General features: G+C 43.4%; 5 protein-coding genes across 7 annotated transcripts in view; 3 read left to right on the forward strand and 2 right to left on the reverse strand.

Annotated features, from left to right (window-relative positions):
* Positions 1-1,902, forward strand: part of LOC118757715 (zinc finger protein 585A-like) — a 7,809-nt gene extending 5,907 nt beyond the window's left edge. The window contains exon 4 of the mRNA XM_036492778.2: positions 1-1,902. This exon is cut by the window's left edge and continues 955 nt beyond it. Within this exon, the coding sequence (XP_036348671.2) occupies positions 1-1,072 (1,072 nt within the window). The 3' untranslated portion in view covers positions 1,073-1,902.
* Positions 1,903-18,431: 16,529 nt separating this feature from the next.
* Positions 18,432-30,862, forward strand: LOC101519391 (zinc finger protein 585A). Its single transcript, XM_058674387.1, has 5 exons — positions 18,432-18,719; positions 21,128-21,336; positions 26,170-26,296; positions 26,524-26,616; positions 28,445-30,862. Exons 2-5 carry the CDS (start codon positions 21,265-21,267, stop codon positions 30,460-30,462), a joined length of 2,310 nt encoding a protein of 769 aa, XP_058530370.1. The 5' UTR covers positions 18,432-18,719; positions 21,128-21,264; the 3' UTR covers positions 30,463-30,862.
* Positions 22,629-22,994, reverse strand: LOC131482232 (large ribosomal subunit protein eL34-like). Its single transcript, XM_058674797.1, is given in 1 exon segment — positions 22,629-22,994. A coding segment is annotated over 1 exon segment (366 nt).
* Positions 30,863-42,775: 11,913 nt separating the features above from the next.
* On the reverse strand, positions 42,776-93,765 carry LOC131482208 (zinc finger protein 345). 3 transcript variants are annotated; one of them, XM_058674409.1, is made up of 3 exons: positions 93,685-93,765; positions 75,619-77,096; positions 42,776-45,428 (listed from the first exon to the last, which is right to left on the reverse strand). In XM_058674409.1, the coding sequence occupies exons 2-3, from the start codon at positions 77,041-77,043 to the stop codon at positions 43,737-43,739; spliced, it is 3,117 nt and encodes a 1,038-aa protein (XP_058530392.1). In that variant the 5' UTR covers positions 77,044-77,096; positions 93,685-93,765; the 3' UTR covers positions 42,776-43,736. The 3 variants fall into 3 exon arrangements, with proteins under 3 accessions (XP_058530392.1, XP_058530390.1, XP_058530391.1); XM_058674407.1 differs by lacking the exons at positions 42,776-45,428; positions 93,685-93,765 and adding an exon at positions 93,523-93,642 and having other exon boundaries at positions 75,092-77,096; XM_058674408.1 differs by lacking the exons at positions 42,776-45,428; positions 93,685-93,765 and adding an exon at positions 92,942-93,039 and having other exon boundaries at positions 75,092-77,096.
* Positions 93,766-125,985: 32,220 nt separating this feature from the next.
* LOC118757716 (zinc finger protein 540-like) lies at positions 125,986-132,025 on the forward strand. The gene is made up of 3 exons (XM_036492780.2): positions 125,986-126,202; positions 127,681-127,776; positions 130,239-132,025. The coding sequence occupies exons 1-3, from the start codon at positions 126,085-126,087 to the stop codon at positions 132,017-132,019; spliced, it is 1,995 nt and encodes a 664-aa protein (XP_036348673.2). The 5' UTR covers positions 125,986-126,084; the 3' UTR covers positions 132,020-132,025.
* Positions 132,026-144,179: the final 12,154 nt, after the last annotated feature.

Raw genomic sequence — 144,179 nt, forward strand, 5'->3', positions numbered from 1 at the left:
GAGGACACACCTGATGGCACATCAAATAATTCATACAGGTGAAAAACCTTATAAATGTGCTTACTGTGGGAAATTCTTTACTTCCAAGTCACAACTTCATGTGCATAAACGAATCCATACAGGAGAAAAGCCGTATGTGTGCGGTAAGTGTGGGAAGGCCTTCACAAACAGATCAAATCTTGTGACGCATCAGAAAACTCATACGGGAGAGAAATCCTATGTATGTCCTAAGTGCGGAAAGGCCTTCACCCAGAGGTCAGATTTGATTACTCATCACAGAATCCACACTGGAGAGAAGCCTTATGAATGTGTCACCTGTGGAAAAGCCTTCACCCAGAAATCACACCTTAACATTCACCAGAAAATTCATACTGGAGAGAGACAGTATGAATGCCATGAGTGTGGGAAAGCTTTCAACCAGAAGTCAATCCTCATGGTGCATCAGAAGATTCACACAGGAGAGAAACCCTACGTGTGCACCGAGTGTGGAAGGGCCTTCATTCGCAAGTCCAACTTTGTCACTCATCAAAGAATCCATACTGGAGAGAAACCTTATGAGTGTAGTGATTGTGGGAAATCCTTCACGTCCAAGTCTCAGCTCCTGGTACATCAGCCAATTCACACAGGAGAGAAACCCTATGTGTGTGCTGAGTGTGGGAAAGCCTTTAGTGGAAGGTCAAATCTCAGTAAACATCAGAAAACTCACACTGGAGAAAAGCCTTATTTCTGTTCTGAATGTGGGAAGACTTTCAGACAAAAATCACAGTTAATTACACATCATAGAATTCATACCGGAGAGAAACCTTATGAGTGCACTGATTGTGCAAAATCTTTCATTAAGAAATCACAGCTGCAAGTACATCAGCGAATACACACTGGAGAGAAACCTTATGTGTGTGTTGAGTGTGGAAAGGCCTTCAGTGGCAGACCAAATTTGAATAAACACCAGACAACACACACTGGTGACAAGCCTTACAAGTGTGAAGTGTGTGGAAAAGGATTCATTCAGAAGTCGGTGCTCAGTGTGCATCAGAATATTCACACTGAACAGAAACTTGAGAAATCTCATTGAGGTCCTCTGTGATTTGGACCTTATTGAATTCTTGTAACAGGATACTTTACGTATTGTGAGTAGGATTGCCCACATCAGAATGTCTCAGTTGAGAAAAAGACTTCTACGATAGCACTTGAGGGGACACCCACTCCTACATTTTCACCAGCCTCATTGAACCTTGGAGCATTCATACTAACAATTTGGTTGTCTTGTTGCCTTAGAAGGAGCCTGCTCATTAAATACAACTGAATGCTGTTTTTGATTTCTTCATAGGGAAGCGAATGTTATGTTAATGATAATCCTGCTCTCTCTGGAATAAATACAATGGCAGTAAATTGAATAATGGAAGAACACAATACTCACATATACCATAGTGATTAATTTTAATATCTGTGAGTTGTTTAACATTTTTTTTAACATTTCCATTTAACAGTGTTTAATAGTTATCTGTATTTTTTCCTCCTTTCTTGTACGTAACACATTTGTGCATATCAAATCCACTGAATGTTTCTGTCAATGATATCACACAAAAAATCCTTTAATATAGAGATGACACACTCAAGTGTGTATTTTCATTTGACACTGTGACTTTAACCTCTCTTGTTAGCTACCAGCAGCGTCATTAAGTGTCATAAACCATCAGCATATTGTCTTCTGACCCACAGACGTCATGTCTTTGAACTTCTGTCATCCTCAGGAAAGCTTCTGAGTTAACTGTCCACGTTACCTGTGTTAGTTAATTGTCCCTCTGCCCTCACAGTCCCTTCAACTGATTACTCTTAGTGACATAGTTTTCACCATGGCACATCAGTATTCATGATATAACAAACCCCAGTTTATGTTTACATTCTATGCTCATCTTCATGCCATGCCTCCATATAGAGACATTTCCCCCATGTGCCTTAAAGGCAGTAGTTCAGTTCCTTACTCGGGGCCTTGGCATTTGCAGTTCCTCTGCAAAGAGCAGTTGCTTGTTGAATCTGTGTGATTTACTCCCTTATTTCTTTCCTTCAGTCATGCCTGCTCATGGTCCTTTCCTGATTTTCCCTATGTGGTATACATTGTCAGCTCTAAACACCACCCCTCCTTGCTTTTTTTCTTTCTCCATGGTATTTATCACTGTGTTGTTTTGTATATTTCATGTATTTGTGTGACTTATACAATATTTTCTCTTTTTAAAAAATATTTATTTCTATGTTTATTTTATTTTTTTTTAAAGATTTATTCATTTTATTACAGCCAGATATACACAGAGGAGGAGAGACAGAGAGGAAAATCTTCCGTCCGATGATTCACTCCCAAAGTGAGCTGCAACGGGCCGGTGAGCGCCGATCCAAAGCTGGGATCCTGGAACCTCTTCCGGGTCTCCCATGAGGGTGCAGTGTCCCAATGCATTGGGCCGTCCTCGACTGCTTTCCCAGGCCACAGCAGGGAGCTGGATGGGAAGTGGAGCCGCCGGGATTAGAACCGGCGCCCATATGGGATCCCGGGGCTTTCAAGGCGAGGACTTTAGCCGTTAGGCCACGCCACCGGGCCCTATTTCTATGTTTAAAAAAATATTTATTTGAAAAGCCAAGTGACAGAGAGAGGAAAGAAGGGAGTAGGAAATAAGAAATCTTCTATTCACTGCTGGTTCACTTCCAAAGGGCCACAGCTGTGTGGAGTGGGCCAGGCCCAAGTTAGGATCCCAAAACTTCATCTAGGTTTCCCACATGGGTGGCAGGGGCATGAGCACTTGGGCCATCTTCTGTTGCTTTCCTGACACATTAGCCAGAAGATGGATTGAAAGCAAAACCATTGGGACTTGAACTAGTACTCCAGTATGGGATGTCAGTATTGCAAATGGTAGCTTAACTCACTGTACTGTAACACTGGACCCAATTTCCCTGTTTTGTTCACCACTGTATATCTAAATCTATACAGTCATAGAGAAGGCTTCCATAAATGCACATTATGTCATGTTGGCCCCTGGTCATTACATGAGTACATATTGTGGCATAACAAGCTCCATTATGGACAACCAACCTTCTTTTGTCTTTAAACCCCCAGGTTTGTTCTTTGTTCTTTCTATTCCTAGAACTAAACAGTCGTTGTAAAGCTTTTGACCTGAAGCCAATCCACTTTAAAAAATGGAAAATGAGGTACAAGAAGTACCATGTGCATATTTCTTTCTAAAATTCTCTACCAGAGGCCAGCATTATGACAAAGCAGGTAAAGCTGCCACCTGTAATACCAGCATCCTATGTGGTTGCAAGTTTGATTCCTGGCCATTCCATTTCCAATCCAGCTCCCTGCTAATAGTCAAGGAAAAGCAGCAGAAGATGAACCAACTACTTGGACCCTGGTATCTACAAGAGGAACTCAGAAGCTCTTGGCTTCCACACCAGAATGTCAAGAGCTAGCCTTTGTGATTTTCTGGGGTGTAAGCCAGAGGAGGAATGATTTTCTCTCTCCATTCTTCTTTGCTCCTTACTGCCTTCCCTCCTTTTCTAACTTTGAGTTTCAAATAAAAAAAATAAAATTAATCATTTTTCCTAAATCCCAAAGTGAATTCCAAAGTGATTTTAAAAAGCCTGCTCACTGCCACTGCATTCTAACCTCTGCCCGAGTTGCACCTCAGTAGGCTGCTACCCATCAAAGAAGGTAACCTGCAGATCTGTTCATCTTGCCATTACAGATGAGCCTAAAGCCAGTAGTTTGGAGAGGCTGGGAGCAGATAAGGGTGGATCCTCCTGAAAAGTGTCCAACCCAAAATAGGCAGCAGTGAGGCACAGATACTGGCAGACGTTACGCTGCATGCAGAGGTGCTGGGTGGCTTGTTGGAGCCAGTGGAAAGATTTGTTTAAAATGTGGCCTTTGACAGTGTGAGTAGAGGAGACTACCTGAATTGTGCCATGAGGCAGTCTTGCCTTTGTGAAAGACAGCATGGGGAAATTAAAATGAGGGCTAAGGGATAACCTGTTCAAGGGAGCAGCACTAGGGATTCCTTTTTCATCCCCTACTCCTTAACTGGGCAGTGTTGGATGGTCCATCCTCTCATGCCACTTTGGGTTAATGTCTGCTGATCTTAGGTCTTCAAGTCACCTCTTCCCAGTATTTGGTGTTTCAGCATACATTCTTGTCCATCTTAGAACAATGTTTGGTGACCCATTGTTATTATTTACTTCATTCAGCACTGTATCTGATGTCTTCACCATTATTCCCCCAGTTTAGGGTGTCCTTTCAGCTACTAATATTCCCAAGTTAGGACAATACCGGTGACCTGTCAGTAGGGTATATAGGCGGAACTCTAGTCTCCCTGTTGTAGCATAGAACACCGAAAGATACTCCATCCCGCTTGTAGCAATGCCTCTAACTTCCATACCCCAGTGTCTAATGACCAATCCAACTCTTATCTTTTAATACTTACACTCTAGCAAGGTGTGACTCCCTCCATTTATTTTTCTACCACAGTGATAACCAGTTACTTCTATTATCTTTCTAGCCATATCTGTGTGTGGTAATGGCCTCCTCCCTTCTCATATAGTATGTTCTGTTAACTTGTTCCCCTCTGAGCTCTACATCTGCCATCTATATTTTAGAGCCCTAGTCCCTCCCATCTCCATTAGCAACAAGCACAATCCTGTTGGTGCCCATTAACCCGTAAAAGCGTCTGTGACCCTTCCTTTACACCCTGGTGGTATCTGTCAGTTCCTCATTGGTCTCTAATACAATGCCTGCTGATGCCCTATTGTCCAAATTACTTTACAAGGCTCCTCAGTGTGTTTGGCTACTGCAGGTTCCTCACTATTTCTTCTTGCCGTTTACATGGATTAAAAACCCCAGGAGTGGTATGGGTGAGATCCCAGGCTCATTGACCCCCCGCCCCCTGCATGTCTCACAAGGCACAAGGATGCCAGGAAACCATCAAGCAAACTTCCTGTGTACTATGTGAGGTGAGGAGTGATGCAAACAGAGCCGTGAAAGCTGTGGCTATGATTCAGATCGTATTGTCAATACTGATGGACTGTGAGAACCTGGGCCTGCCTGGTAACTTCTGAGCTCCAGTTATAAAAATGGGTAAGAAGATGAAGTTATTACGCATCATGTGACAGGTGCAGGACTGTTGGAGTCCAACGAGTGTATGATTAAGTTGTCATAAGCATTTATCTTTGCACAAGCCTCATGCAGGGAAAGACACTTATTGTAAATTAATTTCTTTTAACATAATGTCCTCCAGGCTCTTCCCTGTTGCCTTTTAGTAGCTGAATAGTATTCCGCTGTATATATGCAATCAGATTTTCTTTATTCATTTATCTGTCATTGGAATACATACGTAGGTTGATTCCATGAGTAGTCATTGTCATGAATAGTACTGTAGAAAAAACATGGAAGTGAAGGTATCTTTCTTTTTTAAAGATTTAATTTTCACTGGAAAGGTAGATGTACAGAGAAAAGGAGAGACAGAAAGAAAGATCTTCTGTCTTTAGTTCACTCCCCAAATGTCTGCAATGGCCAGAGCAGAGCTGATCTGTAGCCAGGAGCCAATTCAGAGCCAGAAGCTTCTGAGTCTCCCACATGGGTGCAGAGTCCCAAGGCTTTGGGCCATCTTCTGCTTTCCCAGGCCATAAGCAAGAAGCTGGATTGGAAGTAGAGCAGCCAAAACATGAACTGGTGTCCATGTGGGATGTCAGTGCCACAGGGTAGAGGATTAGCCAATTGAACGATCATGCTGGCTCAAGGGTACAGGTATCTTTGACATATTAATTTCCTTTCTTTTGCATATATACCCATAACAGTACCAATGAATCTTATTTCTATAGTTCTGAGGAAAGTCTATCTCCTTGATTTTTATTATTTAAATATTATAACATATAGATACAAATAGCTGAAGCTGGAGGATGGTGAACAGATTTTCTATGTATCTGCTGCTACATATGGATGGTCTCCTTCATCATCAGCATTCCCACCAGCGTGTTTCTTTTTTTTTTTTTTGCAATTAGTAAATTTATACTAGCTTTCATTATTATTGAAAGTCTGTAGTTTATATTAGGGTTCCCTAATGATATACATTTTATACATTGAGACAGATGAATATTCACAGGTAGCCATCATTGTAATAGCCTACAATCTTGTTTCACTGCCCTGGAAATCTGTTTTGCTTTTTCATCATTCGCATTTCTTAACTTCTGGCATGTTTCTACTTTGTCTAAGCTACAGATTTTGCCTTTTAAAAAGAATGTCATATACTTAGGGGCCTGGTGTGATGACTCACTGGCTAAATCCTTGCCTTACATGCACTGTGATCCCATATGGGTGCCGACTCTAATCCTGGCGGCCCCACTTCCCATCCAGCTTGTGGCCTGGGACAGCAGTCGAGGACGGGCCAAAGTTTTGGGACCCTGCACCTGTATGGGAGAACTTGATGAAGTTCCAGGCTCCTTGCTTCAGAATGGCTCAGCATCAGGTGTTGTGGCCACTTGGGGAGTGAATCAATGGATGAAAGATCTTCCTCTCTGTGTCTTCTCCTCTCTGTATATCTGCCTTTCAATAAAAATAAATAAATAAATAAATAAAAAGGGTGAAGCTCTTATATATAGCTCTGCAGATTTTTAGCCAGGAGCTTCCTCCAGGTCTCCCACACAGGTGCAGGGTGGCATTCAGTGGCCATCCTCAACTGCTTTCCAAGGCCTATGCACTTCCCTAAGTGGAGCAGCCTGGACACAAACCGGACCCATTTGGGATCCTGGCGGATACAAGGTAAGGACTTCAGCCACTAGACTGCCACGCCAGGCCCAGGCAGCTTCTTAAGTAGTTAAAGATCAGTTAACTTAGAACTCAATAGTTTCTGCTTATAGAGATTTACCCTTGAGAATTTAGGTTTTTCATACCAATACATGCATTCAGACTTAAAAACAACTACGTAATTGCCAAAAATGTGGAAATAATCCAAATGTACATCAATAAGTAAACTAATAAGCAAAATCTGTATCTATACAATGAAATATGGGACTTAGACATAAATGATTTACTAACAATGCATGTAACATGAATTCATAACAAAAAATTTATTGTGGCATTTTATATGAAAACAAGTTACATTTGATAAAAGTTTACAGTTTAATAGGCACTGGGGTTTAAATATCTGTAAGTAGGTTATAATTTTTTTTGTTCTTTTATGATACAGTTTAATAGGCACTGGGGTCTCTACTCCCCCTCACCAAGCCCTTTAACCTCCCTTCTGTTTTCCCCTCCTGTCTTACAGTAGGTGTGTTTCGTGAATTTTCACAATTCATCATGTTGCCACTGAGTATATTACAATTTTTATGTGCATATTATAGTCATATTACATAATTATGGTATTATAGCACATTGTAATAATTGTATATTCCTTACTATTATTCTGATTGTCATGTTATATAATCATGTCTATTGTATGAGTGTACATTGGATTATATAATTTTTATTTCAAATGTTCACATAGTATTGTTATTTCTGTTTTCAGTTATTTGTTAATGTTTCAACATTGTAAAGTTGTAATAAAAATTATAATGTGTAAAGGTTGTAAAGTTGTAATGAAAGGGATCATAGTATTTGGAGTGCTGCTAGTTTTAGATGGTCAGTCTTTTTCTGATGTGTCAGAAGTTTCTGTTGCCCTGGCTCTGAGCCTTTTAATCAGCTGTGCTGAGAACATTCTGCCTCCCTTGTACCCAAGCAGCTTTCTGTCCTCTCCTCTTTTTAGAGCCCCCACCCTACCAAGAATAATGTATTCTTGGGGTCACTTTTTCCTACCTGCTTTTGTACCTTATTTCTTTTGCAAGTAGAGTATTATCTGACCAGATATTAATTTGTTATTGCTGCTGTTATTGTTTTTCCTTCCCTTTCTTCACTAGGCTGTCAGCCTGATAGGACACAAACTTCATCTTTTTTTGTGCTTTGTCTAAGGCACTGAAGAGAGCAACAGCACAAAATAGACAAGCTTGTTAAGTAAATCAAACTTAGTTTTCCAAATGCTCCACACAGAAGGAGCTAAATGCATGGAGTCGGGGGTGCAGGGTGGTTATAATTACTTTAACTCAGTATAGTGAGTTCCCCTCACTGTGCTGCAGCACGCAGAGCCCTCCCTAATTTTTCCCTCTCCAACCAGTCCTTACCCTAGAGGATGCAACCCACATTCTTCCCTGGTATCATCCAAATCTCCGTACCAAGTCTCTTCCTGGATACAGCGCTGTAGAAGTCGGGAGGCATGTGAGCGGGGGACTCACGGACAGGACTATGTCAGTGGCATTCACTTTAGCACCTTGTCATTCTTTGTTTGTTTAAATGTTTCTTTTTAAAGATTTGTTTTATTTTTATTGGAAAGTCAGATTTACAGAGAGAAGGAGAGACAGAGAGAGAAATGTCTTCCATCTGCTGGTTCATTCCCCAAGTGGCTGCGACGGCTGGAGCTGAGCCAAAGCCAGGAGCTTCTTCTCAATCTCCCATGCAGGTGCAGGGTCCCAAGGTTTTGGTCCAGCCTTGACTGCTTTCTCAGGCCATATGCTGGGAGCTAGAAAGGAAGCGGTGCAACCATGGTTAGAACCGGCACCCAGAGCCAAGCATGATAGCCTACTTGCTAGTCTTCGCCTTGCATGCACTGGGATCCCATATGGGCGCTGGTTCTAATCCTGGCGGCCCCACTTCCCATCCAGCTCCCTGCTTGTGGCCTGGGACCGCAGTCGAGGATGGCTCAAAGTCTTCGGTTCCTGTACCTGAGTAGAAGACTGGGATGAAACTCCAGGCTCCTGGCTTCAGATCAGCTAAGCTTTAGCTGTTGCAGCCACTTGAGGAGTGATTCAATGGACAGATCTTCCTCTCTGTCTAACCTCCTCTCTGTGTATCTGACTTTCCAATAATAAATAAATATATAAATCTTAAAAAAAAAAAAAAAGAATCGGCCCCCATATGGGTTCCTGGTGTGTGCAAGGCGAGGAGTTTCGCCACTAGGCTAGCTGCTCCAGGTCTGATTTCCTTTTTTACTTTTTAATTAATTTTTATTTGAAAGAGAGAGAAGGAAGAAGAAATCTTCCATCTGATGGTCACTGCTGCTTTTCCCTACTCATTACGCAGGAAGCTGGATTTCAACTGGAGTAGCTGGATCTTAAACTAGCACCCAAATGGGGTTTGGTGTCACAGATGGTGACTTTACTGGCTATGCCATACCACTGGCTCCAACACTCAGTCCTTTTTTTCTTTTAAAGATTTATTTATTATTGGAAAATCAGATATATAGAGAGGAAGAGAGACAGAGAAAAGAACTTCCTTCCCATGATTCACTCCCCAAGTGGTCACAACAGCCAGAGCTGAGCTGATCTGAAGCCAGGAACCAGGAGATTACTTCTCGTCTCCCACACAGATGCAGGTTCCCAAGGCCTTGGGCCGTCCTCAATTGCTTTCACAGGCCACAAGCAGAGAGCTGGATGGAAAGCAGGACTGCCTGGACATGAACCGGCACCCAAATGGGATCCTGGGCCATTCAAGGTGAGGACATTAACTGCTAGGCTACCACACTGGGCCCCCACTTTCAGTGTTGTACCCCATCATTAGTGCCATCTGCCTTATCCACTCCAGTATACCAGGCACTATCACATACAGAACACAAATGACAAATGTGGCTGAAGCATCTCATTAGAGAATGAGATGTAGTAGACTAGTGTTCCTCCTGTGGTCAGTGCTAGGTTACAGTTGGTTAATGGCCAGATGAGCTCAGCCCTTCACCTTCAGCATTCCATCAGTTACTGATTCCAGTGTGACATCTATATATATCCGAACCTACTTATTCCTTGCCATACCACTTATTAACTCATACACTGAATTCCACAATTATATTGCTTCCTTTGCTTTTCAGTATAATCAACAGATTTATAATTTATGTCTAATGTAAGACCCTTATCATATGCCTCTAATTATTAAGTCTCATGAGTAACATCAATACGGATGCTAAGAAATCCAGTATTCCTTCGCGTTCCTATCACCTTCAGGTGGTTGTTTAACACAACATTCCCACTTTTACAGGTCATATATTGCCCCCTCTGTGAAATTAGCACAATCATATTACTTAGTAATATTTTCTATGGTGATATTATGAAAAATGGGCACATTTTTTTAGATTTATTTATTTATTATTAATTACATTGCATTATTTGACAGTTTTATAGGTACTGGGATTCCCCCATCCCTCCCCAAACCCTCCCCCCAATGGTGGATTCCTCCACCTTGTTGCATTACCACAGTTCAAGTTCAGTTGAGATTCTTTCATTGCAAGCATATACCAAGCATAGAGTCCAGCATCTTATTGTCCAGATAAGTTCAACGGCTTGTTGGGGAGACCATCTCTGGTCTGAAGGTAGAGCCGGCGGAGTATCATCCCAATCAATTAAAAGCCCCAACATAACCTCAGCAACAATTTATAACGTTATGGAATTAATTGACATAGTATTGAGTAACCAATATGTTAAAAAAAATGCAAGTTCTTAACCACATCCTATGACTTCTTCATTGACATTTCAATTTTAGTTTATATATAACTGGGTTCTATACAGCTTAAAATGGCTATAGATTACTATTCAGCTGTCTCATGTCTATTTTCTTTTTTTTCCCTTTCTTTTTTTTTGTTTTTTTGTTTTTGTTTTTTATTGATTACATTGCATTATGTGACACAGTTTTATAGGCACTGGGATTCCCCCATCCTTCCCCAACCCCCCCCCATGGTGGGTTCCTCCACATTGCTGCATTGCCACAGTTCAAATTCAGTTGAGATTCTTTCATTGCAAGCATCTACCAAGCATAAAGTCCAGCATCTTATTGTCCAGATAAGTTCAACGGTTTCTTGGGGAGACCATCTCTGGTCTGAAGGTAGAGCCGGCAGAGTATCCCGATCAATTAAAAGCCCCAACATAACATCAGTAACCATTTATAACGTTATGGAATTAGTTGACATGGTATTGAGTAACCAGTATGTTAAAAGAGAAAAAAAAAAGAATGCAAGTTCTGAACCACATCCTGTGACTTCTACATTGACATTTCAATTATTAGTTTATATTCAGCCGGGTTCTATACACCTTAAGATGGCTATAGATTACTATTCAGCTGTCTCATGGATATAGATTACTGTTCAGCTGTCTCATGTCTATTTTAATTTTAGTATTTAGCAGTTTATAGCGTTGAAGCATGATTTTGCTGAACCTGGCTGTTTTTTGGGTAGTCTAACTCTATAACTCTAACAAGACATACATCAACAGTTTAGGTGAACAGTTTTAGGAGGGGTGTGCAATACCCCAGTGAGGAGTAACTAATCTTTGTGTCCCACCCAGTGAGGCATAAGTGCATCCCTGCTGACCGTTTCTTGTCTGGTTCTAAGCTTTCCTTGTTGTTCTCTATCTATTCTAGTTTTTGTTTGTTTGTTTTGAGGGGTTTCTGGAGTGATCCTGATAGTCATTATGAGAGAGAGTGGGGACCCAAAGTCGGAAATGGGCAAATTTGTAGTTTAGTGTTGACTATTGCTGCAATATAAGTGTTTGTGTCCTCCCCAAACCATATGTTATATTCTAATCCCTAATGGGATAACATTAGAAAGGGGGGCTGCTCTGTAGCAGCTATTTAGGTTAAAGGGCCTCTGTGTTCGTGAATAAATCAGAAGGAAATAGACCACAGACTATAAGGTGTCTATGTGGGCCCGGCTTGGTAGCTTAGTGGCTAAAATCCTTACCTTGTGTGTGTGTCAGGATCCCTTATGCGTGCCAGTTCGTGTCTGGCTGTTCCACTTCCCTTCCAGCTCCCTGCTTGTGGCCTAGGAAAGGAGTACAGAATGGCCCAAAGTCTTGGGACCTATGTGGGAGACCTGGAAGAAGCCCCTGGCTGCTGGCTTATCTCGGGCCGTTGTGGCCAGTTGGGGAGTGAAGCAGATGGAAAATCTTCCTCTATCTCCTTTTCTCTGTAAATCTGCCTTTCCAATAAAAATAAATCTTAAAAAAAATTTAAAAACTAAAACATATGTGCAATTTCAATGATATAGACTCAGTACATGGTACAAATAATGATAATGGTAAAGATAATGACATTAAGTTTAGTTGTAAGTTTTCGAGAGAGACAAAGAGTGAACAGCACTTCAATCTGCCAGCTCATGCCCTAAAAGTCCCCTAAAAGGCTGAGCCAGGTTGAAGCCAGAAAATAGGACTACATTCCAGATGTCCTACGTGGGTAACAGGGACCCAAATAGTTGCTGTTGTTTTTTTTTTTTACAGATAAAGTTGTTTTTAATAAAGGAGTTAATTTTCTTTTTTCTTTTTTTTTTTTTTTAAAGATTTATTCATTTTATTACAGCCAGATATACAGAGAGGAGGAGAGACAGAGAGGAAGATCTTCCGTCCGATGATTCACTCCCCAAGTGAGCCACAACGGGCCGATGTGCGCCGATCCGATGCCGGGAACCTGGAACCTCTTCCGGGTCTCCCACGCGGGTGCAGTGTCCCAAAGCATTGGGCCGTCCTCAACTGCTTTCCCAGGCCACAAGCAGGGAGCTGGATGGGAAGTGGAGCTGCCGGGATTAGAACCGGCGCCCATATGGGATCCCGGGGCTTTCAAGGCGAGGACTTTAGCCGCTAGACCACGCCGCCGGGCCCAAGGAGTTAATTTTCTTTCAATCCTATATAAAACAATAGCAACTGAAAACTTCATTTTTCAAAGTAAAATATTTGCATATGAATAGATAACTGTGCAAAATTTACATGAAAAATGAAGACAGGGATTTCCTAAAAGGCTAACTAAACGGCTGTAACAGTTCTCAGGTGTCAGTGGAAAATACTGACTGGGTACCGGGGCTCGTGCATACTGGTCAGGTGTGGGCCGCACAAGCCAGGCTCTGTACAGTCATAAAAGCGCTATCCATAGACAATTTAATACAATAACCTCTGAAAATAGAAAGAACCAATTAATATATCGGTCATTAAAAAATAGGTATGCGGGCCCGGCGGCATGGCCTAGCGGCTAAAGTCCTCGCCTTGAACGCCCCAGGATCTCATAGGGGCCCCGGTTCTAGTCCCTGCAGCTCCACTTCCCATTCAGCTCTCTGCTTGTGGCCTGGGAAAGCAGTCGAGGATGGCCCAATGCATTGGGACCCTGCACCCGCGTGGGAGACCTGGAGGAAGTTCCTGGTTCCCGGCATCGGATTGGCACGCACCGGCCCATTGCGGCTCACTTGGGGAGTGAATTATCGGATGGAAGATCTTCCTCTCTGTCTCTCCTCCTCTCTGTATATCCGGCTTTCCAATAATAATAAATCTTAAAAAAAAAAAATAGGTACGAAGAAGGGGCTTGGCTCTGGACGCCTGCAAAGTCGGCCTCCAGCTTGCATACAGTCTTTTTTTTTTTTTTTTAAGATTTATTTATTTTATTACAAAGTCAGATATACAGAGAGGAGGAGAGACAGAGAGGAAGATCTTCCGTCCGATGATTCACTCCCCAAGTGAGCCGCAATGGCTGGTGTGCGCCGATCCAAAGCCGGGAACCAGGAACCTCTTCCGGGTCTCCCACGCAGGTGCAGTGTCCCAAGGCTTTGGGTCGTCCTCGACTGCTTTCCCAGGCCACAAGCAGGGAGCTACATGGGAAGTGGAGCTGCTGGGATTAGAACCGGCGCCCAAATGGGATCCCGGGGTGTTCAAGGCGAGGACTTTAGCCGCTAGGCCATGCCGCCGGGCCCTGAATACAGACTTAATTTGAAGTCAAGGAGCCAGGGACTTCTTCCCATATTATTTCCTTTGCTAGGAAGATTTTTTTTTCTTTTTATCAGAGATAGGGAAAATTTTAAAACTCTCAAGACAAATGAAAATGGAACACAACAATATTAAAATTTGAAATGTAGCAAAATCACTTTTCTGAACAATGATTCGAGAGGCAGAGAGGATAAATGTGAAGGGAGTGCTCCCATGTGCTGGTTCTTTCCCAAAGTGGCACGGCCTGGCTGATATGCCAGGGACCAGGAGTTCAATCCCATGTAGCTGAGCCAGCTCTGCTGCCTCCCAGGGCTTGTAGTACCAGAATCCATTATTGGAGTCAGGTGTCTGATATGAAATGAGGGCCTCTCAACTGCTAGTTTAAACATCCTCCCCAGAATTAGCAGTTTAAAAATTTTTAATGCAAATATAAACTTATAATGTTAGCAGCCTGCTTTACATTTTTTCTGGTTCATTAACAATGTTGAAAATTTTCTTCAAATGTTAACTGAGTACTTGTGCTAACTCTTATGAAATGCCTTTTGGTGTCCTTAATATATTTATATGGGATTTGTTAAGCATTACTGACTTGGAGTTCTTTTTTGTTCTGTTTTTTTTTTTTTTTTTTAAGATTTATTCATTTTATTACAGCCAGATATACACGGAGGAGGAGAGACAGAGAGGAAGATCTTCCGTCCTATGATTCACTCCCCAAGTGAGCCGCAACGGGCCGGTGCGGGCCAATCCGAAGCCGGGAACCTGGAACCTCTTCCGGGTCTCCCACTAGGGTGCAGGGTCCCAATGCATTGGGCCGTCCTCAACTGCCACAAGCAGGGAGCTGGATGGGAAGTGGAGCTGCTGGGATTAGAACCGGCGCCCATATGGGATCCCGGGGCGTTCAAGGCGAGGACTTTAGCCGCTAGGCCACGCCGCCGGGCCCTTTGTTCTGTTTTTAAAGGCTATTCCTGCTACTAATTTCTGGTAGGCTTGTGCCCTATGTATATATGCCCAGTTTATACCGTATGTTTTTATTGTCATTACTGTCATTTGATGAACAAAATATCTGTAGTTTAATATGATCACATTTATCAAACTTTGGAGTCAATGTTGCAGCTTCCCAAAAGGACACAGGTTTGAATCCCGGCTGTTGCACTTCCTGTCCAGCTCCCTGCTACTGTGTCTTGGAAACAGCTGAAGGTGACCCAAGGGCTTGGCCTCCTGCACCCATGTGGGAGGCCCAAAAGCAGTTCCTGGCTCCTGACTGAGTCTGGCCCAGCCCTGGCTGTTGCAGCCATTTGAGGAGTGAAGCGCTAGATTAAAGATCTTGTTTTTCCCCTCCTCCTTCTCTAATTCTGCTTTAAAATAATCTTTGACCTGATTTCCATCCTTCAAGTGACAATTTTCATTTGTGTTTTCCTAGAAAAGTTCATGTTGCATTCAATTTTGAAACTGCTTATTCAAAATAGCCACAGAATTACCTTGTATCTTAAATTTTTCTCTTCGAAGTACTATTCTGTTCTAGAATTAATAGTGTTATTCCTTGTGTCTTCCTTAGGTTTTTTTTTTCATATTGAAATTTTCATTCCTTAAAGAGAACCAGCCCTTTGTTTTATTACTATGTTTCTCTACATATTTAATACCTGTTTAATTCTAGTTTTTTGATGCTCTCAAACTGCATTTGTAAAAATGTGATTGTGTTAAAACTTGATTGATCTTGCCTTTCCTAGTTTCCTAATAAATACATTTTAGGTTTACATTTCCTTTTGGATATTACTTTCCCATCCCTTAGCTTTTTGATTTGTGATATCATTATTTTCCTCTTCACGCTTGTAATGTCTTTTGTTAGGCTCTCCTTAGCCCACAGGTTATTCTGTTTGTGTAGTTTAATTTCTAGGTATTTGGAATATTTTATTGTTTTCCTATTGTTGATTGCATTTTAAGTTAGCCTGGTAATAGTGTTTCTGTGATGTTGATTTGTGGGATTTATAAACTACTTTGTTGAGAATTTATCAATAAAAATTTCATTTTCTGGTTTAAAAATATAGATATGTGATACATAAATTATTTGTGCTATTCCAATATAGCCTTATACCTACCTTTATTCTGCTTGATCTGAGAGATGTGTTAGTTTGATTATCAATTTCCAAAATATCCCCTGTATTCTCAAGTTTTGGTATATTTATTTCAGGACTATATTGGTAGATTTATACATTAGAAATAGTGTATGCTTCAGCAACTGCAGGATTTAAAAAAATTCACTATCTCTGCTAATATTTTTTGCCTTAAAAATCTGTCCTTGCACCACACCTGCTATCTTCATATTTCTTTATGGATGTTTTAAGAATTCTTTATTTTTTGCTTTTGTATGAAATTTTCACACAATAATAAAGAAACATTATAAGGAACTCCATGTACCCATAACTCTACTTCAACATTCATTAAGAGTCTATTATTCTTGTTTTACTGACATATTGCCCTTCACATGATTTTTTTCAAAAGATTTTGGTTTTTTGGAAAGGCAGATAGATATGCTGACAGAAGGAGAGACAGAAAGATCTTCCATCTGCTGGTTCACTGCCCAAATGGCCGCAACAGCCGGAGCTGAGCCAGTCCGGGGCCAGGAGTCAGGAACTTTTTCGGATCTCCCATGGGGATTCAGGATTCCACGGCCCTGGATCATCCTGTACTGCTTTCCCAGACCACAAGTGGGGAGCAGGAGAGTAAGCAGAGTAGCTAGGATACAAACCAGCACCCATGGGATCCTGGTACATGCATGGTGAGGACTTTAGTCACTAGGCTACTGTGTTGGGCCCTCTTCAAGTGACTTTTAAAAGGCTAATGACAGTCTGTTCATAAATATCTGCACATACATTTCTGAAAATAATTTTTTTAACAGAACCATAGCACCAATAATATGAACTAATTCTTGGTCCTCTGGACTTGGCAGTCGGATCATTAGGCAGCAAGAAGAAAACATAACTGTGTTATTGAAACTATCTGTAATTTAAATGTTATTTATTTGAAGGCATTTAGCAAAAGAGAGGGCGAGGCACAGATTTGATTCACTTCCCAGATATCCACAACACCGGGAGCCGGGCCAAGTAGAAGCCAGTGACCAGGAACTCTGTCTCGCCACAGGGGTGGCATGGATCCAAGCCCTTGGGCCATCATCTGTTGCAGTCCCAGGCACATTAGCAGGAAACTGGACCTGAAGCAAAGTAGCAGGGACTCAATAATGCCTTGGGTTTGGGAATGTAGGTGTCCCAAACTGAGGCTTTGGCCTGCTCACTGCATGCCAACCTCCTGAATCTCTTTTTAAGCTGCATCCTAGAGAGGGACTTAACGGGCCTCACAGTGCCCAGGATGCACGCATGAGAACATAGGACCAATCCTCCTCCAAGTCTTCCCCACCTGTAGTGATTGAACATTTGAAGGGAACTGCACAGAACCCTCCTGCCGCTGTCACATGGGACTTCCTGCTAGAAACAGTATGTAAGATAGGGTTTGAAGAATATTACGCATTCTCAGTATGAAAAGAATTGTGTCTACAACTCCACACGCCCACCCTCATAAACAGGTGTACGATGACTGTTAGTTGCTTTCAGAATTTCCATTTAGGAAAAGCTAAACAAACAGTGGATTTACGGCTTACATTTTCATAGTAAGGGCAATGATATTCATGATATTGAAATTCGCAATTAAATAAAAAGAGCAAAGTTTTCGTTAGGTGCTTCTAGTCACACACTGACTGCTGTTATTTTATTATTGGTACTATTACTATTACCTTCCTTAGGGAAGAGGCTCCTCGAGATGAACGGCCACGCCAGCATCCATTCGCTCAACCCGCCTTTTCAGGAAGGGACACCTTGACTCTTCCCCCTAACTCCGATTTAAATTTCCCAGAAGGCTGGACAGAACGTAGCACCCTGACTTCCAGCCTGCTTCCTAGGCAAGTTTCTCCCAGAAACGGTTGTACCGCACTTCCTGCCGCGTCCTGCCGTGCGGAGAGGCACACTTCCTTCTGGCCTTTCCCTCCGCCCCGCTGCCCTTTCCGGCTCTCTAGATCCCTACCGGCAGCTGGCTTTTCTAAGTCTACTCAGCGCTTTTGTCTCCAGCACCCTGCCCCTTCCCGCAGCCCAGTAAACAGGAACTCCGTATCACGCTCCCATTCTCAGTGACAGGATCTCCTCGGAAACTCTTCCTGGAGAGCGGCGTCTCCCCGCGGGCGCGGCCATCTTGTCTGCCTCTCACAATCCCCGCCAAGGTCTCCAACGACGACGCAGTTGCGCCCTGTTGATTGTTGGCGACTTGTGGCTTCCTGGGCAACTCCGAGCATGCGCAGCGCCCACTAGACGGAGGGGCGGGCTTAGAAATCGAGCGCAAGCGGAAGTGGCCTTCGAGGGATTGTTGATTGCCGCTGCTGACAGAAGTACATGTTTCCTTGTGTTAACGCCGAGAGGTCGCTGGGGTGACGGATTTTGTGGTTGGTAACGGGGTGGTGGGAGCGAGGCGGAGTTGGCGTGGGTGGTTTCCGAGTTGAGGCCTGGGAGGCGCGGCGTGCGGCGGGGGTTGGCGGCGGCTGGCGGCGTGCGGAGGCGGTTGGAGGCCGGCCGGGGAGTTGCGGAGCCGAGTGCTTGGGCTTCGGGGTCAGTGGCCAGGAACCCGGGTCCTGTGGGGTCGGCTTTCAGGAGTCTGGGCTTCAGTGACCACTTTTCTAATCCGAACTGAAAGATGAGCTTGTTAATACTCACCAATCTTTAATGTGAAGATTGACCAGATTTGCTACGTAGCGTTTTGTTTTATTGTTCGAATGTGATTACTAACAGTTTTCCTCACTGTTTTTAGTTGACTCACGATTTCGTTAGAAGTACATTTTCTGTTTGAGATAAGGTTGAGTTATGCTAGAGCTGAAACATTGCCTTATGGCCTATGTCGTGGTTAGTTTCCATAAATGTCGTGTCCGTTACATAAAATTGTGCGTTTTCTGATTGTGTTTTTATACGTATTGAGCATATGTTTAATACACATCTCCTTAAAAATTGTTTTGTCGGCTTAATTACAGAAAGGAAACAGTGATGGGGGATTTGGCTAGTTCTCATCCTTTTGTTAGTTTTCTTTTTGTACATTTGAAACTGTATTGTTATAAACAGTGTTGTGTGTTTGAAAATGATAGTCCTGATGTGATAGGTTAATAGATACTATAGCGTTTTAAGCTTTCACCAATAGTTTTTAAAACATTTTCCCAGATGCTAGAGAACAGTGGGTATTGTTGCCTTTTTAAAATGATTCTATCATTCTGAGGAAAGTTATACGCTTTTAAAGCAATGCTTTAATTCAGTTTCCTGTGGCAAAGTTGAAATTTTGTCATTTGTCTTGTAAGTTTCCTTTTCTTTTGAATATTCATATCCTTTGTTTCTTTGTCTTTGCTTTTTTCCTGGACTTTTTCTTTGCATCAGTGATTGGATTAAATATAGCGCTAGAAGCAGGCTGTTACAGCATCCTGAAACAACTTTTAAGTTGTGACAGTCCAGATAATAGAACATGGTAGCAGTAGGCAAGGTCTTCTGAAACATTTCTGGGACATGTCCATACCCTGACCTTTGCCATAACCTTGGGTTCTTGGAAAGTCCTGAAAGAAAAGTGAGAGTTCTTGTCACAAGAGGGTGTCTCATTCTAGGATGTAATCTAGCTTTGCTTTTACAGCTCAGGCAGTAAGCTGATTGCCCCAAATTGTTGTCTGTAAACGCAATGGGAAGGTCCTGTTTGCGTGGTTCTGCTACTGGGTGGGATGCAGCTCTTACTGACTGCATAGTTGGGAAGTGCGTGATGCTTAGACTGGGTGTCTGTTCCATGCCACTACAGTTGATGGGGGATTGTTTGCATTTTGCACTGACTGCTTGGTTGATTAAATGAGTTACGTCATTTGCCAGTGCTCGTAGCTGACTGGATGTTCGGTGCTGAAGAACCGCTGAACACGGCTGATCAGGGCTGCTCGCCTCTTCCACGTGTGGTGGGACGGGACAGTTCATCAGTCGGCACTGGCTGGTCAGTAAAGACCCTGAGCATCTTAGAGTCTGCCTCTGACTCATTTCTGGGATAGATTTGGTCAACTTGCAACAATATATTAATTTGATGATGTATTTTTAACATAATTAGGAATTATTTATTTAGAACTGTGTTTTCCTTTACCTGTTTCAGCGTACCACAATGTCAAACAAATATGTACCCCTAAAATTGATTTTAATGTTCTGGGGGAATACAAAAGGTACATAAATTTAAATGTTTGGTGCTGCTGGAATTTGTCTTCTGACTGAAGTTTGTGATACTGGTGCAATTTGCTTTGCTGCAGATGGATGCCAGTTACCTATTGCCATTTATACATTGAGTGTATTGCGCATACTCAGTTGAATGCCACTTTGGTCATATATATAGATATTGCGTATTTATTGATTTACTTCATTTTCAAAATGATTGAGAGAGACAGAGTTCCCATTCACTGAGGGTGAGGACTTCAGTCACTAAGCTACTGCGCTGGACCAGTCTCATTTAATTTTACATAAGTCTTTTCATTCTCGTTTTTGGAACTAAAACTAAGTGAAATAGCTTCTATTTTATTAGCTTAAAAGTAGCAAAACTTAGGCCCGGCGGCGTGGCCTAGCGGCTAAAGTCCTCGCCTTGAAAGCCCCAGGATCCCATATGGGCGCCGGTTCTAATCCTGGCAGCTCCACTTCCCATCCAGCTCCCTGCTTGTGGCCTGGGAAAGCAGTTGAGGACGGCCCAATGCATTGGGACACTGCACCCGCGTGGGAAACCTGGAAGAGGTTCCTGGTTCCCGGCTTCGGATCGGCGTGCACCGGCCCGCTGCGGCTCACTTGGGGAGTGAATCATCGGATGGAGGATCTTCCTCTCTGTCTCTCTTCTCTGTATATCTGACTTTGTAATAAAATGAATAAATCTTTAAAAAAAAAAAAGTAGCAAAACTGTATTTATATATAGTGTTACTTGAAATTTCATTATTATATTTTCTCATGAGTAATAACTATCACAGATTTTCCTATAATCTGTATTCTCCCAGTTTTCTTTTACAAAACATGATCAATAAGCCAACAGCTTCAGCATCGCCTCGGCCTTAGAAAGGCGAATTGTTGGGTCTTTTCCTAGACCTAGTGAATGGGCAACTGAAGGGGTGAGGCTCAGAAATTTTAGTTGTTTTAACAAGCCTGTCGGGATTTAATGCATAGTCGGGCATGAGAACCACTGCTCTGGTTTCCAGCTCAGGGGCTTGTATATACTTGTTTTTGTAGTTCCTGTTGAATGACTGACTATGTGACTGTTGTCCTTTCAGATTTCTTGTTATCTCTAGTGAGCCCCGGATCTTCTTACAACTCCAGCCGACCTCTTCCCAGTGGTTCTGGCTGAGTTTGCAGATGAACACTGAGCTGGCAGCTCCTCAGAGTACAAGGATTAAGGCCTGGTGTGGCCATGCCAGCTAATTGGATCTCAACTCGGCAGTCCTCAGTTGTGGCTCCGGAGGATCATGGAGGCTCACGTGAGGTGAGCAGGGTGTCCCGGGGGTGGGGGTTCATCACAAAAACCTGATGGTCACTAGCCTCAAGGCAGAGGCAACCGGGGCTTAGGAAGCGGGCTGACCACTCCGGCTAGATTTCTTTTGTTTAGGATTTTGAAGCTCTTTCTACTTTCTTTTCTAAGTTGTCTCTCCAAAAGCAAATATATTCTTTAATCTTTTTGCAATTTCTTTCTTTTTTTTTTTTTAAGATTTATTTATTTTTCTTTGAAAGTCAGATTTATGGAGAGGAGAGACAGAAAAATCCTTTATCTGCTGGTTCACTCCCCAAGTGGCTGCAACTGCCAGAGCTAAGGCAATCTAAAGTCAAGAGCCTGGAGCTTCTTCCGGGTCTCCCACGAGGAGGCGGGGTCCCAAGGCTTTGGGCCGTCCTGGACTGATTTCTCAGGCCACATACAGGGAGCTGGAAGGGAAGTGAAGCAGCTGGGACAGGAACAGTGCCCATATAGACTCATTTGGCTCATTGTAGTTTTTATTTCATTTCTCTGATAATTGGTAAAACATCTTTTCATGTTTGTACCGTTGGCTATTATGTTTTCTTTGAAGAAGTGCCTATTCAAGTCTTTGATGTGTGTAGGTTTATGTGTTTCCTCACTGTTCATTTGTATGAGTTCTCTATAATCCTTGAATGTTAGTTATCTGGTACATGGTTTGCAGATATGTTGAAGAGAATGGACACATGAGCACTTCGTATGAGATCTTAGAGGAAGAGCTTTCAGTTTCTTTGCAGGATTATGATTTAGCTGTCAGTGTTGCTAGAGGTAAAAGGTTTTGTTATGTCAAGGAACTTACTGTCTGTATTTAAACTTTTTTTTTTTAAATTTATTCATTTTTTTATTACAGCCAGATATGCACAGAGGAGGAGAGACAGAGAGGAAGATCTTCTGTCCGATGTTTCACTCCCCAAGTGAGCCGCAACAGCTGGTGCTGCACCGATCCGAAGCTGGGAACCTGGAACCTCCTCCAGGTCTCCCACACGGGTGCAGGGTCCCAATGCATTGGGCCGTCCTCGACTGCCTTCCCAGGCCACAAGCAGGGAGCTGGATGGGAAGTGGAGCTGCCAGGATTAGAACCGGCGCCCATATGGGATCCCGGGGCTTTCAAGGCGAGGACTTTAGTCGCTAGGCCACGCCGCCGGGCCCGTATTTAAACTTTTTATCAAAAGAGGTTGTTGGTGTGGGTGTTTGACTTAGAAGTTGATGACAATTAAGAAGCATCTCATTTTGAAATACCTGAGGTTTTTTTTTTCATTTTGAATTACTCAAACAGTGTCATGCTTTTGCTTTCTGACTCTGTGGTGTGCGTTCAGCACTTTCATGACGATTTTCTGCTCCTCAGTAAGGCAAGCCTGCTTGATCCTGTCACGAACACTTTTAGCACACATGGAGCCACTGTAGGTCCCGCTGACATGTTTTTTCATCTTAGACAACCTAGTCAGGACTTTAGGCCTCACAGCACGAACCCCTTACAGTTAGCCTGGGTGCACACCACATGCAGATTTCAGTGCCTTCCCAGCCTTCTTGATGTCAAGGTAGACAATACTGCTCCTGGGAGTGCAGGACACTCTGCTGTTGTTGGAGGCTGTACTGCAGAAAACCCTACAGCAGTAGGTCAAATGCTGGACCATCTGAGTGTCTCCAAGCACCATCCTAGAATTTTTTTTTTCTTTTAAGATTTATTTATTTTTATTGGAAAGGCAGATTTACAGAGAGAAGGCGAGACAGAGAAAAATCTTCCATACGCTGGTTTACTTCAACACAACAGCGGGAGCTGAGCTTATCTGAAGCCAGGAGCCAGGAGCTTCTTCCTAGTCCACAATTATGGCGCTAAATAGGAAGTGGAGCCACTAGGATACCTTCTGGTACCCAGATGGCCCAGAATAGTTGTTTTTTTTTTTTTTTAAAGATTTATTCATTTTATTACAGCCAGATATACACAGAGGAGGAGAGACAGAGAGGAAGATCCTCCATCCGATGATCCGCTCCCCAAGTGAGCCACAACGGGCCGATGTGCGGGCCGATCCGAAGCTGGGAACCAGGAACCTCTTCCGGGTCTCCCACTAGGGTGCAGGGTCCCAATGCATTGGGCCGTCCTCCACTGCTTTCCCAGGCCACAAGCAGGGAGCTGGATGGGAAGTGGAGCTGCCAGGATTAGAACCAGCGCCCATATGGGATCCTGGGGCTTTCAAGGCGAGAACTTTAGCCGCTAGGCCACGCCGCCGGGCCCCAGAATAGCTGTTTTTAATACTCACCTCTGGCTGCTGATTGTAGCTTCTGGCCAGTGCACATTCTGAGAGGTGGCAGGTGATGGCTCAGGTACCCGCATGGCAGACTGGCTTGAGATGCGAGGTCTCGATCCTGGCCATTGCAGGTTTTTGCGGAAACTGAATTAGAACTCTGTCTCAAACTGTGTATCTGCTGCTCTGTCTCTCTCTTTCTCTCTGTGGAACTTTACCACATTTTTTTCCTGCGTTTGATATCATGTTGTTTGTATCTTTTAGACTGTTAGTGTGATGCATCACACGGATTTGCCTATTTTAAGTCAGATGTGCATAGCTGAGCTGCAGTCCAATTGATCATGCGTGTAGTTTTTTTATGTCATTGGATTTGGCATGCTGATATTTTATTTAAGGTTATTGCACCAATTTTCACTTCCTTTCTTTATATGTCAGGAACGCCTGTGAGCACTTCTTGTAATGCAGGATTAGTGACGATGGGTTCTTGCATGGAAAAGATTATTTCTTCTTCATTTCTGAAGGGTGGCTTTGCTGAGTATAGCAGTCTTGGTTGGCAGTTACTACCTTCACTATCTTGGCTTCATCATCCCAGGTGATAAAGATGATAGCAAGGTTTTGGGGAAGAAATTTACTGATAGTCTAGTACAGATTCCTTGTCATGTGGTTTGTACTTCTCTTTGCTGCTTTTGAAGTTCTGCTTGGCTTTTGTTGATTCGGCTGAAGTATGCCTTGGATCTGGAAGGTCATGAACATGTTCATGAACATTCTGTGACTTAGGAACTCTTTGGCAGTTAGCTCAATAAACAGGCTGTCTGCACCTGTGTTTTGTTTTTTTTTCTTCTGGAAGTCCCATGATGTAAAAGTTAGTTTGCTTCCTGGTATCCCCCATAAGTTCCGTAGGCTCTCTTTATTTTATTTTTTTCATTCTTTATATTTTAATTTATTTTATTTTTATTGCACCCTAAGCCCTAAAGCAGGACCTGAGATGCATTGCCCCACAAGGTTAGAAATCACAAACACAACCCAGTCCTGAGACAGCTTCAGGTTTGGGGATCAGGTTATGTGGGCGATCTGCACCCAGTTCTGCCCGAGAAAGTGAGCCTGCATGCCACAATATTTAGTAGACCTGAGCCTAGGACATCAGCTTCACAGCCACTGTGAGCACACATGCCCTGGAACCCAGTGCTGCGCTAGCTGTTTGTGAGTTATGACCCAAAAAAATGATAGATTTCCTTAACAACAACTCCCCATTATGAGAAAAATGAGAGAAGAACCTCAACAATTTTTTTCCACACCAATAACTTTTTTTTTTCCTGTATCTGGGGTAAGGGGTGAAACAGAGAGAAAAGCCCCACCCAGCCTCCCACCTATTACAGATCCCTGATGTGAGACACGCTCTGAGGGTCCTGCTCATGCAGTTTTGATGTTTAACAGTTCTGAATTGCTGCCAATCTCGCCGTTCCAAGTATGATGAACTCTTCAGAATCCACTGGCTGACATAGTCTCTTCATGGATGGGGTTTTGAGATCAGTAGTTCAGTTGGAGAGATCACCAAAGAAACTTTGTCTGAGGTGATCCCAGACCCGATTCTTTTGTGAGTTTGCCAGTATAGAGTCCGGCACAGTCCGTCGTCCTAATCAGCTTATGCACATCCTCGTGGTTGCAATTGCTGGGTCAGTTCTGTTTCCAGCCCTGTCTTCCTCGCGAACCAATGGTTGTTTTAGTCCAGCCTGATCCTGCCCACTTTATACTCAGCCCTCCCACAAACCAGTGGGAGCTGCAACCTAGTTGGAATAGGTAGAAAACGCCCAGCAGGCCTGCCCCCTACCCTGGTTCCCATGCATGCCACTATGTACCACAGACTTGCTCAGTCTGTCCCACATCCCATTTAGCTCTTGTACATGTCAATGGGCACTGAAGCCTAGTTCAACTCAACTAACTGTACTATCCAGTCCACACACATACTGGCAGGTGCCTTTCTGTCTAGCCACCCCTGCCTCTGTCCTGGTTTTCATGCTCTCCAGTGGGAGTGGTAGAACCTCAACAGTTTGCACTGCTAACACTACTTCTACAAACTCCTATAGCCTATGCTACTGAGGCAGCCGCAATTACCATTTAACATTGGAACAAACTAGGACTGGTGAGATAGCCTAGTGGCTAAAGCCCTTGCCTTGCATACGCTGGAATCCCATGTGAGCACTGGTTCTACTCCTGGATGCTCCACTTCTCATCCAGCTCCCTGCTTGTGGCCTGGGAAAGCAGTCGAGGATGGGCTAAAGCCTTGGAACGCTGCACCCACATGGGAGACCAGAAAGAAGTTCCTGGCTCCTGGGTTTGGATCGGCTCAGCTCTGGCCATTGTGCAGCCACTTGGATAACAAACTGGTGGATGGAAGATCTTTCTGTCTCTCCTTCTCTTTATTAATCTGCCTTTCCAATGAAAATAAATAAATCACTTTTTAAAAAGTTACAAGAATAGAGCAAAATTCATGTTCTGTATTCCTAAATATAGCTTCTGTATTCTCCAAAGCTGGCTGTTCACATTGACCAGGAATTTGCCCTTGCAGGGTTCAGTGACCTTCAGGGATGTGGCCATAGATTTCAGCAGAGAGGAATGGCAGCACCTGGAACCTGCTCAGAGGAATCTCTACTGGGATGTGATGCAAGAAACCTTCAGCCACCTGCTCTCAGTAGGTAAGCAAGATAGCTGGGGATCTATCTAAAAGGAGGCTTCACTGACTGCTGGTGTATTTATCTGATGAATGCTCTAAGGATAACTGTCCTTGATTTGGCAGGATTCTTGTCCTTTGAGGATTTTGTTAGTAATATTCTATTCAGACAGAAATAATTGCTTTTCTGAAGAACAATTAGACTTCAGCTGATTAGCTAGACTCAGTATTTTTATTATTTCCCATGAACAGGGTTTCCCGTTCCTGAGCCGGGGGTTTTCATGTTGGAGCAAGGAAAGGAGCCACAGGAATTGCAGAGTAAGAGCACACGTCAGTTCTGTACCGGTGAGCAAGAGAGGCAGGGCTGTAAATCTCAGCTGTTATTGCAACGACTGGCACCTTACTGCTTGGAGACCTTGATGATTTATTGGGCAACTAAATGTCTTTAAAAAAATTTTTGTTTGAAAGGCAGAGTTTTCAACCAGAGACAGAGAAAGGAGTGAGTCTTCTGGCTGCTGTGCCCTCCCTTAATAGCTGCATCTGCCGGAGCTGGGCTGCTCTGAGTGCAGCAGGCAGGATCGTTGTCTGGGTGTCCCACATGGATGAGTGCAGGGGTCCAAACCAAGCACCTGGCCCATCATCTGCTGCTTTGCCCAGGCATGCTAGCAGGGAGCTGGATCTGAAGTAAAGCAGCTGGGACTTGAACCTGTGTCCACATGGGCTCCCATCATCACAGGTAGTGGTTTTATTGGCTACATTGCTAGGCTGCCCTCTCTTTTTGTTACAGATTTATTTAAAAAGCAGAGTTAAAAAGAGAGAAATATATTGTTGACTTCTATAAGTTCTGTCCTCTTTTTAGATGTTGGGTCATGTGCTAATTCGTTTCATTAAGTATCTTTCTTCGATATATACATGTTTTTTCAAAATATTATTTTTCCCCATCTTCCCCATAATTCTAGTCATTTGTGTTTATATTCAGGTGTGCATGAATCTGCTTTCTTAGAAAATTATTACATGGCACACACTCCAATTCCTGTGACTCGCTTTTTATGTCTCTTCTGTGAGATGCTCCATAACTGTCTAACCAGGCTGCCTTCTGGTTTCCACCACAGCAATAAGATTTCTAAAAGCTCAGTTTCCCCTGTGCCTTTCATCCAACTGATGACTTGATCCTTGGCATTTAACCTTTGTGGGTATCTTTCTGCTGTGTTTGACAATATCAGCCATGTTTCCAGAAATTTTTTGCTAATGTTGTTTGAGTGAGTTTATGACTAGGCCTGGTTAGTAGATTTTGTTTTGCTTTATCTTCTTCATCTGATGAGGTATAAGTTTAATCATAATTCTTAGTTTAGGACTCATCACCATGAGTGTACATAGATGCTTTTTTATCATTTGATTTATTATCTTTAGTTTCTTGCCCCCATATCTGCCTTTCCCACTATAGGTCACTGTTTTGTATGATGGAAACTTTTCTTAAATTCATATATATTTTAAAGTTTAAAGTGAATTAGGCTTATGTATCATTAGGTTATAAAAATGGTCTAGTGCTGTATATCTTGTTCTTTGCCATACTTTCCTTATATTTGACTATAGAGCAGTCTGTTCATCTAGTTTATTTCTTCAAACTGTTGAATTGTATCCCAGGATGTCTCAACACTGTTGCAATCTCATAAATTACTCCTCTTCTCCCTTTTCTCTGCGAAAAGGAGATTAGGTGAGTTGCATGTACCCCTCTCTCCAGCCTCTATTAGCTGTTACTTGAAGTCAGATCACGTGTTTTTCCTCCAGAAGGAGAGTTTCGGTATCAAACCTTAAGCAGGAAATTTCAATAAAAATTTTCCACATTGACAGGAAAGGTGATGATACAAGTGGTATTTCATATATTTCATTCTAGAAGTATTGTGGTAGATTGGTCACCACATAAGAGGACTATTAGCAAAGAGCAAATAAATAGTTACATGATGAGATTTCATAAAAAAAATACTATGAAAATTCCTTATGACTATAATAGAAAAATAATCCATGTAGTCCCAGCCATTATTCTTTTCTCCAAAGACCCCATCAGTGCAACAGTTACACAGTTAATATAGAAATAATGCATCAAAGAATATTAGAAAGATAACCAGATATAACAAGATTTCTTCCTATACTGACCATGAGTGTACTCCAACAGGAGAGAAATTATGGAACCATAAGAAACATGCAACACGTCTCAGTTGTAAACCAGCATCCTCCCAGTGTCAGAAAAGTCATACAGGGGAGAAGCCCTATGTTTGTGCCGAATTTGGAAAGGTCTTCGCTGAGAAATCACTGTTCAAAGTGCATCTGAAAGCTCATACAGGGAAAAAACTCTATGTATGTATTGAATGTGGGAAGGCTTTTGTACAGAAGCCAGAGTTTATTATACATCAAAAAAACCACACTAGAGAAAAACCTTACAAGTGTAATGAGTGTGAAAAATCTTTTTTCCAAGTGTCTTCTCTGTTCAGGCATCAGAGAATTCATACTGGGGAAAAGCTCTATGAATGCAGTGAATGTGGGAAAGGCTTTTCTTACAATTCAGATCTCATTATACATCAGAAAATTCACACTGGAGAGAGACACCATGAATGCACTGACTGTGGCAAAGCATTCACACAGAAGTCCACACTCAAGATGCATCAGAAAATTCACACAGGTGAGAGATCCTATATATGTATTGAATGTGGTCAGGCCTTCATCCAGAAAACACACTTGGTTGCACACAGGAGAATTCATACGGGAGAAAAGCCATATGAGTGCAGTAACTGTGGAAAAGCTTTCATTTCCAAGTCGCAACTCCAGGCGCATCAACGAATTCACGCAAGAGGGAGGTCTTACATAGGCACTGAATATGGGAAAGTCTTGAACAATAGTTCAAACCTCATTATACCAAAGAAAGTACAAATTAAAGAGAAATCTTCAGTATGTACTGAATGTGGGAAAGCATTTAACTACAAGTCAGAGCTAATTATACATCAGAGAATTCACACTGGAGAGAAACCTTATGAATGCAGTGACTGTGGGAAAGCCTTTACCCAGAAGTCAGCACTCACAGTGCATCACAGAATTCACACAGGAGAAAAGTCTTACATATGCCTGCAGTGTGGCCTGGCCTTCATCCGGAGGACACACCTGATGGCACATCAAATAATTCATACAGGTGAAAAACCTTATAAATGTGCTTACTGTGGGAAATTCTTTACTTCCAAGTCACAACTTCATGTGCATAAACGAATCCATACAGGAGAAAAGCCGTATGTGTGCGGTAAGTGTGGGAAGGCCTTCACAAACAGATCAAATCTTGTGACGCATCAGAAAACTCATACGGGAGAGAAATCCTATGTATGTCCTAAGTGCGGAAAGGCCTTCACCCAGAGGTCAGATTTGATTACTCATCACAGAATCCACACTGGAGAGAAGCCTTATGAATGTGTCACCTGTGGAAAAGCCTTCACCCAGAAATCACACCTTAACATTCACCAGAAAATTCATACTGGAGAGAGACAGTATGAATGCCATGAGTGTGGGAAAGCTTTCAACCAGAAGTCAATCCTCATGGTGCATCAGAAGATTCACACAGGAGAGAAACCCTACGTGTGCACCGAGTGTGGAAGGGCCTTCATTCGCAAGTCCAACTTTGTCACTCATCAAAGAATCCATACTGGAGAGAAACCTTATGAGTGTAGTGATTGTGGGAAATCCTTCACGTCCAAGTCTCAGCTCCTGGTACATCAGCCAATTCACACAGGAGAGAAACCCTATGTGTGTGCTGAGTGTGGGAAAGCCTTTAGTGGAAGGTCAAATCTCAGTAAACATCAGAAAACTCACACTGGAGAAAAGCCTTATTTCTGTTCTGAATGTGGGAAGACTTTCAGACAAAAATCAGAGTTAATTACACATCATAGAATTCATACCGGAGAGAAACCTTATGAGTGCACTGATTGTGCAAAATCTTTCACTAAGAAATCACAGCTGCAAGTACATCAACGAATACACACTGGAGAGAAACCTTATGTGTGTGTTGAGTGTGGGAAAGCATTCACTGACAGATCAAATTTGAATAAACACCAGACAACACACACTGGTGACAAGCCTTACAAGTGTGAAGTGTGTGGAAAAGGCTTTGTTCAGAAGTCAGTGCTCAGTGTGCATCAGAGTATTCATATTTGAGACAAAGTAGGAAAAATCTTAATGAGCACATGTGTATAATGTGAATCTAGTCACTAGACCTCTGTATGTTATCAAGAGGATACATCTATATCAGTGTCAGAGTGAAGAGGAGGACGACTGGGAAGACACGATGAACTCCTAACCCATTGCCACCAGGCTCACTAAACCTTGGGACTTTGATACTGAGTAGCAGCTGAATCAGTTTGATGCCTTAATGAGAAATGCTGTTTGAAATGTGACGGAAAATTGCTTCTCAGCATTTTGGCTAAAATCAAATGAAGTATCTTCTTATCTGTTTAAAATATAATGCAATGCTATTAGAAAAATTTTTAGGGAAGATTACGTTAAAACTGGTCAATCCTGTTTTCTGTGGAATAGGGATAGTGCCAATGAAGTAGTTAAAAAATAACAACCTGTTTATATAGATGTGGAGCTGAGAATGTGTTAAACTTACAACTTCCTGTATTACCCACTGGGAGTATCTTTGAGTCTCATAAGAACTAGTATTAAAACAGACTCAAACGTACTGTGATTATCTGCTCGAGGTCCATTTTCATGCCAAACGTTCTACAGGACCTGTTTTGCCAAGTTCCTGAAGCACATAAGTTTAGTCTCTGTGAGCGTCTTTTCATCCATAATGCCCACAGAATGAGCATAGGTCATAATTATATCTGTGTGCTTTCTGCCTCGTGTCTAATGATAAACTCCCAGAGTCCTTTGCTACCTGTTCCTAACAGGCTGCTTCTAAATTATACCCATTCAGCCTTCCTCTTCTGTAATGTTCCGTACCTGTAAGCATAAGGATAATGTGTATATTTATTTATGTATTCTTCTAACAGTAGATCATTTTCATAGTATTCTTCACCACTAGGAGCCTAGGGAGCTGCATTGTGAGTAGGCATGGGACTCTCAGGGAACTGTCCCCTGTGAGCTTGTGGATGGGAATGTTCATGTGCTTATTCCTGGGCTGCTGCGTTCTCACATGGATTGAGGCATCAGAGCTGAGCCTCATGGCCTGGGCATATGCCTCTGTGTGTGTGTGTGTGTAAGGGGGAGGGAGAATGGAGCTTGTTCTGTGTTTCTGTTTTGCATAATTAACTAAGGGTAGTTTCTTGTGGTTCCTGTATGAGTTTCTTAGGGCTAGTGACCTTATATGCTATGGTACAGCTCACCGAAGGAACATAGCACCCATGTCCTGTCCCAGCATTAACTGCATAAACCCCCTGGGACCTCTGTTTAGACTGACAAAGGGATGCAGATCCAAGAAGGTACTGGTGATCCATGGGCCTCCCGTAGACAGGGAGCAAACCTGGCCTTAGCTACATGATCAAAGAGGACAGGGACTTGGGGACAGGATGATATGCTCAGATGGTGGCCCCTTATGGCCAGTTCAACAATTTCTCATTAGCTTTAGTAGATGACCTGGCAGCTGGGAGTTTGGTCCAGCCTAGATAGAAATTGCTTTTTTCCTCGGTCACTGTTAAGAACAAGACAGATTTATCACTGGCTCCCAGACAAATGCCTGGGGAATCCTACCTGGGAGTATTTTGTTTCTCATGCATATTTTTAAAAGATTTATTTTGTTTTTTCTTTTTATAAATTTTATGTTTTTATAATGATTACATGGTGTATCAGGGTGGGAAGGATCGAGGTTTAGGGAAAATTGGGTGAACTTATTTCTTCCAAATTTGCTATTTCTTCTTGTTTCTGGGGAAAGGGGAGAGACAAAGGAGGAAACCACTCACAACTTTCTAAATATCCCAGTACCTGGGCATGAGAAACTGCCACCTCATCAACCCAGAGTCTCCATGTGTACATATTCCGGGGGTTCTATCCAGGTGGCTTGGATAGTTCTGAAATGCTGCCAATTTCACTGTCCAGGGATGATGTCACCCTTCCAACATCCATTGGCTCCATTCACTGAGATTTTTTGCTGTCATCAATTTTCCAGTGAGTTCTGTTCTGCTGCAGCACAAGATGAGCTGCCATATTCTCCTGTTACAGTGGGGGCCTGTGTCCACTGCTCCGCTTTTTTCACTAAGTAGGACATATTCTTGCAGGTGAGTCCAATGACCCAGGCCGGGCCATCCAAGCCCTGCCGGTTCCCCCATTCCCAGGGTTCAGGAACCTGGTCTCCTCTATGTAGGTGGACCCCAGGACCTGAGCCACACTACCCGAACCCTGTCAGATCCATTCCTGGGACTCACAAACCCGGCCCCCACTGGGCCCAGGCTGGCATGGCTTGCCCCACCTCAGTGTCCACAATCTTATTGCGCAGCCTGGCCTAGTCCAGTCTGCCCCTGTTCTAGCTCCTGCTGGTGGGTGCTGCAGCCTATCCCAGCCCAGTCCTAATGTGAACTGGCTGGTGTTTAATGATGTGGTAGGGAGGATCGACATGCTGTCCTGGGTGTCCATTCATGCCTTCTATGCACTCAGTGTCTCTTGGTCTCCATGGCGAGTCTGAGGATGGCCGGGTTGACATATTTCCGGGCAGCTTCATGTGATCCGACTGTTCTTCCCTCTGTTGAGGGATAGCCAGCTTGCTCTTCACTGTATGTGGCTGCCTACTGTTTCGAGTAAGAAAGTAGGACCAGGAGCTTGACGAGTGCAGGTCGTGCCCACACAAGGTGTGGGGTCAGGCTGCTTTGAGAGGCCTCTCTTGCCTTCTGCACAACACTGTAAATAAAAGCTTGGCCTCTGTAGTAGCTCCTTGAGTGATCTTTGGTGCGGTTTCTGCTTTCTTTAGCCTATTTGGGGTCCTCAGGTCTCGGGGGATCCCTCTTGTGGGGACCGGGACTCAAGGTGTGACATCCACACCAAATAGAACTTTGGGACATAGGATGCAAAGGTGAGATGAACACTTCATTGATTTTTTCTGGGACAACTTATACCAGGTTTTTGCAGGGCAAGCAGTTAGATAAAAGTTACTAGTAGCGTACAAGCTGCTCCAACGACAGATCATAAGGGCTTAAGGGAACAGTCACCAGGTCTCAGGCAACAGGATAAGTAACGATGAGTTACTGGTAAACAGGTCTAACTAGGGAAAGAATCTAACAGAGTTTTCTCTGTACTGAGATACATTCAGGCTATAATTGCTAAAAAAAAGAAATGATAGTGAAGACGCCTCGCACCTTCCCAGGCACGCTGTGTCGACAAGGTGGTCCGCAGTCTCAGCGGAAAGTTTGCTTCCTGCATGATTCTCAGGTTGCTGGGAGTGTCTGAAACTCGGGGTCCTTGGATATTTGGTGGTCTGGGTCAGGGAGTGGAGCTCCCCAATTAATCAACCTGAACACTTAGGACCCCTGGAAGCACCCTCTGGCATCACAGTCTTGAAGTTGACAGATGCTAGATTTTTTTTTTTAAAGTAAGATTTGTTTATTTTTATTGGAAAGTTAGATTCAGAGATGAGAAAAGACAGAGAGGAAGATCTTCTGTCCGCTGATTCACTTTCCAAGTCGCCACAGCTACCAGAGCTGAACACGTCTGAAGCCAGAAGTCTCTTCCAGGTCTCCCACATGGGTGCAGGGTCTCAAGGCTTTGGGCCATCCTCAACTGCTTTCCTAGGGCACAAGCAGGGAGCTGGATAGGAAGCAGAGCAGCTGGAAAAGGAACATGCCTACATGGGATCCCAGTGGATGCAAGGCTAGGACTTCAGCCACTAGGCTACTGCACTGGGCCCAGAATTATTTTTGTTAAAGATGTATTTATTTGAAGGAGTTAATAGAGGAGAAAGAGGTCTTCCATCTGCTGGCTTACTTAGGCAGGGTCATGCTCAAGCCAGGAACTTCTCCAGTCTCCCACTGTGGTGGCAGGGTCCTGAGTATTTGGGCCATCTTTCACTGCTTTCCCCAGGGTATTAGCATGGAGCTGGATTGGAAGTGGAGCAGCTGGGATTTGGATGGGCACCCATATGGGATGCCAGTGTTGTGGTGGTGGCTTTACTTGCCCTCCCAAGGTGTTCACCCCCATGTTCTAGACCTTAATTGCCCTCCCAAGGTGTTCACCCCCATGTTCTAGACCTTAATTGCCCTCCCAAGGTGTTCACCCCCATGTTCTAGACCTTAATTGCCCTCCCAAGGTGTTCACCCCCATGTTCTAGACCTTAATTGCCCTCCCAAGGTGTTCACCCCCATGTTCTAGACCTTAATTGCCCTCCCAAGGTGTTCACCCCCATGTTCTAGACCTTAATTGCCCTCCCAAGGTGTTCACCCCCATGTTCTAGACCTTAATTGCCCTCCCAAGGTGTTCACCCCCATGTTCTAGACCTTAATTGCTTTTTTGCCATCTCACCTCCTGGAATCTCCCTGTAGGTGGGATCCTTGTGAGCACTAATGTCTGTACACTTTAATAGCACTCTGTCAGGTTCCACTGAACGTGCCTGTATAACCAGGGGATTAGGTCCTGGCCTGGTGCCTGCTGGCCCTGAGTCTGAGGGTCACTGAGGTACACTGAGGGCACCCTGGCCACATCCTGGTCTTATCTGGCTTCATCTCGGTGATCCTCTGATTGCACCACCTGGAGACCACTGTGTCCAGACGTGGAGCGTGTATTTGTGTCCTCACTGGGATGGTGACAGCCTTCTGAGAACACGGGAAGTTATTGGAGGCGGGGAGGCAGCAGCATTAGTGGAAACGGGGTGGTGGCCATGTCAGATGAAGGTCCAGCCGTCCTTTGCGTGGCCTCCCTGCCAAGCAGAATCCCAATGACTTGCTTCCTGCATCATTCTCAGGTTGCTGGGAGTGTCTGAAACTCCCGGCACATCTCCAGGGGTGGCTCCAGGGTAGTGTTGGGCTTTCAGTGGGAAGGGTCATCCTCACTGGTCCTGGGAAACCCCACTGAGTGTCACTGGGTCCTATCCCTGCTGCGTTTGCTCTCCCCATCTTAGTTCTGTGCGTGGTCTGACAACGGCAATACTTCATATTCTGACGGCACTGCCCTCAGCATTCTCCCATAGCGCTTCACTGAGCGACTGGCTTCTGGAATTACACCTGACCCCGGCTAGGCCCACGTCAAAGGGGGTCCCAGACCCACAGTGAGTGAACCTTCACTGCGTATTGGACCTGGAGGGTTAAGCAGGCCCATTCCCGCCTTAGACGATTTCATAGCAGCCATCGTTGTACCCACTTGCACTTGTCTGGATCAAAACCCAGAGCAGTACTGTGGCCACCTTACCCCCCGGCCCCCCCAGGCGGAGCAACGCAGGTGCTTGGTGGATTGGGCCGTGAGGGATTGTCAAGGGCCAGCAGTTCCTCTGACCTTTGAGTGTGGCAGCCCTCACTCAGGTTAACAGCCCCGCATCCAAAGGAACTCGCCGGCCTGTAATTGCGCATGCGTGCTCAAGCCCGCTGCTGACGTCACAGTGAGCCCTGCGCTGGCCACTGGCTGTTGCCTGGTGACGGGGCGGAGTCTGCGCCCTTGCTGCCTGTTCTCCGCTCCGGAGCGTTCCAGCTGGTCTCCTCACCGGTTCCGGAGAGTGCTGTGGGAATCCCAGGAGTTTAGGAGAGCAGCTCAGGTGGAAGGAGCGGTGCAGGCCGTGCGTGGTCTGCTGCCGGGGTGTGTATTTCTGGCGTGACTGGGTGCGGGTTGTTGTGTGGGTAGTTTAGGGATCTCGAGTTGGGTGGTTGTTCCCGACAATAGAGAACAGATGGTAGAGGGAACTCTGTACTGATGCCCACACTAGTCTTTCAGGAAGCCGCGTTTAGACCCAAAAAACAAGGTGCTGGTGACACCATTCCTAGCCTTTCTTCAAAAGGCAACGGGAAGGCAGACTGCAGCTCCGCGATGAACGAGGCCAGAGAACCGGGCGGCTAAGCTGGTGAGCTGGAGTCGGGGTGCTGCTGTGGCCACTGCCTGTAGTTTTCCACTGTTGGTACAGATCCTCCTGGCAGCTGCTACAGAAATTGTGGGTTCGGTTTCTTGACGCTGTGGTTAAAAATTCTAGGATGCACTGAGGTTCAGTAGTTAACTGAGCAAGCAGGGAGAGTTTATGGCAATGGAAAGTACACTCCCACCAAGCAGGGGGATGGGCAGGCTGGGAAGAGCATCATGCCCGGAGGTTGGAGGAGGCTTCCCCTCTTAGTCGCATGACAGAGGACGAGTGTTCTTGGGAGAAGAGGGCGAGTTCTGAGAAGTGGAAATTTCCCTTGATAGGAGTGCCTGTCTGCTCTCATCATGGGCTGCCTTTGGATCCGTTGTGGCAATTTTGGAGGCAGGTAGCTGCTGGAAATACAACGCTTGTGTAATGAACCCAAGGCCAATTAGGGTAATGCGATGACTGATGGTATGATGCCTTTTCTGGGACATTTGTCAGTGCGTAGTGTCTGAGAGTTGCTGGGGCATCCGGGCTCTGCGCCTCGCTAGCTTTCTGCCTCTTCAGAGCTGGTAGTGATTGCCCGTGTGACCCCGAGCCTGCACTGCTCATTGGCCACTATTCACGGGCTCCATAGATTTTTGTTTTGCTTGCCATCGCTGGCGTGGGGAGGGTCCATGAGCAGTTCCTCCCTAACGACTTGGCTGGGGTGATGCCCGGGACTTCCCGGGTTCCGTTTTTGCCTGTTGCGCATGTTGTGGCTCTGGGGCTGAGCCCCCCACGCCCCCGACCAACCTTCACCGTGTGTGCAGTGCTTTCAGTTTCCTTCCTTTATGTGGGACTGACATCCGGGTCCTGCTTCACCATTCATGACTTCTACCCACACTGAGTGTTCTCACCTGTCGAGAGGAACAGGCCTGTGAGGCTGGGTGAATGGTCGGGGCGGGTAGCCATGCAAGCTGAGGGGGGTTGGGCTCCTGTGAGAGGCCTCTCTGTATTGTTCCCAGGAACTGGACCTGGCCTCCAGCAGGGCTCTGGTGGTCCCAGGAATGGTTCTCCCTTCCCACAGCATGCTTGCCTGGCTTTGCTACCCAGCGTCACTGGCTGGCTGGGAGTTACTGTATCTTGGCCCTGAGTTCCAGTCTGGCTCTGGCTGCTCTCCTGGGATCCCAGTTCAGTCTTGCCCACCTGACAGGGCCCCTGGGGTTTGAATGTGTCTCTCAGGCCTCCTGGGTCCAAGGTCAGTGACTTGACCCCTTCATTGTAGACTCAGTAGTTTCTGCTTCCTGGGTGGGCTACATGCTGTCTTTTTGGGATTTCATTAAAGCAACCACTCAACCTGCTCCCCCAACTCCCCATCCAGTTTCCACAGAGGAGTCACTGTGGTCAGTTCACACCCCCGAGACACTAGGTGACCCAGGCTGCAAGGACAAGGCTGGGGCCGGCTCATCTCACCATGGTGAATGGAGCACGCGTTGCTGCCTGGCAACAACAGCAGGCCCTCCAGGTGCACGTGTTGCTTCAGGTTTATGCTGACGTCACAAGGACAAGCTTTACCTGTGGCTGGTTGCCTGTGTCATGCGGGGTGGGTTCCTCACTTGCCTGTGTGTTCCAACAGCACTTTAGGCTGATGTCCTGGTGTGATGCAAGGCAGTGTGTTACCCGCCACCATGGGAAATCCGCCGTTCAGCCCGGGAAAAGTCCTGCCAGGCGCTCGTGGGCGGCTGTGTCCTGCTTGGGGTGGAGGTGGTGTGCTGGAGCAGAAGAGCCCTGTAGCTTGGGAAGTGGCTTTGATGAAGCTCCTGTAAATGGAGCTTGTGAAATGGGTGAGGAACCAGCCCAGTTATCCTAGTTACTCCTGGAGACGCTGCCCATGGGTGTTTTTCTTTTGTGATCAGATGTGGATTTTGTCTCTTAGGTTTGTTAGTGGTATTTAATTGAATGGTTTTCTCTGACTTTAGAGTTCACCTGGAGGGAGAATCACATCAATCACCAGGGAATTTGGTTTAGACCTAGAGAAAAGGCATGTGCAGATCAAATCCACCATTCCTTTCCTTCTCAATTTAACAAGAATCCTCACTGTAGCTTGGTAATCAAGGCGAGAAACATGGTTGAAAGGATGATTAGCTGAGTGGAGCTTGGTAGCCAATTCAGCGGTTGGCCGCTAATGTCATTCACCTGGCTGCCGTGGTGTCTCCTGGACTGCCTCTCACATGCTCAGGTGCTCCATGGATTGGTGTTTCCCCCTCCAGAGTAAACAAGGTGGGTTTCTCAGTTTTCAAGGACAAACACTTGGGAAATACAGCCCACAAGGCTTTCTTATTTCATACCCATTTTCCAGAGACTGTGCAGGTAGGATCTTACCAGAGTGCTGGATGTCTGTCCTTGCTTCCTGCTCACCAGCCAGCTCTTGTTCTGAATACCCATGGCCTGAGCAGCCTGCACCTGTCCCCAACACTTTTATTTCCCTTGAATCGGTGGCATCTAGCTTTGCTCTAAGATATTCTCTGTGCTTCCAGTGAATGTCTCAGCTTCCAGATTGTTCATGGAAGAAATGAGACTCGGAATCTGGATGAGCAAAATAACTGCTGAGTGGACTTTGAGACTCCTAGCCACCACTCAGATTCAGAGCTCCAGGAAGTGCACTAATGGCGGGGGAGGAGACAGGACACACAGATGCTGTGTGATGTAGTAGTTGGATATTTGAGCAAGACTTAGTCTTCCTAACACCAGCACAGACTGTTTTGGGCCATTCTGTGTTGCTTACTGGGTTGGGTGCAGCTGCCTCAAGCGGCAGCATCAAGTGAGCAGCAGCAACCAAACGCTGGCAGCTTCGGTGGGAGGGGCTGGTCAGAAGTCCTGAGGCCCACACAGGACCCGAGCAGAGCACAGATACTCCAAGCTCCGAGTATCCCAGGAAGCTCTAGTGTTATACTGTGTAACAGGTGGTACAGAGCCAGGTCAGGTGTGATGCATGAAGCTGTAGACTCAGGTCATGCATTGGGTAGGGCCAGGGAGTTCGAGCCACTGTTCTTGGGAGTGGCAAGAGTCCAGAATGATACTCAGGTGGGCCTGGGCAGAACCTCTGGCTGTCAGTGGAGAGAAGGGTACAGGGGCTGACCGGTGTGTTTCCTGGTGCCTTACTGCGCCAGTGTAAACCAGCTGACTGCTCGGAATACATAATTCCCATGCACCTCACTGCCTGCCTGAGGGAACACCAACACTCTCTAATGCCCCCTCCAGCCCCAGTGCAAGGTCCATCCCCAGTGTACTGGGAACATGGAGTCTTCATAGGCAGGCTGGGCAGGGGTATACAAACCAGCAACAATATGCAGTTTTTCAAGAGGTTAAGGGAAAGGGGAAAAGTGGGAACCTGAGGATATCAAATTTGGATGGCAGATTCCTTTAATCCCATCATCCTATGGGCCTTGTGTGCCTGCTGCCATGTTTCCACTGTGCTGCTGTTCACAGGGTGGTCCTGGGCTCAAGAGTTGGTTGTTGGGTCCAGTTGGACCCCTGGGACACAGTCGGTGTTACCATACAGGGATGTCTTTGGGGCCCCTGGGAAGAAAATGGTCGTGGGCTTCTGTCTTCTAGCATGTGTTAACTGCAGCCGACTCTCAAGGGTGGGGCTCCTTGAATAGTTCCTGCTCTGCGGGGGTGGGGAAAGGAACCATGTGAGTTCCTTCTCTGAAGTCAGGAGCCAGAGTTTGCCAGGGGACTGTCCTTACTGAGCTGCTGGATTGCTCTGGGTGGCTCGTCAGGGGAGAGGCTCTGCTTCCTGTGCTGTCCTGCTCACCTTTCCCCTGCAACAGGGAACCCCCCGCCACGGGGGGCTGATTTGCCTTTCCTGTTTGTTCTTTCTCTCTGCTGCCACAGTACTGGTATCCCAGTGTCAACAACCACTGTTCTGCGGCTGGAACTCTTATTCAGGTGTGCACCTCCCGGGTGCTTCGGGTTTTCTTGGTAAAGCAGGAAGCAAATGCTGGTTTTCTGTATATGGGCATCATGAATATCCACTGTTTTTCTCCTTGAAGTGTTAATGCTTGAATGCTTCATTTTTCTTAAACTATAATCAGTGATTCCATGGTCTCATGATTCTGGAGAAATGTAAGCAAATAAGTGTATATACTACCAAATAAGTGTCATCTCTCATAGAACTGTTATATATGCATAGCTATGGACAGCACTGCTGTTTCATATATAAGATCTCCCTAGGTTAGTATGTTTAAAAATGAACTCCCAGTTCTCCCCATTGGATTTTTAGACCTTCAGCTTCTTCATCTTGTTTCATGAATTTCTGCCTGCCTTTTTGCTGAAGACCAATGCCTCTGTTTCCTTTTGTACTTTTTTTACACCTAACATCTAACCACTAAAGAATATCTATCTGCTTTCTTCATTACATGTATCATATATTTAGGGTCTAATATTTTTTAATGTAGCAATACCACCCTAAACCATCATCTTTCCTATGAGTTATTACCTTAGTTCCCTACATTACTTTAAAAAAAATACATAGCCATTCTTTCCTTACAATAGCTACTTGGCACAGCATGTCTTCTGCTCAGAACTCACCAGTGGCTATCCTTTTCCCTCAAAAGAACATCCAGGATGCTCACAAGGCCTTTCAAGATATGGCCCTCTCTTGCATCTAACTTCCTGTACTAGCAACTCCTCCTTGTTCATAGCTTTCTTAATACTTAAAAATATATACATATATATATTTTTAAAGATTTATTCATTTTATTACAGCCAGATATACACAGAGGAGGAGAGACAGAGAGGAAGACCTTCCGTCCGATGATTCACTCCCCCCAAGTGAGCCGCAACGGGCTGGTGTGCGCCGATCCGAAGCTGGGAACCTGGAACCTCCACCAGGTCTCCCACGCGGGTGCAGGGTCCCAATGCATGGGCCGTCCTCTCCTGCTTTCCCAGGCCACAAGCAGGGAGCTGGATGGGAAGTGGAGCTGCTGGGATTAGAACCGGCGCCCATATGGGATCCCGGGGCTTTCAAGGCGAGGACTTTAGCTGCTTAGGCCACGCTGCTGGGTCCAAAATATATATATTTGATAGGCAGAGTTAGAGCGGATTTTCCATCCACTGCCTCACTCTCCATGTGGCTGCAACAGCTAAATCAGGGCCAGTTGAGACAGGAGCCACCCTGCGTTTCCTGTGTCCAGGCAGGAGCCCAAGCACTTGGGCCACCCTCCACTGCATTCCCAGGCCATTAACAGGAGCTGGTTCATAAGAGAAGCTGGAAATCAAAACTGCCAATATGTGATGACTGCACTACCTTAGCTTATACATCATAGAGCCAGCCCCCTGATCCTCCTTAAACACACCTTGAAATTTTTTTTTTCAGGGTTGTGCCTCCGTGTATTTTTTTCCTTTACTTGAACAAATCTTGACTTTGATATGTCTTCCTTAATGTTCTGAGTCATTGCATTTCATGTGTCAACCTGGACAGTCATATTTCCATCACCACCAACTTTCCTTTAATTACTCTTTTACCCTGTATTACTGTCCTAGTATTTCACATTATTTTCTCTTAATACTAGAATTGTTAATTTATATATTCCAAACAACATAGTGGCTGGATTATAGTAAGCCTTCCCTAAATGTAGGCTAGACATGGGTGGAAACGCATGAACTCTATCACATTAGCTTCCTTTGATAAGGACACACAGTGGTTTCATTTCTTCTTCAGGCCAGCCATTTACATTTTGATGATCTCAGTTCATGGGATAGAGGATTAATTACCTGCAACAAAGATAGCACCTCTTAACAAAACAGTTACATTTTCCCTTTTATTAGTGGCCTGGCTAGCTCTACTGTGATGTATTTTGGAGATTACAGAAAGCAGCAAAAACCGCTAAATAGCTCCTGAAACCCTCCTACTATTTCCTCCAACATTACAGCCTCAATTGCCACACATTTATTATGTAAAACAGTGGATGCAGCCTCACCAAATGCCCTACCAGTAGAAACAGGGATGTTTCCTTTTTCAGGCTGAAAGGGATAGCTCATCTTATATGGCCTTACATCAATACGTTTGAGTTCTTATGGCCACACGCTCCATTCTGTTCTTCACCATCTATACTCCCAGATGCCATTTGCAGTGTCTCCCTGGCTGGCATACATGTCCACGTTTCAGATTCAAGGGATTCTTCACTGTCCTCTTAACGCAAAATAAATGCCATTTCAGTTTGTTGCCCTTTAGGACGAATTGATGGTTTTTCCTTCTAGGATTTGTTACTAAAAAAAGGAAATTTGGATATTGGGTAGAGAAATAGTAGTCTCTCACAAAAACTCATAATTTTTCATTACAAAATAGTCTGTAATGTTAGATTTTCTGTGTAATTCAAAATCTGCACCTGTTAAATTTTTTTATAGAAACAGTTCTCATTTTTAAAAATACTTTCCAGAGCTAGTTTAAAAGCATATTTATTCCTTTATTGGCAACACACACACACACACACACACACACACTCATTCTTTCTCTGAGAAAAAAATCCTGCATCCACTCATTCACTAAGTGGCCACACAGCCAGTTCTGGAGCAAGCCCAAGTCAGAAGTTCCATCCTGATTTCCTACATGGATGTCAGGGGCCCAGGAATGTGGGCCATCTATCACTGTCTTTCTTCCCAGGGACATAAGCAGGAAGCTGGATCACAAGTGGAACTGGCTTTTCATTAGGGGATGCCAGCATTTAAAGTATTAGTGCATCCTTCGGTACTATAATGTTGTCCTCCCTATATTTATGTTTGCTAAAAATTTCATTCCAAAACAATATTGAATTGTGGCTAGCGATGTTGGAAAATACAAATTTGGGGGTTTTCTGACAGGTCACATCCCGTTTGTATTTTTTTCCCTTAGCAGTTCTGCTTAATAATCTACTTACACATAGGGCTTTTGTCCCGTAAGAATTTCCTGACAACATAAGGGATCAGATTTGACTAAAGCTTTCTCATATTTATGATAACACATAATACAGTAAAATCAAATCTGGGATAAACATTTAATGAAATATTTTCTGTGTGTACCTTCCAAATACAGAACGATAGCTTTGATACATAACTGTGATATTCTTTCAATGCACTACTCTAAGAGTTCTTATATGTAATAATACACAATACTTCCATGAATAGTGAGAAAGATACTGTTTATTCTTAGGCCTACTTACAATTGATTAAATCAAAGCAGAATTCTCAGAGCCAAGATAGTCTTGGAAAAGATCTGTGCTATGGCTAGAGGCCTTCCTATGTTTACTACATTAGCAATTCTCTGTTTTATAAATCTGCTAAAGTGTAGTGGGTTTCCAGTAACAGGCTTTTCTATCTGAATTAATATTTTCATTATGCCACCAAAATTCTCACATGTGCCCCATGCCCATATTCACATCTGTGGGAAGTCTTTGCTTACAGTGGATGACAAGAACAAAATGTGCACAAAGAATCAGAAAATTCATATGTAGACTTGTGCACCATGATTAAATTCTATTCCACATTCCTTATATTCAAAGGATTTTTCACTGATGTGAATTCTCTGATGTTGAGTTAACTGTGAGCCACGAGTAAAGGACTTCCCACACTCCTTACATTGGTATGGTTTTTCACCAGTATGTATCCTCTGATGTCGGGAAAGATGTGAACTCTGGGTAAAAGCCTTTCTACATTCTTTGCATTCGTAGGGTTTCTCACCAGTATGGATTCTCTGATGTAAAGTAAGTTGAGAGCCATGACTGAAGGCCTTCCCACATTCCTTGCACTCATACGGTTTTTCTCCAGTATGAATTCGCTGATGTTGAGTAAGCTGAGAACCACGAATAAAGGCCTTCCCGCATTCCTTACACTGATATGGTTTCTCACCAGTATGAATTCTTTGATGTTGTATAAGTAGTAAACCACGAGCAAAGGCCTTTCCACATTCACTGCATACATAGGGTTTCTCACCAGTATGAAGTCTCTGATGTTGGGAAAGGTGTGAACTCTGAGTAAAGGCCATTCTACATTCTTTACATTCATATGGTTTTTCACCAGTATGAATTCGTTGATGTTGAGTAAGCTGTGAGCCACGAATAAAAGACTTCCCACATTCCTTACATTCATAGGGTTTCTCACCAGTGTGAATTCTCTCATGTTGAGTAAGTTCTGACCCACGACTAAAGTTTTTTCCACATTCTTTACACTCATAGGGTTTCTCACCAGTATGAATCCTTTGATGTCGAGTAAGGAGTGAGCCACGGTTGAAAGCTTTTCCACATTCCTTACACTGATAGGGCTTCTCACCAGTGTGAATTCTCTGGTGTTGAGTAAGTTGCGAGCCATGACTGAAGGTCTTCCCACATTCCTTACACTCATATGGCTTTTCATTGGTATGAATTCTCTGGTGTTGAGTAAGTTGTGAGCCACGGATAAAGGCTTTCCCACATTCTTCACATTTGTAGGGTTTTTCTCCAGTGTGAATCCTTTGATGTTGCATAAGGAGTGAGCCCCGGATAAAAGCCTTTCCACATTCCTTACATTCATATGGCTTTTCCCCATTATGAATTTTCTGATGTTGAGAGAGCTGTGAGCCACAAATAAAAGCTTTCCCACATTCCTTGCATTCATAGGGTTTCTCACCAGTATGAATCCTCTTATGCAGAATAAGTTGCGAGAGCTGAGTGAAGACCTTTCTACATTCTTTACATTCATACAGCTTCTCACCAGTATGAAGTCTCTGGTGCAAAGTAAGTTGTGAGTTCTGAGTAAAGGCCTTCCCACATTCTTTACATTCGTAAGGTTTCTCACCAGTATGGACTTTCTGATGTCGAGTGAGTTGTGAACTACGAATAAAAGCTTTCCCACATTCTTCACATTTATATGGCTTTTCACCAGTATGAATTCTGTGATGTAAAATAAGTTGCGAGCTTTGAGTAAAGGCCTTCCCACATTCTTTGCATGCATAGGGTTTCTCACCAGTATGGAGTCTCTGATGAAGACTGAGCTGTGAGTCACGACTAAAGGCCTTTCCACATTGCTTGCATTCATAGGGCTTTTCCCCAGTATGAATGCTCTGATGTTGAGTTAGGTGTGAAGCTCGTCTAAAGGCTTTCCCACATTCCTTACATTTATAGGGCTTCTCAGTAGAAGGACATCGTGGATGTTGAGATAAGTAAGTGTGCTGATTGAAAATGGACATTTTTTCAAATGTAATCATTCCTTCCCTGGTAAATTCCTTGATGTTCTTGTTGCTTTTCCAACTTGTCTTGGATTTCCAGATACTCTATAGGATTAGATTCCTGAAGATCACAACTGCCAAGCTTGTCACTCATTTCCCATTGAGATAATTCTGTTCCATAGTATCTCTTTCTGGAGATAGGTCCTTACATACATACCTTGAAGGCAAGTCAGAAACATAAAACATTAAATAATTTAGAAGAAATGTAACTTCAGTAAAAGCCAAATCATAGAAAACAGTACTGGTTTGAAATAACAGGCTTATGTGTTTTTAAAACACTGTTTACTACCCATTGTTAGACCCACATTTCACATTAAAACTGTATAGACACAGTTTCTATGTGAAATTTCCTATTTTCTGTAATATTTTATTCCTATTTCTCTCACACCATCAAAATCAGGTAAATTTATTTCATGGTAATCTTGCTACCTAGAACTTGAAAAAAATACAAGTTTGAATGTTAAAAGGGCAGCTGAGAAGTCAGGGACTAATGAACACTCGGGAGCTAAAAGAATAGACTAGGAAACTAACATCCGTGGTTCTCTAGCACTGGCGGGAATCAGAGTCATGTAGAGAATTTGATGAAACTAAAGATGTCCAGATAGTACATGAGACTAACTGAATTTGAATCTAGTGAATCTGTAAATGAGCTTGGAGGTCTCCAGTTTTAGCATTTTTATTAACTGATTCATATTTTGATATAGTTGGTGATTTGCTATCTCTGCCTACAACTTTTTAATGGTCAAACTTGGAAGGGCATCCAAACTCTTTCATAAGTCTGAGAAATTGCTCCATGGTGTGGTCTGTGCCTTTGTATCTGCATTTCCCCCCTCAGCATTCTCACCGTTGATAACTCTCAGCCAAACACACAAGTTCCCTGTCAACCTAGAAAAATTCACAAGGCCAAAACGTGTTCCATCTCTTGAGATGGTTCTAAGCCTATAGAAACTGAGTTTGCTTTAATTACTAATTCTTCAATCTGAAGGATTCATTTCTGTTACTTTAGCTAATTACAATTAATTAACTACATGAACTAGACAACATAAAAAAGCCACCCAAATGAAGGCACAGGAGACAACACTGAAAGAACGAACTTATGGGCTAAAAGTTTAGGTGAGGTCCACTCTTCTGTTTCAGGAAAAGGCAAATGAGAGGTGTAGAAACAAAACAGTGCTTTGGAGTCCTGCAGATGTCTCAGTGACTAGCTAAAAAGAGACCTGCTGAAATTTCTCCATAATTAGGTTGGGATCTCTGGGGGCTATGGTGAGTAATACAGCAGAAAAAGCAGCTCAGTCTGGGTAAGGTCTGATACCTGAATCATCTTTGAATTAACTGAAACTCAGAATATGGAGTGTGGTAATTCAAGATTGTTTGCTAAAGTACACTTAAATGCTTATTAGAAATATTTAATATGTAAGACTTAGAATGATTTTATTTCTCCCAAAAAACAGGAGAACAAACAGATGAAAGCATAAGTTTTGAACAGCACGTCATGCACCAACCACCAAATGTGCATCACTAAGTTCCGCTGTCCTGTTCCTTTGCTGTCAGCGCTTCCTCCCACCAGAGGGTAGGAAGCACCTATCTGTGCCTTCCCCATATTTACTCACAGATGGAAACAAAGGCATATCCACACTAAATTTAGGGTCATATAACTCGCTCCTATTCACCGGAATACTACTTCCCCAGTAGTAGCCAGATTATCTTTAATTCTTTTTATTTTTTTCAACCAAAATACTTAGTTGCTGCTGTTTGCTTTTTTTTTTTTTTTTGCTTCATCCTTCAGTCCTCAGCTCCCATCATCCCTCTAATACATCCAACTGAACCACAGATGATCATCATAGAAAAATATCTTTATCATTCTAAGGCACTAAGACATAATAAAAGGTCTATATCTTCCTAGCTTCCCGTCCACCACAGCCAAGCGGTGGGCAAATCCTGGGCTTGTCCAGGCCCTAGGTCCGAGAATTTCCTCTGTCCACAGCAATCATGCTGTGGTCGGGTCTCTGGGCATGCCCAGGCTCATGGCTCCGCCCAGTGCTGCCATGTTGGTGGGCAGAGTACAGTAAGTCTGCTCAGAGGTGTGGGTACCTCACTCTCCCAGGCTCTGAGGCTGGGACAGCCTACATCGGGTCAGACTCCCTGCTAGAGATCCTAGCTCCCTGTGCAATGCTACCAAGTGGTGGGCGAATCCTGGGCTTGTGGCCTGCCAAAACATGAACTGGCACTGGGTTCTGCCCACTCATTGCACGGCTACAAGCTCTGGGGTCTTGGGGTGTGGAATTACTGCCCAGGGACATCCATGAATATGGCCGTGGTACGTGTAGGTGAGGAATGAATCCTGAGGGACACCCAATGACAGGGCCACTGTTCTTGCAGTTAAGCAAGGTGACTGAGATCTGGTGGTTCAGAGGGGAGAGAGCAGAAGATCTGTAAGGATCAGACTCATGCACCAGCCCACAGTAGAGTCCTGAGTTGGGTTTGTGAGCATGGAACATGGCTGACAATCACACACCAGGCCACGCAAAAGCTAGGGCATGGGGCCTGTCTAGCAGGATTAGATCCTACTACCTGACTGAATGTTGGAACAGGACAGGAAATGGTTCACATTAAGCATGGCCATGACACTAACCAGCACATGTGAGGACCATGTCCGGGGGTAGATTCTGTGGGGAATATGTAGGCCCAACCCTATGGAAATACAAGTCCTGCTGGTTAGCTCAAGTGTTTGGGGGTGGTGATGGGCTGAGCTAGCTGTAACCTTGAAACCTGCCAACACTTATGGGTTCAGGACCAAAAATAGTCTGGGCAGGTTCAGGCTGCAGCAGCCACATGCATCCTAAACAGGGTGTGAGGCAGGCCAGGTTACAACATTCACCAGCCCATACAAAGGCCAAGATGGAGGGGCAGGCTATGCTAGGCAAAGGCCTAGCACCTGCTGTAATGTGTAAGATCTGGATCTGGGAGTGGGGCAGAGTAGGGGAACTTGGCAAATTCCTCTAGTGGTTCATAGCTGGAGTGCACATAGGTAATGTTGAACTAGGCTGTTACATCTAATGGTTTGCATGAGCCAGGGATGTGAGCAGACTGAGCAGGGCCAGGCTGTAGTATCCACCAGCAAGAGGTGGGACTGGGGGCTGGACTAACCGTATCCCAAGGCAAAGATGGGAGGGACTATGCCAAGCTGGGTCAGAGAAACCACTGGTGAGTGCAAGGGCCAGGGTGGGGGTTGCGATCTGGTCTGGATATGGCTGCAGGGTACCTCGGCATGGGTGGGGGCTGATGTGGGATGTGCTGGACTGGGCTAGGCTCCAGCACCCACTGATGCTCATGAGAACCAGGGTGGGTATAGGACGGGCCGGGCTAGGTTTCTGCTCCTGCTGAATCAAGTGTGAGCTGTATCTGGGTGTGGACCAGGCTTGGCTAGGCTGTAGCACCCAGCAGTAAGAACCAGAATGGGTGAAGTCCAGTCAGGAAAGGCCACTGTTCCTGCTAGGACAGGAGGTAGACTAAGTAGGGTTGGCCCATGGACCCACTGGTGTGCGCGAGATCTTGCATTGGGAGAGGTTCAGATGGAGGAGCTTTGGGGAACTCCTGTGTCGGGACACAGTCATTGCAGGTGAGACAAGAACCATGATAGGGAGCAGCCCAGACCAAGCCAGGGAATGGTACCCACTGGCATACATTTGGAGCCTATCAGGGATGAACTAGACTGGGCCAGTTCATATCACCCACTAGCGAATCCAAATACCAGAATGGAGTGTTGGGTCACAACACAAGCCAGTTCACATGAGGGCCAGGACTGGGGGCCAGCTGGGCTGGCTAGGCTGTAGCCCCAAGCAGCATGAGCTAGAACTGGGGTTGGGATGGGTCCAGTCAGGCTCATCCAATCACCACACGAGACACAGTCGGGGAGGGACGAACCCAGAGGGGGTGTTGCATGAGGCTCCCCTGCTGGACCACCACTCCCACTTGAGAGCGTGAGTTTGCATGGGGACAGACCAGACTGGGCAAGGTTACAACACCTGTTGGCCTCATATGAGTTGGAACAGGGAAAGGTCAGACTGGGATGACTGTCCCTACTGGTTCACGCATAAGGCAGAGTGAGGGTGGGTTGGCTGGGCTTTGCTGCAGAATCAGCTGCTGGCAGGGGGTGCAAATTCTGTTTAACTGCAGAACCATCTGGAGAGTGCAGGATCTGGGAGTGGGAGTGGGCTTAGTAGGGAAAGAGTGAGCACCTCCCTCTTGGGTTGCCACTCCAACTGACAAGCATGAGAACCAGGACTGGGGCAGGCATGGCTAGACAGAGAGTGGCACCCACTGGCACGTGGCTGGATAGTGGGGCTGGTTGGCTTTAAGCCTCACTGACATGTATGAGAGCTGAATGGGATGTTGGACAGGCTGGATCAGTCTGCTGTACATACTGGCAACCAGTGCAGGGGACTGGCCTGGCGGGGGTTATTGTGGGTCACTTTGACTAGGCTACAGCTCCCACTGGTTTGCATGAGGGCTGAGTGTGTGGTCGGTAGAATTGGGCTGGGCTGCAACACCCATTGGATTGTGTAGAAGACAGGGTTGGAGACAGAACTGACACAGCAATTGCTACCACCAGCATATGCATAAGCTGATTGGGGCAACAGACTATGCGGGACCCTGTATTGGCAAGCACATGCAAGAATCAGGTCTGGATCACCTCAGATGATGTTTCTTTGGGGATTCCCCTCAACTGAACTGCTGGACACAGAACCCCAACCATGGAGAGAACTGCAGGATCCATGGTCTGACCATGGAGTGCATGTGTCAAAGCTGAGCCTCCTCAGTGGATAGATGGTGCAGTGGACAGCACATCCAGGTGCACATGGAGGATATAACAGTACATTGGAGTCTGCAGAGGACACGTGGTACCAGACTAGAAGACGGAGGACAGAACAAATTAGTCAACTACCCCAGGCAAGTGCAGGCAGTGAATAGCTAGTCAGAGACTCTAAGGTGGACTATATCAACTAGTAGATTCTGGAGAGATTTCATTGTGCTTAGAGTGGCAAGATCGGCAGTAATTTAGAACTCTGGAACTATCAAGACCTCTTGAGCAGGACTCTCGGAGCATGTCCCACAGTGAGGACCCTGGAGTGCAGTGGGTGGCTGTCCTCTATCCCAGGGTCCAGAGGCGTTTGGGAGGCTGGGTATAGCTTCTTCCTCTACTTTCCCCCATCCTCCAGGTATTTATACTTCTGTTAAGACAAAGGATTATACACTAAATATTACAGCAACTTTATTTGTATTTTTCCAAATTGGAACCAACCCAGTCATTGCAGAAAATGTTGATACTTCTACAATGGGAATTTATACAGCAGGAAACAAAAATGAACTACTGATTGGTATAAACCTTAAATATATGCTAGTTGAACAGACCCCAAAGGTATATATTCTGATTCCATTTGTATAACATTTTTTTTTTAATTGGAAAGGCAGATAAAGAGATTCAGAGAGAAGGATCTTCCTTCTGCTGGTTTACTCCCTAAGGGGCCACAACAGCTGAAGATGAGCCGATCTGAAGCCAGGAGCCTCTTCTGGGCCCCACGTGGATGCAGGGTCCCAAGAACTTGGGCTATCGTCTGCTGCTTTCCCAGGCCACAAGCAGGGAGCTGGATGGGAACTGGAGCAACTGGGACATGAACTGGTGCCAATATGGGATGTAAGGCTAGAATTTAGCCACTAGGATATTGGGGTAGGCCTGACATTCTGTTTTTAAAAATTTTTTTTTTTTTTTTATTGGAAAAGTAGAAAGAAGCAGTGCCAAAAGCAACCTCTCTTGCATTCATTGTTTGCTGTTCAAATGCTCTCAGCAGTGAAGGGCTGGGCTAGACCAAAGTCAGGAGGCACGACTCCACTTAGATGTCCCACATGGGTGGCAGGGACCTAAGTACTTGGGCCACGATGTACTGCTTCTGAGGATGCATTAGCATGAAGTGAGTTTGGAAGTGAAGAAGCTGGGACTCATCTAATATGAGATGCAGGCATCTAAACCATCAAAATACTCCTCCATTCCAAATGACATTCTTGTAAAGGTAGAACTATCGGGATGGAAAACAGATGAATAGTTTTCATAGCCTGGCGAAAAGGACAGGCATTAAAACAAAAGGAAAGTGCTAAAGTTTGAATATGACTTAGTTCTTAAACTCATGATGCAGGACATTTAAGCCTTAGTTAATGGTACTAAGAAGGTGAAAATCTGTCTTGTTGTTTGCGAAGAAGGCCTAATGGGAGATCACTGGGGAATAATGTCAGAAGGCATTTCCGGTGAGAGGGTTATTACATAAGCCCGTGTTTGGGCTTGCCCCTTGCTCTGATCCTACTTCACCAGGTAATCCTTCTGCCCACTGCCATCCACGGCTTGACCAGTGCTTCACTGACATGGAGCCATCCAATCTTGGATTTGCAACTCCCAAAGTGTGAGCTGAATAAACCTTTTCCCCACATAAAGTTAAGATACCTCAGGAAGTCTGATACAGTAATGAAAAGCTAATACAGAAAGTGTAGGGAATTTGGGGGTCGGTCATAAAACTTACAAATTATGACCAATAATAGACATAATTGAGATGCAAATTGTGTATCAGATTAACTGAGGAATAGCAATAAGTGTTAAAGTAAAATTTTATAAAACTGTTTTAAAAGTGTGGCCAAGTTTAGGAAAGAAGATTAGAGGTGGAACATTGAAATGAGAATAGAAACTAGAGACAGAAATGTACTCTGAAGTTAGTTACAGCCAGTCCTGGGTCATTTAGTGTTTTCACTTGCTGGAGTCTGTATGGTAATATACTGGAAAACATCAAGAGATAAACTGTTGGGCCCACAGAGAGCAGAGAACAGGAACTGAACCCAGCTGTACAGAAGTTGGGAGGTGGGCCTGGCTCGGTAGCCTAGCAGCTAGAGTCCTTGCCTTGCACATGCTGGGTCCCATATAGGTGCTGGTTCTAATCCTGGCTGCACCGCTTCCCATCCAGGTCCCTGTTTGTGGCCTGGGAAAGCAGTTGAAGAAAGCCCAAGGACGTGGGACCCTGTACTTCTGTGGGAGACCTGGAAGAAGCCCCTGGCTCCTGGCTTCGGGTCGGCACAGCTCTGGGCGTTGTGGCCACTTGGGGAGTGAATTAGTGAATGGAAGATCTTCCTCTCTGTCTCTTGTCCTCTCTGTGTATCTGACTATGCAATAAAAAAATAAACTAAATCTTTAAAAAAAACCAATAAAAGTATCACATACATATTTATGTGTACAGAAATATGTGGTTCTAGAGAGAGACTTGGATTTATATGTAGAAACAGGAGCCATCACCAAATTGGTAATGTTTAAACCTGGGGGATTTGGTACGCTTATACAGGAATATCTTATGTGGAAAAGGGAGGTTTGAGCCCTGAACTCCAGGACACATCAACATTCAGAGGTCAGGTAAATGAGAAAGAATCCAGCATGAAGACAAAGAACGAGTGTCAGCTGAAGACTGCGCAATCTCAGAAAGCAAGTAAAGTGTTTAAAGGAGGAATTGCCAATTGTGTCAAATGCTGAGATGAGGTAAAAGGCTGGCTAATAAGTAAATTAGTGATAATACAAGTACAATTTTGGTGGAGTAATTTTGGATTAAAGCAAATTCATGAGAATGGGAGAAGAGATGGAGATAGGATGCAAAATTCTGTGTGCTGTTTGTGAAATGTAGCACAGAAATGAGGCTATTTCAAAAGGAAAATGTGTAAAGAAATTTATTTAATTTTTCCTTTTTAGACAGAAGAAACTCTAGCAATTTATCGTAGCAGATACAGACAAGTTAGCATTTTAGTAAATGCTAACAAAGGGTCCTTTAAGATATTCATATTAGAAAGAATGTCATTTAGTATTAAATAAGTTATGAGCCTGAAGTAAGGGGACAGAAAAGCTCACGGCATAATAAAAGAAAGAGGGACAGCAAGCGATTGGGGAAATAGTTTGATAAAGCAGCAGGAATTGGTGGACTTTTTTAAAGTGAAATCACTTAAATGCAATCATCTATGATCTAGCCAAAGGAAATTATAACAGTCATAATCATTATGTAAGTAACAACCTAACTTTGAAGCAAATAACTACAAACAGACATATACACAGAAACCGATGAACTCCTGTCACAGTGGAGGACGTCGTATGAACAGGCTGTAAGACCGACAACCAGATGATACAACTGACAACACACCAGCAATGACCACAGGAGTGTGAGCACTGGAAACTAAAATGATAGAATCCTAGTAATTATGATATTTCTATACAAGGTTTATTATAGAAAGAAATAAAAGTTGCAAATCATTCAGAATTGATAGTCATGTACTGTTTAGTGACATTTTGGTCATTAAATAACTTACTAGGCCCAGTGCGATGGCTGAGTGACTAACATCGCTTGCTTTGCATGCACTTGGATCCCGCATGGGTGCTGGTTCGTGTCCCAGCTACTCTACTTCCCATCCAGCTCCCTGGTTGTGGCCTGGGGAAGCATTCAGGGACAGCCCAAAGCCTTGGGACCCTGCACCCATGTGGGAGACCCAGAAAAGGCTCCTGGCTCCTGGCTAAAGATTGACTCAGCTCCAGCCACTGCACACTTGGGACATGAACCTGCAGACAGAAGATCATTCTCTCTCTGTCAATCTGCTTTTCCAATAAAGATAACTAAATGGGTGCATATATTATAATTGTAGCATATATTCTATGAGCCAGTGACAAATGAAGCATCTTAGTCTGTGTAAATATGCTGTATGATGTGTAACAATCAGATTACCTGATGCATTTTTCAGAAGATGTCATCATTATTACAACAAAAGAAACTATGTGTTGTACCTGGAGGAAACAATCTTAAATGCACTTACTAGAAAATAAGAGACAGGATGTAAGAACTGAATACAGAGAAGGCACACTCGCCTCAGCCACGGAGAAGCGCCAGAACAACAAAGGGAGAATGCTGTTTCAGGAGCCAGACTTAGGAAAGTTTTTAGTAAAGAGGTGATACAACATCACAAAGATGCTGACACTAGGGCAGAGAGCGCCATGTGGCTCCTGCGTCACTGCCAGAAGAGGTAAGAACGCACTGAAGTCACTGCTGGCAGCACGGCCCAGCAGCCCTGCCTGCAGAATTCCAGTCCTCAGTGATGTCAAGCCAGCCTAGAGAGCTGACCTGGGGTCTGAGCAACTACTTTGCTCCAAAAAGGTAGCTCATATTGTCTGTCTCTACTCCAAGTGCCAGACTCCAATTTCCTGTGGTAGAGCCACTGCTCCACTCTGTTCTGATTTAGCAGCTCCACTGCTACCAGAAGCTGCCAGAACCAGCTCACTTTTCTAGAATAGGTGGTGGAACCCTTGTACTCTGCAGCTGTGAAGTTCCGGGCTTAAGCTCTTATAGCTGCGCTTACTCTGCATGACACAGGAGTGGGTTTACCCTTGACCTCCTGGAGCTACCAGCAGCAGCAGCCCATACAAATCTGAGAATACCAGACCTGAGGAGGAAGGCCCTTTTGCACCTTCAAGCTCAGGATGCTGGGGGCCCTGAAGCCAGACTGCTGCTGTCAAGTTACAATCTCTAGAGTAACTAGCACTCTGCTGTGGCATCTTGCATGTGGTCCAGGTGACAGCTACCTTCCAATGATTGCCAGCCTAACTGGCTGTCCACTGTGAATGGGGTTGCGATCTGACAGCATCCTAAAGCACCAGCACTGTGACTGTTGCTACTCGGCTCCTCAGAGGACCCAGGGAAGAACGTGCCTGCATTCCACTTCTCTGTGTCTACAGCTGCCAGTGCAAAACGTCCACTGTATCTTGCAATCACCCTGTAAAACTGGAGCAGGATCCCCTTCCATTCCCCGAGTTTGGGGATTAGGGCATTTGGTGTTTTTACAAGCACACTCTCTCAGCAGGAAGTGGACAAGATCCCATCAGTGTTACACAGTTCTAAAGCTACAGTTATAGTTGCCATGGGACAGAGGGACAGGCCCGCCTGTGTTCCTCAGGAAGAACAAGGTTGCAGCCACCAGGAACCCTAGTGAGACTGCCACCCAGTTCTCTGGGAACTGAAGACATTCCCTACAAGGCCTACATCCACTTCAAACTCATTCTTCTACCCCACCCCACCCCCAAAAAGCTGCAGATTAGGCAACTGTGACACTTGCAGGCCCTGATGAAAGCTAAGGAGACCCCTGAGGGTACAGGTTTTTGCTCACATAGAAGTAAAGCCAAAGCAATGATCCAAGTGATACTCTGCACTCCATCTAAACACTCTTCTAACAAAATCTACTCCTCGGAGAAGAAGGGCCTAGCAAATCAAGCCTAGGAACCTAGGAAGGAAACCCAGTGCAACAAAATAACACAGATAGTTTAAAGAAATGTGGAAAAAGAGCAGATGAGATGAACCAAAACGATGTTGAGAGTGTCAACAGCAGAATAGAGCACCTGAGGAAAATTTTTATTCTGGAAGACAAAATGACAGAGACGACTTTTGAAATAATGCAGTCAGCAGTGGACAATCATTCAGGCAGAAAGTTAATAAGCAAACACTGGATTTATACAACACTTTAGACACTTTAGACCCTTGGATCTAACAGGCATACCAATTACATCCCACTCAACAGCAATAAAACATACAAACAACAAAATGTACACACAGGACAATCTCTGGAGAGATCACATGTTAGGCCACCCCCCAAAAAATATTAGTAAATTTAAGAATGAAACCATGTCAACAGTTCCAATCATATATCTAATATGAAACTAGAAATCAACAGAATGTCATGAAACCCATAAACTTGCATATGAATATTTAAAACAATATACTTTCAAAAAACCAACTGACCAATGAAGAAATAGGGAAATTTAAAAATAGCTTGAAATAAAATACTAGTCACCAAGATTACAGCAGTATATGCCTATATCACTTCTCCTTAAGAAACCAGGAAAAGAATAACCTAAGCACAAAGTCAGAAGAAGGAAGCAAGAAAAAAGATTAGAAAAATAATTCCAAAAAATCGACAAAACAGCTGGTTTGTTTAAAAGATAAAATTGACAGACCTTTGGGTAGATTAAGAAAAATATTCAATGGGCCCTGCAGTGTGGCCTAGCAGCTAAAGTCCTCGCCTTGAACGCCCCGGGATCCCACATGGGCGCCGGTTCTAATCCCAGCAGCTCCACTTCCCATCCAGCTCCCTGCTTGTGGCCTGGGAAAGCAGTCGAGGACAGCCCAATGCATTGGGACCCTGCACCTGCGTGGGAGACCCGGAAGAGGTTCCTGGTTCCCGGCTTCGGATCGGTGCAGCACCGGCCGTTGCGGCTCACTTGGGGAGTGAATCATTGGACGGAAGATCTTCCTGTCTGTCTTTCCTCCTCTGTGTATATCTGACTTTGTAATAAAATAAATAAATCTTAAAAAAAATATTCAAGTAAGTAAACTCAGAATGAAACATTACAACTTACGCCACATAAATACAATCCTAAGAAACTACTATGACCAATTACACACTAATGAACTGGATAAACAGAAGAAATGAATTCCTACATATGTAGGAATAATGAAGGAAAAATTAGCAGTACCGAGTGAATCATAAACATAACAACAAAACTCAGAGAAAAGACCAGGATTTTATAGCTTCAATTTTGAATTCTTTAAAAAAAAAAAAAAGATCGATTTTTATTGGAAAGGCAGATACACAGAGGAGATAAAGAGAGAAAGATCTTTTGGTTCACTCCTCAAGTGGCTACAATGGCTGGAGTTAAGCTGATCTAAAGCTTCCTCTAGGTCTCCCATGCAGGTGCAGGGTCCCAAGGCTTTGGGCTGTCCCAGGCCACAGGCGGGGAGCTGGATGGGAAGTGCAGCAGCCGAGACATGAACAACCCAGCATTTGGGAGGGGAAGGACTAGCCAACTGAGCCATCTCACTGTGCCCTTACTCCTGAATTGCACTAAAATTTCAAGAACTACTTACAATATAAATCCTCAAATTCTTCTAATAGTCAAAGAGAAGGCACTATAGATACTTCAAACTTACAAGGCCAGCATTACCCTGATACCAAAGCCAGGCAAAGACAATATAAAACATCCTTGATGTTACACAAATCATCAACAAAACCACTAGCAAATCAAGTTCACCAACATACGGAAAGAATTATGAATTAATACGATTTTTATCTGAACATAAGTACAGTTCAATGTACACAAGTCCACAAATGAAATATATCATGAAGATTTCTCAAAAGATTGTAATACAAACAGCCAACAAATAGATGAAAAAATATTTAATACTGCTCACCATTAGGGAAATATCACATATCACTTCTGACCTGTCAGAATAGCTTTCTCAGAAAGATGAAAAAGAGTGGGCTTGGTGCAGTAGCCAACCGGCTAAAGTCCTCGCCCTGAATGTGCCTGGATCTTATCGGCGCTGGTTCTAATCCCTGTGGCCCTGATTCCCATCCAGCTCCCTGCTTGTGGCCTGGGAAAGCAGTTGAAGATGGCCCAAAGCCTTGGGACCCTGCACCCGCAGGGGAGACCCAGGAGAGGCTCTGAAAGCTCCTGGCTTTGGATCAGTGCCGTTCCAGCCGTTGCAGTCACTTGGGGAATGAATCACTGGATGGAAGATCTTCCTCTCTGTCTCTCCTCCTCTCTCTATATATCTGACTTTATCAAAAAAATAAATAAAATCAATTCCTTAAACAAAAAAGTGATGAAAAAGAGTACATGTCAACAAGGATATGTAAAGAAGGGAACCTTTGTTCATTGTAGGTGTAAATTTGTGCAGCCATTGAGGAAAACTGCAGAAGCACCTCAAAATACTACAAATAGAATTACTCTAGGATTTGCCAATCACACTTCTTGGTACTTACTTGAAAGACTTTGAAATAGGTTTGCTGAAGAGATGTCTGCATTTCCCTGAAGCACCAGTCACATGTGCCAAGAGACTGGAAGCAACCTGAGGTCCCTAAACAGGTGGAGCAAGATGAGAGGGAAATTCTCTGGAGCTGGAGACGTCATTCTGAAATAAACCAGGCACAGAAAGGCCACTACCACCTGTCTGATTATGTGGACTCTAAGAGGACAGAACTCACGGAAGCAGAAACTAAAAGGTGAGTGTGGGGGGGTTAAGGCCCAAAGGGACAAAATCTCAGGAGCACTCGGGTGTTTCCTTTTGACATTTGCTGCACAGCATAACAGTGTCACGAACCTGACAAAAATAGCTGAGAAATAAATGCCAGATGTCCTCATTCCTACTTAGCTTGATTTAAATAATCCATATTATGTTCATGAAGGAAGCAGTGCCCTATACAATGCACAGTTATAATCATCAATCCATCAACCTAGAATTAACAAATAAGCAAAAAGAATCTTAAATTTTAGTTTAATGGCTATATTCCTAAAAATCCATAGTTCCAATGAATAATAATCATTTGTATATGTTGGTCATGATATCTACTGTATTTAATGGTCACTGTGTCTTGAGACTAATGCCTGATGGTATTACTGGCAAAATCATCCAAACCCTCAAAGACCTTGTGAGCACAATTCAGATCTTACACAAATGTTGTTGAATATAAAAAACTCTGAAAATTTGCCAAAGTATTTTCTGACATTAAATTCACACATATATTAAAAATTAGACATGGAGCTCAGAAAAGCTAAGTCAATCTCAGGAACAAACACAGGTAAAATTTTAGTACTTACTTTTAGTTATTTGAAAGATGTATATGACAGTTTTCTCTCCAAGTGACCACAGTGGCCATGGTTGAGCCAGGCTGCAGCCAGGAGCCTGGTATTCTTTCTAGATCTCCATGCGGGTGGCAGGCTCAGGCACTTGAGCCTTCCCCCTGCGTCTCCTGTTGTATTCCCAGGCACGTCATCCGGCAGCTGGATCAGAAGTAAAGCTTAACCTCTTGACCACAATGTTGGTCCCTTAAATTTTAAATAAAATTTTAGCAATAAAAAAATTTATCTGTGTATTTAAGGATTATCACGATCAAATGAAGTTTACTCTGCAAATGCAAGAATAGTTCAACCTAAGGAAATGTTTTTCCTATGTGAATAATATGAAGAATAAAATACACAGGATTATTTCAAGAAGTGTAAAAAAAAAAAAAAGCTGTTTTTTTCCCATTCATTTCAAAAGCCAAAGTCCAGAGAGGGAGACAGAGACCCTGCATCTGCCTGATGGCAGCGACAGCCAGAGCAGGACCAGATCAAAGCCAGGAGCCATGGACTTCACCCGTCTCCCATTACGGCGGGCAGGATCTCACCCACTTGGGCCATCCTCTGCTGCTTTTCCCAGGCCATCCCCAAGGAGATGGACCAGACACAGAACAGATGGGCACAAACTGGTACCCAGATGGGATACCTGCATCACATGCTATGCTACAACGTTACCCAAGAAAAAATATTTTTAATTCTTTTAAGACCAATTGCTGAAAACTAAGATTTCATATGGATATATGGCTTATGGTCAAGCTGCAGGTTTGAACACTTGCATCCCGTATCAGATTCCCAGAGTTCAGTTCCTGGTTCTGGTTTCTGATTCTAGCTTCCTGCTAATAAAGACCCTGAGAGGCAGCGGTGAGGACTCAGGCAACTGGATTCCTGCCACCCACGTGGCAGACTCATCTGAGCTCCTGGCTCATGCATGGGCTGAGTGCAGTCATTGTGATAACTGGCACATCCTCAGGGTAGAAGCCTATTCCATCTCTCAAATACATCAACCCCCCAAACCAGCCCTTCCTTAATCTAATCAATGTCTGCCAGACACATACAGAAATGCATTTAACAAACAGTAGCACTGCCAATTAATTCTGAAGGAAAAAAATATGTGCATAGCAGGTTAAATGGCACTCAGAGTACGTGCAAACCATCTCAAAGTGCCAGTTCAGGTCCCAGCCAGTGTGCTTTTCCCAGCTTCTGGCTAATGTGCCTGGGAAGCAGCGAGTGCTGTCAAGTACTCAATTCCTGTCGGCCATGCGGGGGACGCAGATGACCCAAAGGCTGCTTTTGGGCTTCAGCCTGGGCCTGCCTGTCACCATCTGCTGGTAAAACAGCAGGTGGAAGATATTTCTGTCACTCTGCCACTCATTCAAATGAATAAAATTTTTAAAAACAATTTGTTTTCAAATTCTGCTAAATGGCCTACTGAATATAGTTTGTATAAAAGATAAATAGAAAAATATATAAGTTATACATATACATATATAATATTAATATAACAAAATATTCCTACTCATAGTTCCCTAGAAACTCAAATTGTTGAATATAAATGCTTAAAATATACACAATATCCAATAAAAACCATAAGAAAGGAACAAGGTTTAAAATATCTGGAAAGAGGGGTGAATATCAAGCATCTAGAAATAAAACAATGTCCAAAATTATATTAAAGTCATAAAGAGAAAAATCTTAAAAAGCGTCTAGAGAGAAAATACAGATTACTTACAGAAGGACCAACAATAACCAGATGGCAGACTCCCCAAGAGCAACACAGAAGCCACAAGACTGTGGAATATCCTCAGGGTGCCGAGAAAAAAAATGTCAGGATAGAAAAATACACCCAGCTAAATCATCAGGAAAGATGAGTGAAACCAGTTATACTGCAAAGTCAACAAAACATAAAATCTATAGCATTTACTAACAAACTTTTCCTTACTGTATTTCGTCATAAGTAAAATGATCATGGAAGGAACATGTGATGGAAAATGGTTTACAGATAAAAATCAGTTTTACACGAATATATTCACAAACATGATCATAAATAGTGTCTTTCTGGCCTGGTGCGGTGGTCTAATGGCCAAAGTCCTCACCTTGAACGCACCGGGATCCCATATGGGCACTGGTTCTAATCTCGGCAGCCCCGCTTACCATCCAGCTCCCTGCTTGTGGTCTGGGAAAGCAGTCGAGGACGGCCCAAAGCCTTGGGACCCTGCACCTGTGAGGGAGACCTGGAGGAAGTTCCCGGCTCCTGGCTTCGGATCGGAGCAGCACCTGCCATTGTGGCCACTTGGGGAGTGAATCATCAAACGGAATCTTCCTCTCTGTCTCTCCTCCTCTTTGTATATCTGACTTTGCAATAAAAATAAATAAATCTTTTAAAAAAATTATTGATGGGGCCCGGCGGCGTGGCCTAGCGGCTAAAGTCCTCGCCTTGAAAGCCCCGGGATCCCATATGGGCGCCGGTTCTAATCCCGGCAGCTCCACTTCCCATCCAGCTCCCTGCTTGTGGCCTGGGAAAGCAGTTGAGGACGGCCCAATGCTTTGGGACACTGCACCCGCGTGGGAGACCCGGAAGAGGTTCCAGGTTCCCGGCTTCGGATCGGCGCGCATCGGCCCGTTGCGGCTCACTTGGGGAGTGAATCATCGGACGGAAGATCTTCCTCTCTGTCTCTCCTCTGTATATATCTGGCTGTAATAAAATGAATAAATCTTTAAAAAAAAAAAAAAAAAAAATTATTGATGGTTTCCGCATAGAAAATCATAGAAGATGATTCATTCCAAGGACAGGTTTTCAGTTATTCATAGTTTCTTCTTTTTGTCCTTTTAATTTTCTAAGTTGTGCCAACAAACACACACTTTGATATCAAACCAAAATAAATAAATAAATAAAATTACTTCCTAAAATTTTAAATGTAGGCATAAAAATCTTTTTAATAAAAGAGATTCTCAAGAAAAAAAAAGGAGAGAGAGATTCTCAATAAATAGTAAGTTAAGGCTCTGTCTGTAGATGGGTGCTGGTCTGAGTCCCAGCTGCCCCGCTTCCGATCCAGCTCCCTGCTCATGCACTGCGAAAGCAGTGAATGATGGCCCAAGTGCTTGGGACCCCACAGCTATGTGGGAGGCCCAGGAAAAGCTCCTGCTTCCTGGCTTTGGACTGGGTTCATTTCTATTTAGGGAGTGCACCAGTGAATGGAAGACCTCTCTTGCCGTTCCTTCCTCTCTGTGTAACTCTGTCTTTCAAGTAAGTAAATAAATCCTTAAGCAAAAATGTTGATGGAGGAAAAAATATGTGAGGATGAAGAAATGTACCAATTTCATCAGCACTTAGAGTTGCAGTTCAGATAGAACTTAATGCCCAAAGTATTAAATCAAAAGCAGGCCAATTTAAGAAATTTATTCTAAAGATAAACCTCCACATACAAATCTACACTTATTTATTGCTACATTATATAATGGAAAACACTGCAAAAATTAAATGCCCACCTATAGGAAAGTGGTTGAATATTTTATTACACACATACAATAAAATATATAGCTATTTTTAAAAATGAGGAAGATCTCTGCAGACTGCTATGGGGAGACCTCCAGGATATAGTAAATGTGTAACAGAAAAAAGAAGGCATAGAACTGCATACATATACTGAATGCTCTTTTAATTAAAATGGAGAAGTGGGCCTAACAGGTTAAGCCATCACACTGGACACCAGCATCCTATATTGAACTGCCAGTTCAAATCCCAACTACTCCACTTCTAATCTAGCTTTTTTTTTTTTTTAAGATTTATTTATTACAAAGTCAGATTTACAGAGAGGAGGAGAGACAGAGAGGAAGATCTTCCATCCTTGAACGCCCCAGGATCGCATATGGGCGCCAGTTCTAATCCCGGCAGCTCTACTTCCCATCCAGCTCCCTGCTTGTGGCCTGGGAAAGCAGTTGAGGATGGCCCAAAGCTCTGGGCCTCTGCACCCACATGGGAGACCCAGAAGAAGTTCCTGGCTCCTGCGTTCGGATCGGCTCAGAACCAGCTGTTGCGGTCACTTGGGGAGTGAGTCATCGGACGGAAGATCTTCCTCCCTGTCTCTCCTCCTCTATGTGTATCTGACTTTGTAATAAAATAAATAAATCTTTAAAAAAATTTGAATAAAAACAAAAAATTTAAGTAAACATTGTCTCTAGAAAAAGTGTGCTTGAAACATGAAAATACAAACAGGTTAACAGAATAGAAAATATATACTTTGCTAATGCTAGTTACAAAAAAATGAGAATGGTCACATTAAATATCAGATAAAGCCAATGTTCAGAACAAAGAGCAACAAGAATAAAGGCCATAAGGGATAAATTCACTATTATGACATAAAATCTAAAACACAAATATATCTAATTACAGAACTGCAAAATACATGAAGCAGAAACAGAGAAACTACAAGGAAAATCAGATAAACCCAAAAATCAGTAAAGATGTTAACAACACTACCAATCTATGGGACCTAGCAGGTGCTTACAGAGTGCCCCACCCTACAACAGCAGAATCCGGGACCTTCACCTGCCCACAGAACACTAAGATGCTACAAATTCTAGATCGCAAAAGAATTCAAGAAAGACAAAGTAGTTTTTTTTTAGCACAGTGGAATTAAATTAGAAATAAATAATAAAAGATCCCTGACAGATACCCAAAATATTTGAAAATGAAATAATATACAACAAAATAATTGATGAACCAATGGAAAAAAATTGAATGACATACAGTAAGGATTTTTTTTTTAAAGATTTATTATTATTGGAAAGCCGGATATACAGAGAGGAGGAGAGACAGAGAGGAGATCTTCCATCCGATGTTTCACTCCCCAAGTGAGCCACAACGGGTGGTGCGTGCCGATCCAAAGCCGGGAACCTGGAACCTCCTCCAGGTCTCCCATGCGGGTGCAGTGTCCCAATGCATTGAGCCTTCCTCGACTGCTTTCCCAGGCCACAAGCAGGGAGCTGGATGGGAAGTGGAGCTGCCAGGATTAGAACCGGCGCCCATATGGGATCCCGGGGCGTTCAAGGTGAGGACTTTAGCTGCTAGGCCACGCCGCCAGGCCCCAGAAAGGATTTTTAAAGAAGGCAGAACAAATGCAGTGAGACCGGCAAGTGACGACAGTGGAAGCAGGACAGCTCATTATCCTTTTGTGTACATTTGAAAATCTCAATCAAAAGCCAAAACTACGACAAAGTAGTTGAAAGCTCTCATTTTTAAATCCTTTAGTTTTCCTAAATTCAAACAATATTGGGAAGTATCAGTCACAACTAACTACATTTTCCATGCTTTCAATCTACAAAAACAAAATCAACCCCCCCCCAAATACACAAATTCTTTTGTCTCCATCATTTGAGAAGGCTTGGGTAACACATTTTAAAAGAGAAAACAAAGATTCCTATACTCGAAGAAAACACAAAGCCCCGTTAGGAAACAATGAATAAACAATTACTTATGGGGAATAATGTTTTTGTATGCACACGGGTCATTCTCTGGCATCTGTTCTCAGAAAAGAAAACAGGGATGAGATACTAGAAGAATCTGGGGCCACATTAAATCAGAACACACACTCTTCTACTCCAGTATCTACCCCAATTAACAGAAAGGGAGTTAGACACAGACTGATACAGGTCACCGTTTGCGGCACAAAAGCCAGACTCCAGCTACCTTGGATTGAATCTATTTCTGGATTCAAAGCTCTCCCTACAAGTTCTAGAGTGTGGCTGGCCCCTACAGGACTCCCTGGGGAGGTACTTCCTCCAGGGAAACCCCATTATATTCTCAAGTGGTCTTATCTTGAAAGTACTATCTAAAACATCTCAGGGACCAAGCTTATGGCTTGGAATTCACTCCTATTCTTCACCCGGAGGTTCAAATTTCATGTCTTCTTTTGCCACTTTTCCATATCCAATTCTCTTGGGGCGATAGGGTGAGAGGTCACCAGGAAGCAGCAGCAAACTTACAAGCACAATTTCAAAGAACTGCAGGAGGATACATCAACGAGGAAACACAGCCCGTTTGTGAATGGGCAGCCACTATGGTCAAAGAGAAGTCCGATCAGAGGAGCATAATGCCACATGGGTATCGGCAGAAATACTGAAATAAAATTTTACCCTGGTACCCCACTACACTTACCAGAGGATCAGAGTATGAAACTCAGATAACCACACGACATTACACACAATCACATTTGCACAGTCACACGGGCAAAACCACACGAATCAGCAATATTGTGTTTATCAGACCATCTAATCCTAAAACTCATCACACACGCAAACACATCCAAGTACTTTGTCAGGGACACGTGCTAGTAAAAACGCCCTTAGTAAAAAAGTACAGTCGTCTCATACAAACACGAAAACAGCACATAAAACCCCACATGACACGCAGAGCACACACACCGTCCATCACCCCGAGAAAGAAATACAAGGGAACACTGTCACACACATCCCATTCACAGGCAAACCCCGGTCACACGCACACACCTAACCTCGAAGTGACACGAGCACAACCAAACCCTGTCATAGCAGCACACTGCACCTCCACCCCGGCACACACAACCACGCTGGCAGCGCCCGCAGCCTCCGACGCCCTCAGACTCGCAGAGCCCACGTTCTCACAAACGGCCGTGGCACATGCCCGGTTCTCCACAGGGGCACCCATCCCAGGCAGGCGGTACCACACGCACCCGCCGCGTGACGCCCGCGACGGCCCCCGACTCGCCAACGCCGGACAGTCTCACCTCCCCAGAAGTGCAGTTCAGGACCCAGGACACGACGCCCCAAATCCAAGCCCGGTTCGAGTTCGCCCGCTCCACCAGTGCCAATCTCCTCCACAGACGCAAACCCCTCTCACGACGCCAGGGCGTCCACACGCAGAAACGGAAACGAAGCCGCGCTCCGTACCAGGTGCTTGTGGGAAATGTAGTCCGCGGCGTGTGGGCGGGCCTGTACTCTGAGAAGTCGCTTGGCTGTGCTAGGGGGCTGTTCCTGGCTCGTCTCTCAACCACCGCGCCGCGGGAATTTCGGGCAGTGCCCGCCGGCGCTCTGTGCTCAGGCGCCAGGCGCTCCTTGTGAGGTGCCCACAAGGGATGGGTGCATGGTTCCCAGTGGGCCAGGCCGGCGAGGAGCCGAGGCCAGAGAAGCTTGGGCACCCGTCTCCGCCTGGCTGAGCCCTGGGGGTGCGGGAGGAGACGCCGCCGGATGGCGGGGTGTGGGTTTCCTCTGGTGTATGGATCTGCTTCTGCCTGCCTGTGATCTTCCAGGTGCTGCACTTGAAGCTGAGTGGTCTTGGGATTTTGTAATGTGCAATTATCCGAAAGTGAAAGACCTCCGCTTTGTGGTTTATTTACAAAGGATCTGTGGATTTCTGGTTTTGTGTCCATAGTGGAATAGCTGGTGATGCTTTTGTGTTGTATAAACTGGCGTTTCTTTTTATTTATATTTTTAATTTTATATGTCATGATACCGTTTCATAGGCTCAGGAATTTCCCCTTCGACCCTCCCCGTTGCCCCTTGCCCCGATCGATTTCCCCTATGATTTTACAATAGTATTATAATAGGATGCAGGCATTGATGGCTCACACCCGCGTGTCAGATTGACAGCGGACAACGCACAGAAACGGAGTTTCCCTCCGCACCCTGCCCTTCCTACCTCCTCTCACGCCATTCAAGTTCATTGAAGGTACAAAAAGCGCACCCCGCCTCGGCTGCCTTCTGCACCATCCAGAACGATTGACAGCACAGAAATGACGCTGGAGGCTCTGCACACCTGGCCCCTCCTGCCTCCTAGTATGCTAGATTAGGGTAACTATAGGAAAATGTTGGGCTCTGGTAACTCCCTGCCTGCCCAAAACGTTCTACTGCAAGGCTCTCAATCTGATTGGAGGATGAGAGCTTAAAAGTCCCTGACTTTCCCTGCTCAGTGCAGTGGACTCCTCCTAACATCCTACACTGGGTCCAGTGTGATCTCTCTGGCACTCTGCAACAGCATAGTCCTTTAACAACAGTCATAAGTCACCAAATGAGCTTGCATGTAACCGTGGCTATCAGTGGAAAAACGGTGCTCAAGTGATTTCTTCTTTGTTCAGTTGATGATTCGGAAAAGGTAATCAGTATACCTGACAAGTGCCGGGGACTCTTTTTTTTTTTTTTAATGTCTATCTTAGGGGGACCAATGCAAAAACCAAGCTCTGTGTGTGTGTGGGGGGGGATGTTTCCTTTTTACAAAGATGATTTCAAAGACCATTCTAGGGTACCTTTTTTTTTTCTCTGCCTCAGTATCACAAAAGTGAACATCCTTTATTTTCTATCAGAATAACATTACAGGAGCCAACATCATAGCCAAATGGCTAAAGTCCTCACCTTGCATGATCCCATATGGGTGCCAGTTCATATCTCGGCTGCTCCACATCCCATCCAGCTCCGATTGTGGTCCAGGAAAGCAGTCAAGGGCAGCCCAAAGCCTTGGCACCCTGCACCCGTGTAGGAAACCTGGAGGAGGCTCCTGGCTCCTGGCCTCAGATGGTTCAGCACTGGCCAATGCAGTCAGTTGAGAAGTAAACCAGCAGATAGAAGAGCTCTCCTTGTGCCTGCAAATCTGCCTTTCCAATAAAAATGTCTTTTTTCCCCTCTCTTTTAAAAAAGAAGCATATTACAATGGTAAGGTTGAGTCACCCCTGTAAATAATAAACTTACACATGAGAAAAAAAACACACCTAAGAATAATGGATTTTAGAATATAACAGATTTATTGAATTGTAGGTCAAACATGTGTTCTGATTTTGCATTTTTATTTTATTTGCAAGACAAACTCCAATCCAAAAGTTTACTTCCCAGATATCCCCAGGTGAAAGTAGGCAAGACCTAGGCTAGGGGCTGGAACACAATCTGTCACCCACATGGGTGGGGCATCTCAGCTGCCTCTCAGGACATTGAGCTCCAACAGGAAGCTTCAATTGGGAGCCAGGGATGGAACCCAGGAGTCAGGTAAAGCTTGTCCTTTGTTATTAATGGATTTTGTGAGATCAGATTTACTATATTCTTTGTTTTAATGATCTTAGTAATGAAAATAAAGACTTCGAGACTGTTTGGAAGTAGTGGTCTAATAGGAATGGTTCAAAAGTAGAATTAAGTAGATTAGCAAGGATTCAGGTAGGAGAAGTCTAATAAATTTCAACAATCTGGGCCTGGCACGATAGTGTAGCGGTTCAAGTTCTTGCCTCGAATGTGCCGGGATCCCATATGGGCGCCGGTTCCAATCCCGGCGGCTCCACTGCCCATCCAGCTCCCTGCTTGTGGCCTGGGAAAGCAGTCGAGGACGGCCCCAAGCCTGGGGACCCTGCACCCGCGTGGGAGACCTGGAGGCCACTTGGGGAGTGAATCAATGGACAGAATCTTCCTCTGTCCCTCCTCCTCCTCCCTGTATATCTGACTTTGCAATAAAAATAAATAAATCCTAAAAAAAATAGATAAGTATAACTTTTAAAAAGTTAATAAAAATTTTGAGCAAGGCTTAATAAATCAGTTTTTTAAAAATTTATTTTGGAAAGGCAGATACAGAGAAGAGATACAGAAAGACTTTTCTGCTGGCTCACTCCATAAACGGCCAGATCTGAGTTGATTCAAACCCAGGAGCCAGGAACCTGGAGCTTCTTCTGGGTCTCTCACACAGGTGCAGGGTCCCAAGGCTTTGAACCGTCCTCTACTGCTTTCCCAAGCCACCGGCAGGGAGCTGGATGGGAAGTGGGGCTGCCGAGACACAAATCAGCACCTGCATGGGATCCTGGTGGATACAAGGCAAGGATTTAGCCAGTAGGCTATTGTGCCACACACAGTAAATCCATTTTAACACACAAAAAATTAGGTTACAATCCCAAAATCTGAAGTACTCCACAACACCACATGGTTTGAAGTTCTCTTACTCTGAAAATCTAAAATCCTAAAATGTTGCAAAGCCTGAAATGTTTCTGAGCATCAAAAAATGCTTCAAATAGAAAACTTCATACTGTTTAGTTTCATGCACAAAGTTATTTAAAATTTTTAATAAATTACCTTAAGAATATGTGTATAAGGTCTATGTGAAACATACATGAATTCTGTGTTTGGACTGCTTCCCATTCCACAAGGTCTCTCATCATGTATCCCCAAATCTGAAAGAACTGTGAAATCCATAATTCCAGTTCCAAGCATTACAAAATAAGGTATACTGAGCCTGTAACAAAAACACAGCCTTCCCTTGGGAGTACACAACAGCCAACCAACAGAAACTAGTAACACTGATTGCCTCTGGACTGGGGAAATCACCTTCTAACTTTGTACACACAGCGGGGATTCTCTCAAGGCCTAAGCGTTAGATCACTTAAAATTCTTGACACGGAGTTTCAAGAGGAAGAAAGCACTTGTTTCCATATCTCAGAAAACCATAAAACATGTCAGAAACCACAAACTCTCAGATGGATCAGTCTTCCTTTTCTCTGGACTCCAGTTTAAAAGCAGGTCATTAACTAGAAAGGGACAAAGTTTTGAGACAGCAGACCTTTCTTCGGCTCCAACTGACTTGTCAGAACAAACGTGCTGCATTCACACTGAGCGCAGGTGAGCGGCTGGAGCAGTGGAGGCCGGCTGCCCACCTGAGGGGCCGACTGGACATTTACCACAGTGCCCCCTCTTCTCAAGTCCAACGCTTAACACGGTTTCTGCTTCAAACCGTCTTACTCTACTCTGTGAGCAAGTGTGTCACTTGGAAGCTTCTGAGTGGTACTCACCTATCTTTCTACATCACACAGTGTGGCTTCCAGAAAACTCCCAGCGGTGATGACAATGAGTGGGGCTCAATCTGCCAAGCCTCAGCCTTCTAGAAACGCCCACTAGCCAGTGACTGCACAAAAGGCAATGACGTCACAACCGCAGGCCTCTGTGAAACGTCATCCAGGGCCTGAGGCTTCCCTCAGAGCCTGGCGAATCTCCTTGGCCACAGGAAGCTCTTGGGAGTTCCCGCTGTGTGGGGCACTCCTGGTGGAAAAGGTCCCAAGCGGGTGGCAATGGGTTGTGCAGGGGGTTAAGGGAGGGCTGGTTCCGTCATGGGGATCTCTGGGGTGGCCCTGGAGCCCGGATGTGCGGGGAGGGTCGTCCAGCTCCCACAGCCCAAAGTGGGGGCCGGAGGGGGTGAGAAAGCGGAGTTTAGGAGGCTGAAGGAGAGGAGGACGAGGCCTGGGGAAGAGACCAGTTACTCCTCTCCTTGAGTGCTGCTAAGAGCGTGTTTGCTTCTGTCAGTCTAATCCAAACAGCTCCCAACAGACTCGCCAAACCCAACAATGACTTGAGAAGCGCTTGCTGTACCGAGTACTGAAGAGATGAGGCAAAGGAAGGATTCTGAAGGCAAAAATGAGAATTACACAAAATATTTTTAAATATTCTAGCCACGTTAATCAATAACCATGGTGAGTGACCATGGTGACATTAGTTAAAGGTGGCCCAGGCAGTTCCTGGGCAGTTGTTGCAGAAGTACTTTTTGGAAGGTTTTTTTTAATTTGGTCATGTGATTATGGTGGTCTCTTGACATCTGCTATCAGGCAGTTAGGTAGAAAAACACTTTCTGCATAACTTCCTGACTTTATATACTTAAAAAAGAAGATTTAGTCATATTTATTGCTAAGTCAGATATATACAGAGAGGAGAGACAGAGAGAAATATCTTCCATGTGATGATTCACTCCCCAAGTGAGCGCAACGGCCGGTGCTGTGCTGATCCGGAGCCAAAACATAAGGTAAGGTTGGCACAGACTGGTTTTGATGCTAACAACTTTAACATTACTTTCATAATTTTTATGATTTTCTAAAATAAATGTTGAAATGTTTAAAAAAAACAAGTAGACTATTAGAGAAAACCTTTGTAATATATTCATAAATTGTTAATGTAGTCATAAGACCCCACACTGCCCTGTCATATAAAGATAACCACCAAGTCGCTTATTTTGGCCTGGTTTTGAACTCTATATAAATATAAAACATATAGTATATAACCTTGGTGTTACCTCTTTTGGCAAAATTTTCTTTCTTGAGATTAATCAATGTCATACTTGCAGCTTATGTATTATTGTTGTTGACGAACATTGTTTACAGCCTCAGTCTATTCAGAATAGTGCAACATGAAAATTCTTGCTTCTGTCTTTTACTATACATGTATATATCTTACTTGCATATGTACCCAAGATAGCAACCGCTGGATCATAGGTAAAATACATATTTAGTTTTAGAAGGAATCAGATCTTCAGAATTGAGTCAAAAGGGACATAAAATGTTAATATGTAAGGAAAATAAGACAAAAACTGCCATATTGAGAAAGACTGCACCTCTTCCCCAGTCAGATCCCTTTAGAGCATTTTCTGGTATTCAAAACAATTTTTCACAGGAAACGAGAACAAAAAGTGAAAATATGAAGTGCTATATTTTATAATTTTTGAGAACTGAGTCATTTTTCTAAATTTCTAAAAAGTCATTCAGTTGGGGCCTTGTGCAGTGGCTCAGTGCCATAATCCTTACCTTGCATGCACTGATGAGCGCCGGTTCTAATCCCAGCAGCTCCACTTCCCATCCAGCTCCCTGCTTGTGGCCTGGGAGAATAGCCTGGGGCCTTGGGATCATACACCTATGTGGGAGACCCAGAAGGTCCTGGCTCCTAATCAGGTCAGCTTTGGCCATTGTGGTCACTTGGGGAGTGAACCAGCAGATGGAAGATCTTTCTGTAAATCTGCCTTTCCAATAAAAATAAAATAAACCTTTTAAAAATTTAGGGGGCAGGGCCCGGCGGTGTGGCCTAGCAGCTAAAGTCCTCGCTTTGAACGCCCCGGGATCCCATATGGGCGCCGGTTCTAATCCCGGCAGCTCCACTTCCCATCCAGCTCCCTGCTTGTGGCCTGGGAAAGCGGTTGAGGACGGCCCAGTGTATTGGGACACTGCACCCGCATGGGAGACCTGGAGGAGGTTCCAGGTTCCCGGCTTTGGATCGGCGCAGCATCGGCCCGTTGCGGCTCACTTGGGGAGTGAATCATCGGACGGAGGATCTTCTTCTCTGTCTCTCCTCCTCTGTGTATATCTGGCTGTGGTAAAATAAATCAATCTTTAAAAAAAAATTTAGGGGGCACTTTTCTGATTGCCTGCAACTCTCACTAGTGAGCATGATAACCAGGGCTGGGGGCGGGCCTGGCTAGACAGGCAGTGGACCCACTGGCATCAGTGTGGGCTGGATAGTGGGGTCAGTTTGGCTGAGCTAGGCTCCAACGCTCATTGATGTGACCAAGATCTGAATAGGATGTAGGACAGAGTGCACCAGTCTGCTGCACTTACTGGCATGCATAGGAACCAGGACTGGGGGTAGGCCTAGTGGGGGCTATTGGGAGTTACTCCAACTAGGCTGCAGTCCCTGCAGCTGATGTGTGATGGACTGAGCCAGACCACATACTGACTGGCACACACAGGAATCAGGTTGGGGTCTGAAGTCTGCAGAGTACGTTTAGTACCACAGAGGGCAGAACAAATTGGACAACTCTCCCGGTAAGTATCTAAGTGAATTGAGACTCAAGGTGAATTATGTCAGCCAATGGACCTTGGAAAGATTTCTTCAGCCTTGGAGCAACTAAATCAACAGCATCTCAGAACTATCAAAACCACTTAAGCATACCTCAGAACATAGTCCACATCAGGAACCCTAGGATGACACTGGGTGGCTGTCCCCCATTCCGGGGTACTGATGTCATTGGGTTGCTGGGAGCAGTCCTCTCCTCAAGAAAAGGATTTGAGGCAGCTATCTCATCCATTCTCCCGTTCCTCGACCCTCCTCATCCTAATTGGTGGTCCACATGGGCATGTGTACCTCTCAACTTTAAACATCATTTAAAAAATTTTTTTAAGATTTATTTATTTTTATTACAAAGTAAGATATACAGAAGAGGAGAGAGAGGAAGATCTTCCATCCGATGTTTCACTCCCCAAGTGAGCCGCAATGGGCAGGTACTGCGCCAAACCAAAGCCGGGAACCTGGAACTTCTTCCGGGTCTCCCATGCAGGTGCAGGGTCCCAAAGCTTTGGGCCGTCCTCCACTGCTTTCCCAGGCCACAAGCAGGGAGCTAGATGGGAAGTGGAGCTGCCGGGATTAGAACTGGCGCCCATATGGGATCCCGGGGCATTCAAGGCAAGGACTTTAGCTGCTAGGTCACGCCGCCGGGCCCTCAAAATTAATTATTACAAATAAAATAGGACCCAGCGTGGTAGTCTAGTGGTTAAAGCCCTCGCCTTGCATGCACCAGGATCCCATATGGGCACTGGTTCATATCCTGGCTGCTCCACTACCCTTTCCAGCTCCCTGCTTGTGGCTTTGGAAAGTAGTAGAGGAAGGCCCAAAGCCTTGGGACTCTGCACCCGCATGGGAGACCTGGAAGAAGCTCCTAGCTTCTGGCTTCGAATGGGCTCAGCTTCAGTCATTGCAGCTATTTGGGGAATGAACCAGTAGATGAATCATCTGTCTCTCCTTCTCTCTGACTTTTCAAGAAAAAAAAATACATCTTCAAAAGAAAAAGTAAAAATAAAATAAATATAAAAAGGGAAACTGCTGTGGTTCAATAACTGTAACATATACATTAATGTAGTGTTAATAAAGGAAGCTGGGTGTAATTTGTACATTATGGGAAAATATCATAGCAATATAAGATGTTTACAATAGGGGAAGCGGAATGTGGGCTCTTCGGAAACTATTACTTCAGAAAACTAGTCTGAAACAAAAAACTTAAAAGTAGTTTTTATTTTATTTGATCATGGAAGGATTATCATGGTTTTATTTTTCACTTCTACTTTGGTACAACTATTATGGTGTATTTAAATTCTCATAATTTATAGCGTTGTATTTTTCTTTAGGATGGACAATTCTTATTCAATAATGAATAAGTGGTGATCAAAATTTCCTACATTCTTTACAAGACTGTCTTTCTCCATTTGCTGATAAGCAGGTACTTATCATGGTTAAGTTTTTCCATAAATAAGAACCTGAAGAAAATAATAATTCTGATGGCTAATATTAATGAGGAATACATTATTTGATAGGCAGTTACAGAATCCATACAAGTACCCTAAATAGGCTCATATTACCATCTGTGTACCATATATGTATATAAATCGTCTGGGAGGAGTCAACTGGTTCACACAGCAGAGAAGCTGCGGTCAGCATGTTGGTCAAAAAGAAGCACAGCTGAATCCACAGTGTACAAACCTGGAAGTGAGGGAACCCCACATTATCTCTGAATTGAAGTAAGCGAACCCCACATTATCTCTGAATTGAAGTAAGCAAACCCCACATTATCTCTGAATTGAAGGATTAACAAGGCACACACATTCAAAAGCTATCTGTAGGACTATTTATAATGGCAAAATGTCTAGCATTTGACAAAATAAAGGTTTGAAAAAGACAGGTATATACTCTAAAGCCAATAAAATATCGACAGTGTATGTACAGAAAAAGAATATTAAAGCCTGGTTATAGTATATCATAATCACTTTCTTTCCAACATAATGAGATATGTCATAAAGGGTTTGCTCCAAGTTTGACAGTGACTGTCCATGATTGCCAAGACTAATGTAAGCATATCTATTTTTATGTTTTTAATCTACATTTTATGGATGGGAAGTCGTTTTGTAAAATGAAGAATATATTTATAAAAGGAAAATAAAACAATCTTTCAAAACAAAAGGTATAGACCCATCAGATAATGAAAGATACTTAAAACTAACAGTTATCAACCATAAACAGGGCAACACAGTAACAAAATGGGTGCAATTTTAAAAACTATTAAAAGCATCATGAACAAAAATATAACTTACCTTAAATAGCCAATGAAAATATGAAAGTAGATAGATTTTGAACAGCGAATGGTGTTCGGATGAGGATTGGGGATAGGAAATGACAGATTTTCAATAGTTAAGTTTATTTAAAAATGGATCAGTAATTCTGTAAAATACATATACAAAAATTTAAAAAACAACAGTAGAAAAACTAACAAAATTAGCTTTCAATGTTTAAAATAAAAGTACAGTTAACATGTTAAGAATGATTAGTGTTTATAAGTAAGACTATTTTGAAAACAGTAACAAAGGAGTGTAGATAAAGATCAAAGACTTTAGTTGGAGTGATTCTTTTCCTGTACAACTCTCTTAGGCTGACTAACACATGAAAAATAAGTAAAGCATTTGCCCCTTAACTACATTTGAGGAGATTGTCACTGGTATGATTCTTCTGTCATGTGTTGAAAGTCCTTTCTTAATCACCTACTTTCAGGTCATAAGTTTCAAATTCGCGGAACAATGAGCTTTCTTATGTTGCTGAAATTTCTGAACATCTCCGAAAAGTCTTTCCATGTTCCTTGCATTCATAAAGTTCCTCGCCAGTGTGAACTGTCCGGTGTTGAGTAAGCCTCCAGATACCATGAAAAGCCTTCCCACATTCCTTACATTCATAAGGTTTCTTACCAGTGTGTATTCTCTGGTGCCTGTTAAGAGCTGAGCCACTATTAAAAGACTTTCCACATTGTTTACATTTATAGGGTTTTTCACCAGTATGAATTAGCTGATGTTGGATAAGTTTTGAGCCACTACCAAAAGTCTTCCCACATTCCTTACATTCATAGGGTTTCACAACAGTATGAATTCTCTGATGTTGTATAAGATCTGAACTACTACCAAAGGTCTTGCCACATTCCTTGCATTCATAGGGCTTTTCCCCAGTGTGCATTCTTTGGTGCTGAATGAGTTTTGAACCACTTCTAAAGGCTTTCTCACACTCCTTACACTCATAGGGTTTCTCACCAGTGTGAATTCTCTGATGCTGAGTGAGGTCTGAGCCACTATTAAAAGCCTTCCCACATTCCTTACATATGTAAGGTTTCTCACCAGTGTGAATTCTTTGATGACGAGTCAGGGCTGATCCAAAACTAAAGGTCTTCCCACATTCATTACATACATATGGTTTTTCTCCGGTATGAATTCTCTGATGCCGAGTGAGAGCTGAACCACTACTAAATGCCATGCCACATGATTTACATACATAAGGTTTCTCACCAGTATGAATCCTCCGATGCTGAGTAAGGTTGGAACCACTGCCAAAAGCTTTCCCACAATCTTTGCATTCATAAGGTTTCTCACCTGTGTGAATCCTTTGATGCCGGGTGAGGGCTGATTCAAAATTGAATGACTTCCCACACTCCTTACATTCATACGGCTTTTCACCACTGTGAATGATCTGATGTCGAATAAGGCCTGATCCAAAACTAAAGGCTTTCCCACACTCCCTACATTCATAGGGTTTCTCACCAGTATGAATTCTTTGATGATGGGTAAGGTTGGAGCCACTACCAAAGGCTTTGCCACACTCCTTACATGCATAAGGCTTCTCGCCAGTGTGAATTCGCTGATGGTAAGCAAGGTTTGCACCACTACCAAAAGCCTTGCCACATTCGTTACACTCATAAGGTTTCTCACCAGTATGAATTCGCTGATGTCGAATAAGGACTGACACAAAACTAAAATCCTTCCCACATTCTTTACATTCAAGGAGTTTCTCATCACTACGAATGGTCTGATGCTGGGTCCTGAATGTGGACATGTCTTCAGTAAGTATCATTTGACTGAAATGTCCTTCCTGAGGTATCTCTTCTCTCTCAAACTGGCTTTTACATTCCCAATCATCTCTGAAACTTGAACACTCAACGCTGTGTTTTGTAAGTCTTTCCATTATCTCCCACCAGGATGATTCCATAAATATCCTTTCTTTTCAGAAATAATTTCTTGTTCTCAACCTTGATTCATAGTCTGAAAGAAAATATAAAAGCAAACATTCACTTCTTTTGTGTTCTGAGAGAAATGAAACTTTTATCGTAGATATGAAAGATGTGACTGAAATTAACTCTCATAAGAAGTGAGTGACTGATACAGGACTCAAATATGACTGGGCAATTTGAGAAATAAAGAAAACAGAACAAGAAAATGTTACACTGTAAAAGGAGATATTTAGGAAAACAGATTAGGCCAATTATGCCTAAATAGTGATTTAGATAAAATGTCTATAGATTTAGAGAGCTTCACAGATATACAGATGTCCTGGTTCCCACCTGATTTTTTTTTTAGAGGATGAATGCAGTTTCATATACACTTATAAATGTGTTACCAGTATTGCAATTTCATAGGTTTTTTTTTTTTTTGGCAATTTCACTGGAAAAATAAACAAATGTACTCTAGAGGAAAAAGCTAGGAAAGATGGTCAAATAACACAGAATTTGCATATAACCTCCATGAGGCAGAAAGGTATGTAGCAGGTTTCACATGAGAAACTAATGTGTTGAGTATAGAATGAATAATGGGGAAGGAATATTCTTCTGCATTAAAAACAAAATTTGTTTATATCAATTGATAAAAGCTAGATTTTCTTATAAAATCTGAATCTCACAGGAAAAAAAGGATAGTAGAATAATTAATAATGTACCTTTAAATCCTAGAGAAGGGAAGAGAATAAAGAGGTTACTTGGATATTATCAAAGATTGCAAGAATGAAAACAAATGAAGACACTGAATTCCAGCTCTGGTAATCAAAGAGTGATTCTGAAATCACATACAATATAACCATGAACCCAAGAAAAGGAACCATGCAGTATTTGAAAAGGATTATTTTAGAAGATTTATTTGTCATAAAAGTTGAGGCTTTTTGAATAGAGAACATATTTAAGGGTATTAATTAAGCCTGTGAGTGAATGGCAAGCCCTCAAAATTATTAATATTCAACACACATAGTGAGTTCAAGATAAGTTACCATTTTTAAATTGTTTTTTTTTTTCAGTCTTCCCTATGAAGGGCTAACATGAGCCAAAACTATGTTTGACTTGAAAACAGCATTTTACCTAGCTGCCTGCATTTCCAACTTTCTATCCTAACCAAAGTAATATTTAGCCTAACACTGTTTGGGTTTGAAATGTGCCAATGACTTCCCATTATCCTTAGGATAAGATGCTCACTCCTGAACATGGTGTTAGGCATTCTCAGGTTTGTGCCTTATTGCATGCATCTTCAGTGCTGTATCCCCACCACAAGAGGAAACATGCCTAACTGGACTGTCCAGTTCTCCAAATGGACAAAACTGTATACCTATTACAATGTCAACTGTCTGAAATGTTTTCTCACTTCTTCCCATACTCACTGTACTTATTCATGGCCTCTCAAATTTGGGGCCATCAACTAGTTCTCTGCTAATTGGTATAACCAACTACAGATATTTCCTGGACTTGCAGTCTTTATTATTATTATTATTATTATTATTATATTTTGGCAATCTTTACATTGTTGATTGCAGTCTTAATTTTATACACTTCACATCTTTGGAGAACCTGTCCCCCCTCCCTCCTTTATGTTTTGTTTCAGTAGAGCCAAGCTGTGAAAAAGCAAGAATAATGCATTACTTTAATACTGAGTCTCAGTGAACACAAAAGGATGGGAACACTTTTATTACATGCCTATTTATTTATTACAATAAAAAACATTTGAAACTTCCTAAAAGTAAGACTAGAAAGGGCATGCTAGAAAGGGCATAATTTCTCTAAAAAGATTAGTATACACATCATATGTAGTTATTCTTACTCTTTTTAAGAGTATTTAACACTAAAGAATTTTTTTTTTTTAAATAAAGGAACAAGCAGGGCATAGCACAGCAGGCTAAGTACCTGCATCTCATATTAATTACTTCCTTTGCTTCCGAGCCAGCTTCCTGTTAATGCTCCTGGAGGTCAGATGATACCCCAAATATCTGAATTCCTGTCATGCACGTGAGAGCCCTGGATGGAGTTCTGAAGTCTGAAATAGGCCTGGCTCAGCCCCAGGTATTGCAGGCATTTAGGGAGTAAGTGAAAATAAAGTGCATCCCTCTGTCTCTCCTTCTCCCTAACCCTCTGTCACTCTGCCTGTCAAATAAATAAACTGATAAACACCTTCTAAAAAAGAAAAAATCAAATAGCATTATAAAGAGAAATATTTGAAATTAGAAAGCGTAAGATAAATAGTGATTGATTTAAAAAACCGAAACATGAAACCTAAACCAAATTAACAAAAGCCCAAAAGGCAGTAAGTTAGGTTATAAACATAGCATGGTTTAAGAAATGGAGGCACTAAAAGTCTACCAATGGTATTAGGAAATGTACATCAGCTTCTTGGTAACCAATCTAAAAACACAACTAGCTAACCACCTAGTAAAGATACATGCGTTCCCATATTCACAGAAGTGTCATTCATAGCAGGTAAGATATGGAAACAATCTAAGCATTCATCTTTGAATGAATGGATAAAGAAATTATAATATTTTTTAATATTGTTTTGAATACAATTTAATGTTTGCTGATACATCAGAGCCAAATTGCATGAAGGAAAGAATAATGTATATATGCATACACAGACATATATACACACATTTACATATTCTTATATTTATAAGATATAAATGTATATGTCAGTGTCTGAGTGTTTGTATACATTTATGTGGACTATTACTCTTGTCCCCTCACGAATGAACATACAGAGGTAAGTAAAGTACGTTACACGCACAGAGAAAAAGAATGCATAATCTCCTTGATATGTGCAATCTAACATATGAAAGTAACATATATAGAAACACAGAACAGCAGGGATTGAGGGTAGAGAATGGGGAACCAGGGAAGATGGGTCAAAGTTACAGATATAAAGAAAGCCTAAGTTTAGAAATCTATTGTGTAAAATGATAAATAGAGTTAATATTATACTTGGGGTTTTTGAAAGATTATACATTTTATAAGCTTGAGCTGTGTTCCTAATTCTTAGAGATACCTATAATGGCAAAATGTCAAGATATTTCCAATTTAAGTTTAAATGATTCAGGGGAAAATGTACATGTTTATATATTTTAGAAGACAAAGCAAATGTGGAAAAATGTTAATTCATGAATTTAAGTGATGGGTGCTATAGTCTTAAACTTTTTGCCTCTGTGAAATTCCTATGTTCAAATATAATCTCCTAAGTGATAGTACTGGAATGTGGAATTTGGGTAAGATGATTATGTTGTGAGGACGGTGTGATGACTTCAGAGCCCTCGTGGACTGGATTAGTGCCCTGTGAAAGAGGCCTCCGAAAGCTGCTTTGCCCCTTCCACCATGTGAGGACACGGGACGGTCAGATGTCAAAGCTGCTGTCTTCTCAACTGTGGACTTCCAGCCTAGAAAACTGTAAGAAATTTCTAAGCTGTTCAGTTTATAATATTTTGTTTGGCCCAACTATGACAATGGGCCTATCGAATTCACTGGAATACTCTGAATTGTTTTCAGTGATTTAACTTTTCAAGGTAAACAGAAAATAGAGACTGTTTTAAAAAGTAGCACTCAAGGGCCCAGCAACGCGGCCCAGCAGCTAAAGTGCCCGCCTTGAATGCCCCGGGATCCCATATGGGGGCCAGTTCTAATCCCAGCAGCTCCACTTCCCATCTAGCTCCCTGCTTGTGGCCTGGGAAAGCAGTGGAGGACGGTCCAAAGCTTTGGGACCCTGCACCCGCGTGGGAGACCCAGAAGAGGTTCCAGGTTCCCGGGTTCGGATTGGCATAGCATTGGCCATTGCGCTCACTTGGGGAGTGAATCATCAGATGGAAGATCTTCCTCTCTGTATATCTGACTTTGTAATAAAAATAAATAAATCTTAAAAAAAAAAAATAAAAACCATACTCTGCTCTAAAATCTTATATAAAAAAAAGTAGCATTCAAGAAATATTATTAGACTGAAGAACTTGCATTTCCACATTTAATAGGTCTGCTTGGGGCCTGGCATGATGGCTCAGTGGTTAAATCCTCACCTTGCATGTGCCAGTTTGTGTCCCGCTGCTCTACTTCCCATCCAGCTCCCTGTCTGCGGCCTGAGAAAGCAGTCAAGGATGGGCCAAAGCCTTGGGACCCTGTACCCATGTGGGAGACCCGGAAGAAGCTCCTGGCTCCTGGATTTGGATTGGCTCAGTTCCAGCCATTGCGGCTCACTTTGGGAGTGAACCATTGGACGGAAGCTTTTCTCTCTGTCCCTCCTCCTCTCTGTATATCTGCCTTTCCAATAAAAAAAAAGAAAGAAAATATTTACAATGTCAAATGACATACTTTGCCAAAGAGCCAAGGCCAATGCCTGCCAAAATCACGTGGGAAACAAAGTCACACACCACTGTAAACATTCATATTTCTGTTATAAATAAAATCCAGTATGTAAAGGCAAATCATGGAAGAGATTTATAAAACAAGTCAATAAATAGCTTTCAATAAAAAAAATTAGTCTCAAATCACAAACAAAACTAAGCAAGAGAAGAGGAACCATTAAATAAGCTGAAAGATGTTTATGCAATAAAGGACATGTCAGGTCTTTATCCAGGGTGCTTTTCAGAGGCTACTAGTGCAGTCTAAAAATCCTTGGAATTTCCCAAATGACTAAAATGTCTTATTATTAGATATTTGAGTTGATATTAATGAACTGACTCACAACATACTCCTTTTATACAGTTAGTTGGTCATCACACTTACAGCTAGCCCAATTTCTAAGGAGTAGAGCTAGATCAAATCCAACTATGTAGCCTATGATTAATCAACCAGCTCTGTATTAACGAAACTCAGGTGGAAACTTAAGATTTGTATTAATGCAACTCAGGCAGAACTTGCTAGTTGATGTGTTTAGTGGTGTGATATGCCAGAAAAGTGATATGCCCTAATTCCACAGCAACAGTGGAAGTTCCGTGATTGGGATCCTTCTAGATCTTGTTCTATGTGTCTTCATATTTGGTTGTTCCTGAGTTGTACAATTATAATTGGATTGTAATTTTAAGGTGGTGTGTTCCCAAGTTCAGTGGGCACTGTAGCAAATAACTACCCCTAAAAGGAAGTGAACATGGAACCCCCTCGTTTTACAGCCAGTTGGTCTGAAGTAGCAGCACGTTTACCGAGGACCAGCGGGTTCCTACTTCTGAGGTCTGACACTAGTTTTGTGCTGGACTGGGAGTTGAATGCATCAAATGGGATTAAAAGAGGATAGCATACAATGTCCACAGACTGGAAAACAACATTAATAAAACAGCAGTGTTCCCCAATTTGCATCAAAACTTTAGTGGCCTTCAGAGAAATTACAAAGCCAGCTGTCAAATTCATATGGGACTGGAATGAGTGCTCAAAAGCCAAAATAATATTGAAAAAGAAAACCAAGGTAAGCTCACTTTTCCCACCTTAAACTTATTAACACAAATCTAAGGTGATCAAAATAGTGTGATACTGTTTTAACAACAGAAATATACATCAATTAAATAGAACTGGGCGGAGTCCAGGTAAGTCTGAGCAGTGGCACGGGTGTCTGGATCCTCCAGCCACGGGGTACCCGTGTTGGCCCAGGCTTCCTGCAGGGGATCCTAACTTCCCATCCACTGCTGCTAGGCACAGGGAGGGTCCTGGGCTTATGGGGGGGCCAGAGCACCAACTGGAGCCAGGCTTCACCTGCTAGCTGCCCAGTGGCAAGCTCTGGGGTCTTGGGGGTACAGAATTACTGCCTAGAGATATCCATGGATAAGGCCACTGTATGTGTAGGTGAGGAATGAATCCTGACGGACACCCAACAACAGAGCCACTGTACTTGCAGGTAAATGAGGGGACTAAGACCTGGTAGTTTGGAGGGGAGAGGCCTGAAGATATTTATGGGTCAGACTGATGCACCAGCTCACATTTGAGTCCTGGGTTGGGCCTGTTAGCATGGAACACGGCTGACTACCACACGCCAGCGCACATGCAAGCTATGGCTGTGGGCCTGTCTGGCAGTGAATACCTCGGCAAACAGAGACTCTAAGGCAGACTATGTCAGCCAGTGGAATCTGGAGAGATTTCATCGTGATTGGAGTGGCAAGATTTGCAGCAATACAAAACTCAAAACCACTTGAGCAGTACCCTCGGAGCATGCCACACATCAGGGACCCTGGGGTGGCTGGGAGGCTGGGTGTGGTATCTCCCTTTGTCCCCCCCTTTCCCCCCACATACAGGAAGGAAAAAAGAGAATGTCAAAACAGTGGTTTCACCCACTTTCTCTAGCCCTTGACCATTTGCACCCTAATCAAATATGTAAAAATTATGAAAAAGAAAATTTATAAAACTAAAAAAAAGAGGGCCTGGCGCGGTAGCCTAGCAGCTAAAAGTCCTTGCCTTGAACGCACCGGGATCTCATGTGGGTGCCGGTTCTAATCCTGGTGTCCCTGCTTCCCATCCAGCTCCCTGTGGCCTGGGAAGGCAGTCGAGGACAGGCCAAAGCCTTGGGACCCTGCACCCTCGTGGGAGACCTGGAAAAGCTCTGGCTCCTGGATTCAGATTGGTTCAGCTCTGGATGCTTTTCATGAACTTTAACAAGATGATTCTACAACTCAATATGGAACACTAAATGATTAAGACACCCCTTAAAAATAAACTGAAGAGATTTGCTTGATCAGATATGACTTATTATAAAACAAGTAATTAATTGACTAAAGCACTGGCACAGGAATAGAAAAATAGAACTATGGCACATAAGAAAAAGCCATAAATATATTCGTATAAATTAAGAAACATTTATATGACAATCCTGGCATTTTACAACAGTTAAAAACAGATGGACCATTACACACACACACACACACACACACAGAGCTAGAATAATCTCACACGCATAAAACAGCACATCCTTATTTTATAACTTACTTAACTGAGTGACATTTTTTAAAAAGATTTATTTGAAAGGCAGAGTTAGAGAATCTTCTATCCACTGGTTTACTCCCCAGATGGCTCCCTAGAGTTGGGCTGGACCAATCAAGAGCCAAGAGTTTTCTCCAGTTTCTCCACATGACTGCAAAGGCCCAAGTCCTTGGGTCAAACTCTACTGCTCTCCCAGGTACTTCAGTAGGAGCTGGACTGGATGAAGTGGAGCAGCCCTGGCTTGAACAGGTGACTATGAGATGCTGGTGCCACAAAGGCAGCTTTACCGGCTGTACCACAGCACAGGACCCAGGAGCTAACATTTTTTATTTTAATTTTTTAAAAAGATTTATTTTTATTGTTAAGTCAGATATATAGAAAGAGGAGGAGAGACAGAGAGGAAGATCCTCAATCCGATTATTCACTCCCCAAGTGACCACAACAGCCGGAGCTGAGCTGATCTGAAGCTGGAAGCTCGAAGTTCCTCCGGGTCTCCCACATGGGTACAGCGTTCCAAGGCTTTGGGCCGTCCTTAAATGCCTTCCCAGGCCACAAGCAGGCAGCTGGATGGGAAGCGGGTCTGCTGGGATTAGAACCGGCACTCACATGGAATCCCAGCCTGTCCACGGCGAGAACTTTAACCACTAGGCCATGGTGCTGGGCCCGAGTTAACATTTTTAAAAGAATAATTTTAAATCTCTTAGAAAAGTCAGTACCAGTTATTAGCTTATCATTATACGTCCCAAATTCATCCTTAATATCCCTTTTCACTATAAAAGTGGATATGAACAACTCGAATTTATTTCCCTGGCTAGAACAATGTTGAGACTTATCAGTAAAGATGTTCTGAATATATCACAGGGTACTCCTTCCTAGACCTGGTGTGGCTGCCTGGTAGGATTCTTAAACATCCAGCTCCACTTGCTGTAACAAGTTCGGCTTCCCAGGGTCGAATTTCTGCAGCATGGGTAGTTTTCCAGGCTTCCTCAATATAAACAGCTTTGTCAGTTTGGGGCTATTAAAGCGTAAAACGGGCAGCAGCACCTAGCATCTAACAGGTTCTTCTGGTGGTTTTGTTCCATATGGTGCTGGTAAGATTTGTGGATTTCTGGCAAATTCTAGAGGACAGTTGTCCACTAAGTTCTATTAATGCAGCACCACAGTAGAGAAAGGACTTGGGAAAGGAAAAACGAAGCAGGTACAAAATTTACAGATGTACTCATGTTCAGAAGCCATCCCTGTAATAACCCTACAAATGAATGCCTTCTTAAGAACGAGCAACTTGGGATGTATAAAACCTGAGGCATTCACTCTCAAGGTAATGAATGAGTTTCTCTTCAAGTTTTGCACACTGATGCCTTTCTTCCCACACTTTACTTCTAGCAGTTATTCTGCCATTTAGTGACTCACAGGCCCTAAGAGACCTAGACCCGAGACCTGTGAGAAACTCTTCTTGGGTGTTCTATCCTAGCCATCAGGAACAATACGAACAATGTTTGGCTTTTTTTTTTTTTTAAGTTATTTACTGTATCAGCTATTCCAATGACAAAAAAATTTTTTTACTTTTTTCAATTTATTATTATTTTATGACACAGTTCCATTGGCTCTGGGATTTCCCTTTCCCCTCCCCAAGGCCCCTCTCCCACTGATTTCCCCTATATTATTATAATAGTACAGTTTTTCATAAAAAGTCATAAGTCCATCATTCTGCTACTTAAGTATATCCTGATATTGCAGGCATGGAAAAAGGCACAAAGTCCAGCATCCTGTTGTCAAGATATATTTCAGTTTCACGGGGAGTCCATCTTTGATCTAGAAGATGCATATTGCATTGTATCCTCACACCTGGATATGACAGTCTCTATTACACAGGTACTATACAACCCCTTAAATGAAAAGCCACAAAACACGTCTTTACCCTATTCCACCATCTTGATTCTTCTATACCAATGACATTTACAGATCTATTCTTTAGTAGATAATTCTTTATTAAATTATGTGTTACTTGTCTCTTGATCAAATACTGATTCTAACAAAATCAGTCTTCAGAGACAGACCTGTAAACATGGGATCTGGGGATTAGTTTGACCATGCTTTTTAGTTATCCTTCAATATTTGTTGCCATGAACTGTTCTGTTCTTTTCACTAATCTTTCAGATTTAAATACAGTGCAAAGCCTAGACAAATGGGATTTGGGATCCTAGAAACACATGGCCTACAAACAATCTGTGCTTGATTCTGGTGTAGTGGCAACTAAAAGCCCCTGCCTTGGGAGCCAGCTTGTTGCTGTACTTGGCCATTATGGCAATGATGCTCCTTTACAAAGACTTGTATGGGTTAGATTCATTTGCCTGCTCTTGAACACCTACCAGACACTGACAGGTTCATATACCTTAGCTCCTCCAGAGTCTAAGAACCAGAACAGTTCCATGAAAATCCTAGCAGAATCACCCATTTCTTCTAGGGTTTATACAGCTAAAAATTGAACAGAAGATTGCTCAGGCAGCTGAATTTTGATGGCAGTGAAAGGAAGACTGGTAAAGAACGAGGTACTGAAATACGGATTAAGACATCTGGTTGGGATCCAGATGAAACTGACAAAGAAGACACTTGGAATTCTCTTACTAGGAATAATCGGCAGTGCAGTATTTAACAGACTAATCTCTGACTGAAAACCCTAACATCACCAGGACCAGCATCTTCAAAGGGGGTGATCATTCCCCCCCAACCCATTAGAATCCTTCTGTAGCCACTAGATTCATGCAGATCCAATCTCAGCATGATACAGGGGGCACACATACTGTGACCCATGAAGATAAGACTTTCTTACTGTATTAATTTGTTAGCTCTGTAACAACATATACACAGGCAGGCTTAGACAATGGACACTTGCCTGCTCAAGATCTAAATATCCACAGATCTGGTTTCTTCTGGGGCCTCCTTCCTTGATTGGCAGATGGTCACCTGTTCTCCCCTGTGTGTGAGCAACCTTGATATTTTTTCATGTGTCCAAGTTTTTCTTTTTCTTTTAAAGGCCCGAGGACTTGAGCCATCTTCTATCATTTTCCCAGGCCACACGCAGGAAGATGGATCAAGTAGAGCAGCCGGCACTTGAACCGGTGCTCACATGGACAGCTGGTGTTTTAGGTGGAGGATTAACTTGTTGAGCCACTGTGCCAGCACCCTAATTTTTTTTTTCTTATAAGAACATTAATCAGATCAGGTCAGAGTTCACTTAAATATCCTCTCTTTACATTAACCATCCTTTTAAAGGTCTTATTTCCAAAGACAGTCACATTCTAAAGTATTGAGGTTGATGTTTTTCAACACAGAAATTTCAAAGTACACAATTTAGTCCCTGACACTAACCAAACAAGGAACAAAATGTCACTGCTGTAACTGTACTTTTTGTATTATTTTAACAAAATAATACAACATTGAAACATAATTTCAACATGTCAGGTCTTGTTCTAGGGATTTTAGATGAACCAACTCGCTATTATATAAGTACTTTATATCATATATCCTATCTTTTGGTTGTCAGTTGTGACCCTCTTTATGTAGATATATTTTAAGCAATAAAACAGAATCTGACACACATTTACATGTGTACATATTTAAATGTATTTGACAAAAGCCGAAAAAGGACTAATAATTACTGATTTTCAGCTAGACTTAAAAAGATTGAGGGACTGTAGTCACATGTGACTTCAGCCTATCTAGAATTAATGAATCATTTTCACACCAAAAAAAACATGAATTACATATCTAATGATAATTTGGGTAAAAAATAAAAACACACTAGGAGTGTACATTATTTATGATGTCAATAATTTATACTAAACTATATTTAACATAAGGGGTTTGATGAAATGGTAATACCAAAAAGCCATGACAACTCACAGCAATGATACAGGTTAATGACAAAGGCAGTTGTTGAATCAAATTTTGGCAAGATAAAGCCCAGTAATAGGATAGTAGCCACAAAATGATCTCATTAAAAAGAATTGTGAGTATCTATGCTAATGATTTGACAGCAGTTATCTTTAATTCACAGAACTACGGTAACTTTTATTTTTTCCTTTTGCTTCTCGGTAACAGCCAGGGGCTTGGAGGAGTGCCTACTGAGACCCGAGAAGCAGGCCCTGAACCCTGGGAGTGCCTCTGGTCTTCTGGAAGGTCCTGAGAGAAGCATGTTTAGGCGACTACACTGAATGGCTCCCTGGGGACATTACCTAGGTGACAGGCTCTGCCCCAGAGCTCCCTGGCCCACTCCCTGCAGCCTGATGACCTAGACAAAGAATGCAAGTCCATGAGAACTAGGCAGTGCTTTGGCAGTAATGCCTCGGAGGTTTGTAACTACCGTACTGTATAAACCACGTCTCACTAACTAGAAGACCAGGTGTCCTTGTAGCCAAAATAGTCCTAGGATTGTCTATTCTCAAAGGTTGTTCAGATATCCAGGTAGAATGAATATAAGGAAAGCTTACACGAAACGTTTTGCCTTGGACTCCCTGATCCTTGGTCCCATGTGTCCTTTTCATGTGACAGGGCTCCTGCATCCTAACTTGTAAGATCCAAAGGGATCCACACTTCTCTTATGACCCTTAATACATGATAAAAAGGAATTCTCTTCATAATGAAAAGAATAAAGACTATGCAAAATTTAGAAAAGAAGGGTTATATCTAATTAGGTATTCAAAGATTTTTCTTTCAAAATCTAAAGTTTTTTCTTTAAAAGATTTATTTGTTTTTATTGCAAAGTCAGATATACAGACAGGAGGAGAAACAGAGAGGAAGATCTTCCTTTTGATGGCTCACTCCCCAAGCTACTGCAGCGGCTGGAGCTGAGCCAATCTGAAGCCAGGAACCTCTTCCAGGTCTCCCACACAAGTGCAGGGTCCTAGGACTTTGGGCCATTCTCAACTGCTTTCTCAGGCCACAAGCAGGGAGCTGGATGGGAAGTAGGACCGCCAGGATTAGAACCAGCGCCCATTTGGGAACCTGGCATGTTCAAGGTGAGGACTTTAACCGTTATGCTATTGCACTGGGCCCTAAAATCTAAAGATTGTACAGGTAGATGCATAAAGGTGGGGCTAACAGGTGCAGGGAGAGGAAAGAGTTAAAAATGAAATGCGGCAGGGAGAAAAACCTAAGATACAAAATGAAACAGACTTGACTGGAGCAGATGTTATAAAAAATATTAGGTAGTTGGGCCCAGCGTAGTGGCTTAGCAGCTAAAGTCCTCACCTTGAACGCGCCAGGTCACATATGGGCGCCGGTTCTAGTCCTGGCTGCCCCACTTCCCATCCAGCGCCCTGCCTGTGGCCTGGGAAGGCATTAGTAGACAGCACAAAGCCTTGGGACCCTGCATCCTCCTGGGAGACCTGGAAGATCAAAACTCCTGGCTTTGGATTGGTGCAGCTCTGGCCACTGCGGTCATTTGTGGAGTGAATCATCAGACAGAAGATATTCCTCTTTGTCTCTCCTCGTCTCTATATATATATCTGCCTTTCCAATAAAAATAAATAAACCTTTAAAAAAATGAAACAGACTTGATTGGAGCAGATGTTACAAAAAATATTAGATAGTTGGGCCCAGCACAGTAGCCTAGCAGCTAAAGTCCTCGCCTAGAAAGTGCTGGATTCCATATGGGTGCTGGTTCTAATCCCAGCAGCCCCACTTCCCATCCAGCTCCCTGCTTGTGGCCTGGGAAAGCACTCAAGGACAGCCCAAAACCTTGGGACCCTGCAGTCACGTGGGAGACCTGGAAGAGTCTCCGGGTTCCTGGCTTCAGATTCGTGCAGCTCTGGCTGTTGAGGTTGCTTGGGGAATAAATTAACGGATGGAAGATCTTCCTCTCTATCTCTCCTTCTCTCTGTATATCTGACTTTCCAATAAATCTTAAAAATCTTTAAAAAAATTAGACAGTAAATATCCAAATCAATATGTAATTTTCCTACCCTCCACATCTAAGAAAGTATTTCAGGAGGCTAAGAATTAAAAAAATTTAGCAACATTAATAAGAAAATGAAGAAAGTAAAATGGAAGGATATCACGTAAAATAAGCATTAGCCCAGTTCTATCATTCCCCAGGTAGTTACCAGTAACCTATCTGTTAATGCAGAAAGTCAATACCTTGTCCAAATCTCAAGAAATATTTGAAGGGGAAATTGTAAGCCATGTTTCCATTCAACTCCCAGCTGAAGTTAGAGGTCCATAGGAAGGAAAAAGATGTATTTAAATGGAGGAACCCGAAGTTTAGAGGACATTAGAAAGGGAATTTTCCAATCTTTTCTCTCCCACTCCCATTTTAGACTCTTTTGAGAGACACAGAGACGGACAGAAAGACAGAGATCTCCCTCTGCTGCTTCATCCCCCCTTTGCCTGCAACAGCCAGGGTTGCGCCACACTGAAGCCAGGAGCCAGAAACACAATCCAGGTCTCCCAAAAGGATGGTAATGACCTAAGTACTTAAGCCATCACCTGCGGCTCCCAGAGTGCATCAGCAAGAAGGTGCAGGCACGCTGACTCCGGACAGGGGCACCCCAAGAAGCATCGCAACTGCTACACCAAATGCCTACCCAAATCCTTCCTGGCACAATATATCTACTCAAGTTAGCATACAGCAATGATTTTATTCTAATCAAGCTGATTTTTTATTAAAATAATAAAAGGAGGAAGTGTAATAGAAAGAAGAAAAGGACTAAAAGTTATAGGTATTTAACATAAAAGTCCAGGCTAAATAATTTGATTACAATTGCTCAATAGATGAAGCATTCAGATTTCTGATAGTCAATGCAGAAAGAAAATACACATCGTATATTGTAGATTGTGTAATTCCTGTCAAGAACTACTTACCAACAATAAATAAGACCTTACTGGGAAACATAAGGAACAACTATATCATGTCTATCAGAAAAGAACCCCAATTTCTACTCAGATAAATACAATAGAGTTCAATCAAAAATCCAAGTTGATTTATATATTTACATGAAAATGCGACGGAACACAGCCAAGGCACTCATGGACTGTGGGAAGATGAGAGGACACGCTCCACATGTAAACTTACTATAATTAAGCTGGTAAGGCATTACTTTAAGGAGTGACAAACAAACCAATGGAACAAAATATAGAATCCAGAAGCAGTCATTATATATAGTCTCTTGGTTTTTTACCAAAAAGAGACTATACACCAACTTTTCAATAAATGCTATGATATAACTGGATCTCACATTAGCAAAAAAATGAAATCGAATCCTTATACTACAGAAATTAATTCCTAGTGATAACATCTGTTATAAGTGAGAACTAGACAGCTTTTAGAAGAGAACAGAGAAGAAAACATTATCTCTCAGTAGCATAAAATTTCTTGAGCAAATAATAATCAGAGGAAAAGATTTCCTTACACTGAAAGCCAGAAGCTCTCATTAACAAAAGCTATCAGAAAAAGTGAAAATCCAAACCAGGAGAAAATATTTTTGTCATACACATGACTGAAAAGATTTTATACAAAAGCTACATATACATTTATATATATCTTATTTATGGCACATTAGATTCCTCTGATACATAAGTTAATATATACTCTATACTGGTATCAGAGAAAACCCAAGTGAAATTGAAAAAATATTTAAATAAGTATCTTACAATGATCATGAATTGATGACCAATTTCATGAATAAAAAAAGAAATGTAAATTCAACATGGCAACATAACACATTTGGCAAAAATTAAAAAGGAGGAAGATGCCGAAACTTGGCTCAGACACAAGACAGGGGCCATGTTTGTCAACTGTTGCTACAAGTCAAAATTTGCATGGTACCTCTCAAGAAACAGTTTGGCATTTTCTTGTAAAACTGAAAATGCACATGGGCCTGGCGGCATGGCCTAGCGTCTAAAAGTCCTCGCCTTGAATGCCCTGGGATCCCATATGGGTGCAGGTTCCAATCCTGGCAGCTCCATTTCCCATCCAGCTCCCTGCTTGTGGCCTGGGAAAAGCAGTCGAGGACGGCCCAGTGTATTGGGACACTGCATCAGCGTGGGAGACCCGGAGGAGGTTCCAGGTTCCTGGCTTCGGATCCGCGCAGCACCAGCCCGTTGCGCTCACTTGGGGAGTGAATCATTGGACAGAAGATCTTCCTCTCTGTCTCTCCTCTCTGTATATCTGACTTTGTAATAAAAATAAATCTTTAAAACAAAAAAAACCTGAAAATGTACGAATGCTATTCATTAGCAGAGCTAGTAAACAAGGCAAAAATTAAAGCTATTTGGTCTGAGGAGTAATACCTACGAACCAAAGTGTTAATGAGAGGCTAGGAAATGATTGCGGTGATTAGCATCAAAAGACTAGAGTACTGAGTGCCACTGTGGAGGGGGAGGCCACGCTCTCCCTCGGTGATGATGGTTGTATTCTATTTCTTCATGTGCGTCCTCCTTCCATGGGTTTATACAACTTGTTAAACTGCACAAATCGGTGTTGTATACCATTTCTGTATACGATCTTAAAGAGATAAGCGAAATAATTACGCACCAAAGAGATGCCCAAGGATAAATGTATGAATTTAATTTGTAAAATTCCCACTTTACATAGACACATAAAACACACTACTAGAAAGGAAACGTCAAAAGTTGGCACTGGTTTCAACTGGAAATTGAAATTTCTTCATTGGCGATTTCAGTACATTTGAGTTCAAAATAATCATGTTTTATAATTAGAAACAGTATTTTTGTAAAAGCATAAATTAAAAAATTAAACTCATCAGACAATTGGTGTGTGGGAGGAGGGAAAGCTGGGGTGCGGAACCATCATATTTTCTCAAAGAGAAAGTTACTTGGGGGTCACCAGATGAGCAAGCATTGACACAAGAAGAAAGCAAGTCACGTCTTGACAACAACGAATTTGAGGAAACAGCAAACTACCTTGCAAGCGCCTTGTGGGTCTTACAAAGCCATTCTTTACACCTTTCTGGAGACTTCTACGCAAGCGGGACGCAGAGCTGGGAACCCAGAAAAGAGTCTTGCTTGGTCTGAGGCTTGCCCGCCTACCACCTAAGGAATGAGGCCAGAGAAGTCTATCCTGGACCCCACGTCCCCGACCAGGCAGTGTCCCTTGCAGCTGTGCGCTGACTCTGCCCCTGGGCTCCCCAGGGTCTCCTGTGCCCCAAGTCCCAAAGACACAAAGATGCTAAAAACCTACACTGGCAAAAACAGTTACACGCATGGCTTCAGCCACATGGGTGTCACAAGCCCCAAGGGGCTGCCCAGAGTCACACAGCCCGTGGAGACAGACAACTGGGGACCCAAAGGCACCTCTCACACTGCCGGGGACACGCACTTCGGGGGCACAGAGAATAAATTTACAAGCGCCCTTCATCAACAATACCACAAACACGCGGGGACAACAGAAACAAACCTCACAGTTCAGGCGTCCTACACCCGCGGGGTGGCAGAGCCGTGAACACGCACACTCACTAACGGTTCGCACAATCAGGGGGTCTCACCTTCGCAAGCACAACGCCAAACCCGGTTCCATGGTGACCAACTCCAATCAGGCGCGCAAGCCACGTCCTCCACGCGCCCACCCTAGCGACTCAGCCCGCGCCCCTCAGCCCGCTCCTGCAACCCCAAGACCGGAGGTTCCCGAGGCGCCAGGCTCGCCTCACCTGCGCCTTCCGCGGCGGCGTCGGCTCCCTCAGGTCCGGCGGGGACAAGCCCGACTCGGCCCCCACAAAGGCCATTCGTCCCAACAAGCCCGAAGATCCCTCTCGTTCTCGCGGGACGGAGCGCTGGACCGAGAGGCTTCTGGGACGTGTAGTTCACAAGGCGACGGGCGGTCAAAAGCCCGTGACCGGAACCCTGAAACCAGACAAAACTTCCTCCGAGGCGGCGGTTATCCGAGGCTTCGGGATGAGGGTCGGGGTTGTCTCATCTGACCAGGATTGCCTGGACCAAACTTTTTCTTTTCCTCATGGGAGAACCGAGGTAGGACTCCTCCTTGACCCCAGGAACCCCCTTCAGCCAGAATCCTGCCAAGCCAGTTTAGCAAGACACCCCCACACCTTCGATACTTGAATTCTCCATGGTAACTTACTGTCCTTTCTCTTCCTCCCTCTGCCCGTTAGCTATAAGTACGCGGCCACTATTATGCTGTCACAAGAACTTTTAACAACATTCTCACAGCCCACTAGTGTGCTCCCTCACACAGCCCAGCTCCCAGAGCGTGGCTCTCCGGAGTCCCACTGGCAAGCACAGTTCAAGATCCCACCAGGTACTGGGCGGGCCTGGCCAGCGTCAGCCGCATTCTCTAGGTCTTGAGATGGGGGCTTGGCAACACTGAGTGGATTGTGCCAAGAAGCCACTTGAAGCTCCTTTTTGCGCAAGGACCACGCATTAGAGTTATTTTTAAATCTTTTTTAAAAAGATTTATTTTTATTGCAAAGTCAGATATACAGAGAGAGAAGAGACAGAGAGGAAGATCTTTTGTCTGTTGATTCACTCCCCAAGCGGCCTCAACGGTCAGAACTGAGCCGATCCAGAGCCAGAAGCCAGGAGCCTCCTCTGGGTCTCTCACATGGGTGCAGGGTCCCAAGGATTTGGGCCGTCCTGCTTTCCCAGGCCACAAGCAGGGAGCTGGATGGGAAGTGGAGCTGCCAGGATTGAGAAGCAGGGCTGCCGGGATTAGAACCTGCACCCATATGGGATCCCAGTGCGTTCAAGGCGAGGACTATAGCTGCTAGGCTACTGCGCCAGATCCACAAGTTTTAATATAATCATTAAGGCTGCTACCTGCCACTCAGCTAGGGCTTACAGCCTTTTGGCAGTCTATATTAGCATTTTCATAAGTCCAAGTTTGTAAAAGCATTTCTCGCATGTCTGTTTGTCAAATGGCATGAGAGATAGCTTCAGTTAGTCGAGCTATAAAATCTGTGTACATTTCACGACTGCCTTGACAAATTTAAAAAAGGTTGGTGAGGTTTCCCTGAGTCCTCTACCCTGTCCCAGGCCCATCAGGCACATCTCCGAACCTGAGTGATTGCTTCATCATCCTATCGGAGTTGAGCCTGGATTCCCGAGAAGTCTCCCTGGTCTACAAGCTGGCCCTGGAGACACCAGGGTGCGGATCAGTGTTAGGATTTCTCCTTCTTTGTTGCGCAGCCTCATCCTGCCACCAACTTCTAAATTGTAAAAACAAATTTCCTTCTAAAACTACTTTAGCTAAATTGATCCAATCATATGGAATCAAAGTACTGGGTAGGCAATTGCTCTAATAATCTGGTAAAAGTGGAATGCATTGCAGATGAAGCTGTAGCCTCTTTGAAGTCTTTGAAAGTATGTATATTGAAATGTTTATGCTCAAATACATCAAGTCCCCTAGGCTTCTCAGATCCTGCCTCTTCAAGTGGGATAAAATTAATATTAACTGGACATGCCTTACAGTTACGCGGAAAAAGGCTAGGGGCTCGTATTGCAAACCTGTAAGCAGGAGGGGATGATGGTTTCTCATGGGATGAAGCAGAGGGGGTAGGTTTATGTGGAGGAATACTTGTAAACTTTTCTTCTTTCTTAGGGGCAACCTCCATAGTCTCAAGTTCAGAAGCCCCTTTTCTCATCTCCTTTAGAAGGAGGCGAGATTGATTTTTGGTTAGTATCCATTTAAAAGAACTGGAATCAGTCTCAGAACTTTCAGAATCCTTTGCTTGTTGGAAGAGGAGGAGGATGAGTGAGGAAGGGCTGTGGATGGAGCCTAATCTGTGAAGAGTGCTTGGCTGTCCTCTTTCCTCATTGATTTCAGCTAAATCTACATTGATTGGTGAAGGTGCAAGAGGCCAAGCAGCCAGCTGATCGGCTGATCGATACGGCCTTAATGTTCCCTCTTCCGTAAGAGAAGCAAGCTGCGTCTCTGAGAGAACTCAGGACCCTCTGTGTCTGGCTGCAGTGGCTGTAAGGCTGAGGAAATGAGAAGCAGAGTCCATACTTTACAAGGATTATTTCTCCTTCCTGCTGTGCTCTCCTAAGAGCTTTAATACCTTTCTTCATACTTTACAACACACATCTACCAGAAGGATGAAACCAATAACAATGCTTAGCAATGAAAGAAAACAAAGCATCACATTGACTTTTTTTTTTTTTACCTTAACTCCAGTTCCCTGTAATAAACCCTGGAGCAGATCCACATACTGTTCCCGACTGAACCAGAATTTCCCATATTAAATGAAATGCCGCAAGTTCGCTTACTGTGAGCGTCCCCAAGTCCTTTCAGTTTCATTGCCTTCACTGAGCCCCACACATTGGGCACCAGCTGTTGGGGTTCAAAGAAATAGAGTGAGACTCCAAGGCAAGTGACATGTCTTTGTTCTTCAGTGAGGCAGCCACTTCCTGTCATGAACAAGAAGCGTCACAAACAAAATAAGTGGTTTTATTTTTTAAAAAAGATTTATTTTCATTGGAAAGCAGATATACAGCAAGGAGGAAAGACAGGAAGTGGGGGTTTTATAGTAAATATCTACATGACAATGGGTACCTACGTGACAGTGAACACGACTGTATCTACATGACAGTGAGCATAAATGTGACACAAAGCAGAAAGCAGGTAGTGAAGATTAACAGTATACAAGCACAGGTTTCTAACCATTTCACTTCAATGCAAACAACTGTATATAGAATGTTTCAAAGATAGCTGTCCCATAAATCTTTAACACTAAAAGGAACTACATATCTCCTGTTTGCTTCTTGGTGTTTTATGAAGCACAGTGTTGGGCGGGCCAGTCATGCGAAGCGGAACCTCCACTTCACTGGCCACTTTTGGCTGGTGAGTGGGAGCCTGGGTGGGGGGGAGCAGCCAGTGTGCTTACCAGGTGCTGGACTCTGCCCGCTGGCCGCCAACCAATGAACTTTGGGGACTTGGGGTAACAAATTACTGCCTAGGGGCATCCATGGATAAGGATGCATAGGTGATGAATGAATCCTGAGGGACACCCAGCGACACAGCCAATGTACTTGCAGGTAGGCAAGGGGACTGAGACCTGGTGGTTTGGAGTGGAGAGGCTGAAAGATCTGTATGGGTCAGACTGATTCAAAAGCCCACATGGGAGTCCTAAGATGGCCTTGTTAGTGTAGATCATTGCTGACCGCTACACATCACCGCCCACCAAAACTATGGCTAGGGGCCTGATTAGCAGAGCTAGATCCCAGTACCTGATAGTGAGTGTTGGAACAGCAGATGGGTCACATCAGGCAGGGCCATGACACTAACTAGCACACACTAGAACACATCCAGGGGTAGATTCTGCAGGGGAATAAGTTGGCCCAACAATAAGGAAACACAAGTCCCGCTGGTTAGCTTGAGAGTTGGGAGAGTGATGGGTTGAACTAGGTATGAACATGGAACCTGCCAACACGAGTACTGGGGCTGAGAATAGGCTGGACAGATCCATGCTACAGCACCTGCATGTGCATTCTAAAATAGGGTGTGAGGCAGGCCATCAGCTCATAAGACCAAGGTGGAGGGGCAGGCTATGCTGGGCAAGGGCCTAGCACCTGCTGGAGCATGTACGATCTGGGTCTGAGAGTGGGCCAAATGGGTGAACCTGGGAAACTACCCTACTGGGTCATAGCTCCCACTGGTGAACATGTGGTCCAGACTTAGGGGCCGGGCAAGCTATGCAAGGTAGCCACATCCATTGGCAAGTGTGTGGGTTGGTTTTGGAATGGGGAGGAACAGGCAGGGCTGAGCACATCTTAGCCCACTGGCAAGTGCAGAAACCAGGCTGCAGTGCAGGTCGTGCTGGGCTAAGGTATCACACCTACTGGTTTACATGAGCCAGGGATGGGAACAGACTGAGCAGGGCCAGGTTCCAGCACCCGCCAGCGAGAGTTCAGACTGGGAGCTGGTTAGGTGAGGCCAGGCTGCAGCATCCAAATGCAAAGGCTAAGACAGGTGAGGGGCCATGCCAGGCTGGCTCAGAGCAACCACTGGCACGCATGAGATCTGTGCCTAGCTGGGGTGTGATTCCCATTGGTCAGCGCAACGGCCAGGATGTGGGTTGCAGTCTGGCGTGGATATGATTGCAGGGTACCTAGGCATGTGTGTGGGCTGGGTGTGGGATGCGCCAGACTGGGCTGGACTCCAGCACCCACTGGTATTTGTGAGAACCAGGGTGGGTGTAGGACTGGCTAAGCTGAAGCTCTGCCACTGCTGAGCCATGCATGAGTTGTGTCTGAGTGTGGACCAGGCTTGGCTGGGCTGTAGCACCCAACATTAAGAAACAGAATGGTTGAGGGCTGGTCAGGAAAGGCCACTGTTCCTGTGGGACAGCAAGTGTACTAACTAGGGCTGGCCCATGGACCCACCAGATCTGCATTGAGAGAGATCTTGATTGAGGAGCTTGGGGAACTCCTGTGTCGGGACACACTCCCTGCAGGTGAGCACAAGAACTAAGACAGGGAGCAGCTCAGACCAGGCCAAAATATGGTACTCACTGGCATACATTTGGCGCAGGTTGGGAATGAGCCAGGCTGGGCCAGTTCATATCACCTGCTGGTGATTCTATTACCAGAATGGAGTCTGGGTCAGGCCAGGTCAGGGTGCAATACCAGCCAGGCCACATGAGGGCTGGGACTCAGGGCTGGCAGGACTGGGCTAGCCTGTAGCCCCTACCAGCAGCTCCCACTGGTTTGTGTGAAGGCCGAGTGTAAGGTGGGCAGAATCAGGCTTAACTGCAATACCCATAAGTTCATGTGGAAAACAAGTCTGGAAACAGAAGTGACACAGCAATTGCAACCACCAGCATAGGCATTAGCTGACTGGGGTGATGGACTGTGCCAGACCCTGTACCAGCATTCATACACAAGAATCAGGTCTAGGGTCACCTCAGACGAAGTTTCTTTGGGGATTCCTCTAACTCAGCTGCTGATCACAGAACCCTAATCATGAAGAGAATTGCAGGTTCCATGGTCTGACCATGGAGTGCATGTGTCGGAGCTGAGCCTCCTCAGAGATGGCATATCCAAATGCACATGAGGGAAATGGCGGTCCATCAGGGCCTGCAGAAGACACCTGGTACTACAACAGAGAACCCTAATGTGGACTATGTCAGCCAGTGGATTCTGGAGAGATTTTACTGTGATTGGAATGGCAAGATCAGCAGCAATTCAGAACTGTTGAACTAAGGAAACCACTTGAGCAGTGCCCTCAAAGCATGCCCCATGTCAGGGACCCTGGGATGGGGTGGGAGGTTGGGTAGGGCTTCTCCTTTTGTCTCCCTCCTTAATCCAGATATACACACACAAAAAAAATGTGGTCTTACCCACTTTGCTGTAACCCTTAACCCTTTGTTCCCTAATCAACTATGCAAAGATTATCAAAATTTTTTAAAAAGTATATGATACTTAAACTGGATATCTGTTGGCTGCCTCTACAGTTGACTGGATCATTTGTGTTGTGCACTGATGTCAGCTTGGTTGGTTGAATGATTCACATCATGTGCCAATGCTCTCTGAGTTGACTGGATGACCAGTGTTTAAGAGCCCTTGAACTCAGCTTATCAGGGATGCCCCCCTCTTCCACGTGTGGTGGAACGGGACAGTCCACCGGTTGGCGCTGGCTGGTGAATAAAGATTTCTGAGTTTCTAAGAGTCTGTCTGCCTCCTCCCCCCAAAGGAAAGGAGTCTACCTCTGACTCATTTCTGGGATAGATTTGGTCAACTCACAACAGTATCCCCACGCTTTCCTGGTGCTCTCATCCAAACCCTGCCCCCTTTCTTTATATTGCCTTTTATTATTTTAAATAGTATAGTCCTTCATAAGCAGTCATATGTCCATCAGTCTGTTAACAAAGTGTGTCCTGACATTGCTGGTACAGACAATGTCAGATAGTTCAGCATCTTATTGTCAAGATATATCCAACAGTTTCATTGGGAGTTCATCTTTGATTTGAAAGTAGAGATACACACTGCATTGTATCTTCACATGTGGATATGATAGTCTCTGTTACACCATCACTATATATTCCCTCAAATGAGATGCCACAAAACAAAGTCAACACTGAACCACTGAATTACCAACGTACTGATGAAGAAATGAAAACACAAAAGCCTCTTGGGTAAAATGCACTGTATCGAAATGAAGCATGTTGAGCACCCCACACCAACCAAGGTTCCAGATGCTCGCTCAACGTGGTAAGAATTCCACATGCAGAGAACCTCAGTGCCCAAGCGATTTTCAGCTAGCATTGAAAACATCTGCTCTGGTACCACACACTGCTGAATGTGCATGTGACACCTCGGGAACTCGGCATGTTGGTGAACGGCACTGTCTCCAAAAAACAGAAAAGGTGTTTCAGCAGAACTACTCCATTTGGGTCACTAACTTCTCATACCATCAGGCTTACAAGCAGCTCTCCTGGAAACTCAGTTTTGTCACATCTCCTCTGTCCAGAGCACACTTAATTGAAATGAAGCGATGCCACTGTGGGATCCATTGTTGCATCCACTCGACCACTAAAACAGAATGTTACATTCACCAGTGACAGTCACAAAGAAGTATTATAAATGAGAAGCAAAACAACCGCAAGACAACCGACCTGCCGGCTGGGACCAACACCCCTTACCGGAGTGCAGCCCTGAGCAGTACAATTACAAAGTTTTTATAGTGGCAGCTTGACACAGCTTCAAGGGGGTACAATTTACAACCGCTGGAGAGGTGAGTGAGGAAGGATTACACATTCCTTGCCAGCACCTGCCTGCTCGCCTCAGGTCTGGGTTCCAACTTAGGCACCACCTGTGACAACCAGACCCTGATCTTGAATTATCTATGGGTTAATAAAGCTTGGGCCTTGATTTATGGAGATCGTGGTCATTGGCACTGTTGTACCGGATTTGAAATCCCCAGAAAATCATCAAGTCTGAAGTTGGTGCTAAGGCATAAAGGTGGTTTATTCAGGTTAACCTAGGTGTCCCAGCCACCTCCCCCAGGCCAGCATGGCTGGGCGGGGCAGGGGCAGCTGCAGCCCAGGCAAAAGAGGAGGAGAGCTAGAGAGCCCCGCCCCCCTCGGTTGAACAACCCAGCGTTCTTATACATTTTAGGCTATTAACTATACAGTTATGATTTAGCAGGTTTCTGCTGGTGGATTTGAAGCAAGCAACTTTCAAAAAGTACAAATTGATGAGCTATAGGGCGGTGAATCTTATCTAACACCAGGTACCCCCTTCCTGAGGAGTGGTCTGCCTACGTGACCTGCCAGGTGTCCTGCCGAGTTCACACAGCCCCAGCCAAACCATTAGGGCAGGAATTACAAAAGGCAGAAAACATCTAGGTTCTTCAGCACTAACGATCGCGTTGCCCATTAGGCCTGCAAGCTCACACAGTTTGTTAGCCAAGCAAGTAAAGCAGGAGTTACAAAAGCGAAAAGAATTGCAGTTAGCAATGAGCCATATTTACTCCATTTTGATTTCAACTCTACACCATGAGTCAGCGCAGAATTTGATAAGAAAAAAGAAACTATGTGGAAGCATATGTTCTCTCTGATATAAGGCAGCCTCCCTGCAAACTGTAAGATCAATAACCCTTTCCCTACTGTTTTTGCTGCAACCCAAACAGACGGTGTTCCACGTACTGCGTTCTTACGCCAAGACGTAATGCGTTAGCGTAGGAAATGGCGTAGTGACGCGAAGGCCTTCGGGAATGGTAGTCCAAACTAGGCTGTCCCACAGGTGTCTGGGAAGCAAAGCCAGCCAGATTGTGGAGAGTGCTGAGGCTGCGTTGCCCAAACTGCGGACTTCACGCTGCCATGGTCTGAGCTGATCTATTTCATTGTACACAAGTGAGTCCCCAGAGATTCCACACAAAGCCCTTGCACTTGCCAGGATGCCTTTGGGGAGATGGAGTCCGGGGCTAGAACAGCTGATTGAGGCTGGGGCTGGAAGGAAGCTGGACAGCGCCCTGTCCCTGGCCTTCACCCATACGCAGCCACCACTCCAGAGGGCTTCTGGGATGTGACGCTGGTTTCGCAATCTTGCGACATGTACTCTTGTCCTCTGCAGAGGACAAGGGGACTGCGACTGTGCCCTTGAGTGACGCTGTAAGAGGGGTATTGACTGGTGATCCACTTGGCATTTTCTGTGAGACTTTGGATCCAGTGTGAGTACAGCTGTGAGGCTGATATCTGCCATTGATTACTAACTTGTCAGAAAATCATTTTTCCTATCTATAAATGTAGACTGAGAGATTGTGTGTAAACTCAGTGAATGAGATGCTGAGGTAGCGAATGTGGGATAAGTGTGCAAGCTTAGTATGTGAGAATTAGCATGATTTTATGGGTGAGAATCAACTCCAAGTTGCATTTTCCTCAGCTGCAAAATGAAGGAGATGTTGGTGTGACGCTGTAGAACAATGCTGTTTAATAGCAACTTCATAAAAGCTTCATTTTTGTTTTTTTTTTTTTTGTATCTGCACTGTCCAGTACTGAAGCCAGTAGCCATACATGTTACTGAGAACCTGAGATTACCTAATTTGGCTGAGGAACTAAATTTTTAAATTTACAACTTGTTTTAACTGCAATAAACAGTTATGTGTGGCTAGCAGTTTTCTGGTTATATAACCTAACCTGGAACATCAATTTGCCTTTAAGGACTGAATGGAGTAAAATCCTAAGAAATTAATCTAGAAAGTACTTCAAAAAATGAATTTCATATTAAAATGAACACAGATGTAGGAAAATGAAAATCTAGTCCTACTTTTTAATTGATAAATAATTTGCATAAAGGCCAGGAATGTTACATTTATGCCCCAGTCTTACTCAGGCAAACACATACAAGTCAAGATAAGAAAAAATCCAAAGTACTAGATTGCTTAGATGTGCTTCATACTGGACATCTTTGATCCCCCAAAGAAGCCATCATTATTTGGCCTTCTGGCAGGGTAATTTTGTGTATTCCTGAATGTCATTTAAAAGCAATCCATGTGATGGTATGTGTCTGGATGGTTTTCAGCCACACTATGACTCCTTGCCAATTTGTTGTCGCTGTAGCTGCAGCTGTTTGGAACAGTCTTTCAATATCTTTTGGAAGACACTGGATTTATTCCAGTTGAGAATCTAAGAAGGGGTCATAAAATAGGTGTATATTTAGTCAAATTGCTTTATTAGCTTTTTTTTATTACTCCATCAAAATATCTGAATAAGGCTAACTTGACAACACAGAAAAAAATTAATTGGTTTACAGTTGTGGATGTTTACTGTCCAGGATCGACAGGCGCCATAGGTTTGGCAGATGGCAATGGCAAAACACTTGGAGAGGCAGGCTCACTTGGAAAGCAGAGAGGTTAGGCCTAATCTTTCCAGAAGGACTAGCTTCCAGGGGCAAGTCCTAAATGATAAAATCCTCCAAAGGTCCACCTCCCAAATACCACAATTGGATTGCATTTTCTTCCTCCTAATATAATCATCTTATGACTTGGAGTTTAATGCTCTGCATGGATTTTGTTTTTAATTTTAATGATGTTTACATAGGGGCACGTGGGTGAGATCATTGTTTCCACATTTTCTTTTTTCTTCTTCCTGTGTCTGGGGGGCTGGAGGGAGATAAGGGGAGAAGCTGCACCCAGCCTTCCAACTACCTCAGTGTCCGGGGATGGGGAAAGGCCACTCGATGTCATCTCAGGGCCCCTGATGTGGAGCATGCTCTGAGGATTCTGCTCAAGTGATTTTGATAGTTCAATAGTTCTGAAATGCTGTTTATCTCACTGATCCACGGATGAGGAAATCCTTCCAAGGTCCACTGGTTGACATAGTCCACCTTAGATTCTCCATTTGCTGCTAACACTTGGCTGGGGTAGTGGGCCAACTTGCTCTACCCTCCTTCCTCTGTTACATTACTAGGTGTCCTCTGCAGGCTCCACTGGACTGCCATATCCTTCATGTGCATCTGGCATGCCACCCACTGCTCTGTCCAAGCAACTGAGGAGTCCCAACTCTGAAAGATGCACTCCACGGTCAGACTACAGATCCTGTGATTCTCCCTATAGTTGGGGTTCTGTGTCCAGTGGCTCAGCTGGGGGACCCCCAAAGAAACTTTGGTGACTCTTGTGTGTACTGGTCAGAATGCGGTCTGGCTCAGTCTGTCACCCACATGAGCCTACACACACACCTGTGCTGAGGGACACTGCAGTCATGTCCAAGTCATATCACTGCCCACATTCCAACTCTCACCCTAGTCAATGGGAACCCCAACTGAGCCAGGCCATTCCCTTAGCTCCCAACCAGGTCTGTTCACAGCCATAGATCTTGTGTGTGCCATTGGTTCCTCTGACTCAGCTTGGTATAACTTATTCCATCTTGGCTTTAGCCATCAGATGCTGCAGCCTGGCCTTGTCCTGCCTGTCTCCAGTCCCAACGCTCGCTGGCAGGTGCTGCAGCCTATCCCTGCCGACTGCTTCCATCCTTGGCTCATGCAAACCAGTAGGTGTGATAACCTAGCTCAAGCAAGACCTGCACTCTAGCCTGGCTCCTGCACATGCCAGTGAGTTAAGGTTGGCCCTGCCCAGTCCATCTCCCTCCAGAACCAACCTACACACTTGTTGTCAGGTAGAGCTACTCTGCCCACTCTGACCAACATCCAACCCTGAAGCCCACTAGGGAAGTTTCCCAAGTTTCCCTACCAGGTCCACTGCCAGACCTAGATATTACATGTGCCAGTGGGTATTCGGGCCTTTACCCAGCATAGTCTGTCCCCTCCATCCTGGCCTTTGTATGAGCTGGTGGATATTGCAGGCTGATCTGCCCCACACCTTATTTTTGAGGTGTGCCTGATTGGGCTACACCCTGGACCTGCCCAGCCTTTCTCAACCTCAGTATCCATGAGTCAGGTCGGAGGGTTCCATGGTTATGCCTAGCTCAGCCTGTCACCACTTCCAGCTCTTTTTTTTTTTTTTAAAGATTTATTATCATTGGAAAGGCGGATATACAGAGAGAGGAGGAGAGACAGAGAGGAAGATCTTCCGACGTTTCATTCCCCAAGTGAGCCGCAATGGGCCGGTACGCGCCGATCCGATACCGGGACCCTGGAACCTCTTCCAGGTCTCCCACGCGGGTGCAGGGTCCCAAAGCTTTGGGCCATCCTCAACTGCTTTCCCAGGCCACAAGCAGGGAGCTGGATGGGAAGTGGAGCTGCCATGATTACAACCAGCACCCATATTGGATTCTGATAATTCACGGCGAGGACTTTAGCTGCTAGCTACTGTGCTGGACCCATGATCAGTTTTATTGAATGTATTTTTATATATGTATCATATATTTTGAAGTAATGTATATTTGAATATTTCCCCCTTTTAATTGGGTTTAGCGTTTAGTTGTAAGAGTCTTTCAATATTTTGTTCATAAATCCCTTATTATTTGCTTTGCAAAATATTTTCTTCAATTCTGTGAGTTATCTTAATATTATTTTTTTTTATTTACTTGAGGGCAGGACCAGAGTTGTATAATAGATTAAGTTGCTGCTTGTGTGCCAGAATCCCATATGGGAGTGCCAGCTCAAGTCCCAGATGTCCTGCTTCGGAGTCCGCTTTCTGCTGCCACAGCTGGGAAGGCAGCATTAGATGGCACCAGCCACCCATGTGAGAGACACCTGGATGAAGCTCCTGGCTTCAGCCTGGTCCAGCTCTGGTTGTTGCAGCCAAGTGCGGAGTGAACCAGTGGATGGAAGATATATCTCCCCATCAATCATCAATCTGCATTTCAAATAAATAGAATAAAATCTTAATTTATTTGTGAGGGAGAACAGATATTCCCAACCTCTGATCACTCTCCAGAGGCCCATAATGGCCAAGCAAGAGCCAGCAGCTTCATCCAGATCCAGATTTACTATTGAGTAATTCAATAAGCTGCATGTCATTGGCAATTTGGATGGTGGTCCATGGAGAAAGGTCTCAGGCTCTTCCCTAGCCACCGCCATCGGGTATCAAAGTTGGGCTAATATACTAGCCTAACCTTCCCCGAGGGGTCTCTGTGTGACACACCATCCAAAGAATGACACGCAGGTCCAGCTCCCACGCACGAAGCAAAGGCGTCCATGGTCCCGGCCTGGGTCAGACACACTTAGACCCGCGACAATCCTTGACAATCCTAGCTCGCCCCTCTAGTGTGCCAGTCTCAGGACCCGGACTCAAGCCCACCTAGTGTCTCAGCCGGCTGAGAGCTGCAGGGCGTGCGTCCCGTCACCAGTCAGCGCCCAGCGAAGACTACATCTCCCAGCAGCCTCCGCGCTCAAGGCGGCACCTATCACCAATTGTAACAGCCCGAATTCTCTACGTTTCCGGTCTTGTGCTACATTTCCCAGAGGCCACCAGGCCCGAGGGACTGAACTAAACCGCGTCACCCACCCCCGCATGCTCGGCTCTGCTAAGGGCTCATCTCGGCGGCCATCTCCGCTCCCTCGGCCCCTGAAGGGCGTCGTGTTTGCGTGCTGGGTGCCGGTGTCCTTGGGGAATGATGATGCTTGAAGTTCGGCGCCGGCTGAGGATGGTGAGCCGTGAATCCATGCGGTCGCGGCCTTTCTGGGAGAAAGGAATGCGGGCTGTGGTGGGGTGACAGGAATAGTGATGGGAACGGGAGCGCTGAAGCCGCGGCCGCCTGAGTCCTGCCCTCTCCGTTTCCCCCAGACAGCTGCAAGGTGGAGGCCGTGTGGGTTGATGCGGGGCTTGGTTTTTTGGCCGGGCTTGTTTCTGAGACCCTGAACCCCCGCGATCTCCGGTCTTCTTCTCGGGTGGTACCCTGAGAAAAATCCCAGGGAGGAAGTCAGGGATGGAAGCCTAGAGGACCGTGTCAGGGTCGGTCCCTGAAGTGTTGGAAGAGCTGCAACCTGGACGTTTCTGGTCTTTTCTTCCATTCTCTCTGCGTTTGCGTGTGGGAGGCAGGGACAGCTTTCAGACAAGGCTCGGGGTCTCACGCATCCATTCCCCGCACCCCACCAGTCCGTCCTTTCTCCAAAGAAGGCTGTTGTGGAGGGACAGGCTCATTGCTGCACATAGGAAAATGCAATGAAAGGTGAATCTGTGCTTCCTCTTTCTAATGTGGAACGGTGGAGAACTGCGATGACCTTCTGGATTGCCATGCCCAAGAAGAAGGCATTCCCGAGTTTTCCCTCCAGTGTGAATGGTACAAATCCAGGGCATTCCTCCAACTCCCCATGCTGTCCAGTTAACTAAGTATGAATTTTTGGAAATCATTCAGTTATTCCTGTTAGTTCTTTTTACTAATCATTCATATTGTAAAAATCTGCAGCATAGTGTTATCCCATGATTTTAGACAATGATTTAAAAAAAAAAACTGATATACCCGCTTGGAATCACACGCTACATATTGTTTACTCTTCTGCACAGACTTGAGTTAGTAGACAAGGTAAAGCAGGAGACAGGTAAAAAGAACTTTGGTTAAAAAAATTTTTTAATTGAGCCCGGTGCTGTAGTCTAGCACATGCCTTGCACGTGCCAGGATCCCATATGGGCGCCGGTTCGTGTCCCGGCAGCCCCACTTCCCATCCAGCTCCCTGCTTGTGGCCTGGGAAAGCAGTTGAGGACGACCCAAAACCTTGGGACCCTGCACCTGCGTGGGAGACCTGGAGGACGCTCCGGGCTCCTGGCTTTGGTTCAATGCAACTCTGGCCATTGCAGGTGCTTGGGGAGTGAATCATTGGACAGAAGATTTTCCTCTCTGTCTCTCCTCTATATACCTGACTTTGCAATAAAAAGAAATAAAAAAAAATTAGTTGAAAGGCAGTTATGCAATGGCCAGGGCTGGGCCAGACCAAAGCCAGCAGCTTCTTCTAGTTCTCCCACATGGGTGCAGAGGCCCAAGCACTAAGGCCATTCCGCTGCTTTCCTGGGCACATTGGCAGGGAATGGATCAGCAGTGGAGCAGCTAGGATTCCAAACTGCACCCATCTGGGATGCCAGAGTCACAGGTAACAACTTTATCCACTCACCACAATGCTGACACTAGGAATTTGCTTTTTGGGGTTTTTACGAGTAGGGAAGTAGTCCAGCAGAGAACTCTGTTTCTAACAAGAAGAGAGTGTCTCTTAGCCCACCTATCCATCCCCAGTTACAGCATGACTTTTTCAGGCTACGTTGTTCTGGAATGTGAGAAGCAATATGATATAATGGCTAAGAATATAAACTGAAATCTTGTTTCAAAATCATAGCCTTGACATTTGCTAAGTGTGTGGAGCTTGGGTAATTTGCTGAACCTCCTTTTGCCATAGCATGAAATGGGAATTGGGACCAGTGATGTTGCATAGTGGGTTAAGTCACTGGCTGCAGTGCCGGCATCTGACACGGTCACTGGTTTGATTCCCAGCCTATCCACTTCTGATCCATCTCCCTGCGAATGGGTCTTGGAAAGCAGCCCCTGCCCTGACTTGGGAGACCCAGATGAAGCTCCTGGCTCCTTACTTGAGCCTGGCTCAGCCCTGGGTATGGCAGCCATTTGGGAAGTGAACCAGTGGATGGAAGATTGTTCTTTTTCTCATTCTGTCTCTCCCACTGTCTCTCAAATAAATAATCTTTTTTCAAAATAGGATTAGTAATACTTGTAGCATTATTAGGAAGGTTAGATGAATTAATAGTGTAAAATCACAATGCCTGCCCAGTAAACCTTACCTGCTGCTATGTGGCGATTCCGGATCATTCTGTCTCATTTTCTGTAGATCCAGAACCACGACAATGTGAAATTAATTTTGTTTGCATTTGCAGCAAAGAAAGAAAACCAAATGCTAAGGTTATATAAAAAAGGATTTCTTAATCCTTGATCATTTACCTTTATTTTACAGGCTTCCAGAGGCAACAGGCCATTTTAAATTGTTTACAGGATTGGTGAATGCATCTACTGTGTATTCAGCTGTACAAAATTTACATTCAATAACATGTAAGCCATTAAACTATGTGATAGGGTAATACTCAGTTAAAGTTAGTCATAATGGAAAATGATTAGGACAGTATTAATACTGTCAAAAAAGAATTCTGGAAGTGTTAAATTATGTCACGGTCATATTTTAATCTGAAGGAAGTAAAAAAGGATTTTATCTAAACTGGCTGCATAGTAGGGAAAAGAGTAGAGCCATGTTTGTTGAACATCAGTTTTGTACCACATTGCTCTTTCTTTTGCATACCCTGACTAGCTCGGAGTTGAAATGCTGTATACCTACACTGGAGTCATTCACAAAAGAATGCCTCCTGCAACTGATATAATACAGCAAAAGGATATTCAAGAGCATTATGTATTATGAATATTATATAATAATAATATTATGTGTTTCAGTTCCTGGATTTACAAATGTGCTTAGTTCTCGTAACTGACAACATACAGAAGGAATTATCTTAACTAATTTTAAAGATTTATTCATTTTACCACAGCCATATATACACAGAGGAGGAGAGACAGAGAGGAAGATCTTCCATCCGATGATTCACTCCCCAAGTGAGCCGCAACGGCCGATGCGCACAGATCAGATGCCGGGAACCTGGAACCTCTTCCGGGTCTCCCATGCGGGTGCAGTGTCCCAATGCATTGGGCCGTCCTCAACTGCTTTCCCAGGCCACAAGCAGGGAGCTGGATGGGAAGTGGAGCTGCCGGGATTAGAACCGGCGCCCATATGGGATCCCGAGGCATTCAAGGCGAGGACTTTTAGCCGCTAGGCCACGCCGCCGGGCCCTATCTTAACTAATTTAAGGGAGCCGAAGGATTCAAACATGATCATGAGCTTTATTTTACTCCTGCAAATAAGAATAAAGCACCTATAATCCTAATTTGACTCAGCAAACTATTCAAGTACATATAGCATCTGATATAACAAGGACCAGGCTAGCACATCAGCAAATAAAGCAGCATTTGAATTACTTTTTTGGAGGTTTAAGATTAATATACAGATGTTGGCAGTAAAATATGAAGTTAAGGTTTCTCCCTAGATTAAGAATAATGTGAGGGATAGATTTTTAATTAAAAAAAAAACAAGATATTAGCTATAAATGTTTACATGCTTTTTATTGGGTATGGTAATAAGACTGAGCCTTTGTTAACATTTTCTATTTCTCATTTTATCAAAGCAGTATTTTTGAACTGGTTTTATGATGTAGAATGAGACCTCTTTCATTGCACCTGCTGAGATTGGCCAATCATTATGACTTTTTTTTTTCTCCTGAGAAACTTGTTGAGAATATTGCTATTTAAAAACAATCACATTCTCTAGTCTCAGCTCTGAAAATTATAAATTAGTGTTATTAGTAGTATTTAAATGTGATTACAATGGTTATTTTCAATCTACATTTGATTGTAGATTTGTTCTTTGAAGTTCTTTTGTAAAGAACTGTTGTCCTTTATTTTGTTACTCAACAATTAATGTCTGTATGGGTATATAGCTATTTATTATTCATGACATGATAGTATATGACTTACAAATAAATAAATATTAGCCATCCCAATATTATGGTAACACTTATTTGTCAGTCAAAGTGTTCAAGCTTTTGCTATTTTGGGAGTTTTTTTATATTCACTCCAGTGTCCTTTTGACGTGCTCCGCCATCATCATCATCGTCAATCATCAGCAGCAGCATTTTGTGGAATCAACCACTTCTCCAAGAAACCTGGTTTGCTTTTATGGGGGAATGGCATTTGAGAACTAAGGTCTGGGCTCTAGATACACTCACTGTTTCCAGCCTCTCTCAGCAGGTAAAACTAGGAAATATATATATGTACATTAAACTGCATGTACATGCATAATTATGTTTATTTCTGTATCCATACCTATCTTTACATGTATGTGAAAGAATGTGAATTATTCTCATATCCCTTGCTTCAGTCCAACACAGTGGGGTTCATTCTAGTATTCCTTCTTAGCTTATTTGTAATTTCTTTTCCCAGTGAGCACACTTCATTGAGCAATGCTTCAATCCCAGTATATATTTGGTTTTACAACTACTAACCCTGTAAGAAACAAATAATATCAGATAGATAACATTGTACATTTACTTTTTAGTCTTAAGGTATCCAAACAAACATTGTTTTCCAAAGTTACTAGGTTAAGTCTTTGCCATCTCCTTCATTGTGACTGTCATTCTATATGTCTGGTTCATTGCCATCTGCATGCCAGCTTTGGGGCCTCTGACATTAATTATTAAAAATTTACATACAGTAAAAAATCATTATATTGAATTTATTCTTTCTATTGCAAAGGCTTGTGGCTTTTGATAAATTCATAGTTATATATTTAGTACCACAACCTAAAGCAGAACACTTTAATTACTGCTAAAATTCACTTACACTGCTCTTTGTAGTCAAATCCATTGTTCTTAACCCCTGTCTTCTACTGATCTGCATTTTATTCCTGAAGTTTTGTCTGTATCCCAATGTCATGTAAATGGAATTATGTGATATGTAGATTTGAGGATCTGGCTTTTTTGCTTAGCAAAATGCATTCAAATTCATTCTTATTTTTGCATGAATCAAAAGTTCATTCCTTTAGGTACTTAGTCATTTTCTGTTGTCCATAGTTTGTTTATTCATTTCTCTGTTGAAGGACATCTGAATATTTCAAGTTTTTTTGTGATTATGAATAAAGCTGCTATATACACTATAGATTTCTGTGTGAATAATTTCAATTCATCTGAATAGTATGAGTAGTTTGCTAAATTATATGGTGTATTATATGCTTAGCTTTTTAAGAAACAACCAAAGTATTATTTATGAGGTCTTTGTGCATTTCCATTCTGACCATCAACGTACATATATTACATATAATAGATTTTGAACAGTATTATTCATGCCTGATTTTTTTTTTTTTGTCAGAAAAACAGTAGATACAATGAGACTAGTAGGACTAGATTATCTAGCATCTATTTAGTTTTTCATGGGGGAAAAAAAAGAAGCAAAATTGAAAAATTCCCAGAGGAATTGGACTGTAGAAATAATACAATAGGGCTCGGCAGCGTGGCCTAGTGTCTAAGGTCCTTGCCTTGATCCCATATGGCCGCTGGTTCTAATCCCAGCAGCTCCACTTCCTCTCAGTATATCTGACTTTGTAATAAAAATAAAATAAATCTTTAAAAAAAAAAAGAAAGAAAGAAATAATACAATATATTATGTAAAATGCCCTGTTTTCAAGAACATTTAAGACATGACCAATATATAAGAATAAAAACAAGCAACAGAGTACTTTTTTGATGGGCCAGATATTGTCTTAGCAGACAAGGAATTAAAACAACTACCATAAATATATTGAAATAAATCAAGGGCACCATTATAAACATTTTATATGAAAGTATGATATATCAACTACTAAATATTAGTAAAGTAATTAAATATTTTGAAGAATTCTAGTAATTTAAAAAATTCACTAGATTATCAACAGCCAATTAAAATTGGCAAAGAAGAGAGCCATGGACTTAAACATGGATAAATACACACTAAACTGGAGGCTAGAATAAAAATAATAATAAATTTAAAGTCTCAGATATATGTGTATGTGGAAAACCATACACTCAACATACACTTAATGAGCATGTCAGAAGGAGAGGAGAGTGAAGGGGCAGTAAAGGTATTTGAGGAAATAATGGCTGAGATATTCCCAATTTTACTGAAAAATTTTGACTACAAATTTAAAAAACAACTAAAGTAAAACAGAAATACATTAACACATCATACTCACTCTATGGAAAGACGGCACAAATGGATACACTTGAAAGCACTTTATAAAGCAACCCGTCATAATAGAAAGAAAATAATGAGATTAATAATTCACAGCTCAACATAAACAATTGAGACAAAAACAGTGGGATGACATGTTTAAAGTGTTGAAATTAAAAAAAAAGTCTCAACTGGGAGACCTACATCCAATAAATGCCTTTCCCAATAAATAAAAAGCTGGATGAATTATTAGCATATCTTCCTAACAAATAATACTGAAAGTAGTTGTTCAGGCAAAAGGAAGTTAAGACAATGTAGCAAATGAAAACACACACACAAATACCCACATTCTGCTTACTAGAATATGTTTCTGTTTGTTAAAATGTCCCTTCCTCCCCACCCCCAAAGGTTTTGCTCATACAATTAAATTAGGGCTTTTGAGATGGGAGGTTATGCACAGTTACTTGGTTGAGTGGGGGGGTTTCTCAATGTAATCATAAGGTCTTTTGAGAAGAAAGCAAAAAAGCCATATGAAGAAGGAAAGAGGGAACGACTGGCCATTGAGAGTAGTGAGCCAGTGAATGAGGTGGAATCTGGAACCTGGCAAAGATGAGGCAGTGTTTACCTCTAGCCCTTAAGTAACACTGTAACAAACTGATGCTTTCCTGTGAGACATTTGATGTCTGGGACTTTACAAACACTTCCTATTATATTTATATTATATTGCATATGTAACAATGTGTTACAGCAGCAATAGAAAACCTACTGAAAATCGCAATTCCAATGAACAAACAGGGAGTACCTATAAAGTAATTAAGTAGGTAAGCAAGAAAGATACATCTTTTTCACCATTCTCCTGATTGATTTAAATTATTGCATAAAACAATGATAAAATTGTATTTTTGTGATTCTAATATAAAGATGTGATATAAATATGAATAAAGCAAAAAAGAGGGTGAAGTTATATTGATTGCAGTGGTGAAAAGTAATGTATAGAGGAAACTTACATATGCAGAAAGAAATTATTACACACGACTTATGCAAGTAGATCATATAACTACTAGATGAAGTAGATAAGCTTAGGAGTACAGATATTACCAAGATAACTCAAATAAGAAATATATTAGCTCTCTCTTTGGGCTCAGCAGCGTGGCCTAGTGGCTAAGGTCCTCGCCTTGATCCCATATGGCCGCTGGTTCTAATCCCGGCAGCTCCACTTCCTCTCTGTCTCTCCTCCTCTCAGTATATCTGACTTTGTAATTAAAATAAAATAAATCTTAAAAAAATATATATATATATTAGCTCTTCAAAAGTTTTATGAAAAATACAAGGATTTCTAACATTTCTGTGCCAAAATAAACATGCCTTTTTTGCATTTTGCATGAACTTTTTGAAATTCTCATGTAAAATTTGAACAGATTATAAGAATTTTTAATTTAAATCTTTTGCACTGAGATAACCTCAGACTTGTGTTGCTAAAGAGGAAATTATACTGATTCTTCACAGACTGTTCCAGAAAATATGGGAGAGAACATATCAAGTAACTTATGAATCCAATTTTATACAGATACAACAGACAGACTTCAAGACACTGGAAGAGAGCACAACAGACCAATAGCTATTTGAATATAGTCACAAAAATCCTCAAAATATTGTAGCAACACAGGAAAAGAATTATGTATCATGGTAATTACTCCTGTGGCTAACTTAGTTTAGCACTCAAAAAATCAATTCAGCACATAAATTAATACAAAAATAAATACCATTATCATATTAGTAGGTGCCAAAAAAACCCCCAAACATCTGACACTGAGGGGAAAAACGCTCAACAAACTATGAATCAAAGAGATCTTCCCCAACATTAAAAACACTGTATTAGCTGGCTCTTACTATAGTGAGGCAGCTGAGGAAAATAATTTCCTAAAGAAAAGGAGCTTGGGACCCTGCACTCGCCTGGGAGATCTGGAAGAGGCTCCTGACTTGTGGGTTTGGATCAGCTCAGCTCCACTCCGGCTACTGAGTCAGCTGAGAGAGGATCTTTCTGTTTCTCCTCTCTGTAAATCTGACTTTCCAATAAAAATAAACACATCTTTTAAAAAAGAGGTTTATTTTAGATGATGGTTTTGGAGGTTCGCAGTACAAGCTCGGGTGGGCCCCCACTTATTCAGCCTATGATCATGCCATGCTTGCTGGCAGAGCCCTGAGGCAGTGCAGATACCACAGAGGGCACACGTGTGTCTGGAGGTGCTCTCTTTAAAGCCACCAGGGAAGTTCAACCCTAATATCCCAATCCAAACACCTCTAAACACCATAATGGGATCAAATTCCTGCCTTGTGGTGCTTGAGACTTTAGAAAATACTTGCTAGCACATTTATTAAAACTAAAGCAAAAAACTACTAAATATAAAAATGAAAATAGACACAAGACAGCCGAATAGCACCCTATAGCCATTTTAAGGTGTATAGCAGCCAGTTGTGCATAAACTAAAATTGAAATGTCAATGAAGTAATCACAAGATGTGGTGAAGAACTTGCATTTTCTAACATATTGGTCACTGAATACCATGTCAATTAACTCCATATGGTTGTAAACAGTTGCTGATGTTATGTTGTGGCTTTTAATTGGTCGGGATGATATTCTGCCAGCTCTGCCTTCAGACCAGAGATGGTCTGCCCAAGAAACTGCTGAACTTATCTGGACAATAAGATGCTGGACTTTATGCTTGGTATATGCTTGCAATGAAAGAATGAGGATTGGATTTGAACTGTAATAGTACAACTAGGTGGAGAAATCCTCCATGCGGGGAGGGTACAGGGAAGGCTTGGGGGAATCCCAGAGCCTATGAAACTGTGTTATATAATCAAATGTAATTAAAAAATAACTTAAAAAAACAAAACAAAACAAAAAAACTAAAGCAAAAAACTAAAGCTAACACACTAATGGTGAAAGACTGAATGCTTTCCCCTTAAGATGAAGACCAAGATCAGAATGTTTGTTCTCACCACTTTTGTTCAATATTTTACTGGAAGTTCTAAGAAAAAAAAAGGTATTCATAATCCTGTATGTAGAAAAACTGAGAAACATCTAGAAATGATAAAGAGGTTCATCAAGGTTGTGGATAAGAGATAAACACCAACTGTTTCTTACACACTTACAGTGAATAATCTGGAAATTAAATAACAAAGTGAATAATCTGGAAATTAAATACCAAAAAGAATACAATATCTAGGAATAAAAAAACTACAAAAAGACTACAGAAGACTGCTGGAATAACTGGGAGTTGTAAATAAATGTAGATATCCTATATTCTGAATTTTAAAACACAGTATAGTTAAGAATATAAGGTTGTGCAAAGTCATCTGTAGTTTCAGTGACATTCCAATCCAAATGCCGGTGGAATTTTTTTTTTTTTCAGAAATATACAAGTGAGCCCAGCACAGTAGCCTAGTGGCTAAAGTCCTTGGCTTGCATATGCCAGGATACCATATTGGTGGTGGTTCATATCCCGACTGCTGCACTTCCCTTCCAGTTCCCTGCTTGTGGCCTGGGAAAGCAATAGAGAATGGGACCTTGGGACCCCAGAAGAAGCTCCTGACTCCTGGCTTTGGGCAGTAAGCCAGCAGATGGAAGATCTTCCTCTCTGTAAATCTGCCTTTCCAATAAAAATAAACTTAAATAAAACTTATACAAATAAAGCTTAAAAAAAGAGACAAGCTGGCCCTAAAATTCATATGAATATACAGTGGGCTTTGGGTAATCAAAACAATCTTTAGAGGGACAATGTTGGAAGTTAGATATCTCTGGATTTTAAAACTTAAATTGGCATAAAGATATAATTTACTAGAACAGAATTGAAAGCTCAAAAATAAGCATTTTCATTTACAATCAATTTCTTTTTTGACAAAGGTACCAGGAAATCTGATGAGGAAAAGCTAGTCTTCAACAAATCATGCCAAGACATATATTTGCATGTCATTTATAAATGTAAATTATATATTTGAGCTCTTAACCTCACACTATACGCAAATGTTTTCTCAAATCACAGTTGCAAATGTGGAAGCCACATTTTATTTTTCAAAAAGACTACATATTTGAAAGGCAGAGTTACAGAGTGAGAAAGAAAGAGAGAGAAAAGTCTTCCACCCATTGCTTCACTCCTCAGATGGCCACAACAGCCAGGGTTAGGCCAGGCGAAACCCACATGGAATGCTTATCTGGGTTCCTCACATGGATGCAGCCGGCCAAGCACTTGGGCTGTAATTGGCTGCTTTCCCAAGCATAGTAGCAGGGAGCTGGATCAGAAATGGAACAGACAGGACACAAGATAGCATTCATATGGGATGCTGACAGTTGCAGGTAGTCGCTTAACTAGTTATGTTACAATGCTATCCCCCCCAAAAAACTAAGTTTTAATACTATCAGAAGGAAATTTAAGGAGTCATTTTTTTTTCATAGCACCAAAGACCACTGCTGGGTGTGTCTCCGTCTTTTGTGGTCTCTTGGACTGTTCTGCCCAGTATGGGGCAATGCCTAGGGCAAGCTCTTCCAGGAATGTGCCTGATCAGTTCCTCACTGAGACAGACATGAGTCTGTGAAAGACACAGATATGTATACAGTCATCTTCCTAGCGCAGTTCCTAGTGCATTTGCTGCCCTTCATGTTCATGTGTCTAAATATGACAGTCCCTACTCATCAGCAGGGACTCCTTCATCACCAGTACCACTCCTTCATCACCATCTCCAACATCAGCTTGTGGGACTTTGTGGCTGACATGAACCCTGGCACCAGTTATATTACTGCTATTACTGCGTAGAACTCTGTTATCTACTTGGGGCCGGATTTGCCATCCCTCTTGGTCAACTTTAAGGTAAGTTATGTTTGTGGGAATCCACAAAGCCATTAAAAAGCAGCAGCAGAAGGCCAAGGATGTTCATATCCTCAGCCTTCTGTCTGAAATGGAGGAGACCTACAACAACATATAGGGCAGACAGGGAAAAAGAAAATGAAGATGAGCAGGAGTGGGGAGGGGATTGTGGGACCAAGATCTGGGCTGGTCCTTTAAGACAGTTGGCCCTCTCTACTTCCCCAGGATCCCTACTGGTCTAGTCCATGGGGGAGGTGTCACACTAAAGAGCAAAGGATTGTGTTGAGGCCCCTGGAAAACAAGATGAGCACAGGCCCAAGAGGTTGCTTCTCGGGTGTTAATCCACCAGCCAGATTACCATGTTGCTCATCCTCCAGAATGTGTGACAAGGAGGCTGGCCTTTTGGACACGGAGATGTTCTCACATGGCAACCTGGTGGTGGTGGGGAGGCTCCCAGATGGTGCTGAGGTGTCCCTGAACATGGGCCAGTTTCCTTCCTCAGATGAGTCCACCTTGACCAGAACACAGTCTGAGCTCTCTGCACCAGGGTCTCCTGATGCATGAGTACAAACAGACATAACTCCAAAGGCGTGTGGAATGGTGTGGGGTTCCCCATCCCAATTGGGGTGTCCTTCCCTTCTTTTTGGGGTATCCTGTAATTTCTCGACCCCTGTCCTCCTGGGGCCCACATTTGAATCTAGAGGTAGCAGCCAGTTGCCTGCCTTACCTGCACTCCCCGTAGCTAGACTACCAATCATTTGTGCCATGTCCCCAGGACAGAGCCTCTGTTGTCCAGCTTAGCCATAACTTAGCAGTGGCAAGGTGTCTCTCTTGAGCTTGGCTGGTGTATTTGTGGATGGGAATACACATGATTAGAACTGACCGGGAGGAACTTTGCACCTGCTTAAGTCTTTTCCCTGTTTGGCTGAATGTCAAACAATTCTCTTAAGCTGGGGGCGCTCAGCTATTGGAGTTCACTCCTGTTAAACAGCAACTTCTGTGTGGTTGGCACTGATCTAGACATTTCATTATTTATTAAGATTTTAGATTTTATTTATTTTTATTCAAAATCAGATAAACAGAGAGAAGAGACAGGGAGGAAGATCTTCTGTCCAATGATTCACTTTCCAAGTGGCTGCAATGGCCGGAGCTGAGCTGATCTGAAGCTAGGAGTCAAAGCCAGGATCCTCTTTTGGGTCTCCCATACAGATGCAGGGTCCCAAGGCCTTGGGCCATCCTCGACTGCTTTCCCAGGTCACAACCAGGGAGCTATATGGGAAGCGGGGCTGCCGGGATTAGAACTGGTGGCCTTATGAGAGCCCCACATGTGCAAGGCAAGGACTATTGCTGCTAAGCTACCATGCCGGACCCTTTATTTATTTTAAGATTTTATTTTTATTGGAAAGGCAAATTTAGAGAGAGAAGGAGAAAAAGAACTCCCCTCCTCTGGTTCACTCCACAAATGGCCACAATGGCCAGAGCTGAGCTAATCCATTAGTGCTGAGCCATGAGCAAGACATTTTCAAGAGGGAAGGAGGGGTATGCAAGACCCAGGTCCTGCCTGTTTAAGCTCTAAGAAGAATACATGTGATAGGGCTAGAGGAAGGTCATTTTCCTACCTCAGCAGTATCATTCCTCACCTCCATCCCCCTTCTCCACCAGTTGGGCTCCTATTGCAAACTGCAGTGGGGGAAAAGGCAAGTAAGGTGAGGAAGTAACGGTATGATGGACAGATGTTGAAACAGTAATGATCTGTTGGACCTGGAAGAAGTCCACTGTGGGCCCAGGGGCCTAGTGCTCCATTTTTACTTGCTTAGTGCCCTGTTTCCTGTCTCTGACTCCCTTTGGCCAAGCAATGGCATATTCAAGGCTTTCTGTCCCCACTTACCCTCTCAGGAACTGTAGCCAGGAAGCTCAGGAGTGAGGCTCAGCTCTGACAAATTCTTCCCTCAATATTTCGTGTTCCACCTCCTGGCCTAATGAACTGCCCTTCCCTCATTCTCTGTGCCCGTCATCAGGATTTCACTGGCCATCTTCCTCTCCTACCAGCTCCATTGGACCCAACTCTTTGCTCATGAATGGGGAAAGCTCTCTCCAACTAGTATTTGTTACGTGAATTAAGCTCCTTTCTCCAGCTGCTTTGTGTGTGTGTGTTCTTGTGCACCCATGCACTTACTTGTGTGTTAACTCTTGCCCATGTGTGTATAAGAAAGGAAATGATTTGGGCTGGAAAACAAACAAAAAAATCTGAAATCTACATGGACTGTTTCTGGTGAAGAGTTTTGTCAGAGCCTGCTGTTTCCTAAGTTCTTGTTTTCTCCATCACACTTACACTAGGGCCAGCCACTGTGCCTTGTAATTTTTAAATGAACCTGTTTTACATACCTGGAATCTACTGTTAGTTTCAGAGCCATGTGTTAATGAGAATGGTCCTAAGAACAGAAATATTCAATGTTCACTTTCCTGCTCCTGTCCCCAGCTCAATTGGGCCTTCCTTTTAAACTTATTATTATTAAAGATTCATTTTTGGTGATGTCTACATAGTTGAGAAGAATGAATGCCCATGTGGACCACTGAATATGGCTTCCTACGGGGTAGGAAGGGTCAAGAGTCAAGGAAAGTGGATGAGATCCTTGTTTCCTATTTTTTTTCTTCTTCCTGTATCTGAGGGAAAGGGGTGGAGGAGTTGGGGAGAACCTGCACTTGCCATCCTAACCACATAAGTATCCAGGGATGGGAAACAGCCACCTGATGTCATCCCAAGGTCCCCAATGTGAAGTATGCACTGAGGGTTCTGCTCAGGTGGTACCAATAGTTCTGAAATGCTGTAGATTTTGTTGCTCCAAGGATGAGGAAATCCTTCCAAGGTCCATTGACTGACATAGTCCACCTTAGAGTCCCATTCACCCAGATACTTGCTGTTAACATTTGGTTGGGAGAGTTGTCCAATTTGTTCTGCCCTCCATCCTCTGCTGTGGTACTAGATGTCCTCTTCAGGCCCCAGTGGACTGCCATATCTCCCATGTGCACCTGGACGTGCTGTCCACTGTACCATCTTAGTAACTGAGGAGGCCCAGTCTGAAACACTAGTCCACGGCCAAACCACAGATCCTGCTATTTCACCTTTGGTTGGAGTTCTGCGTCCAGCAATTCAGTTGGCAGGGGGCTTCCCCAAAGAAACCTCATCTGAGTAGTGACCCCAGACCTGAGTCTTGTGTGTGCTAGCTGGTGTGGGGTCTGGCTCAGTCCATTACCCACATCAGCCTACACACAAACACTGGTGGTTTTAATTGCTGGGTCAGTTCTGTCTCAGCCCCATTTCTTACACAAACCAATGGATATTGTGGCCCAGCCCAACCATGCCCACCACACACTCGGCCCTCACATATAGCAGCAGGAACCACAGCCCAGTTGGAGTGACCCCAATAATCCCCATAAGACCCACTCCTAGCCCTGGTTCCTGTGCATATCAGTATGTACAGCAGACTGCTTCAGTCTCTCCCATATCCCCTTCAGCTTTTGTATACACCAATGGATGCTGGAGCATAGTTCAGCCAAACCGACCCCACTATCCAGTCCACTTATGCTAGTGGGTGCTACCACCTGTTTGACAGGCACGTTCCCAATCCTATTATGCTCACCAGTGGGAGCTACAGCCCATCAGAGGGGTGCCCACAGCTTCCCTAACAAGGCCCACTTCCAGTCCCAGATCTTGGACTTTCCAGGTGGTTCTGCAGTCTAGCTGACAGGTCTTGCCCCGATTCCCAGCAATCGTCAACTGATGCTGCAGCAAGTCCTGACCAGCCTGCACTTACTCTGGCACATGCATGTAACAGTGGATGCGGTTGCTTAGCTCAGCCTGGCTCTCCCCCTAAAACAGCTCACATACAGGCCAACAGGTGTTGTAGCCACACCCAGTCTGGTCTGCTCTTGGTCCCAGTTCTCACATTCACTAGTGAGAGCAGAAGAGTCCCTGCAGCCTCCCTTCCTGGCTTACTGCCCCCTGGGTCTTACATGTGCTGGTAGGTACTGCAGCCCAGTCTGGCATGGCCCACCTCACCTCAGCATTTGCCAGCAGGTGCTGCAGTCTGGCCTGGCCTGATCAGTCCCCAGTTCCAGCTCTTGCTGGTGGGTGCTTGAGCCTAGCCCAGCTCAGCCCAGTCCAGCCAGCCCCCTGTGCAGGCCCTAATGTGAACTGGCTGGTGTTACAGTCCAACCTGGCCTGGCCTGCCCCCATCCTGCTTCTCAGATCTGCCAGTGAATGTTATAAATTGGCCCAGCCTGGCCCACACCAAGACCTGACTTGCACGTGTGCCAGCAGGTACTGTAGCTAGCCTGATCTGGGTTGCTCCCAGCCTTGGTTTTTGTTCTCATCCCCAGGATTGCAACCTGACAGAGTTCTCCAAACTGCTCTATTAGGTCACCTCTCAGTGACAGATCTTACGCACTCCACTGGGTCCTTGGCCCAGCTGGACTTGGATCATGCTCTGTCCTGGCAGGAACAACAGTTTTGCCTGACCAGCCCACACCTATTCTGGTTCTTTTTTTTTTTTTTTTAAAGATTTTATTGTTATTGGAAAGCCAGATATACAGAGAGGAGAGACAGAGAGGAAGATCCTCCATCCGATGTTTCACTCCCCAAGTGAGCCGCAACGGGCCGGTACGCGCCAATCCGATGCCGGGAACCAGGAACCTCTTCCAGGTCTCCCACGCAGGTGCAGGGTCCCAAAGCTTTGGGCCATCCTCAACTGCTTTCCCAGGCCACAAGCAGGGAGCTGGATGGGAAGCGGAGCTGCCGGGATTTGAACCGGCGCCCATATGGGATCCCGGGGCTTTCAAGGCGAGGACTTTTAGCCGCTAGGCCATGCCGCCGGGCCTTATTCTGGTTCTTACTCTTGGGTGCTACAGCCCAGTCAAGTCTGGTCCACCCCCACACCAAGCTCTTGCATGGTTCAGTGGATGCTGAGTCCTAGCCTAGACTGTTCTACTCCTGGCTCTTGCAAGCACCAGCTGGTGCTAGTCTAGTTCAGCCTGGCACACCCTGGACCCAGTGCATACCCAAGCTAAGGGATACTGCAGTTATGCCCAGCCTAGGGCACCAGCCCCATTCTGGCTCTCGCGCTCACCAGTGGGAACCACTACCCAGCTGGGGTATCCCCTTAGCTCCCAGACCAGGTCAGCTCCCAGCCACAGATCTTATGCATGCCCAGTGGTTGTTCTGACCTACCCCGGCATAGAATTGGGCCTTTCTTGGTGACTCCAGCCAACATCATGATGTGTGGACCTAAGTTGTCATGCAGAATTGAGGAGGGTTCATTGATTGGCAGGTCAGTAAAAGTGGGGAAGGTACCCACTGCAAGTGGCTAGGTGCTGGGAAGGAGACAATCACAATTTCAGGCTTACACTGTCTCTCCTTGTATCCTCATAATCCTATCAAGGTTACATGGCACCACAGCGCTTCCTACCAACATGTGCAAGCAGTGATGGCCATATGTCTACATTCACATTCATTCTCTAAGTAGTTATAGAATCTATCAGCTGGGTACAGAGTATGGGAAGGAGCATTTTTGTAGTTTTCTGGGAAATGTTTTCAGGAGTTCATCTTGTTGGGTGTCCTCAAATTCCATACTGTACATAGATTACTCTCTGCTGCTTATCGTAGGTCATTATCACAGAGCTGGATCAGAGTTGGAGCAACCAGGACACAAACTGGCATCTGCGTGGTTTGGCAGCATCGCAGACAGCAGCTTTACTCACTAGGCCACAATGCCGACCCCACATTTTGTTTTAAATAAAGGGTCAACTAGCAGATATTCTAGGCTTTAAGGCTTTTTTTTTTTTGAAAGGAGGAAAAATGACACAACATATTTATTAATTACTCATACATAAGCCAAAAGCTTTCATCTGGGTCACATTTCATTTTTAAAGTTTTCTAATCATCTATTCATTAATTCATCATACTGGGGCTTTACGCCTTTATAATCTCCCCCATTATAGTTATTCAACTTGGCTATATAACTTTCTGAATGTAGACACAGATAAGAGTAAATAAATGACCATGATTGTGTTTCATTTTAATTCTATTTACAAAACAATGTAAGTGGGTCACATTTGGCCCATGAACCCTGGTTTACAGACTCTTGGTCTCCTGTCTTCAAGTCTGGGGAGGTCAGAAAGGCCTGAGGCCAAGGAGATGGCCTGCTTGGAACCAAGGGCTCCTTTGTGGATGGTGAGAATCAAAGGAGGAAAAATCTATTCCGGGCAGTTCTGAGCCCCACTCACAGGCCTAGAGCAGCATTCTTGGGGTAGGACTAGCCCAAAGTGCTGGGCAGGTGTTATAATTCAGAAAAACTGTTCTGTATCCTTGTATAGCCATGTTTCCTTAGTGTGGTGAGGGTGTATGTGACAGATAAGTAAGCCTTTTGGAAGAAGTAATAGCAAGCAAGAATTAACAAGAAAAAAGTACTCATTTAAGTTTTGATATCACTGTTTCTTCCCCCACCCCCCAATCCAGGCTTGTTAGAACTTTGCTCCTCCTGGAGAAGTCTTGAGGAAGACCAACCAATTCCTGTGATTCTAAAATCATGGCCCTTGTAAGTTGCTATTGCTTGTTTTTTTCTGGACATTTTTCAAAATCATGATTTTTCATTCTTTATCATACAACTTCCAATGTAACAAACTTTTTTTTTTAACTTAATCTCCACCCCTGCCAGGATCTACTTCTGTTCTCCTCTTTCGCCTAACCACCTACCAAATCATTCAGCATCCCCTGTGTACTTAGTCTCTGTCAAGAGCAGAAACAAGAGAAATCAGGTCCCTACAGAAAGGGAGGTCCCTGTCAGATATGACATGTGGATGGAACAAAGTATGGGTTAACTTGACTTCAGATGGGAAAAACTTGGGCTTTCCCACAGACCTGTGCCTGCAGATAAACTGCAGCACGGTGTTAACTGACTATGGTCTCACTATGTGGTTGGAACTTGCTTTTAAGAGACAAGCAGGGGTCCAGCGCAGTAGCCTAGTTGCTAAAGTCCTTGCCTTGCATGAACTGGGATCCCAGATGGGAACTGGTTCTAATCCCAGTGGCCCTGCTTCCCATCCAGCTCCCTGTTTATGGCCTAGGAAAGTAGTTGAGGACAGCCCAAAGGTGCAGGGTCCCATGTGGGTACAGAGTTCTAAGGCTTTCGTCCATTCTCAACTGCTTTCCCAGGCCACAGCAGGGAGCTGGGTGGGAAGTGAAACAGCTGGGATATGAACCAGCGCCCCATGGGTTCCTGGTGCAAGGCAGCCTCCATCATTTTTTTTTAAGTTATTTGGAAAGTCAGAGTTACACAGAGAGAGAACTAGAGAAAGAGATCTTCTATTTGCTGGTTCACTCCTCAAATGGCTGCGACAGCCAGCACTTGGGGTTTCTACTGTTTCCCCAGGCACATTAGCAGAGAGCTAGATGGGAAGTAGAACAGCTGGGATTCCAACCTGTGCCCATATGGAACACGAGTATTGCAGGTAACAGATTAATCCACTAAGCCACAGCACCAGCCCCCATGATTTATGTTTTAAACATACTTAAAAAATTATTGCATTGTGATGCAGTAGTTTAAACTGCTGCTTGAGACACTTGGTAATGTATCAGAATGTCACATGAAGTTTGGAATTCCACTTCCTGCTAATGTGTATGGGGAAATCAGTGGAAGATAGCCCAAGTAAATGGGTCCCTGCCATCCGTATAGGAGACCATAATGGAGTTCCTGGCTTAGGCCTGACTGGTACCTGCTGTGGCAGCCACTTGGAGGTGTGAACCAGCAGATAGAAGAATTCTGCCTCTCCACTTCTCTGTCACTCTGCCTTCCAAATGAACAACTCCTTTCGAAAAGTTACCTAAGGAAAATGAAAGATACAGGACTCCTCTTTTTCCTTTAGTTAATATCTTATTAATTTTTATTATTTCATCTATAAAATTGTTTATTATTAATTATTTCTTTAAAATTTTGAAGCAAGAGTGAATTAGCTTATTTGCTTATACTCACTACTTCAAGTAATTGTAAAACATAATTGTTTGTTCCTAAAACTTTTGGGTAATCACGTATTCCCACAGTTTCAGGAAATCTTGCATGTACCAACTTGATTCTTCAAGAAAATAAGGTAATGGGGCTGCAAGTTTGGTGTAGCACATTCAGCCACCACCTGCGACGCCTGGTAAAGCATGTAGGTTCCAGTTTGAATACTGGCTGTTCTTCCTATGCAGCTCCCTAATGCACCTGGGAGAGCATTGGAAGATGGCCCACATCACTGGGCCCCTTCCCCCACATGGGAGACCCAGGAGAAGCTCCTGACTTTGGCCTGTCTCAAGCCTGATCATTGCAGCTATCTGGGGAGTGAACCAGGGGATGAAAGATTGTCTCCCTCTCGTCTCTCTTCTCTATAACTCATTCTTTCAAATAAACAAATAAATCTTACTCTCTGCCCTTCTTAAAGTGTTGTTTTGTAGTTTCACCAATAACGTGTTGTTTTACATTTTCAGGCAGTGGTGATGTTCCAAGATGTGGCTATTGAATTCTCTCGGAAGGAGTGGGAGTGCCTGGACCCTGCTCAGAGGAGCTTGTACCGAGACGTGATGTTGGAAAACTATAGCAACCTTGTCTCCGTGGGTAAGGTCTTCCATGTCTAATATGTGAGCTCCTCTCTGCAATGGCAGATTTCATGTCTTTGAATTCAGGATATTTTCCTACAAAACAAGCTGAATTCCTTCTCTGTTTCTTATGGGATAAGTTAACTTTGTCGGTTTGTAAATGACACCCAGACTAAATACTTTTGTTTTCATCATACTTCAGTGATCCTCATGAAACATTTCTCTATCTGCTCCTAAAATTGCCCCTTCCTTAGTGACTTCAAGACTGGATTTGAATGCTGAGATATTGATTGCAAAGCCAAGGTCAAGGAAACCAGGTTTCACATCATATTTGAGTTTAGAACTGTTATGGATGTTCTGTTCTTGCTGTCTTGGATACAAGCAAAACAGCTCCCCCCCGCCCCACCTCCCTACCCACCTCCCTTCCCACCTCCCCTCCACCTCTGCTGTTGGCCCACCCTGAATCTATAGTTTTTGTGTGATTGAGGGGTGGGGAATGTCTGGCCCACAGGTTACATAAATCTTACAAAATCACCCCTGTCATGGCAACCACAGGCAAGACTCAAAAGTCCATCAATCTATAGCAGGCTAATCTTTAAGTTGGTAACTGTATGTCCTGAGAATGAGGTTCTAACTATCCAAATCACTCCTGGCAGAAAAAAAAGTTCCCTCCCCATCCCTAGCAGATGAACAAAATGTATTTTAGATAAAATGTATTCTGTTTCCTACAACAAACATTTTTTAACTTGCTTTTGATTAAAAGTTAAAATTCATTAGCTTAGCATTTACCTCTAAAAGAATATAGCAGGAACCCATGACTGTCTTAGAAAGTTTTTTGTATTTTTTTCAATATCAGAAAAACAAAAACAGTTCATTAAAATCTTATGATTGGGGCTCGGCGGCGTGGCCTAGTGGCTAAGGTCCTTGCCTTGATCCCATATGGCTGCTGGTTCTAGTCCCGGCAGCTCCACTTCCTCTCTGTCTCTCCTCCTCTCAGTATATCTGACTTTGTAATAAGAATAAATAAATCTTTAAAAAAAAAAAAAAAAAATCTTATGATTGTGAGGTAGTGTTCTCAGTATTAGTTATGAGACTTTTATTCTCATTTCACAGATGAGAAAACTGAAGCCCAGTGAATTTTCATTTGCTACAATGAGTAGGTGGCTCAAGCAGAATTTGAACCCCCAGATTTCTGGCTCCAGAGTCTATATTCTTAATCACTGCCACCTCTTACTAGAATGCTCCTGTATGTGTTTTAATTCTAAAATGAGATCTTTTTCCTGGCTCATCAAGTTTTATGATTTCTGGGATTCTTAGATCACCCTAACTTGAATATTACTTCATGCTATTGATTTTCTCGGAAGTATGTATCAACATCATGTTAATTCAGATTTCATTACTAAATGTAATCAAGCCTCCTAGTGTTTCGGAATTTGCGTGTTTTACTTCTACATCTTTTATTTCCTTCTACATCTTTTATTTCCTTCCTGAGAGCAGGATATGCTGTCTCGAAGCCAGCTGTGATTACCTTATTGGAGCAAGGGAAGGAACCTTGTATGGTGGGAAGGGATGTGACAGCAAGCAAGCACCCAGGTGAGTGACGCCTCGTCAGGCAGATGGAAGTTATCACTGTCACTAAAAACCGACTGGCCTGCAGAAAAGCCCTGCAAGGTCCCCTTCAGAGGCTTCAGGCCCACAGGCCAAAGCTGGGGAAGGAAACAAGCTTTCCTGGCGTAAGTTACCAAAAGAATGTCATCTCAGTTCCCAGCTATGTCTGTCCTTGTTTTTCTCTCCTCTTCCCCTCCTTTTAGTTTCTTATCTCAATAGAGTATCTTCTTTTTCTCAATGCAATCATTTGCTTTCCATCTTACTTCATTCATGTTTTCATGTACTCGTTTCCAATACCTGAAAGTTCATTCTTTCACCTATCCAGCATATATTTACAGAGTGCCAGGCCAGGCACAGTTTTAAATATTATCGATACATTGATGATGAAGCCCAAACCTGAGGCTGGCTTTGTAGTTCTGTGAGAGATGCAGGGAAGTGTAAATAAGGGAACAGATAATATAACATTAAATAATGATGCTTGCTATGAAGGTAGGACAGGCAAGGGGACAGAGGTCCGGTAGCATTAATTTGGGTAGGGTACTCAAGGAAAGCTTTTCTAAGGAGGTGCTGCCACTGCAGAGACATGAAATAGGAACTGAGTCCACATGAATACCCGGGGAAAGGCTGAGCTGTGTGAAGGCAGGAAGGGCCTCATGTGCTTGAGAGACAGCAAGAAATTCAAAGTGACTGGATAAATCCCTCAGTGCTGATCTAAGCCACTGCCTGTTTTTGTAAGTAAAGTTTTGTTGGAACATAGCCACATGTGCTTATTTATACATATTTTGTTTGGTAGAATTGCTCAACTGAAACAGAAAAAAAAAAAAAAACAGGACCCATCAAGCCTGTGATCTTGGCTCTCTGGCCCCTTACAGAGAGTCCTCCCCTAGGGAATTAATAAATGCATGCTGTTAGAATGAAGAGGGCCAGATTAGGCGATGGTAACTGAGCCTGGGGCACTCTATCTCCAAACAGAGTGGAAAGAAGAGTTACTCTGTTTCTAAATAGTGAAGGAAGAGGAGGCAGCAAGTAGACTGAGAACAAGTAATCCAGGAGGAAGAAGACGGATGAAGACAGTTTCAGGCAGGAGGAAATGTCCACCCGTGAGGTCAAGGGAACTGAGAGTTGTCCACAGGACAACAGAAGGAAGTTGGCTGTGACTTTGTGTAAGAGATCAAGGTGGCGATGGACTCTAGGGGTGGAAGCTTACTAGGTATGTCTCAAAAGAGAACTGGAGGCAAAGCAGCGCTGAGGTTCTGAAGTAGAACATGTCTTTATGGGGATTTTGTTAGGAGGAGAACTAGTGATGAGGTTAATAGCTATGAAGTGATACAGGATTAAACAGTGTGTTTCAAGATAGGAGATTTTCGGGCCTGGCATGGTAGCTTAGCGCCTAAAGTCTTTGCCTTGAATGTGCTGGGATCCCATATGGGCGCCGGTTCTGATCCCTGCAGTTCCACTTCCCATCCAGCTCCCTGCTGGTGGCCTGGGAAAGCAGTCAAGGACGGCCCAAAGCCTTGGGACCCTGCACCCACATGGGTGGGAGACCCAGAAGAAGCTTCTGGCTCCTGGCTCCTGGCTCCTGGCTTTGGATCAGCTCAGCTCTGGCTGTTGCAGCCACTTACAGAATGAACCAGCAGATGAGCGATCTTTCTCTCTCTCCTCCTCTCTGTAAACCTACTTTTCGAATAAAAATAAATACATCTTAAAAACAGAAGAAAATATTCAGAAGAGCAGAAAATTAATGGCCATGCGTTTGAAAATTGTAAAATGGAAGAAAGAAACTGACACTGGAATACAAACAAAGGCTATAGACTGACTTACAGTCAGTAGGGCAGCCCTTTCTGTGTAAGAAATGTATAACCTGAGACTGAAGGATGAAAAGGAGTCAGCTTTTCACAGTCATTTTTAGGAGACTTAACAGCATATTTAGATCTGTGTGGTATCGGAAAGGTCACAGCACAAGCTAGATCTAAACAGATGCTCTAATCAGATGCTCAGTGCCTATGAAAGAGGTTAAGAAACCAAAGACCATGTTACAATGTATGGTGACATGTTTGTATTTTAGTCTAAGAATAAAGAAAAACTACTAAAATTATTAATTGGAGAGTCTCAAACTCATCAGAAGAATCTAATGCAATATATTTAGTTCCTTCTCATTTGATCTGGAATGTTATCAAAATAGTATTTCTAATGAATTCCCCACAGGATTCTTATCCACACCAACATTTCAGAACCACTAGATGTAAACTATTTCCCATACCATCCCAATCTTTTCTTGTACTCTCTAAGCTCATATTTCCTGAGTTCAAATTTTAAGACTATATTGTGAAGTTCCTCAAACCTCTTACTTCTAATAAAAATTGTTCTTGTCCCTTATTTTGAAGATGAATGTTTTATGTTTGAATGGCTATGGGAAAATGATTTTTGTGTACTTTTTTTTCTTTCAGGTTTGTTCTCCAAGAGTAAGAACAAGCAGTTATCTCCAGAAAAGCATAGTCATGAAATCAGTTCATCTAATCTGGAGAAAGTAAAAAGAAATACAACTTCTGACCTTGAAGGAGCCATTGTCAGAAATGATCAGGAAAGCAAAAGGGAGACTGAAGGTCAACAGGAACCTCAAGAAGGACATTTCAGTCAAAAGAAAATTATGAATAAAAGAAGACCATCAACTCAAAATCATACATCTCATCCTCCCAACCAGAAAATCCATGACAGCAAGAATCCTGAACACAGAGAAAGTAGGAAGCCCGTTAGTTGTGACTCCAACTTAGTTCAACACGAGAAAATTCATTCTAATGAGGAACATGTTTGTAAAGAATGTGGGAATACTTTTAGTAGTGGCTACCAACTTACTCTACATCAGAAAATTCATACTGGTGAAAGGCCCTATAAATGTAAGGAATGTGGGAAGGGCTTTAGGCAAAGCTATCAACTTACTCTGCATCAGAGATGTCACACTGGTGAGAAACCCTATAAATGTCAAGAATGTGGGAAGGCCTTTACCATCAACTCACAGCTTACTAGACATAAGAGAATTCATACTGGCAAAAAACCTTACAAGTGTAAGGTATGTGATAAGGGCTTTTTTAGTCATTTAGAGCTTACTCAGCATGAGAGGATCCACACTGGTGAGAAACCTTATAAATGTAAAGAATGTGGGAAAGCTTTTCGACTTAATTTCTACCTCACAGTACATGAGAAAATTCACACAGTTGAGAAACCCTATAAATGTAAGGATTGTGGGAGAACCTTTGGTGCCTGTGCAAAGCTTATCCGACATCAGAAAATTCATACTGGTGCAAAACTATATGAATGTAAAGAATGCGGGAAGGTCTTTAGACTTGGTTTTTACCTTGCTGAACACAGAAGAACACATACAGGTAAGAAATCTTATGAATGTAAGGACTGTGGGAAAACCTTTAATGTGCGTGGGCAGCTTAATCGGCATAAAACGATTCACACTGGTGTAAAACACTTTGAATGTGAGGTGTGTGGAAAAGCTTTTAATTTTAGTGGTGACCTGAAAGTACATCAGAGAATTCATACTGGTGAGAAACCATATGAATGTGAAGAATGTGGGAAAGCCTTTATACTTCGTTCAGCCCTTATTGAACATGAGAGAATTCATACCGGTGTAAAGCCCTATGAGTGTAAGGAATGTGGGAAGACCTTTAGGGGGCGCTCTCAAGTGAGTCTGCACAAGAAATTTCACACTGATGTAAAACCCTACAAATGTACACGATGCGGGAAGACCTTTAGATTTGGGTTTTACCTTAGTGAGCACCAGAGAATTCACACAGGTGAAAAGCCCTATGAATGTAAAGAATGTGGGAAGGCCTTTATTCGCAGAGGCAATCTTAAGGAGCACCTAAAAACTCATTCAGGTCTAAAACCTTATGAGTGTAAAGAATGTGGGAAGACCTTTAGTTGGCGTGGACAGTTTACACAACATCAGAAAATTCATACAGGTGTAAAACCGTACAAATGTAAGGAATGTGGGAAGGCCTTTAGTCGTAGTGGAGACCTTAGAATACATCAAAGAATTCATACGGGTGAAAAACCCTATAAGTGTAAAGAGTGTGGAAAGGCCTTTAGGCTTAATTCACACCTTAATGAACATCAGAGAATTCACACTGGAGAGAGACCATATAAGTGTAAAGTATGTGATAAAGCCTTTAGACAACATTCACATCTTTATCAACATCAGAAAATCCATAATGTAACCTAAGAAACCATGCATATTATTCTACATCAAAAAGTTCAAGGAAAATTACATGCATGGTTTTCATGATACAAATTTGCCATAGATGGTTAAAGACTTAACATTTATAGAATATAAAAATACAATATGAAATAATTATGCTAGATAGTAATTCTGCCAATGTGTCGAACTTTCTTTAAGACAAATTAAGAATAAATGTGTAAGAGGTTTTCAATACCTCCTGGTTCTTGCTAAATTTTAGGAAATTCATACTAAAAATAAAAATTAATGTAAAATTATGAGAAATTTTTAGCAGCAACATGTACTTATCACTGCCTTTGCACTTCTCTTATTACCTGTGTGATGTGAGTGAAAACATTTACCTCCTGATGCCTAAACTGTGAAATGATATCCTACCAAAAGTGTGGTTAATGGTTTATAACATGCATTTTCTGTAAAAAATGTCTTTTACTGCAACTATTTTGAATTAATATTAGATAGTTTTACTTTTATCATCAATATTACTGTTAGTGAATCTTTTAAATGCACTGAAAAAGCTGCATTATAGTTCAGGAAATTTGTCCTTGATAAAATGTATGTTGGGAGTTGAATGTTCAAAAATTTTGTGTTGAAGTCCTAATCCTGCTACACTAGTATTTGGAGATGGGAACCTCTGGGAAACAATTGAGTCATGCGGGTGGAACCCTCATGATTGAGATTAATTCCCTTATACGAGCAACCCAAAGAGCTCTCCAGCGCTCTAGCCCTGTCTCTAGCTCTCTGAGCTATGTGAGGACACAGTGGGAAAGCAACAGTGTAAAAAGAGGAAAGTCCTTACTGGAACCCAAGTAGGCCAGCACCCTAATCTTGGACCCCCTGGCTCTAGAACAGGGAGAAGCACATTTCTGTTGTTGATACATCACTGAATTCCTGATAATTTGCATATCAGTCCAAACTAAGATAGTCCATTCGAATGTAGAACATGCAGAGATCTGAATTCAGACCTTATTGCTTCAGTTCGACCAGAGACTTAAAACTGGGAAGAAACTTTAAGAATGTAGCAAATAGGAAGATGTTAAGGATAAATAATAAAGCTGCTGGCACAGCATTTGGTGCAGCTGTGAGGACATGGCCTGGGATTTCTTTATCCCACGTCAGAGAGCCTGGGTATGAATCCTGACTCTGCTGCTAATTCCAGCTTCCTGCTGATACACACCCAGGAGCAGCCCTTGGATCCCTGTAGGGTCTACAGGGTAGGCCCAGATTGAACTCTCAGCTCCTGGCTGTAGCCTGGCTCAGTCCTGGCTATTCCAAGCATTTGGGGAGTGAACTAGTAGATAAGAAACCTTTGTCTCCCTGCCTTTCAAATAAACAAACATTGAATTTAAAAAAAATCATACCCTCTGAAGTACCAGATAGAGGTTTGAGGAATGTATGTATAATACTATAGAAATTAAAAGGATTAAACAGAAAGCTATCTACCTTGTGATTTTTTTAAAAAACAAATTTGTTCTGAAAGTTTTCTGACAAACAGAATGCATTCTATATTGACACTCATTTTGCCTTCCACCTTGATTTGAACATTTAATTTTCACATTTGCTTTGTTTTTAAATAAAGTATGTTATTTTTGCTGTACCATGTGTGAGCTCATTATAAAATATATCATTTCATTCTTAAATAAATCAGTTTGTATCTACTTAAAGTATTACATGTAAGTGAACTACTATAACCATACCTTAAAATTAATAATTTAATGGAATCTTACAATACCTAGTTCAAACTGAAACTTCTCTAATTGTTGTAAGAATATATTTCATAGATACTCTACAAGGGTTCACTTTCCAGGTTTGGGCATTGTTATATTTGGTCTGTCACTTTAAATAATACCATCATTTTGTGATACTGGCTTTTTGAACAGTCCATTATGGTTGTCTTTAGATGCCCTGAATTTTTTTATGTGTCTAATTCATTTCCTCATAGTGTTCATTTTGTTCCTCTGTCTTCAAAATGGATCTTAGTGGAAACTTGATTTCACATTGGTTAAACATTTTTAGGAAAACCAACTCATAGGTATAATACAGTTTAAACACAGAGAAGGCATACAATGCCAAGTTTTCCCATTATAATTGATGCTAAATCAGATCATTCATTAAGCTGATAATTTCCAAACCTTTCCACTGTAAAGCTGCATTACTTTCTTAATTTTAAGTTAAGTAATTGGTGATAATTTGGATCTCCTCTTAGAAATTTATACTTGCATGTATCAAATAGGCATGGATTAAACTGATAATCACAATTTAAACAATTGTTCAAATGCAATGAAATGTGGGACGTGATAAATGCTCTAGTCTCGGGGATATTAATATTGCTTAACGCACACAGAAAACCACAATTGAAGTAGAGAATATTTTGCTTTCTCTATCCTCAGCACCTGCTGGATTACCTTTCACTTAATAAGCATTTGATAAAACTTAGGGAAAATAAAGTGAATGTTAAAGTCAGATGAGGTTGATATAACTAAATTTGAACATTAATAAGAGGGATAATAAACAAATGGACTTACCTAATTTTTTCCAAATATTGATGAAAAGAAAAAAATGGTACATACACAGTGACAGCATAATGAACAAAGATAGTGACTTCACCATGGACACAGATATCACCTAGTTAAATCATGAGAAAATGCTGCTACACAGTCCACATATAATGAACTATTTTTGAGAAAGTACACTTCACTGGAATTCAAAAAATATAACTAAGCTTAAACACACTGGTACATTTAGAGGATAATTAAACTTAACTCAAATGATTTCTTATGTTTTCCAGCACAGTACGTTTTAATTAGATTTTAACACCAAAAGCCCAAGAAGCAAATGGATATTTAAATGGATATTTTAAAAGTTCAAGGAAAGAATCCTTACCAGAATTTCCCTAGTTCATGCTGCATAGTTGACATCATCCAACTGTAAAAAAGTAAAATTTAAATGAATTCTAATTAAAGAAAAAGTCAAAATACTAAATAAAATGTCAACAAAATGATATATATATATGATGTCCAGGCACTGGAATTTTCTGGATCTGGACATTTCCCGCATAACGAATAAAAATAATTTATAATTGTTATATTTTGTTATAATTGTTATATTTTAATTTTATTCTGTTAGATATATTTAGCCTTATTTCATCAATACCTCAATTTCATCAATGCTAAAAACCACTTTCCCTTGCCATTTTAGCATTTTCAAAATGATGCTATTTCACAGTCAATACTATCTTATAATTACATTGGACGAAATATCAGGGAAGATTTCTTCATATTTTGTGGTAACGTCAATACTGTACCAATATGAAAGCATTTTATACTTGATGCAATTTGTATATATACATACATAAACCCAAACTAAACAAAGATTCGTACAAATTTAATTCTTTATAAAGATGATTTTCTGAAAATAATTTTCCACTGACATTTTATTATTTTCAATTAAATTTTAGTAAACTGTTGGGAGTATTGCTTATATGTGCATGCACACATGCATATAAATGGCTTATTAAAATATAAATAACTGTTGAGGAATCAGAGATAATGGAGGATATCTGAAATATTGAAAGCAATTGCTATTAGATCATTTAAGTAAATCAGAAAGCAAAACAAGATAATAGGTACCACTTTAAAAGATGAGAACACAGTAAGGGTGATTGCCTAGGGTTTGTCATAGGAATAATATGGAGATACTGAGAGTAATGAGATTGGTTATTTGGGGAAAGTAATTTACCCTAGCGTGTTCCTCTTCTTTAAAATAGCTAGCCATTACTGTTCTCGGCTTCCAGGAGGAATATGAGAGACTAGTGAGTGGTCTCTGCACTGAGAGAAAAGGAGCATCCCTAGGAGGAGCAAGTAAGACATCATGCAGCGTTGCAAAGCTACTGCTCCCTTCTCACTCCCGAAAATTACGTAAGAGTAAAAATCAGAGCAGAACATCCTATTCTGCACTGAAGGAGCCTCATCCGCAGAACTTGAGCATTCATCACAATTAACAACATTTGAGGGGAAAAAGCTGACTCCCATATAACACAAATAATTCTGACAGAAAATGAGGTCAAGGCAACCATATACAGACAGGATTTAGAATATGTGTGAATGACATTCTGAAAGATATGTGATGGTATATGGCATATCTACAACAGCATAGATCTATTTCATAGAGGAGAGAGAGAGAGAGAGAGATTTTCTATCTGTCGGTGCATTTACCAAATGACCACAACTACCTGGTCTGGGCTAGGCCGAAGCCAGGAGCTTTTTCCAGTCTCCCACGTGAGTGAAGGGGTCCAAGCACCTGAGCCACCTTCCACTTCTTTCCCAGGAACATTAGCAGGGAGCTAGATCAGAAGCAGAGCAGCTGGAACTTGAACCGGAGCCCATATGGGATGAAAGTGTTGCAGGTGGTAGCTTTACCCATCATGCCATAATGCCAGCCCCTTATATATACAAATTATTCAGTTGTCTTTGTGCAAATAAAAACTTCAGCTGAGGGAATTTCCTTTCTCTAAAGATGCGATAGACTTCTCCCAATAGGTAGCTAAGCTAAAAACCCTGGATATTACACAATGTGGAGTGGCTGGGACTTGAACCAGGCACTCCAATATGGGATATAAGTATCCCAAGTGGAGGCTTACCCAGTTGCACCACAATGCACACCCTTAGGGTACACTTAAATGAGCACTAAGCTAGTGGAACAAAGATTTCACATACAGTACAAAGAACACAAACTTACCAAATCAGTTCAGAAGAGCTGAACTATAATGAACAGCAACAACAAACCCTCTGGAGTTTTACAGTACAATAACCAAAATGAAAATTTCTCCAGAGAACTTCAGCAGCAGATCTGAGCCAACAGAGAAAACAGCAACAAACTCTCAAGTCAATCAAAATCACCCAGCCAGCATTGTAGCGTAATGGATAAAGTCACTGCCTGTGACTCTGGCATCCCAAATGGGCTCCACTTCCTGTCCTGGCTGCTCCATTTCCCATCCAGTTTTCCACTGCTGCACCTGGGAAGGCAGAAGAGAATGGCCCTAGTGCTCAGGCCCCTGCACCCATGTTGAAAACCAGGACAAAGTTCCAGGTTCCTGGATGGTCTGGTCCAGCCCTGGCCATTACAATCATTTTGGGAATGAACCAGCAGGTGGAAGATCTCTGTGTCTATATTTCCACCTTTCAAATAAATGAAAACAAAATCCAGTCTCAAGAACATAAACAAAATCAAAAACAGAGCTTACTTTATAGTGTGGATATAAGTCTAGTAATACACACATAAGGATAATTCAGAAATTCCTGAGATACTACATGGCAGAAAAACTTTTTTTTAAAGGTGAGGGCCTGGTGCGGTAGCCTAGCAGCCAAAGTCCTCACCTTGCAAGTGCCAAGATCCCATATGAGCACCGGTTCTACTCCCGGCAGCCCCGCTTTCCATCCAGCACCCTGCTTGTGGCCTGGGAAAGCAGTTAAGGATGACCCAAGCGTTGGGACCCTGCACCCATGTGGGAGACCCAGAAAGGCTCCAGGTTCCTAGCTTTAAATCAGCTCAGCTCAGTTGTTGTGGCTGCTTGCGGAGTGAATCATTGGACGGATCTTCCTCTCTGTCTCTCCTCTTCTCTTGTGTACCTAACTTTCCAATAAAGAAAATAAATCTTAAAAAAAAAGTAGTAAGTGAAATTTCCCCAAAATTTGATGAAAAACATGAATCTACATATACAAAGAAGTTCACTGAAACTCAAATGGGATAAACTCAAAGGATCTATTTAGAGACAAATTAGAACTCAACCAATGAAAGGCAGAAAATGTTGAAAGTGGCAAGGAAATAACAACTCATCATGTGCAAGGTATCCTGAATAAGACTATTAACAGTCGGTTTCTAACAGAAACCCTCGAGGCCAGAAAGATAGAAACTACAGTTAGCCAATAATCCCACATCTGTACAACAGGAGTGAAAAAATACAAGACATATATAGATCTGAAAACAAACAAAACACACACACACACACAAATCCAGAGGAAATCACTAGTAGATGAGCTCAAAAAGAAATACTCATGGGAATTCTTCGGGATTAAATTCAAGAACCACAGACAGTAACCAACACTCACATAAAGAGATAACACAGGGACCAGTATTGGGGAACAATAGGTTAACCCCCTGCCTGTGACACCTGCATCCATGTAAGTGCAGGTTAGAGTTCCAGCTGCTCCACTTCTGAGTCGGTGACTTGCTAATGCACCTGCAAAGGCAGCAGCTAACGGCCCAGGGACTAGAGTCCTTGCCACTCATGTGGGAGACCCTGACATCGTTCTAGACTGCTGACCTTGGCCTGGCTGATGTGACCACTCGGGGAGTGAACCAGTGGTTGCAAGCGTTCTCTATCTCCATATCTTTCTCTTCACTTCTCTTAGCCTTGCCTTTCAAATAAATAACTCTTCACATAAATAAATAAACGAATAAATGAATAAATAAATAAATAAATAAACAGGTAGAAATGACTACATATGTAAATATAAGTCGCTATAAATGTATATTTGCTTCATAACTCCTCTTTTTCTGTGTTTCAAGAACTATATACAGTAATATGTGTAAATCACTGCTGATGCGCATACACTGCATAAAGATGTAATTTATGACACACGTACATAAAATCATGATATCAGAATCATATGTAAGCAACACTGTGTACTACTGAACCAAGTAGGTATTAATTCAAACTAGGTTGTTATTTATCAAGACAGCGTTGGGGAGACACTTGGTCTGCCATTCAAGATGGTGGCCAAGCCATTGATTCTCCTCATCCAAGTAGCCGGGTTCGACTCGCAGCTCTCACTGCAGACTCTGGAAGACAGCGGTGATGGCCAGCGTAACTGGATTCCAGGTTACTATGGGGAAGCCTTGGACAGCATTCTTGGCTTCCAACTTTAGCCTCAGCTGACCTGGACATTCGGGGAGTAGTTAAGTAAATGAGATGTTTGTGTCTCCGAAATAATTTTAAAGATGTTATTCTCCACAGCAACCACTAAAACGCATTTAAATTAAATATTAAAATGGATGAAAAGGAAATAAAAGTATGCATTAGAAAATATGTTTATCTTAACAAAATGTAACAAAACAGGAATAGAGAATAAAAGGAAATATGACATAAAAACAAGGAGCAAATGACAGACTATCTAAAGAAAAAGTAGCAAATGGTAGAATATCTTTTCCTATCAGTAATATTTCATGAGAGTGAATTAAACGTCCTAAATCAAAAGAAGAAATTAACAGAACGAATTTTAAAGGAATTTTTAAATGATTCAACTCTATACTGTCTCTTATAGAGATTAAATTCAAATACAGTTTGTTGAAGTGGCTCTACAAAGATCAGGCAAAATAGGTTGAGATAATAATTGTTATAAGAGGTTAAGAATTCGATCCAGCTAGAAAAATAATTATTGTATCATATATTCTACTGATAGACCACTTAGGTTAGAAACAGTTTTGGACTAAAGTCTACAAAACTGTTATTATCATCCTTGGTCAAATCATTTTGTGGACAAATGTATTCATTTCATTTTCCTTGAGTATATAGTTAGATATGTGAATAAGGGACACAGGATAATATGTCCTTCCCTTGAATTGACACAGAGGATACACTCTTCAAAGAGTGTTTTTACTGAATGACACTGCTTGCTACGTTTAACAGTGCACATCGCATTTCAACCTACACAAAAAGTAGCAGTTACTAAGTGATATCATACATCGATGAATCTCATTAGTGCTTTGGTGAATATATTCCTGAAATAAGTCAATTGTCCTTATGAAATACCTTGTAGAAATATTGTTCTTCAAAAATATGCTGAAACATTTCATCCTAATAATCTCATTTTGCATTACCAGTGAAATGAAATATATATCATGATAAAAGGCAGTATAATGAAAAGATGTGTAGCCTACTTCATGAATCCATTCACTTCCAGAAATCCCATGGGTTCAAAAATCCTGTAGCTTTCCAGAATGTCTCCATCAATATCTCCAGGGGTTTACCATCCGAATTTTTCAAGAGGTCATTATCACATTCTAGTACTTCAGATTAACTATGACACAGATTATATATTTCATGTTGAATTACAAATTTATTCTATCAATATTGATATATTTTTCAGTACTGCTGAATGACCAAGAACCACTGAGAGCATGTAAAAAAAAAGCATGGCAATGGAAAATATTGGTCATCATTTTTGATATAGATGTTGCTTTCAAGTGTCTCAGCTATCACAGTTACTGCTATGTGCTCTTGGATCATTTGCAGAACTAACTTCATCATTTACCTTTAAATTAGAGATAACTTGTTATTGTAAAATTGGTATATCAACATAAATCATATTAGATGGCATTTAACAAATATTTAATAAAGTTATTTGTTGTTATGAAAAATAAATTCTTGGTATTTATTATTTAAGGAAGCACTCCCCAAAATATGAAAGAATTCCAAGATGGCCAAATAAAGATGCCCAGCACTTACTTCCTTCTCCACAACAAATAACCCAAGCAACTATTGAATAACTGCACTTGAGGTGAGTAACCAAGGCAGACCACCAGAACTCAACAGGGAGAGTCGAAAACCTAGTTTGACACACAGAACTGAGATGACGTCACAGGCAGAAAAAGAAAAGAAACTGGCAGCCGTAACTCTGGCTCCCCAGCTGGTGGCAGGGGACAGGGTAAACAGGGACAGGGTAAACAGGAGGGTTCCAACAGACTACGTCACAACGAATGACAGCAATCCCAGCTGGGCGCTCTGGATCTGCCTGGAGCCTGTGCTACCGCTTTACTTCACACAAGGAACTCACACTGTCTACCTGTAACACCCAGAGCTATGGCTGCTCCACCATTCTGTTATCCCGAGAGTAGAGCCACTGTCAGATTCATAGAGCCCTAGCAAACGGAAACCTATGCCTATCACGATCCTGGGGGCCCCACAGACACTCCAGAGGGGGTGTCAGCTCACACACACAGTCTAGCAGTGCAATGGTGACCCCAGCACACAAGCTCATAAAGACCCTTCACAACTAGGAATAATAGTTATGCAAGCAGAGGGATGCCAAGGTGAGAAACTAAGTTGATCTTTTTTGGGGTCCTGGGTGAGTTTCTGCTGCTACCTCCTTCCTTGATTGATGCAGACACCTGCTAGCTCTGGGCCTAAGAGCACTTCCGATGTTCTCCTTCTCCTGTTCACCACTATCGAGATAACAAGAAAGGAAGGAAGGAAGGAAGGGCGCCCATTCATGTTTTGCCCACTTCACTTCTGATTCAGCTCCCTGCTTATCACCCGGGAAAGCAACAGAGGGTGATTCAAGTCCTTGAGCACCTGCACTGATATGGGAAACCCAGAAGAAGCTCCTGGTTCCTGGCTTCAGATCTGCTCAGCTCCAGATGTTGTAACCATCTGCAGAGAGAGCCAGCAGATGAAAATTCTCTCTCTCCTTTTCTGTAACACTGCTTATCAAATAAAAAAAAATACATTTTAAAAAATATGCAAAGAAACATCCAAGTTAAAACTACACCACACCCCCACACCCCAGCTGTATGCAGCTGACTAGGTTGTCTTGTACCTAGCCAACTGTTCCACTGCTGGGAGAAAAGCAGATAATAGCTGGTGGGCATTCTGGGCCTGCTTAATGCCAAATATGTGTTAACTGCACCAATGTGTCAGCATAGTTGCCTGTTCTATCTTTTTAAGATATATATTTTTAAAGATGTGAGCACTCTAGCAAAAGGGGTATAAGGACCCGCACCGAGCGTGCATGGGACCTGGGCGGGTGGGCAGGGCCCCAGGATGGCACAACACACTGCCAGAAGACCAGGCTTGGGGATCTGTATGCTGGTGGGCAAGAGGGGCAGCAGATTGCTCAGGGAAGGAAGTCTGGAGATGAGAGAGAACGTGACAGGTGAGGAGTGTCTTCTGAGGGACACCTTTCAGAGCCAGACCAATACACCTGCCCACAAGGGAGTCCAGTCCTGAACTGGGCTTTTTAGTATCAATTACCATCTACCTGTGCACACGAAAGCTAGGGCTGGGTGGACTGCCTGGCAGGCTCGATCACAGTACCTAACAGTGAGTGTCAGGGCAGGGGGTGAACTATGTTAGGCTGGGCCATGACAGTAGCTAACATGTGAGAGAGCCAGGTATGGAAGTAAATTCTGCAGGGGAATTTGTGGGCTCACCCCTATGGAACTGCCCTATCAGCTGATTTGCTTGAGGGCTGGGAGTGGTAACGGTCTGAGCTAGGCACAACCATGGAACTCACCAACACTCATGGGTGCTAAGGCTGGGAACAGGCTGGGCAAGTACAGGCTGCAGCACTTGCAGGCACACCTAAGAATTGGGTGTGCGGCGGGCCAGGCTGTAACATCTATCAGTACACACAAAGGCCAACACTAGGAGGAAAACCATGCCAGGTAAGGGCTCAGCGCCTGCTAGCACACATGAGATGTGGGTGTGGGAGTGAGCCTGGTGGGGGAACTTGGGAAACTCCCCTGGTGGGCTGTAGCTCCTAATGGGGAACGTGAGTTGGCTGAGTATTGGTCAGTCTGGGCAGAGCTGCTTCACTTGTCAGTGGGTGTGTGGACTGGCTCGGGGATTGGGGGCGGGGGGAATGGAAGAGGGGGAGTGGCCTGGGCAGGACTAGGCCAAACTGTAGCACACTGGCATTTGCAGGAGACAGAATGGGGTGCGGGCCATGCTGGGCTAGGCTAGGCTATCACACCTACTGGTTTGCTTGAAAGTCAGGGAAGGGGGCAGGCTGGGCAGGGCTCAGCTGCATTAACCACCAGCAAGAGTTGGTTTTGGGGTGGGCCAGGCCAGATCAGACTGCAGCACTGATGGCAAAGGCTAAGACCAGGGATGTGCTATGCTGGGCTGGGTCAGAAAAACCACCAGCTTGCTCAAGATCTGTGGCTAGGAGCCTGGTCAGGCAGCTAAGGGGATGTCCCACTGGGCTGCAACTCCTCCTGCTGAGTGACAGCTGTAAGGGGGGTGGCGATCTGGGCTGGACATGACTGAGCATCCCTTGGTGTGGATTAGGTTTGGGGTGTGCCAGAAGAGGCTTGACTCAAGCACCCACTCGTGCTTGCAAGAGCCAGAATGTACAATAGGCTGGGATAGGTATCAATACCTGCTGAACCACATGAGAGCTTGGTCTGGGAGTGGACCAGATGTGGCTAGGCTGTAACAGCCAAAAGTAAGCCAGAATGGGTGTGGGTTGATCATGCAAATCCATTTTGCCTGCCAGGACAGGAGATGGGCCAAGCCTGGCTGGGCCAAGGACCCATCAGTGTGCATGAGATCTGTGACTGGGAGGTGACGTGATAGAGGAAACTTGGGGAACTCCTCTGTCACGATGCAGTCCCTGAGGGTGAGCGCAAGAACAAAGGCTGGGAGCAGCCCAGAACTGGCCAGGTTGCAGTACCTGCCAGCACACATGTAGGTCGGGGGTAGGCCAGACTGGGCCAATTCATAGCATCCACTGGCAGATGTGAGAATCAGGACAGGGGGCAGGAGAGGCCAGGTTTGGCAGCAATATCAGCCATTTCACCTTAGGGCCAGGACTACGGCTGGCTGGGCTGGGCTAGGCTCAAGCACTCACCAGCAAGAGCTGGAACTGGGGACAGATCAGGCCAGGCCAGACCTGCTGGCAGATGCTGAGGTGAAGTGGGCCATTTCAGACTGGGCTGCAGCACCCACCAGCACACGCGAGACCAGGGGTAAAGTGCGAGCCTGAAAGAGGGGTTGTGAGGACTCCCCTGGTGGGCCTCTGCTCCTGCTGATGAGCATGAGAGTCAGGACTGGGTGCAGATCAGATTGGGCAGGGCTGCCCAAGAAGAGAGTGTGGGGCAGGCTGGATTGCAGCATCCACCAGGTTCATACAAAAGCCAGGATAGAAGGGACAGACTTTTCTGGGTAAGGGTCTAGTACCCGTGGCACTTAGATCTGAAACTGGGAATCAGCCTGGTGGGGGGACTTGGGACACTCCCCTGGTGGGTCACTGCTTGCTGATAAGCTTGTGAATCAGGCCTGGGTGTTGGTCAGTGTGGGCAACGTAGCTCTGACGGTAAATGTGTGGGTTGGTTCTGGAGGGGGTGGACTGGGCAGAGCCGGGCCAAC

Source organism: Ochotona princeps, chromosome 16 (assembly GCF_030435755.1).
Source record: "Ochotona princeps isolate mOchPri1 chromosome 16, mOchPri1.hap1, whole genome shotgun sequence".
Classification (NCBI taxonomy): domain Eukaryota; kingdom Metazoa; phylum Chordata; class Mammalia; order Lagomorpha; family Ochotonidae; genus Ochotona; species Ochotona princeps.

What these genes read in the sequence shown, in the direction of transcription:
- LOC101519391 (XM_058674387.1), top strand. Translation starts at nt 21,265, where the DNA reads ATGCCAGCTAATTGGATCTCAACTCGGCAGTCCTCAGTTGTGGCTCCG. An exon ending in ATCATGGAGGCTCACGTGAG is followed by an intron (nt 21,337 to 26,169) that starts GTGAGCAGGGTG and finishes TTGCCCTTGCAG; the next exon opens with GGTTCAGTGACCTTCAGGGA. An exon ending in CACACGTCAGTTCTGTACCG is followed by an intron (nt 26,617 to 28,444) that starts GTGAGCAAGAGA and finishes GTACTCCAACAG; the next exon opens with GAGAGAAATTATGGAACCAT.
- LOC131482208 (XM_058674409.1), bottom strand. Translation starts at nt 77,043, where the DNA reads ATGGAATCATCCTGGTGGGAGATAATGGAAAGACTTACAAAACACAGC. An exon ending in CTTTTCGGAGATGTTCAGAA is followed by an intron (nt 45,429 to 75,618) that starts ATTTCAGCAACA and finishes CAGCACACTTAC; the next exon opens with TTATCTCAACATCCACGATG.
- LOC118757716 (XM_036492780.2), top strand. Translation starts at nt 126,085, where the DNA reads ATGTTCCAAGATGTGGCTATTGAATTCTCTCGGAAGGAGTGGGAGTGC. An exon ending in TAGCAACCTTGTCTCCGTGG is followed by an intron (nt 126,203 to 127,680) that starts GTAAGGTCTTCC and finishes TCCTGAGAGCAG; the next exon opens with GATATGCTGTCTCGAAGCCA. An exon ending in GACAGCAAGCAAGCACCCAG is followed by an intron (nt 127,777 to 130,238) that starts GTGAGTGACGCC and finishes TTTTTCTTTCAG; the next exon opens with GTTTGTTCTCCAAGAGTAAG.